This window comes from Dreissena polymorpha, chromosome 1 (genome assembly GCF_020536995.1).
Source record: "Dreissena polymorpha isolate Duluth1 chromosome 1, UMN_Dpol_1.0, whole genome shotgun sequence".
Lineage (NCBI taxonomy): Eukaryota > Metazoa > Mollusca > Bivalvia > Myida > Dreissenidae > Dreissena > Dreissena polymorpha.
Window position 1 is genome coordinate 79733182 of NC_068355.1, and position 124609 is coordinate 79857790.

At 37.3% G+C, this 124609-nt stretch overlaps 2 protein-coding genes across 2 annotated transcripts; one reads left to right on the forward strand and one right to left on the reverse strand.

Annotated features, from left to right (window-relative positions):
- The first annotated feature begins 36264 nt into the window (after window positions 1-36264).
- On the forward strand, window positions 36265-38413 carry LOC127832417 (ice-structuring glycoprotein-like). The gene is made up of 4 exons (XM_052357918.1): window positions 36265-36808; window positions 36853-37077; window positions 37135-37558; window positions 37636-38413. Exons 1-4 carry the CDS (start codon window positions 36265-36267, stop codon window positions 38411-38413), a joined length of 1971 nt encoding a protein of 656 aa, XP_052213878.1.
- Window positions 38414-53007: 14594 nt separating this feature from the next.
- On the reverse strand, window positions 53008-121515 carry LOC127837255 (RING-type E3 ubiquitin-protein ligase PPIL2-like; the record flags this gene model as incomplete). The annotated part of the gene is given in 16 exon segments (XM_052364180.1): window positions 53008-53682; window positions 56738-56883; window positions 62640-62702; window positions 68262-68331; window positions 71226-71282; window positions 72142-72259; window positions 87112-87145; window positions 87839-87928; window positions 88558-88664; window positions 89447-89522; window positions 91256-91300; window positions 101565-101665; window positions 112122-112197; window positions 116882-116971; window positions 120934-121025; window positions 121412-121515. Coding segments are annotated over 16 exon segments (1366 nt in total), but the record flags the coding sequence as incomplete, so codon positions are not given.
- Between the last annotated feature and the right edge of the window lie 3094 nt (window positions 121516-124609).

Below are 124609 nucleotides of genomic sequence, written 5' to 3' on the forward strand. Positions count from 1 at the left end.
AGAGGGGGTATATTGCTTTGCACATGTCGGTCGGTCTGTCGGTATGTCGGTCGGTCCACCAGGGTGGTTTCCGGATGATAACTCAAGAACGCTTGGGTCTAGGATCATGAAACTTCATAGGTACATTGATCATGACTCGCAGATGACCCCTATTGATTTTGAGGTCACTAGGTCAAAGGTCAAGGTCACGGTGACCCGAAATAGTAATATGGTTTCCGGATGATAACTCAAGAACGCTTAGGCCTAGGATCATGAAACTTGATAGGTAGATTGATCATGACTTGCAGTTGACCCCTATTGATTTTCAGGTCACTAGGTCAAAGGTCAAGGTCACAGTGACTCGAAATAGTAAAATGGTTTCTGGATGATAACTCAAGAACGCTTATGCCTAGGATCATGAAACTTCGTAGGTAGATTGATAATGGCTGGCAGATGACCTCTATTGATTTTCAGGTCACTAGGTCAAGGTCACGGTGACCAGAAATAGTAAAATGGTTTCCGGATGATAACTCAGAACGCTTAGGCCTAGGATCATGAAACTTCATATGTACATTGATCATGACTGGCAGATGACCCCTATTGATTTTCAGGTCACTAGGTCAAAGGTCAAGGTCACAGTGAAAAAAATATATATTCACACATTGGCTGTCATTACAACGGAGAGCCCATATGGGGGGCATGCATGTTTTACAAACAGCCCTTGTCTTGTTGAAGTAGTTATCATCTGATCTTCACCTAATTTGGTCAGAAGTTGTGTCTATATGATATGTAGGTCAAGTTCGAATATAGGTCATGCCGGGTCAAAAACGAGGTCACATAGTGCATTTCAAGCATTTAGCATGGTGTCTGCTCTCTAATTGAAGTAGTTTTCATCTGATCTTCACCAAATTTATTCAGATGTTACATCTAAATGATATCTAGGTCAAATTCAAATATTGGTCATGCCGGGTCAATAACTATGTCTCGAGGTCACTTAGTGCATTTCAAGCATTGAGTATGGTGTCCAAAACCTTCGAACGGGCATATCTTGTGACAGTTTGGCACTCTTGTTGAGCTTTGAACTCAAAGTGTGACCTTGACCTTGGAGATATCGACGTAATTCTTTCCCGCGACACCGTCTAATGATGGTGAACAAATGTGCCAAATGATTTAAAAATCTCACAATGAACTACACAATTATGGCCCGAACAAGCTTTTACCGCCCGCCAGCCGACATTCGCCAATCTAATCCAGTTTTTTCCTTCGGAAAACCTGGATAAAAATATTTGAGGTGGTACGCAAACTTTAACATTCCAACGCTCATGCAGACGAAGAGGCCAATGGGGTGAGTAGGATAGCTCCACTAAATATATTTCATATATAATAGTAGAGCTATTAGAGTAGAGCTTGATTCATAAAGGGTATAAAATGGCGAAAAAAACCTGCATCGGCATGGACGTCACCATCTTGACTACCACGTGATTACCCTTTCTAAAAAAATAATAAAAACTTGTTGTATTTATACATTTTTTGATCACACATTTATATAATTAAGAGCAAATATTTATGAATGTTTTATGTCATCTGTAGACAGAAGCTATCATACATGTAACATGTATTTAATGAATATTGTAGCTTTTTTAGCATGAACTACATAGCATATAGAAAGGTACTAAACAACACAATTTGAAAACAAGTTTAATGTTGGCAGCATAAAAATCACAAATATATTGACAAAATATGCACATTATTTTTTTCAATCAAGCAAATTAAAAAATAATTATAAAACATAACAAGAGCTGTCAGAGGACAGCGCACTCGACTAGTCGAGTGCTTGACAGTATAGCGTAAGCCATCATGGAGAGGGGGGGTTGGGGGTATATTGTGGGTGTGTGGTCATTTGATAGATGATCTTTCAAAAAATAAGGAAAAAAAATATTTGGGGGGGGGGGGGGAGGGGGGGAGATTCTGGGGTGGGGGATGGTTTGAGTGGAGTGCATTAAGGTATGTCAGGTAAGTGTTGTTTTGTCAAAGTATGAATCACATCATGTTTATTAATTACGCGCAACTGTTAATGTTTCGTTCGATTATCATTATTAAATTTGTAATCCGAAACACACTTTCGAATTTTAATGCTAACGCGACCTTTGGCAAATTCTAGCGTCAAATAAACAGTGCTAAAATATCCTTTGTTTCATAAAAAGCGCGCGAAAATTATGCAGACATGTGGAACGTCGTTTGGAAAGTTTGGGTGTATTTTATGTTGTATAAAAACATGAACATCACGTCAAGCGTAAATCGCGTGTTCAGTTGAAAAAAAGCACCGATTAGACGTTATTTCATCATCTCTATAAATAGTAACACATGCCAAAATGTATTTGATACTTAAGGAAATATCGAGAATGTTTGTGTATCATAAATATTTACCAGCATTTGCTTTAAAACTGGAATATACAGAATTACCGGGTAATTAGTAGCGATATTAACTGTATAATATGAACAAAATAAAACGTGTTTACATACACATATTCAAACAATAGTAATAATAAGCTGATAATTAACAAAACAACAAATACGTCGTCACCGTCTTGATTATTGATGTTGCTTCAAGCTGCTAATTTTCTTAGCTTAAATATAATAGCAAAATCAACATGCAATTAATTCATAAATCAACCATATGCTGGAGCCTTGACCACTTGTATGTGCGAAAACATAATTACGTGACAGTGTTTATGTATGAAATACATACACTACGGGCGGGAAACAAACTTAATTGGCCAGACACATTAACTATGCTTACATGTATATGCTAAGACAATCCGCGCACAATACATTTATTATGATTTTAATTATTATTATAATTGTTCTTTCAAAATTTGTAAACTACATGTAACTAAAAAAATTGAAGATTTTTTATTTCATGATGCGCATCGATTCGGCATCATGTCGCGGATCGCGGCATGCCTCGGCGGACAGATGCGAAGTTTCGCGGCGAAATGTGACTTGCCGCCGCATACTGACGCGGCTTCAACGACTGAAGCGGCATCGACTCGTTTCGCCTTGCCGCCGCGGATCGCGAAATACGTTTGTTCCGCATTGGCTGTACTGTATTTACATTTAAAAGTTATTACAAACAAACACATTGTCTCTTTCTATGCTCACATCAAACAGACTAGTTCATTACATTTGAACAGCAGTCAGTTACTATAACATTTTGTCTTTAACAGAATTGATTTCCTTTTCCAGTTCTTCCAGCTCTCTCCTCTTATTCAGTTAACCACCCTGGTTTGAAACGACACTTCCCCATCCCTGCGTTTTCACTCGCAAAAATTGATCACAATGAAGAACCTCTGACGTAGTACACATAATCTGTGACGTGTACACATAACGTTTCGTACTAAATAGTGTACGAAACTTATATTTCGTATTCAACTTTTTTTGCGCGAAGGAATTTATGATAAATTTTCATAATATTTCCCTTAAGAACGATTTAAGTAAAATAATAAAAGCGATGATAAAAGTAATTTTGAGCATAAATAAACATTTTCAAGGCTTTTTTACATGAAATAAGCACTTTTCAAGCACTTTTTCAAGGCCAACCTTTGTTCAAGGGCTTTTCAAGCCTTGGACTCGTTTTCAAGCACTTTTCAAGCCCTGTGCGAACCCTGTCGATAGCAATAAGCGACCACTATTTTAAAGACCACCATGGTGTGAATGCCTGATGAAATCAATAATTAGCCGATAAATCGCTGATAAGGTGTCATAAACAACACTGGTACACACGATAAGTAGAATCGGATTGTTAATTGGGGGCAATAAAGGGATTAGCGGTGGTAAGTGTTAGCGAAACAGAGCTTGAATAGCGAATTTTATTGGGAACCTATAGACCTTACATCGTTTTTTACGAATGTCGGGACAAATCGTCTCACGGCGGGACGGCGGGACAAAGGGTCCAAAAGCGGGACTGTCCCGCCGAGATCGGGACGTATGGCGTGTATGAATTCACATGTGATCATAAATAAAGAAGTTAAGGCAATTTAAGCAAAATGTTCAATTATCTAATTATAAAAGGGGCCATACTTCTGTCAAAATGCTTGATACAGTTGTTTGCTCTTGTTTATAGATTGGGGTCATATTGGTAAAAAAAGTATGCAAAATATAAAAGCAATATGTCAAAGGACATAGGAAATAATTGGGTTGGTACGCAAACTTTAACATAGATTTATCAATAATATGCATATTCTAAGTATAAAAGGGGCAAGAATTCTGTCAAAATGCTTGTTACAGTTGTCTGCTCTTGTTTATAGATTGGAGTCATGTTGGTAAAGAAGTATGCAAAATATAAAAGCAATATGTCAAAGGACATAGGAAATAATTGGGGTGGTACGCAAACTTTAACATAGATCTATCAATAATATGCATATTCTAAGTATAAAAGGGGCAATAATTCTGTCAAAATGCTTGATACATTTGTCTGCTCTTGTTTATAGATTGTGGTCATGTTGGTAAAGAAGTATGCAAAATATAAAAGCAATATGTCAAAGGACAAAGGAAATATTTGGGGTAGTACGCAAACTTTAACATTTGCACGCTAACGCCTAGGATAGCTCCACTATATATATATTTCATATATAATAGTCGAGCTAAAAATGTCCTCCAGAAGATTAAACGCCTTGCTTCTTTTTTCCATTCACACATAAAGACCCCGTTTTGAAGTACTTCCCTAGATCATATTTACAACTTTACTCAGTTTTCTGGGTAATTGGTGATTATTAGACAAGAACAAGCAAATTGATTAAATTGATTTTCCCCGCAAAATAGACTTTGTTTTTTTATCAGATAGGGATAATACATGTTTTCGAGGGCATGATCATCACGAGGGCAGGAATGAAATTTGAGAGCGCCCGCAGATGATCATGTCAGAGAAAATGTGTATTTTGGCTATTATTGCATAAACAAATCACATATATGTCTTGTTCATTCTATATCAACAAAATAATTCGATGATTTCATATGACGTCATATGGTTCAAGGTTGTGTTTCACATATTCCTCACTATGTCATCATCAGATTAATGACGAGGCTTTACCTTCGGATAGGCAGTTTTGAATTTAAAATGTGTTTAAACAGTGGATTAATGCAAATTTAAAATGCAGCCGCGCAAAGAAAGAAATGATGAATTATTTTAGAATTAACAGGTCAGAACGGATGTATAAATGTATCGTCAGAATAAGTCATTATTTTCATAGATGTTTCTTTCGTACAACTAGATCCAGATGTTTACAGGTCTATCTTATTTCGTTCCAACCAAATTTTCTCAAAATTAATACAGCAAATATATTGTCACTCGAGTATTTCAAGCATACAGCAGAAATATTGAAGGAACATAAACACTTACATTTACAGCATAGTTTTTTTGAAAGTGTTGAGTAAATAACCTTAACTTCATTGACGTTGCCAATAAAATAAAGCTGTTGTCAAGAGAGTGAATATGGTATAATTTTAAAAGTGGATTGAAATATTTGAGGAAACTGGTGCTTATTCAGTTCCCCATTTATGCTTGGAGTCGTCAAAGGCTCAAGTTATTAACAAAGTTCATAATAACATTGAATCCAATGAAAAATGGAAAGTAACTGCGCGTGGACCAGTTTATGGATATGAAAAACACATAACAGAGCTTAAACTGAACCTGAAACGCCTTGTTAATACACGATTTCTCCTGTTCAAGCCCTCCTTTTGCCAAGTGTCTGCAACCCGCCAGAGATGATAATTATACAGTATTATCATTATGTGTAGGGTAATAATTACCGGTAGTGTTTGGATACTCTAAATTTTAGGACATTCCCTTTTTTAGTCAAAATAATAAATTTTTGTACGTCTCAATTTTCGGACATACTGATTTTTTTCCATATTTTAAGACTCTAAATTTTTGGACATTATATTTATTAGCGCTATTTTACCAGATTTTGGCCCTGTATTTGCTTACCTTTGACCCTTCAATCATGTGTTTTTACAACCAAGTTAAAGTCATTAAAGCTGGCGGGGTACTTATGGTCTGTTTTTATCAATGTTGCAAACAAAGTCACACAAGGAAAAGGCAATCACAAAAACTCACTTAAGCACATGCAAAAGTGAGGTTACAAAAATTATAATATAACAATGCAATCTATCTACCAATTTTTTAGACATGTGTTTATTCAATATAAAAACGCAGCTCATGGAAGTTCATCTATGATTTAACAGTCAATAGTATTACAGTAATAGGAATAATGGCTACATTTTTAATATGTGTTTTACCTAGAAATAACACGCTTTTTTTAACATTATTTTAGTCATAAAACATGGCTAAAGACATCCCACTAAATTGATCAAAGTAGATGTATTGAAACTGGCTCATTTAAATGTTTGTCCATTTTAAACCATGAAATAGTAAATGCAATAACTTGGCAATCAATTTCAGAAAAAAGTCAGTAACACCCAACAGAGCAATTTTAAAGTTAGGAAAATCTCAAAGGTTTTTGGATTTTTAAACTGTAAATCATAAAGAAAAGAATTTGGGAGAACTTTAGAAATTACATAATACTAGGATAGTACTTTGAAGGCTGAAACTATGCGAGAATTTAGCAAAATATTTTCTGAAAATTGGGAGAAATTAAAAGGTAGTTTTGTGGATTATCAACTTGAATTTGTGTTTTGACATATTATATAAACCTAATGCTGCTGAGTATCATAAACCACATTATAGAACATTGTACATATGGCCCTGATAGGGTTATAACACACAAACACTACATATATGATATATATATATATATATATATATAGCTGTCTTTATGTATTAAATATTATTTTTTAATGTGAATATATGATGAATGTTTATTTCTCTTAAGGTATTGAACATTGAATTCGCATTTTTTTTTTAGTTTTGGAAACTTACATGGACAGAAGGCTTGTATCGGTGTCGGGACTGCCTTCAACACAATTCAACTTGATGGATTTATAGGAAGATCTGTGCTCGAACCTTTTAGCTTTAACAAGACTATTGTCAAGCAATATGGTCCCCTACCGGTGAAACTCCACCATTGTCAGAATTTTTTTATTTTATTTGTTGCTGTAGCAACCAGAATTTTTGACGTAGGAACAAAATGAAATGACGTGCATAATTTCCATATTTTAATCTATCCATGTTTCGTTTCATGAAAAAATATGAAGAACTTTTAAAGTTATCTCAGGATCCAGAAAAGTATGACAGACTGACTGACGGACACATAGAGCGCAAACCATAAGTCCCCTCCTGTTTCACCGGTAGGGGACAATAAAAGGGAAGGATGACACGAGTAACACATATTTCCGGAAAAATTAATAAACATTTACTTGTCTATGTTGCCATTGTAGTTTTCATACATCATGAACACGTAAAGTCACGAATTGTCAGTGGCATATATATATAACTACATAATTTACAAGTTTTGCAGTCAGGAGTTTATCATGGTGATTGCTAGACCTCTATGTGGATATGCGTGTATGTGTAAGTTTACCATAATCATGTGAGTAGATGCAAAGTGTACAAAGTGTTTAATGTGGGCCATGGAACTAAATAACGTCCTGTCCGTTACATAAGGTGGTAACTGGAGGATAGTGGTTGGTCAACAGATTTTATTTGTTCGCTTGCAGACAGACAGACATAAAAAGACTATTGACAAGCAATATATGTCCCCTACTGGCTCGACCATTGTCAGAATTTGTTGGGTTTTTTTGGTTGCATAGCAACCAGAATTTTTGATGTAGGAACAAAATAAAATGGCGTGCATACTGTCCATATTGCCATCTATCCATGTTTCAAGTTTCATGAAAAAATATGAAGAACTTTTAAAGTTATCGCAGGATCCAGAAAAGTGTGACAGACAGACAGCCTCACAGAGCACAAACCATAAGTCACCTCCGTTGAAACCGGTTGGGGACAAAAACTACATCATTTGGCTGCATCTTGTGAGCAAACAGATTCCTCAAATCACACATAACTCGAGGGTTCAATTTGAACTTCTGTATCTGCTTAACATTTTGTATATTAGATACAATAGTTTCACACTAAACCAGAAAGAAGTTATTGTTGGCCATGATTGTGATTGTCTTACAATCAATGAAAACAGACAAAAACATATCGTTATGCATTATGTGGCGGAGGAATAATTTTAATAAAAAAAGTACGATATGATTCAGTTTGGTTTTCTACATGTTAAAACCATCAAAATACAGATAATTGTTGTATTGTTTGTTTTCCCATTTAAATGAATTTTCTTTAATTGTTCTGGGAATAGCTGGCAATGGACAAAAAAGCCAACTATTTTATTTTGTGTTGATCATCGTATCGCACGTTTGACAAAGATAAAAGTCAGCCATTTTCAAGTTATTATTCAGTTTCATATATAAATCTGCGTATCGGGGCGTTGAACGAATGGATTCTACTTATTCTCCTTCTTGCTTTATAAAATGATAATTTTAACTCTCGTTGTTTGACCAATATAGTACACATTTCATGTATATATATTTATTTATTTGTTTAATGTTTGAAGCGGCAGCTTGGTGATTAAGACTCCTAACGAGGGGTTTATGTAGATTTCCCCAACATTGTCTCCAATGCGGTCACCGATTTAAGATGTAATTCGACTGCCACTGTACATTTACCAAATAAGTCAAAGAAGTGGTTGATTGAGAAACTTGCAGCCATTTTTTTTGCAAAGAGTGTCTTGCAAGAAGATCGTCCAAACAAGCGTTTCAATTGGTGGTGTTGTATAGAAGATTACCTTAAGGGTATTATACTTAATAAGTGTCATTGTATTCTATGTTAATTTTTGTGGTATTAAATTGTCGTTTTCGCAAACACAAAACATTGAATTTGTTCATTTTAAAACAATGATTCAGGCACAATTGATGTTTACAGTTGTTGAATGGGTTTGAAAAGCATTGTCTTACGCTAAAGAAAATTGTGTTATTTTGATGAGTAACTGGTCTTTTTTAAATGGAAATATAAATGGTTGTATGTGTTTATGCGTGTGTGTGTGTCTTTGGGGGGTTTACATTCATCCACCAATCGCTTAGAACTAGATCTGTTTACATTGTTTGATTTAAGTAGGTGTGTTGATGCTAGCTGCATTTTTCTTAACCCTTTCCCACTAAGAAGCAAAGTGAAAATGGCCAAGTGCAAACAGCAAAGAACCAGAACAACCTGCGATTAACTCGCAGCCTGCTCAGGTTTTATGCTGTTTGCTGCTCATCAGTAACTGAGAGTTGGAAATGAAGCCTTTAAAACTTGATTATAGTAAGAAAAGTCTCAAATTCAATTAAACTTTCTAAGAAAATACAAATACGTAAAAATACTTTTCTATGTGGTAACGGGTTAATGCCAACCTTTACTATTTTTTGGAAACTAGAACGCATAAAAATGGAGTGCGATAGATTGAAAATCTATGAGCCATATCTAAAATATTAGAAAAACTAATAACATTATGAAGTATGGCCTCTACAAATACAACCCTAACAAATATCAGATAATATTTATTATATTGGTAAAGGAGATATTGAACAAATGTGAATGCTATTGAAAAACACAAACTACATTTGACAAAAGTATTAACGTCTATGCATAGTTGCACAAACAAGTCATAAAATATCAGCTGCGTTCTGGGAAAACTGGGCTTAACTCATGTGCGTAAAATGTAATCCCTGATCCGGATTAGCCTTTACAATCCGGCAAGTGTTGTCCCTGCTTAGGCAAGTGTTGTCCCTGGCAAGTTTTGTCCCTGGCAAGTTTTGTCCCTGGCAAGTGTTGTCCCTGCTTGGCAAGTGTTGTCCCTGCTAATTTTGGATTACACTTTACAATCCGACAAGTGTTGTCCCTGCTTATTTTGGATTACACTTTACAATCCGACAAGTGTTGTCCCTGCTTATTTTGGATTACACTTTACAATCCGACAAGTGTTGTCTCTGCTTATTTTGGATTACACTTTACAATCCGACAAGTGTTGTCCCTGCTTATTTTGGATTACACTTTAAGCATTACACCCAGTTTTCCCAGAACAGGGCTCATAGATGTACCCACATTCAATTCGTCATTGAATTATTGGGATCCATCAATCCTTCATTGAGTCATTAATATCCACTCATCTTTTGACTAAATTATTCAACATTTAAATGAGCTGTAAAATTGTTAGATTTTAATTGGACAACACATAACTAAATCATGTTCTGTCTGAAACTAAATAGAAGGAAAACCATTTGAGCGCATTTTAAGACAAACACAACAATTCAATAATCATGATCCAAAACAACAAACATGCATTACTCTAACAAACTCTTGCTTTATCCCACGCAAAAGATTTGATAAAATCGAAGTGGATTGTAATTAAGAAAACTTGTTTCGGTATTTAACGGTATATTGATCATCCATGAGATCATCTGTCACTAATTCCACATGAACTTTTAATGCTTATAGGAAGACAATTAATATGCATACGTTTTTTATTTAGATAGCATGATAGAGTATAATTATACTTTGAAAGACCAATAATATTTTATAAAAGAACATTGTTCAAGGACTATGCGATTCTTTGATTGAGTTGCATATACTTTACCATACATATTTCGGTACCAGTTACTCAATAAAAGACCTTTCGTATAGCAATTGAATTAAATACTATATTTAAATATTAAATATAATCACAGCAAAAAGAAATAAAATATTGAAAGATCTGTTACTTGCTTATCATTGTTTGTATACAGAACTAACACGATGAATTTATTCATGTAAAGCGAATTCGCTTAAACATGGAGTCACTTTTGTGGATCAAGTATCGTGGATCACATAGACATTCACTTTCACATTTACTTTCGCTTGCACATGGAATACGTACCTGCTTCATTCATTTTATTTTATTCCAGCCGAATGCTCTTCGACAACAACAATGACAACAACAGCGACAATGCCGGTGACAACAACAACGACAACGCAGGCGACCACAACGCAGGCGACCACAACAACCACAACGCAGGAGCCCATAACAATGACAACGCCGGCGACCAAAAGAACGACAACGGCAGCGACTACAACAAAGCCGGCTACCAGAACAACCACAACAACAACGAAAAAACATGCCTATGATAAGTCCTATTCCAACCATTCATCGAAGGATCAAAAACAAACTAAGGACTGAAAACAATCGAAGGGCTGAAAACAATCGAAGTGCCAAAAACAATCGAAGGGCCGAAAACAATCGAAGGGCAAACACGGGCGAGACAAGACAAAAAGTGGCTAACAGAGAGGACTCAAACTCATGGATATAACTGCTCTTATACAAGCATATCGATGGTCTCAATTTAAAATGTCGAACCTACAAAAACACAAGTTTTCAGGAGACCTATTTTAGTTAAACATTTCTTGCACAAAGTCAAATAAAGATTATTTTAAACATTTTTAAAAGTGTCGCATGATAGACCATGTTCGTATGGAACTCATTTGACGTTAAGTTAATAAATCTGCTGTAAAATGTATCTTCGTCATTTAGACTTGCATTTATGTGATGTTTCAGCAAATTGGACAGCTTATTGTAATAGATTTTGTTTCAATAGAATAAATTCTTCCACTGTTGTCCGTTAGATATAGCAAAGCAATGCATTTTTTTCTGTTTTACACGGTGGAACAGAGGTGACAACCGCAATTCGTTATTTATAGTGTGGCCTCAACTTAGTAACTTGTGGGAACGACTAATAAAGTTGAGGGAACAACATCATAAGTTGTGGCTTCAACTTAATAACTTGTGGAAACAATTTTTAAAATAACTTGTGGAAACAACTACGTACGTTGTCCCCACAACTGTTTAAGTTGAGACCTCAGCTTAGTAACTTGTGGCCACAACTTCATAACTTGCTCCCAAAACTTATTAAATTGTGACCTCAACCTAGTAATTTGTTCATTTAACTTATTAAGTTATTCCTTCAACTAAATAACTTGTGGGAACAACTTATTTATTAAGTTGAGGCCTCAGCTCAGAAACTTGTGGCGACAACTTCATAACTTGTTCCCACAACTTATTAGTTTTTGCCTCAACTAAATAACTTGTGGGACCAACTAACTATGTTGAAACCACTAATTTAAGTTTAACCAATAATATCGGGCGTTTCATCTTTACCGTTTTATCACAATTAGTACCCCTTATTTTACTAGGTGCTCGGGTTCGAGCACTATCCCTGTTAGCTATGGATCCCCCGTTCGAGCCCTATCTGAGCACTTGCCATGTAAGTCATGGATTTCAGATTTGAGCCCCTATCTGAGCGATCGCCAAGTTAGCGACTTGGTTCAGGGCTCGAACCCTGTTGTGAAAACTAGGCACATAAGCGACGGATTCCGGTTGGGAATCCAGGTCTGATACCTCCCTTTTTAAACGATGGGTCTTTGGGTTTTAGCCCCAGTCTAAGGACTTTCCCTGTAAGCGACTTGGATTCCAGTCTGAGCATTCGCACCCTACGTAACGGATCCCGGCTTGGATGCCCTGCTTGAGCACTCACCCTGTATGCTATGCCCCCGGGCTAAAATCCCTGTTTAAGTACTTACCATTTAAGCGAACGGACCCTGATCAAAGTCGTAGTCTTATCGCCGGACCCGAAAAATGCGGGATTTATAGCTTACAGGGCTAGTGCTCAGACCGGCGCTAGAACCCGAACACCCATAGCTTGCGAGGCTAGCTCTCATTTCCGGACTCGAAAGCGGGAAATGTTGCTTACGAAGCTCATTTCCGCAGCCGGTCGCTTAGTAGGCGGGTGCTCAGTATGGTATGTTAGCGACGGCTGTTTGGTTCGAGTCCCTGTGTGAACCCGTAGCTTTCGGTGCGAACGCTCAGACTAAGGTTTGCAACCGGGATCCTTCCCTTACTGGGCAAGAGCTAAGACACAGGCTTGAACCCGGGATCCATAGCTTTCAGGACTAGTACTCAGACTGGGGCTCGAACCCGGGACTGGTCACTGTTGGTGCAAATTCTCACATCGGAATTCGAGCCGTCGCTTATAGGGTAAATCCTTAAACCGAGGATTGATCTAGAGACCCAAAGCTTTCAGGGCTAGTGCTCGAACTATGATTCGAACCCCGAGGCCGTCGAAAACTCCGTATTAGATTTTCAGACCGTCGAAAACTTAGGCATCTTGCACTCGCCTCGTAAGCGATGGTTCCCGGGATCGAGCCCCGGTCAGAGGAATCGCCCTTTACAAGAAGCGTCCCGGGTTCAAATCCAAAAACCATGGGACTCGAAACCGGGATCCGACGCGTACGTTGCTAGTGCTCAGACCGGGGATGGAACCCTGAACCCAGTCGCAAACAAGGCAAGTGCTCAGACAATTGTGGTCTTAACTTAGTAACTTGCGGCCAGAAGTTATAAAGTTGAAGGAACAACTTACTAAGTTGAAACCTCAACTTAATAAGTTGTAGGAACAAGCTATTAGTTGCGGCCACAAGTTACTAAGTTAATACCTCAACATTTTATATTATTTTGATATCTTTTTGCGTTCATCAATGCTATAAAATGTACATCATTTAATTATTTTATAAGCAAACGTTTACGTTTCGTCAATTTGCCTTAAAATACATGGCTATATTGATACTTTAATATATTAATAAGCTCGCAAAATGCCGACGTAACAATTTTTTTCAGCTTCGTCATTTTGACTTCAAGCAATTGCGGTTCGTCATTACATCACGTGACTATATGGAGCTGTTGCGATTGGTTAACTATTTTGTTGTTTTGGGGGTATATGTGCATTGATATCCCGCTTTACACAATATCAAAATCGCGAAATGCCAAAAATGTAGGTTCGTCATTTTAAATTGGGACCATCGATATAATGAAAGTGTAAAGGGCAGTGTAAAAAGAAAAGCATTTTGTTTAAAATTTCAAAAATGTATTTCTTATTTTTTCCTACCTATGTAGGATTGTCCCAAAAAAGTATTTTCTTTTAACTATATTAAGCATAAGCACATTGATGTAAAATCAAATACATATATTATTGTTAGTTTATACCTTAATTACTTGTTTGTACATTATTTGAAAACAAAATCAAATTAAATAAAAGTGCATAATTATATTATCTATTGTCTACATGTTTGCATTGAACTGGAATATCATTATTATCAGATATCGGGACACACACATGTTGAGAGTAAAATTGATCATTTAAACTGGTAAGCACGTATTATTACGTATAAACCGTGTACATTAGGTGGAGTCGGTCCTCGTGCTCTAAAATGATAACATTGTTGGATAGACACTCAACAAATGTTATACCAAGCAACAGAGGCTTTCTCCTAGTTATGCATCATTTTCAAATAAAGCGATGTGAGAATAAATGTTCATCACTTCACATGACGATGTTTTAATAATACAATTTTACTGTTTTAATAATACGATTTTAATCTTCATTCATGCTTATACATTTAATAATATTTGAACTTAAAAAGTAAAAAAAGTTGCACTGACATCTGTCTTTATAAGTAGAGATGCAAAGGTTAACCTGGAAAAAATATTTGATAAAGTTTTTTTCATTCATGGAATAACATGTACGATTTAACTTTTTGCGCGTGACATACTACTATCTTGTGCTGGCCACTAGTCAGAACAATATGCCACATCATCAACAGTAATAAATAACGTGTCAACAAACAAAAGGATAAAGCAATAAATCAATACCTTTGTGATAACAAAAAGGGGGTTAGTTTTGATAATTTGCACCTTTTTTTTGTTTGACTCGTGAAAATTTAACTAGCGAACTTCGGGAGTTGGGGCAAAGACATAATTGACACGTTTATCGAGCTCGCAATAAAACAGTTGAGACATTATGGACGGCTTATTTTGATGTGTTTTTAACCAATATCTAACACTGATTGTTCACGAAAAAATACTGTGTTTATAAGTAACAATTTTATCAATAGTTGCATTCGTAGTTAAAATCTTGTCAAGTTAACATCTTATTTGTTTATCAGAAATTACTATCATTATTGCAATTTACGTCACAAACGATGCCGTCATTACCGTCCGAGGCAAGTTTTCTGTAAGAAAGCAAATTATTAAACTAATTAAATAATTAAACATCAATCAAAATTTTAAACAAGAGGGCCAAGATGGCCCTAGTTCGCTCACCTTTTTTTACAAGGCCTTGTTCATTGCATACCGGTAGTTGAAAATTCAGTACTCTAGAGCATATTAGATTGGTTCTCTTTTGTTTACTTTTGCAGTGTGAGCATATGATTAATTCTGATTCAGAGTACTGTCCATTTGCATGGCTTTTTTGCAATGCAAAAATTTGCAAGTAATGCTAATTCTACATGTGTTTACAAGGTTTTTGTAAGATTTGGAACTAGAAATGTGGCCTCTTGAGTGTTTACAAGGTTTCTCTACAGCCAAATAAGGAAAACTGCCCTGCCCACTGGCGGCCATGTTTTTCAACGGACCGAAACTACTTTTGAACTCGACCAACATATCTACGACAAACATTTTGACAAAGTTACATGAAGATTGGACATTAAATGTGACTTCTACAGTATTTACAAGGTTTTTCTTTCTTTTGGACCTAGTGACCTAGTTTTTTACCTAGCATGACCCAGTTTCGAACACGATCGAGGTATCATTGGGACAAATTTTCTGACCAAGTTTCATGAAAATCGGACAAGAAATGTGGCCTCTAAAGTGTTTACAAGGTTTCTCTATAGCACAATAATGAAAACTGCCCCGCCCACTGGTGGCCATGTTTTTCAATGGACCAGAACCACTTTTGAACTCAACCAACATATCATTAAGAAAAACATTTTGACAAAGTTACATGAAGATTGGGCATAAAATGTGACTTCTACAGTTTTTACAAGTTGTTGTGTTTTTTTTTTACTTAGTGACCTAGTTTTTTACTTAGCACTACCCAGTTTCAAACTCGATTGAGGTATCATTGGGACAAATCTTCTTACCAAGTTTCATGAAGATTTGACAAGAAATGTGGCCTCTAGAGTGTTTACAAGGTTTCTCAATAGCAAATAAGGAAAACTGCCCCACCCACTGGCGGCCATGTTTTTCAACGGACCGAAACCACTTTTGAACTTGACCAACATATCTACGACAAACATTTTGACACAGTTACATGAAGATTGGACATGAAATGTGACTTCTACAGTATTTACAAGGTTTTGCTTTCTTTTGGACCTAGTGACCTAGTTTTTGACCTAGCATGACCCAGTTTCGAACTCGATAGAGGTATCATTGGGACAAATCTTCTGACCAAGTTTCATGAAAATCGGACAAGAAATGTGGCCTCTAAAGTGTTTACAAGGTTTCTCTATAGCAAAAAAATGAAAACTGCCCCGCCCACTGGCGGCCATGTTTTTCAATGGACCAGAACCACTTTTGAACTCGACCAACATATCTACAACAAACATTTTGACAAAGTAACATGAAGATTGGGCATAAAATGTGACTTCTACAGTGTTTACAAGTTGTTGTGTCTTTTTTTGACCTAGTGACCTAGTTTTTGACCTAGCATGACCCAGTTTCAAACTCGATCGAGGTATCATTGGGACAAATCTTCTTACCAAGTTTCATGAAAATCGGACAAGAAATGTGGCCTCTGAAGTGTTTACAAGGTTTCTCAATAGCCAAATAATGAAAACTGCCCCACCCACTGGCAGCCATGTTTTTCAACGGACCAGAACCACTGTGAACTCAACCAACATATCATTAAGACAAACATTTTTACAAAGTTACATGAAGATTGGGCATAATATGTGACTTCTACAGTGTTTACAAGGTTTTTCTTTTTTTTGACCTAGTGACCTAGTTTTTGACCTAGCATGACCCAGTTTCAAACTCAATCGAGGTATTATTGGGACAAATCTTCTGACCAAGTTTCATGAAAATCGGACAAGAAATGTGGCCTCTAAAGTGTTTACAAGGTTTCTCAATAGCCAAATAATGAAAACTGCCCCGCCCACTGGCAGCCATGTTTTTCAACGGACTGGGACCACTTTGAACTCACCCAACATATCATTAAGACAAACATTTTGCAAAGTTACATGAAGATTGGGCATTAAATGTGACTTCTACAGTGTTTACAAGGTTTTTCTTTTTTTTTCATAGTGACCTAGTTTTTGACCCAGCATGACCCAGTTTCAAACTTGATCGAGGTATTATTGGGACAAATCTTCTTACCAAGTTTCAAGAAGATCTGACAAGAAATGTGGCCTCTTGAGTGATTACAGGGTTTCTCTATAGCCAAATAAGGAAAACTGCCCCGCCTACTGGCGGCCATGTTTTTCAACAGACCAGAACCACTTTTGAACTCAACCAACATATCATCAAGACAAATATTTTGACAAAGTTACATGACGATTGGGCATGAAATGTGACTTCTACAGTGTTTACATGATTGTTGTTTTATTTTGATCTAGTTTTTGACCCAGCATGACCCAGTTTCAAACTCGATCGAGGTATCATTGGGACAACTCTTCTGACCAAGTTTCATGAAAATCGGACAAGAAATGTGGCCTCTAAAGTGTTAACAAGGTTTCTCTATGGCAAAATAATGAAAACTGCCCCACCCACTGGCGGCCATGTTTTTCAACAGACTGGAACCACTTTTGAACTCAAACAACATATCATTAAGACAAACATTTTGACAAAGTTACATGAAGATTGGGCATGTAATGTGATTTCTACAGTGTTTACAAGGTTTTTCTTTTTTTGATCTATTGACCTAGTTTTTGACCCAGCAATTGACCCAGTTTCAAACTCAATCGAGGTATCATTGGGACAAATCTCCTGACCAAGTTTCATGAAGATCGGACAAGAAATGTGGCCTCTAGTGTTTACAAACCAAATGTGGACGACGGATGGACGGACAGACGACGGAAAAAGACCGGTCACAAAAGCTCACCTGATTACCTAGATCAGGCTGTTACTCTTTGCTCGGGAAAGCAGCAGAAGCAGGGGCGAACAGTGCTGAAGGGTATTGACCCAATACAACTAAAAGTGCGCTTCCGGCTACTACTGGGGCTTACGGTCCTAAGACAAGCCAGAAGTCCAACACGGCGACAACTGAGGCTTACGGTCCTAAGACAAGCCAGGAAAAGTCCAACACGGCGACAACTGAGGCTTACGGTCCTAAGACGAGCCAGGAAAAGTCCAACATGACTACAACTGGGGCTTACGGTCCTAAGACGAGCCAGGAAAAGTCCAACATGGCTACAACTGGGGCTTACGGTCCTAAGACGAGCCAGGAAAAGTCCAACATGGCTACAACTGGGGCTTACGGTCCTAAGACGAGCCAGAAGTCCAAAACATCTACCACTGGGGCCTACGGTCCTAAGATTAGTCTGGAATCAGGGGCAACCTTTGAGAAGAGGGGCGGAAGTGGGGCTTACAGCCCTAAATCCGGTCGGAAGCTATCTTTGAAGGTGACAATATCATCTACACCTGGAGACGAAGCTGATCAACCGCCTCGAAAGATCCATAAGATTGATAAGCATCTTTTGTTTCGCTGTCAGAGAAGGAACCATAAAGCATGCATTGTCCCCTACTGCCCAGGAAGTCAAATTTATAAAAAGAAGCATGTCTTCATGGAGCATATTCCTGGCATCTTCACTGAAACGCTTCCCGTTGGTGTGAAACCTATAATGAGATGCCAGGTGAAAGCATTGGAACAAGAGACCTCCTGGTTAATGGGGCAATTGGCTACTTTGGAGGAACTTCTGCACTTCGTAAAAATGCAGAAGATTCTTGGAGACTCGGACAACAGTGAAATCTCTTCACGACAAGTGGAGACCATGCGCCAGTTTTGTGGTTATATGGGTGTGGCTGTTCCAGATCAGTTCACGTTGGTTCCTCCAAATTCCGTGGCAGTACTAATACACTGGAAGGTATTGCTGGTGATTTGCGCCCGTCTACACAAAGACGAACATGACTTTTGGAGGGACACGTTTCCTTTCCCAGAAGGATATGCTGCTGAACAGGTAGCTGAAGAGCCCATGATTCCAGTGGCTGTAGATAGCCATTTTCATCCGGATAGGCTGGCACGCAAGGCATCCTTATCTGCAGGGTGCACTTTTCCTGAAATACTCAACGCAGGACAGGTAGACCCTGAGCAGAGAGTCCAAGTTGAGGGTGGAGTGGCCGTATATTGCGCCCCTGAAACTTATCCAACAGGAAGTGAGATAGCAACGTTCCCAAGAACCATCACCGTGACGTTGGGGATCCATCCTCGACATGCATCCAGGTCGACTCACACCATCAAGGAGTGGCTGGAACGTTTGGAAAGACTGCTGCTCAGGTCTGACCGGGTTGTTGCCGTGGGAGAAATTGGTTTAGACCATAGTGAACCACCTCTGAATTGGCACCTGCAGATGGAGCTTCTGCGACTTACCATTCCTTTGGTAAAAGGTAACCATGTCCTGGTTTTGCACTGCAGAGGAATGGAGGACGACTGCGGAACGGAAGCCTTCATGTTGCTGCTTAATCAACTGAAGAGTTTGCCCAGAACTCAGGGGATTCATCTGCACTGCTTCACTGGAAATGCCTACGTTCTGTCACGCTGGCTGGAAAGGTTTCCGGAAACTTGATTCGGCTTCACAAACAAAGTCGCGACGTTCGATTAACTCCAATAGGAAGCCCTGATGTTAGTTCCAGAAAGTCGTCTTCTGATGGAATCGGACGCTCCGTATTTCCCTCTACGTGGAAATAAGTGGTCTGCTCCGAACCAGATCTATGAGGCCGCAGCCAGAGTGGCAGAATGTCGCCAAGTGCCAGTGGAATCCATTCTGTCGCAGACGGCGGATAATGCCAAAAGCCTATACCGGTTGGGAGAGTAGGTAATCATTGGGGCATATTGGCTCCAGCGAGTTACTTACAAATGGTTATCATTTCTAGCTGGGTTACATTGGCGCCCAACGTCATTGGGATCTAATGCAACTGCTGAATCAAGCTAGTTGACAAGGTCATTTTCTTGAGCAAATGAGCACTGTTGTTTTTTGCATGTTGTGTATATACATGTATGTTTGCTGTTTTGTTTTGAACTGTGAGGTAGTTTTTCATTGTTAGTAGTAAAGGTATTTCATAGTTTATTTATGCATTTTTCGTGTATTTTTTATTTATTCTGCAAATGATAAAACTAAGAACTGTGAATAAACAAGAGATGTGTTTGTCAGAAATACAATGCCCCCTTCTGCACCGCTTTGAAACAATATATTTGACCTTTGATCTTGAAGGATGACCTTGACCTTTCACCACTCAAAATGTGCATCTCCTTGAGATACACGTGCATGCCACATATCAAGTTGCTATCTTCAATAATGAAAAAGTTATGTCCAATGTTAAAGTTTTCAGACGGACACACACATACAATGACAGACAGGCCAAAAACAATATACCCGCAATCATTCAATCCGGGGGCATGAAAACAAATTGATGATGAAAATAAGGTTCCTGATCCTAGTCAGATAAAGTATTCTGTCTAATGGCTTATTAATAATCAAATTACAAGCAGAACAATTGTGCCAATGCTTGATATGGTATAAAACACAGGATTGTCTGAGTTTGTTTATTGTTGCCCGAGAACTGCCGGGTCTTTGATGTCTATGCTTTAAACTGTAAGTGAAGATGTTTAGAATAAACTTTTGAAAGGCTTAAAGGAGGTCTCACTTTATGGGTTGGTGGTAGATGAGGTACCATGCAGACATAAGTGTTCTGGAAAAAATTGTGTTTTATTAAATTTTTGAGGAAAGGAACACTACTAGCCTAGCTAACTTTCCAATCCTATAAACTTTAGATGCGTGTGACTTGTGCTGTAAAACACATTCTTGAATAAATATGTTTAAACCAAATCAATTTTATGATGAAGTCAAGTTAGCTTTTTTGTCTCTCAATAATCTTCTGGAAACTTTGACTCTACCAACTCTGAATCCATCATTTTGTCCACACTGAATAAGTTTAAACTTTTATATGAACACTTGTCCTCTTTTGTATCTGACAGGGCCAGTGTATAATCACAGGTACTTGAAAAAAAATTGTCCTTATATACATAATAAGAGAAAAGATATCAAACAATGATTTCACAGGCGTTTTGAATAACACAATGCAACAGCATGAAAGATCAAACAATGCACACATATGTCATTGTGGTTGCCAGCAGGAAGCGTCCATCTATGATAAAACACCTTTTTTTTTATGTAAATCCACCAAGTATGCCAAAAACAGCTAAAAGTTTCACAAATATGACCCCAAAATCGAAGTGTGTAATACCAGACGTCAATATGTCAGTAATGACTGAAGGCGATTTTCGGTCAATTTTCACAATAAAACAAGAACTTTGCTGTAAACTCCACGTACGTTTTTCATTTGCCTTCGAACTACGTTGTTCTTTAGTAACGGCACAACAAAAACACTCAGGAAAAGTAGAAAATACACCAAACATTATCTTATATGTTCAAACTGTATCCATTTTATTGATGGAGCGCGGTAAATTTTATCTTGTTATCGATTGGTTGAATGAGTCATTCGGTGTGCTTGGTCTTTATCGCATTTAACACGAAAATATTTGCGAACAAATGAACAACGTGAATTTCAGTCTTTATTTGTTAAATGAAATGTATATAATATGAACAGGGAGCAGCAGTAAGAACTCCTATGTGCACAAATCGGCCATAATGTGTACATAGGGGGTTCCGCGGGTACTGGGAAGTCATATATCATGGGTGAATTGGTTTCTTGGGCAAAAGAAACAGGAAAAGAGACGGCACTGACATGTACAACAGGAGTTGCATGCTCATTGTACCCGAAGGTTAGTTATTTACAAATAAAACTTTTCACGCTGGTTTTAAACTACCTTACATAAACAAGGGTGTTCTTTACTTGTATATCAAAACGTTATAATCGTAAAAATTAATCGAACACAGACACTTCTATTACATAATTACATAAAGCGTGGAATGTAACCTGGACATGTTTATTTAAGTAAAGATAGGCGTAAACTTTTTTATCAAAGATTTGACGAAATTTTAAAGGCAGCACTTTTTGATATTAACAAAAAAATTGTTGTCCTCAAATCCATCAATCCCAATAGGCAATTTCAAAATGGGTAGTTTTTAACACTCTGGTACACTGAAAAGATTATGAAAAAATACAATAACCCTGCATGATCTAGTGGTACTGTTTCAATTTTCCCACGGTCATCAAAACATTGCAGCATGTACAAATATATAAACAAACAAAGAAAGCTACTGGTTATTGCGGAAGATTAGCGACCTAGTCTAGCACTCATGCTAGAAACACATTATGTGCTGCATGACCATGCAATCATCAAACAAGATTTACTGAAATTAATTGTTTTATTCAGTTCAAGATCAATTTAATCTTACAATCATGTTGTTTACTATAAATTTTTAAGGTGTTATAGTTTCAAAGTTTGCTGTTATTGTTAATTGCGACCAATAAATCGCGAAAAAAAATTGCTTGGAAAATAATACCTATAAACTGCATTAAAATATATAGGGTGCACAAAAACAGCCACTAAAAGCAAGATATGTCAAACTTATTGTATACTGTATATATTACAAATATATTGTATTTGATATCATACTTGTTCTTAACTTAAGTATGTGAATTCCAAGAAGGGCTGCAACAGATATCTGAAATATCCGAGATTCATGGATCCAAACGAGGATTCACCGATCTAACCCTGATTGGTAAAATCAGTTTCGAATCCGGATCTTATTTGAGTTTAACCTTTCCTTTGCGGTAATTGTTTCTTTCGCCCTTATACTTTTCATTAAAATGTTTCTTTCTGTTTGAAAGGCTGACTGGTACGTAGTTTGTAACGATTATCGTTAGTACCAGTACTTTCGTTTTCGATAGTGCAAAATGGCGCAGAAGAAAATTCACGATGCACCTAAACAATTAAAATCCTCGGTGTGGAAGCATTTTTGGTTTTATCAGCATACTAAGTAAGATTCCCTTTGTATACAGAGCTGGAGCATTACCTCCAACCTAAATAAACACTTTGTATAATGTATTATATTAAGTATTATGTTATGATAAGAACTAAGTGTTTTTGAAATTCAACAAGAGATGTGTTTGTCAGAAACACAATGCCCCCAATGCGCCGCTTTGATTATTTTTTTTACCTTTGACGTTAAAGGATGACCTTGACCTTTCAACACTCAAAATGTGCAGCTCCATGAGATACACATGCATGCCAAATATCGAGCTGCTACGTTCAATATTGCAAAAGTTATGAAGAAGGTTAAAGTTTTGGTTAAAGTTCTGATAATTTTTTTTCGGCGTTAGCTGTATACGCCAGCTTTTCACCTTACGTGACCTTTGTTAGCGACCAATACAATTTAAATAAAACTTCCCGCGGCCAAGTACAGATGAATACACTTCATTGACTGCATTGGCTGATTTGATAAAACCACTAGAACATTGGAAACATGTCCGCGTCTTTGTAAAACTGTTTTACTGCGTGTTCAGCATGAAACAGTTTTATCTCTAACAAAAAGGCTTAATAGATAGAACAGTTTTACACTCAATCTCGACATCAATACAGTTTGTGCGTGCACCTTTTATTTTCAGAGGATTTCCCAGCGCGAGAATGTTGTGTACTTAAAGGCCATGTTCTCATATTTAGTACTGACTTCCATATTCCTATCAACATGTTATATGTAAAAGTATAAAGCGCAGTGGAAGCGATGCCTCACTTTAATGCATTGCATTTCAACACGCGAGGTATAAGGGGTCAGTTCGCGGTTAGTGTGTTTGAATGTCAGAGTTTATATACAGGTCAGACCTTATGTGCTGATCGGAGTTCGCGGTCAGTAACATAATCGTTATATAATAAAGACGCTATAGCGTGTTCTAGGTGAACTGGAATTTTCTTTAGACCAGAAAGATGTTAAATGAAGATATCCAGCGATATTATTTTATGGCATGTCAATAATAGATTCTTAATGTGTTTTCAACAATACCATGATAAATATTATTTTTAATTAATTAACAAGAATTATTCCATCATATTTCCTAATGTATTATTGCATCATATTGACTAAATAATGTATTAAGTATGAGTGCGATGATTCTCGATACTGTTAATAATCGATTCAAATACACGTAGCAATGCCCGATAAACCACTCAAACAGGTTTGTACGAAGAATGCGCGTTTACATATTTAAAATATGTACGGAGACTTCGCGTGTGGTCGGTTGACTTTGGTTTTCTGTTTTGTATCTATAGGTTTATGACCAGCAATATGTAATAATGTAAAATAAGCCGCGAAAACTCCACGTAACATCCCGTACTGCGTTTGATGCAGCTAAAAACTGCACAGAAAAAGATATTGGCTATCCTTGATCTCATTCATTTAAATCTTTATTTTCCATAAACTCCAACCACAATCAACGCCGTATATCTTTTTTAAAGATATTTCTTGTTACCTTTGACCTTGAAGGATGACCTTCACCTTTCGCCACTTAAAATGTGCAGCTCCATGAGATACACATGCATGCCAAATATCAAGTTGCTACGTTCAATATTGCAAAAGTTATGAAGAAGGTTAAAGTTTTAATTAAAGTTTTGGGACACACACACGGACACATGACAGACAGGCCCAAAACAATAACCCCGATCTTTTGATCCGGGGGCATAAAAACTTGTATTTTTTTCGAGATTTTTTTAGATTCAGGAACTTATTTTTTCAGTATTTTTGAGGTACTTTAAGACACATGTAACTTGGCAAGACTTTCGATTTGTGAAGCAACTTTAATCTAGTCATATTGCAGATTTTTTGTTCATTTAAAAGATTTGTGAGGCTTCTTAAACTGTAACGTGTTTATTGTTCTCTGTTCGGAGTAATAAAGTTTATAATAATAATAAAAGTTTATTACTTTTTTTTCATAAAAAATGTATAAGTTCTCGTGTTTAAAAACATAATTTTGGTTATAGCAATATAGATTCAAATTTATTTTGCATATGCTTACTTTCAAATTAGGATTCAAACCGATATTTGATATCCGGGCCTTTGGATTCGAATTCGGATCCGATTGAAATTTTGGATTTGCTGCAGCACTAATTCCAGGTGTTCAACCACATGACCCTCCATAAATGGAGTGGGCTAGGGGATGGGAGGACCGTTAAGCTTGAAAATCTTTCATCTGATGATTACTATGCTGCTGCCTTTGAGTGCATTAGACATACAACCTCCTGGTAGTAGATGAGATAAGCATGCTTAGCAGGTCTATGTTTGATAAATTGGAGGGCCTTATGCGGAGCATAAAAGGGAATGATAGTGTTTTTGGCGGATGCCAAATAGTGGTTGTAGGTGACTTTTTACAGCTCCCCCCTGTAAACAAGAGCACCGCCTTGCGGGTGCAGACCGCTCATCAATTTTCTTTTTAAAGGTGAAGGGACTCTCATTTTCAATCACAAAGGAGGGAGGGATGGAGTGAAGAGGGGTGTATAGTGTGGGGGCGTGTAAATTTTTACATTCTCTTCCAAAAAAGCGGAAAAAAAATGCAAAATTTAAAAATCGGGAGGGGGGGGGGGGGGAGTGGGGGTGGGTGTGGGGAGGGGGGGATTCTTGGGTGCGAAGGTTGGACGGTATTTCAAACATAAAATAATAAAAATATTTGTGTTGGGGAGGTGGGGTGGGGTGGGGGGGGGGGTATAGTGTGAGGCTGTGGTGGTCATCTCTGAGATGATCTTTAAAAAAAAAAATATATAAAAAAAAAATTAGGGGGGGGGATTCGGGGGGGGGGGGGGGGGAGGGGGGATTCTTGGGTGCGATGGTTGGACGGTATTTCAAACATAAAATAATAAAAATATATATTTGTGTTTTTTAACCTTTTTAAAAAAAAAAATGTGGGGGGGGGGTGGGGTGTGTGGGGGAGTATAGTATAGTGTGAGGGCTTGGTGGTCAATTGTGAGATGATCTTAAAAAAAAAAAAAAAAAAGGGACAAAATTGTCACAAAACCAGGTTTTCATTGTGAAAAAAAAATCTGTACAAATGCTAAATATGTTATAAACTAATGATTCAGTTTAAGGAGAGCATTAGCAAGTATATTATTTAAAGCAAAAAGTTTGTTCTCACCTGTAAATCCAAAGAAGAAACAACTTACCCATTCTGAATTTTACAAATAACAGAGCTTTTGTGTTCTATAGATTGTACAGTAGTGTAGATGTCCCCCCCCCCCCCAAATGAAACTTAAACCTGGAGATGTCATTCCCCTTTGTGTAACATTGCTTAAAAATTATCCATCAAGTTTGTTTTCATCTGTTTATTTCCCCCCCCCATGCATGAAGGTTAGGGCCCCTTCCCCTTAGCATTAAAACAATCCAGTTCAAACCATTTAGATTTTACTGGCTTTGTTTCCTTCTGTAAGTTCAGGTTAATGTGTCTTAGTTTGAGATATTATCTTATTCATAGTTTATTTGCACATTTAGGAATCAACTGGAAGCACGAAGAAGTCCTGCTGTTAATTTCTCTTTATGTGGCACATAAGGAGAAAATCGCCTCGTCAGCCTTCAGCAAGAATACAGTTTGGAAGATGATTGCCACCAAGATGACTGAACAGGGCCGCAGTGTCACGGGGCATCAGTGTAGCGAGAAGTTTAAGAGCTTGAAAACTAGGTACACCTAAATCCAATAGAATTGACTTTTCAGCTTTATTCTTATAGGAACACATCTGGAAAATATTGAGGTAGTTTTCCAAAATAATGGATATAGATGTAATGCACAACATTAATATACATCACACAAAAAAATTCTGTTCTGCTAGAGTGATTATATGGATCATTTATCCAAACATCAATTTTGTAATTCCGCCTATTATTTAAGCTATCAAATAAAGATTCAGTATTTGCATTAGAACTTTACTCATAACCCGGTACACAAATGTTGAATACTATAAGTAAAGTTATTGTTTAAATATCAAAATTAAAGAATGTAAAAAATGCTGGCGATCAATTTATGTTTCTATGATGAAATATGTTGTTATTCAGTGCTTTCCACAGGAATAAGCCAAGATTTCAGTGGCAGTTACATGTAGGTAACGAGTTGTCTGCATGATTTAACTTCAGGTATTTCCTGCCTACTGATTCGCTCATACATAGCGTGCGCTCTCATTGGCCAATACTGATTTTCTAAAACAACGAAGGTCCGCCTTTAGACGGGTTTTAGTAGGGTAAAGCGACAAAGGATCGAAAATCGGCTTTCAAAATTTTCAGCAAAGTCGATGATCTAAAGCTGCAGTAACTGCCAGGTTACACTGATCAGAACATTTCTGACGCAATGCGGACTCTGATTTCGAAATTTGAGTCCCGCTAAGGGACCGTTAAATTGCCTGTGGAAAACACTGTTTTTTATATGTATATGTATCAAGTAATATCACTGTTACTGAAATTAAATTCTAGGTACAAGGACAACAGAAAAAAGATGGCCAAGAATGGTCGTGGACGAGTAACATGGCGTTACAACGACTTAATGGACGAACTTCTTGCTGGAGATCCAGCGGTGGAACCACTGAAAGTGGTAGCATCTGCAAACTGTGGTAAAGGTATGTTTTGAAAATGTTCCATTTAACCATTTGATGTTAAGTATATAGTGTATCTGCATTTAAAGTTTAATTTAATTCAACTGTCACTCATTATTTTCTGTTAACTAGACAACTGGTTTTAACGTTTTGTAATATATCAGATGATGACTAGAATAAAATTAATAGTTTTTTTTATTCTATTGACGTAGCTGAATATAGGCTTCATCTCACGATTGTCAAAATATAAAATAAAAAAAATCTTTTAATTTATGCATTCTCCCAAATTAAGTGTATGATTTTGTTTGGTAAAATTAATACAATTTAAGTTACCATGGACACAGGTGAATAGAAAAACATTGAAATATACTCTGTTTTGAAATTTTTGAAACATTATTAACACTGAAAGCTAGACATGGCTGTTACAGTTCAATGCCCGCAAGAATGAACCCACCTACCTTCCAATTCGCCGATTCCCCTACCCATCTATTTCAATGAAGAAAAAGTTTGATTCCTTTGTTCGACCAAGCTTTTGAACAAATATTCACGAATATTTTATCAACAACTAATAACAAAACAAGAGCACCGCCTTGCGGGTGCAGACCGCTCATCTATTTTTCTTTTTAAAGGTGAATGGATCTATCTCAATACTTCAATAACAAAGGAGGGAGGGGTGGGGTGAAGAGGGGTGTATAGTGTGGTTGTGTGGTCATTAATTTCATAAGCTTTCAAAAATAAGGGGGAAAAAATGCCAAAAAAATATATAAAAAAATTGGGGGGAGGGGAATTCTAGGGTGGGATGGTTGGACGGTCTTACAAAAATAAAATAATAAAAATAAATATTTGTGGTTTTTAAAATCTGATCATAAATAAAGAATTGTAGCAATTTTAGCAAAATTTAATAATTTGACCTTGAGAGTCAAGGTCATTCAAAGGTCAAGGTATAATTTAACATGTCAGGTACAGTACCCTCATGATAGCATGAAAGTATTTGAAGTTTGAAAGCAATAGCCTTGATACTTAAGAAGTAAAGTGGATCTAAACACAAAATTGAACCATTTGTTCAAACTTACTAAGTCAAAAAAGGGCCACAATTCCGTCAAAATGACAACCAGAGTTATGCAACTTGCCTGTACTGTCCCCTTATGATAGTTTGCGAGTGTTCCAAGTATGAAAGCAATAGCTTTGATACTTTAGGAATAAAGTGGACCTAAACACAAAACTTTAAAAAAAATCAATTTTCTAAGAATAAGAAGGGCCCATTATTATGTTAAAATGTCAGTCAAAGTTACATTACTTTGCCTGCACAGTCCCCTTATGATAATTAGTAAGTGTAGCAAGTATGAAAGCAGTAGCTTTGATTCCTAAGGAATAAAATGGAACTTAACAAAAAACTTAACCAAATTTTCAATTTTCTAAGTATAACAAGGGCACATAATTCTGTCAAAATGCACGCCAGAGTTATCTAACTTTGCCTGCCCAGTCCCCTCATGATAGTAAGTAAGTGTACCAAGTTTGAATGCAATAGCTTTGATACTTTCTGAGAAAAAAGGACCTAAACAATAAACTTAACCGGACGCCGACGCAGACTACGACACCAAGGTGATGACAATAGCTCATATATTTTTTTTTCAAAAAATAGATGAGCTAAAAATCAACAAAATCAACTTCAAATTAGAGACAGCAACGCTGCTTCAATATAAAGTCACTTTCGGTGAACATCCAGTAAAAACAAAAGTAGAATTCATGGAGTAATGGTACGGTAAACAAAGTTCATTTTGTTGTTGTTGTTTTTTCAAACAGATGTTGACCGAATATTCGTTCGGAAGGATGACCGAATATTTGACTACCAAAATCTGTAATCGTTGCCATCCCTACTTTTACACTATATAAATATAAGGAAAACTGCCCCGTCCCCCTGGCAGCCATGTTTTTCAACGGACCGGAACCAGTTTCGAACTTGATCAAGGTATCATTGGGACAAATCTTCTGACCAAGTTTCATGAAGATTGCACAAGAAATGTGGCCACTAGAGTGTTTACAACCTAATGTGGACGGACGACAGACGAACAAAGACCTCAAATTTAACAAACAAAATAAATACAAATTAGTTATAAAGCACAAACTTAATTTGCATGTTATAGGGGCATTTTTTATTTATTATTAAATAAAGAAACAACATTACACATATTAATGATTTTATATTAACAGAACAAGTTATAGGAGTCACAGAAAATTCAAATAGATGCTCAACAACTATCCCTTTGACATATGTCATTGAACCTGTGTGTCAAGTCCAACACACACATAGAGATTATTGTTTTTTTTATTCAACAACAAAATGAATTTTAAAATAAGTGCCATTTAACTGTTTTTAGATTTTAGTTGTTCAATTGCAACTGCTTGTTTCCCCAAAACATGCAAAATACTCAAAAGAGATTAATGGTAGTTCGAATGGCGCGACCTGAAGCTGTACTCAGGTATGTATTTTTTCATCATAACAGATAAAATATATATGTATCAGTGTCTTCCTATATCAACAGTATTTTACCTCCTATAAATCTTTTAAATGTGTCATAGTTTTTCTGCATGCCATCTTGTCTTGTAGGCAACTTCCTTCTGACAGAGACTGTCCCCAAGAGACACAATGTATGACAATCAGTAGAGGATGTTCACACAAGGAAATGACAGCTAAAAAAGATCTGCTGGAGAAAGTTTTATTGGATATTTTTTTTTACTTCTGTAATGTACCATATATTATTTAATTTAGTTGATTCCTTGATTTGACAATACACATTTCTGTTCTCTTTTAAAACAGCAAATAAGACATGTGTTTAGGTGTATATTTTAGTTTTGCAGAAAGTAAACGGCCCGCTCAATGTCGGCTCTGTGGTGACCTATACTTGCAACAACAGCTTTGCTCCTGACGCGGGAGAAAACATGAGTTATTCATGTAACCAAATAGGGGAATGGATTGGGAACGCCGCTTGTTCACCAAGTAAGCATTACTGCTTGTTATTTGACATAATTATCTTATAAGATGTTTAGTACATGCCATTCATTTTCTAAAACAGATACATATTGCATTCAGCAATTACGTAAGAGATTCTGCAATTTCATTCCTATATTGATTTAAGATCCGAAGGCAGCGACAACTGGGTGCTATAACAAAAACAATTGGACTTATTTAATATGTATATATCATGTAGTTTTATTAGAAATATACATAAACACAACCATGACGTTACATTGACAAAGATTCGTGTTTTTTTTCAAATGAACGTTTTAATTTTCAACTGAGATATGAAATAGTGGACTAAATATTTTCCTTTTCTCATTATATTTCCAATTTCTTGTTTGTTTGCATGCATTCAAATCTAGTACTTATAAGTATTTTCGATCAGTAAATGTTACTTTGTTTATTTAATAGAACAAAAGCTGTCACCATATGATGACTTATGCCCCCTATAAACGCTTGATAGAAGTTATGAGCTTTTTTCGAAACCTAAACGCAGATTTCGAAACCTAAACATGGACCCTAAGTTTAAGGTCACGGTCACAGTGGTCAAAATTTGTGTGCGTATGAAAAGGCCTTGTACATATACACATGCATACCAAATATGAAAGTTATATCTCAAGGGACATAGAAGTAATGAGCATTTTTCGAAACCTAAACGCAGACTTCGAAACATAAACATGGACCCTAAGTTCAACGTCAAGGTCATAGGGGTCAACATTTTTGTGCGTATGGAAAGGCCTTGTCCATATACACATGCATACCAAATATGAAGGTTATATCTCAAGGGACATAGAAGTTATGAGCATTTTTCGAAACCTAAACACAGATTTCGAAACCTAAACGCGGACCCTAAGTTCAACATCAAGATCACAGGGGTCAAAATTTGTGTGCGTATGATAAGGCCTTGTCCATATACACATGCATACCAAACATGAAGGTTACATTTCAAGGGACATAGTAGTTATGAGCATTTTTCGAAACCTAAACGCAAAGTGTGACGGAAAGACGGACGGACAGTCCGATCACTATATGCCCTCCTACCGGGGGCATAAAAAAGAGATATAAGCACATGCTGTTTATTTTTCCTGACAGTATGTCCGGTATCCAAACTTCCCGCTAGTGCTGCAACAATATACCGGTATATCGGTATATATCGCAATACGCAATCCGCATATTGTATTGCGATACGATTTTTGTCATACCGGTACGAAAATTTTACAAACATGCATCTACATTTCGTTCAGAAAAGCCATCCAAAATAATGATATCAAGGTAAACAAAACAAAGCGGTATTTTGTAAAAATAAATTGTTACGTAAAAATGGCATTCTAAAAAGTCTATTATACAGAGTAGCGTTGTTACATGGGAGCATTCATTCTATGCTTTTAAACGAATTATCGTTGAATTAATTACGCCCAACTAAATGTTTCGTTCGATTCTGAAATGAGCATTATTAAATTTGTAATCCGAATTTCGGAAACACGCTTCCGAAATGTAATTCTAACGCGACAATAAAAAAGTGCTTTATTCTTTTTCTCAATAAAGAGAGCGGTAAAATTATACAGACATGTAGAACATCGCGTGCAAAGTGTGGGTGTATTTGTGTTATATAAAACGGGAACATCACGTCAGGCGATTTACGCCTGTTCAGTGGGAAAAAAAACGCCCGATTGGAAGTTATTTCATCACATCTTTAAATAGTACAAGTGCCAAAATGTATTTGATATTTAAGAAAATTGGTGAATGTTTGTGTTTTGTGTTATTCTTGAGCATTTTTATAGTAAACATTTACCAGAATTTGCTTTAAAACTGGAATATACGGGATTATTGGGTAATTGGCGAGTTATAATTCTGGTACAAGTAAGCAATATATTGCGATATATTGCAATACGGGTTTTTGAGCTGACAATATATTGCAATACGCTTTTTGGCGTATTGTTGCAGCACTACTTCCCGCTGTTACAAACGAAAGAAAATGGCCCGCTCACTGTCGGCTCTGTGGTGACATATACTTGCAACGACAGTTTTGCTCCTGCCGCAGGAAGAAACATGAGTTATTCATGTAACGAAATAGGGGAATGGATTGATGAAGATCAGATGAAAAGTACATGCATTGTTGGGAAGATCATGGCTTAAGAAATTAAAACTGGATTGGCCATCTATCAACAATCTACATTTACAGGGGCTTTTATGAGAGATGGGAACATTATGCCGCAGGCAGATTTTGCCGTGGTGAAGAGGCTGTGAGAAGAAACAATGGATTTGTGGTTCAAAGCACAGCGCCATGTATGGTAACAGGCAGAAGATCAAGTTCTATTGTCACGCCAGCTGGACGTGGACACGATGGTGCGGATACAGATGCTCACAACACACAGCTCGTGCAGATGCAGTCCCTGGTCCGCCAGCTCCAGGTCATTGTTAACCAGTTCCAACAGGTTCAAGCTGGCCAATCAGTGCATGTCCCTATGGTCCAGGCTGAGGTTCCCACAACGCAGACCACCCTGTCTACCACCAGTGAGCCTTGCACTCCGGAGGTCAACAGGGATCGGTGATTGAGCATGTCACTGCCTGTGACAACAGTTACACCAGCTCAGGCCGCCACAACACTAGTCACACAAGCCACGCAAGCTACACAAGGCCAGGCCACCTCAACACCAGGCACACCAGCCATGCCAGCCACGCCAGCTACACCAGCCATACAAGCTACACAAGGCAAGGCCACCTCAACACTAGCCATGCCAGTCACACAAGCCATGCAAGCTACACAAGGTCAGGCCACCTCATCACCAGCCACGCTAGTCACACAAGCTACACAAGGCCAGGCCACCTCAACACCAGGCACACCAGCTACACAAGGTGAGGCCGCCTCAACACCAGGCACACCAGCCATGCCAGCTACACCAGGCAGGCAAGCTAAACAAGGCCAGGCCACCACAACACCAGCCACGCTAGTCACACAAGCCACGCAAGCTACACAAGGTCAGGCCGCCTCAACACCAGCCACGCTAGTCACACAAGCAGCGCAAGCTACACAAGGTCAGGCCACCTCAACACCAGCCACGCTAGTCACACAAGCCACGCAATGTCAGGCCATCTCAACACCAGCCACGCTAGTCACACAAGCCACGCAAGCTACACAAGGTGAGGCCGCCTCAACACCAGCCACGCTAGTCACACAAGCCACGCAAGCTACACAAGGTCAGGCCGCCTCAACACCAGCCACGCTAGTCACACAAGCCACGCAAGCTACACAATGCCAGGCCGCCTCAACACCAGCCACTATTTAAGGATAAATTGAAGTACCCTACAGTGACCAAGATTGCAATGGCAATATTGTGTTGCACAATAAAAGATGGTTATGTTTGGAACAGAACTCCAATCTTCTAGACTCAAAACCAAACTTACCGTACTTTGAAGGACCAATGTACGGACGTTGCAGAAGGAATAGATTTATACAACAATATTTCAAGTAATATGATTGAGTTTTTAACAGGATTTTCAACAAAATAGTTATTTGTAAATCCCTATGGAACAATTGCTATCGCAATAATGAAGGCTTGACTGGCTATCTTAAACTTGTGCTCATCTCCTGTCTGGAGGAATGAAAGCCAAAAATGATCTGCTGGAGAAAGTTTTATTGGATATTTTTTTATACTTCTGTAATGTACCATATATTAATTTATTTAGTTGATTCCTTGATTTGACAATACACATTTCTGTTCTCTTTACTTTGTTTATTTTGTAAGTTAAAACAGCAAATAAGACATGTGTTTAGGTGTATATTTTAGTTTTGCAGAAAGTAAACAGCCCGCTCACTGTCGGCTCTGTGGTGACCTATACTTGCAACAACGGCTTTGCTCCTGACGCGGGAGAAAACATGAGTTATTCATGTAACCAAATAGGGGAATGGATTGGGAACGCCGCTTGTTCACCAAGTAAGCATTACTGCTTGTTATTTGACATAATTATCTTATATGATGTTTAGTACATGCCATTCGTTTTCTAAAACAGATACATATTGCATTCAACAATTACGTAAGAGATTCTGCAATTTCATTCCTATATTGATTTAAGATCCGAAGGCAGCGACAACTGGGTGCTATAACAAAAACAATCAAACTTATTTAATATGTATATATCATGTAGTTTTATTAGAAATATACATAAACACAACAATGACGTTACATTGACAAAGATTCGTTTTTTTTTCAAATGAAGGTTTTAATTTTCAACCGAGATATGAAATAGTGGACTCAATATTTTCCTTTTCTCATTATATTTCCAATTTCTTGTTTGTTTGCATGCATTCAAATCTAGTACTTATAAGTATTTTTGATCAGTAAATGTTAATAAGTTTATTTAATAGAACAAGAGCTGTCACCATATGATGACTTATGCCCCCTATAAACGCTTGATAGAAGTTATGAGCTTTTTTCGAAACCTCAACGCAGATTTCGAAACCTAAACATGGACCCTAAGTTTAAGGTCAAGGTCACAGGGGTCAAAATTTGTGTGCGTATGGAAAGGCCTTGTACATATACATATGCATACCAAATATGAAAGTTATATCTCAAGGGACATAGAAGTAATGAGCATTTTTCGAAACCTAAACGCAGACTTCGAAACATAAACATGGACCCTAAGTTCAACGTCAAGGTCAGAAGGGTCAACATTTTTGTGCGTATGGAAAGGCCTTGTCCATATACACATGCATACCAAATATGGAGGTTATATCTCAAGGGACATAGAAGTAATGAGCATTTTTCGAAACGTAAACACAGATTTCGAAACCTAAACGCGGACCCTTAGTTCAATGTCAAGATCACAGGGGTCAAAATTTGTGTGCGTATGATAAGGCCTTGTCCATATACACATGCATACCAAATATAAAGGTTACATCTCAAGGGACATAGAAGTCATGAGCATTTTTCGAAACCTAAACACAAAGTGTGACGGAAAGATGGACGGACAGTCCGATCACTATATGCCCTCCTACCGGGGGCATAAAAAAAGAGATATAAGCACATGTTGTTTATTTTTCCTGACAGTATGTCCGGTATCCAAACTTCCCGCTGTTACAAACGAAAGTAAATTGCCCGCTCACTGTCGGCTCTGTGGTGACATATACTTGCAATGACGGTTTTGCTCCTGCCGCAGGAGGAAACATGAGTTATTCATGTAACGAAATAGGGGAATGGATTGATGAAGATCAGATGAAAAGTACTTGCATTGTTCGGAAGATCATGGCTTAAGGAGTTAAAACTGAATTGGCCATCTATCAAAAATCTACATTTACAGGGGCTTTTTTGAGAGATGGGAACATTATGCCGGAGGCAGATTTTGCGGTGGTGAAGAGGCTGTGAGAAGAAACAATGGATTTGTGGTTCAAAGCACAGCGCCATGTGTTGGTAACAGGCAGAAGAAGTTCTAGTGTCACGCCAGCTGGACGTGGACACGTTGGTGCGGATACAGATGCTCACAACACACAGCTCGTGCAGATGCAGTCCCTGGTCCGCCAGCTCCAGGTCATTGTTAACCAGTTCCAACAGGTTCAAGCTGGCCAATCAGTGCATGTCCCTATGGTCCAGGCTGAGGTTCCCACAACGCAGACCACCCTGTCTACCACCAGTGAGCCTTCCCTTCCAGAGATCAACAGGGATCACTGATTGGGAATGTCACTGCCTGTGACAACAGTTACACCAGCTCAGGCCGCCACAACACTAGTCACACAAGCCATGCAAGCTACACAAGGCCAGGCCACCTCAACACCAGGCACACCAGCCATGCCAGCCACGCCAGCTACACCAGCCATACAAGCTACACAAGGCAAGGCCACCACAACATCAGCCACGCTAGTCACACAAGCCACTCAAGCTACACAAGGTCAGGCCGCCTCAACACCAGCCACGCTAGTCACACAAGCAGCTCAAGCTACACAAGGTGAGGCTGCCTCAACACCAGGCACACCAGCCATGCCAGCTACACCAGGCAGGCAAGCTAAACAAGGCCAGGTCACCACAACATCAGCCACGCTAGTCATACAAGCCACTCAAGCTACACAAGGTCAGGCCACCTCAACACCAGCCACGCTAGTCACACAAGCCACGCAAGCTACACAATGTCAGGCCATCTCAACACCAGCCACGCTAGTCACACAAGCCACGCAAGCTACACAAGGTGAGGCCGCCTCAACACCAGCCACGCCAGCTACACAAGGTGAGGCTGCCTAAATACCAACCACACTATCCATGCACAAGCAGCGCAAGCTACACAAGGTCAGGCTGCCTCAACACCAGCCACGCCAGCTACACAAGGTCAGGCCACCTCGACACCAGCCACACTAGTCACACAAGCCACACAAGCTACACAAGGCCAGGCCACCTCAACACCAGCCAGGCTAGTCACACAAGCCACGCAAGCTACACAAGGCCAGGCTGCCTCAACACCAGCCACGCTAGTCACACAAGCCACGCAAGCTACACAAGGTTAGGCCGCCTAAACGCCAGCCACGCTAGTCACACAAGCAGCGCAAGCTACACAAGGTCAGGCTGCCTCAACACCAGCCACGCCAGCTACACAAGGCCAGGCCACCTCAACACCAGCCACACTAGTCACACAAGCCACGCAAGCTACACAAGGGCAGGCTGCCTCAACACCAGCTACGCTAGTCACACAAGCCATGCAAGCTACACAAGTTCAGGCCGCCTCAACACCAGCCATGCCAGTCACACAAGCCACGCAAGCTTCACAAGGCCAGGCCGCCTCAACACCAGCCACGCTAGTCACACAAGCCATACAAGCTACACAAGGTCAGGCTGCCTCAACACCAGCCACGCCAGCTACACAAGGTCAGGCCACCTCGTCACCACCCACGCTAGTCACACAAGCCACGCAAGCTACACAAGGCCAGGCCACCTCAACACCAGCCAGGCTGTCACACAAGCCACGCAAGCTACACAAGGCCAGGTTGCCTCAACACCAGCTACGCTAGTCACACAAGCCATGCAAGCTACATAAGGTTAGGCCGACTAAACGCCAGCCAGGCTAGTCACACAAGCAGCGCAAGCTACACAAGGCCAGGCCGCCTCAACACCAGCCACGCTAGTCACACAAGCCATACAAGCTACACAAGGTCAGGCCGCCTCAACACCAGCCACGCTAGTCACACAAGCCACGCAAGCTAAACAAGGCCAGGCCGCCTCAACACCAGGCACACTAGCTACACAAGGTGAGGCTGCCTCGACACCAGGCACACCAGCCATGCCAGCTACACCAGGCACGCAAGCTACACAAGGCCAGGCCACCTCAACACAAGCCACGCTAGTCACACAAGCCACGCAAGCTACACAAGGTCAAGCCGCCTCAACATCAGCCATGCCAGCTACACAAGGTGAGGCCGCCTCAACACCAGGCACACCAGCCACGCCAGCTACACTAGCCAGGCAAGGTACACAAAGCCAGGCCGCCTCAACACCAGCCACCCTAGTGACACAAGCCACGCAAGCTACACAAGGTCAGGCCGCCTCAACACCAGCCACGCTAGTCACACAAGCCACGCAAGCTACACAAGGTCAGGCCGCCTCAACACCAGCCACGCTAGTCACACAAGCTACACAAGGTCAGGCCCCTTCAACACCAGCCACGCTAGTCACACAAGCAACGCAAGCTACACAAGACCAGGCCGCCTCAACACCAGCCACGCTAGTCACACAAGCCACGCAAGCTACACAAGGTCAGGACGCCAAAAAACACCAGCCATGCCAGTCACACAAGCCACGCAAGCTACACAAGGCCAGGCTGCCTCAACACCAGCTACGCTAGTCACACAAGCCATGCAAGCTACACAAGTTCAGGCCGCCTCAACACCAGCCATGCCAGTCACACAAGCTACACAAGGCCAGGCCGCTTCAACACCAGCCAGGCTAGTCACACAAGCCATACAAGCTACACAAGGTCAGGCCGCCTCAACACCAGCCACGCTAGTCACACAAGCCACGCAAGCTAAACAAGGCCAGGCCGCCTCAACACCAGGCACACTAGCTACACAAGGTGAGGCCGCCTCGACACCAGGCACACCAGCCATGCCAGCTACACCAGGCACGCAAGCTACACAAGGCCAGGCCAACTCAACACAAGCCACGCTAGTCACACAAGCCACGCAAGCTACACAAGGTCAAGCCGCCTCAATATCAGCCATGCCAGCTACACATGGTGAGGCCACCTCAACACCAGGCACACCAGCCACGCCAGCTACACTAGCCAGGCAAGGTACACAAGGCCAGGCCGCCTCAACACCAGCCACGCTAGTCACACAAGCCACGCAAGCTACACAAGGTCAGGCCGCCTCAACACCAGCCACGCTAGTCACACAAGCCACGCAAGCTACGCAAGGTCAGGCCGCCTCAACACCAGCCACGCTAGTCACACAAGCTACACAAGGTCAGGCACCTTCAACACCAGCCACGCTAGTCACACAAGCAACCCAAGCTACACAAGACCAGGGCGCCTTAACACCAGCCACGCTAGTCACACAAGCCACGCAAGCTACACAAGGTCAGGACGCCAAAAAACACCAGCCATGCCAGTCACACAAGCCAAGCAAGATACACAAGGCCGGGTCGCCTAAACACCAGCTATGCTAGTCGCACAAGCCACGCAAGCTGCACAAGTTCAGGCCGCCTCAACACCAGCCATGCCAGTCACACAAGTCACGCAATCTACACAAGGTCAGGCCGCCTCAACACCAGCCACGCCAGTCACACAAGTCACGCAAGCTACACAAGGTCAGGCCGCCTCTACACCAGACACACCAGCCATGCCAGCCACACCAGCCACGCCAGCAACACAAGGTCAGGCCGCCTCAACACCAGCCACGCAAGCTTCACGAGGTCAGGCCGCCTCAACTCCAGGCACACCAGACATGCCAGCAACACCAGCTACACCAGCCACGCCAGCCACAACAGCTTCACCAGCTACACAAGGTCAGGCCCCCTCCAGCACATCAAGCCAGGCTAGCCTGCTTCAAGAAGAGGAAATGGACCTGACAGAAGATCTTTCACCACCATCGCCTCGTAGATCCCCGCATAGACATGGCAACAAACGAGAGTACGCAGGACAAGACGTTACCCACAGCAGGACGAAGTGGGGTTCCGGGGATCTAAGGGAGCCCGGGGTCCAAAAAGAGCCGAAGTCGGCGAGGCACCTGAAGAACGGTTAAGACAAAGTCCCACCCCAAGCCTATCCCCAGTCCAACAGACGCCCGCAAACTAACTGCCGTTGGATACACCAGTACCATTGGGAAGCCCTGCTATCTCTGAGCAGTCTGTCTATGGGACTCCCCAGCTGCCTGAGGTCTTGGCACCTCAGCGCCTGTCTTGGGATACACTGCGCGGGGGTCAAGTCGCATGTTTGCAAAAACGCATCAAGGAAGTGGAGACAAGTGCCTGTTCCAAGGAGACAGAGGCTCAGAAATGGAAAGCAAACTACGACATGCAAAGCCTGTTTGTCAAGACAATGAGAAGAATGGATGGGTTTATCGGCGAAGTAAAGAAAGGTGCTTTAATTTGAGAGGTATTCGGATACTTGGTGACTCCATACTGCAATGGGTCGGGCAGAGAGCAAAGATGTGGGAAATTCCAAATTAAGGACTAGCCTACAACATTGCTTGGTGGGGGTCAGCAGCTTGAGGTGGTCGGGCTTCTGGAAATCAATTGAGGCAGAGGGCCTTTCATGTAAAGCTCCCACACTTATTTACATACACGGTGGAGGTAATGATTTGACAGTCGTTTTATCAGCCGTAGTCTGCTGCGCAATTGCGTCTGAAATAACATACCTACGAGACGCCTTCCCTCCGACAAAATTGATATGGATAGACGTTTTAGGAGGAATCAATTGGGGGCCCACTCCTAAATTTCTCAAAGCGTTAGAAAAGAAAAGAAAACAGATGAATAGATTTGGTTGCCTCTGGGCACAAAGTCTGGCCCAAGTGATGTCCTACACAAGTCTGGCCCGAGTGATGTCCTCACAATAGATATAACACCAGACACCCTGGGTTTTTCTGGCCCGTAGGGGTTCATCTGTCCGACATTGGTTTAGAAATGTAAATGGATGCACTTAAAGACAATATATAAAAACATCAGCAAATAATTAATAGTGCATCTTAAATAGGAAGCCAGAATGTGGGGATAAATTGCATTGATTGTGGCGTTAAAATTCTGTCTGGGCAAGAAATTTTTTAACAAACTGACGTCCAATGTGATCTCCATGGCTTCTGCTGTTGAAGTGACTACATTTTGCACGTCTGAGTCATTTACGTAAGTACCACTCCAGGCGGGGTACAGGTCTGTTATGGTTTTGTAATTAATGCTTTAAGGGCCATCCATGAAGTATGTCACGCTCCAGTTGGTGGGAGGGGGTCAGTGTAAGAAAGTGTGACAGTTTGTGACATGGGGGAGGGGGGGGGGGGGGGGGGGGGTTAGGCGATGTGTGATGTCACAAATTTATTTAAAAAAAAAAATATTTCTAATTTATTTATTATTTCTTTAGTAGATTTTAGAAATAATTTTCAAACAAGATATGTGTTTGTCAGAAACACTTTGTCCCCTTTTGCACCGCTTTAAAGCTTTATATTTGACATTTGACCTTGAAGGATGACCTTGACCTTTCACCACTCAAAATATGTAGCTCCATGAGATACACATGCATGCCAAATATGAAGTTGCTATCTTCAATATTGCAAAAGTTATTGCAAAATGTTAAAGTTGGAGCAAACAAACACACAAACAAACCAACAGACACGGCAAAACACCACTAAAGTGGTTGGGGACATAATAATTTTTAAAATATTTGAATTAGATTTATGTCAAAATAAGACGAATTGCGTATCACCTGAATGTGTTGTTCGAATTTTTAATAGGCACCTTGGCTGGGCTGGCTTATTAAATAGCCATAACCTCCACGCAGATTTCATTAGTAAATGATTAAATCATTTATTGGACCATTCCATTTTTTAGTTAGTTAAGGGTTGAAAGAAAATCTAAATTAAATTTTTTATTAGAGGTTAACATATGGATAAATATTCATACTGCCCACCGTACGACCCTACAGTCATAAAAGCCTGAGGCCAAAGGCTCAATGGTTGTTATGAGTGTTGGAAATGCCAGTAAATGCCAGACCTTATGGTGTTGATAAACTTTGGTTCTCAGTTAGGCGTTTAGTGTGGAATGTTCATAAATGGTAATGTCTTAAATACTTAAGTACTAAGCGGCGTATCTGGAGTGTGGGTATTAAGGTTAATAATCTTTAATTTATTGTATTTATATGTTATCTGCTTGATTTTGTTTGTCGCGTAATATGTGCTCTCGCAGGGTATAAATGAGCGGAACGGGAATCATGTTATCATTGTATTATTCGATATGACTTCTTCAACAACCAAGATCGCATTCTGGGGGGATAGCTTCGTCGTGCGAATGACTCATTGGGGAGGGATCCCTTATGTATGTATAGTTTAGGAGTATTTTTTGGTTTTCTATCGTATTGGGTGTTATATGATCTATTTTTCCTTGGGAGGTTTCCGAAGCATGTCGCAAGTAAAGCGAGCACAGTGCCGGGGGCTATACGATTTGTATAATTATTTCTCATTGCGTAAACCCCCTCTTCATATTTATACCCGCATAATATCCTTGTCCTATCAGTATGTTTAACTGTTTTAGTTTATTTATTCGGTGCCTGGACGTTACCCGTTTTTCAGTCAAGGTGGAATGCGGGTAATGTGGCTGAATGAGGGGCTTTTGGAGCCGATGCTGTGTTTGAGTCCGGACGTTGCAATCCTATGTCTAGGCCTCTAGGGGGAAATGACATCACCAGGGAGCGGCTACGTAAGATTGGATTGTATCTAGCGGAGTTGTGCCGGCGACTGAGGGTCAGAGGCATTGCAACCATGGTGGTGGCCGGTATATGCCAGCGGTGGTCCTTCCGTGACCCCGATCTCACTGCCCGCCATTTTGCAATGGGCAGCTCCATAGCTCACTATGTGGTGAAGCATTTTCCGGTAGCTTCAATGGTCTATGTATGGGCGGTAGGACATTGGAGCCATGACGGGGTCCACTTGAGTGAAGAGGGTGAGGCTGAGTTCCTGAATAGTTTGAGACTGAAGCTAGGCAAGGTTTTGGCGCCTAAGGACTTGGAGTTGAGAGAAGAGTGTATGTCTGTTGCTTGTGCTTGAGTAAGGAATAAAATTGATGAATTGTGTTTTATCTGTGTCTTCTAAGTTAAACATTATTATGTATCGTTATGTGCTGTTAGTAGGTCCCTCAGCACTCTGTACTCTCATGCCACAGAAACCGGGTCAGATATTTTCCACTTAATGTAAACCTAGGGTTGTCTTGCAAGGCATTTATATAATGGTGTGTTTATATAGTATGATTAAAACTGGATGTACAATCTTGTCAAGATTTTTAATTTTATTTTAAATCACTTAGTTTATAAAAGCATAAATGCAAGTACATGCATGCAAATTCATTATTTAACAAGAGTTCTAGATCAGTATAGTTTAAGTAAAGGGATGTTATTGAGAGGGGTCTTGTACAGTATAATAAAGAAGAATTGAGTAGTCTCCCTTCTGTCAAAATTGTTGTCCAAGCACAAAATGGCGGGTTTTTTTTTGTCTTTTATCTTAAAATGACCATTTTAATTATATATTTAATTATATTTGGATAAAAATATATTGAGGTAAACTAAATTTACCTTTTTATAAAACAATTTGTACACAATATATATTGGGTGTTATCTTCAGCTGTCTTATGACTGTTATAATCAATATTTACATTCAGAAATCTATGAAAAAATTTGAATTTTATTTTTAGGACGCTATTATAAGACGAGTCCAAAACTTTGTAATCAAATTCTGAGGCAAATTTTCCTGTCTTATTATAGAAGAAGAACGGTAAACAACAACAATCACTTCAGTGACCAACAACATTGTAATATTTAATATTATAACTAAAAGTATTTTTTCATAAATGAACAGATGTTTGTATGATACTTCATGTATTTATCAGTGTGTCAAACATCAGACAATCCTAATAATGGTGCATGAATCACCTTTGAAAAATCTCTAATGCCCAGAAATGATTGTGCGGATACCCTTAAGAAATATCTTTTTTAGACATCAGAAACTCCTTTAAATTGTGTGGATACCCCTAAACAAATCTGCTTAAGACAACAGAAACTTAAAACAATGTGCTGATACACCTAAAAAAAGTCTTTTTAAGACATCAGAAGCTCATACCAATGATGCTGATACACCTAAGAAAGATATCTTTACCACTGAAACAGACTGTTAACGAAGGATACCATGCTGTGTTGACCTCTGTGGCCACAAGTAGTGTATGGACAGCAATTAGAACTAGTTCTACTAGTTCAATATCATTATTTGTGACACAGGAAAGAAAGACTCTTCACATCATGTTTCCGGTTGCCATTTGCAACAGAGAAATTATAAACAACAAATGTTTAAGCTTCGAAGATATATGAATACAAAAAATACAGAAGAGAAGGGCCCAACACTACATACTACCAATCATCAGCATATTGCTACAGCATATCTTGCCCGTCCATTATGCATTTATCATATTTTTAATATAATTCCTGTCATTAAATTGAAACAATGTTAACATATTACATAATAAACCTTATGTCAAGGTTATCCGCTGAACATTTTTTGCATCAAAAAAGGATTGACCTACATGTATTTTTACTTAAACTTAAAGGCCAATGAAAACGCTCATTGCTAAAAACAGCTGGCCAATGAAAAAACTGCTTTTTGTTGAATATTTCATTTTCAGCGCTTTTTAATAGTTATACAGTAGACTCTGCCAATACCGGACTCTCTGAATACCGGAACTCTCCCGATTCCCAATGGTCGGGCCAGTCTCGTATTTTCTCCTTCTATTTCTTTGTTAAAAAATGTTGAATAACCGAACTCTCTCAAAACCGGAAACCGAATGGATATCTCCGTGAATTTGGTCATTTTCAACGTAAAATACATCGAGTTCACCGGACGGTCCAAATTCTCAAGATGCCCGAGGCGTGAAAATTACAATACCTAGTCAGCACAGGGTGTGCTGTGGCACACATTTTGCTCGCGCAATCATCGATAATCGGATTAAACATACCATAAAGGTGTCAAGTCGTTTCCGCACTAAAGAAGTCCGATTAAATAATGTAGAACAAACTGTGAATGTCTATAATAGACGTGCAGTAACACCAAAAAAATGATTGACTTGATCGTTTTATTAAGCTTATGATAAACAATTAAATTAAAAAATTAATGCATGCTGTTGCGACGATCACTTTCTTGTGATCTTCTCGGTAGTTTAAAAGATCTTATAGCCATGTTTTAACGCTTAAATGGTTGTAACAGTCTATTATGTAATGTTGGAATACGACATTAATTCTAGTATGGACTGTTTCAGCACCGTATGGGCAAGCCCCCTTTGCTCATACAACGCATGGGCAAACCCCCTTTGCTCATGCACCGCATGTGTTTGAGCAAAGGGAGTTTGCCCATGCGGTGCATGAGCAAAGGGGATTTGCCCATGCGGTGCATGAGCAAAGGGGGGTTTGCCCATGCGGTGCATGAGCAAAGGGGGTTAGCCCATGCGGTGCATGAGCAAAGGTCCATCTATTTTTAATTGATAACTCTATAATTTATGACTTTAATCTTGTTTTTATGACCACTGACATTTGCATGGTCAAAACCATGCAAATGAAGCTGAAACAGTCCATTCTAGAATTAATGTTGTATTCTAACTTTACATAATAGACTGTTTTGTTTATTTGTTTGTTTGTCAGATAAAACTGTGAGAATTATGACCGTTAAATATCCATCCATCTGTCTGCAAATTCATTCAATGCCTTTTCTTAATTTAAAACGCATCTTCAGCATTAATAGTCTCAAATCCACAAGTCTTCTCAAATCGTTATTCGTCAAAATTGTCTTTGAGGTTTAATTAATTCAGAGCTATTGATAGCGAACTCGAACATGACTCACTCGCCTATATGACAAATGTCACGTATGTACATGTATAAAGCACCACACTCACTTAGGGATTAATCAAAACAAGTCTGTATGGAATGTTTTTTTGCTATGAATCGAATAAAAACACATTTTTTGAAGAATGCTTTAAACATAAACCTTACTTGAGTACAGTTATCACATGGTACATGTAAATGTATATGGTTTGTTTTATTCTTATATGATTTTGTACACAATGCATACAATGTATATTTCAGCAATATGCATACTCTTGGTAAACCGGAACTCTCTGAAAACCGAACGATCCGGCCGGTCCCCAAACCGTCCGGTTTTCAGAGAGTCTGCTGTACTTAAAGATATTTTTTAATCCTTAGATTTTTATTAAAGCACCGCACCAACGCTTCTAAGTCCCCTCATGTATACATGTACATGGGTCAGCCCAGTAAAAATGGGCAGACCTCAGGCTTTAAACGGCCTTTTACCGCAGAGATTTTATGTCAAGCAGTGTGCACAGCCAATGGTTTTCAACCAAAGTCCCGAGGGTAAACAACCCCATTAATAAAGACTCTTCTTCCAGGTTGGTTGATCCAGAACATTACTATCATTAATATAGTTATAATGTGTGTTGTACATATTTTATTGATTACATTTAATTTATCTTTTTATGTTTATTCACATAATTTTAGATACAACTTCAAAGAAGAAAGAAGTACGAGTATCAGCCTATAAAATAATGATAGATCAGCAATTTAAATGCCTTTCATAATCATATTGATATTGGCAATTTTTCTATGCCAATTATTTCCTTACATTTTTTATATTTTGCTTTTGGTTATGATGGCAAAATAATGCAATGCAATAAATTAATTAAAAGTGAACATATGATTTAAAGATTTAAATGATTTAAGGTAATTGATATTATTATTTTTTGTATTAAATGAAATCAGGGGACAAAAATTCCACTCGTCCGCTCGTATTGACGAGTGAAATCTTGAAAGGACGAGTGAATTTCCCTAAAGCTCTTGTCCTACAGGACGAGTGAAAAAAACTTATGTTAAAATATGTATTTTCTGACCAGTAAGACTCTTTTACATTAAATAAAATCATTTCTTAAAGCATATCTATTCCGAAAGTAGAACGCGAATGAACCGGAAATCGTAATTGTAAATTTCATACAGCAGGTGCGCGTTGTTATGCGAGACTGTGTCCCGAGTAAATATTGGCTTTTTGGTGTAAACTTTGCGTGTCCATGTTGACAGGGAACCATCTGACTTCATTCACTGTAAGTATTGATTTTTTTAAAGAATTATTTTACTGCGAAGTAAGGTTTTAAACCAGTCTGAATTTCATCTGAAAAATGTCTGACATACGAGCGTTCTTTAAAGGGGGCAGGAGCGATGTTCAACCATCCGAAATGGAAAGCATGCAAGCATTAGAAAAAGGAAAAAACAAATTTGTCTTTATTTATTTTGTGTTCCTCATAAATAAAGCAGAGCTCCAGATAAGGATTTGTGAAATTCTTAAATTACTACCAGATTTTCAAAAAGAATTCTTAACTCTGAAATTTTATTCTTAACGTTACTACTAAGTTATGAAAAATAATTCTTATTTTTTCTAAATGACCTAATAATAAATAATAATGGTTATTTTAATGCAAAAAAAAATCAAAATAAACATACTAGCAACTTTATTTATACGAGTTCAACAGTGTCTTTTCAGTATTATACAATTTTATTTTTCAAATACCTTCATATGCCCAAACTGTGCTTAGATTGCATGCCTTAGATGATTTTTTTTACATATTTCACAATAAAAATTCAATCTTCCTCCCCTTCAATCTTTTCAACGATTAGCCACGAGACTTGTCCCTTCCACTCGACGACTCGTTCAATATTTTTTGTGTTTAAGTTTGGACCCGTCATGTTGCGTTTTTGTTTAGCTTTTCCGACTGTGTCGGCAACTGAACATACAACATCGTATAAGATCTTTTCTATAATGTCTTTCTAAACATTTAACTTCGGCTCGCTTTGCGTACAATATGTTTGGACGCTTTGCAGTTTTTTAGGACGCTCTCTGGGCGCCGCCATTGTTTTTTGACAGAAAGACTGTATACGCCGCTTTTATTGGAAAAAATGCGCTTTGTTAAACAAACCCGATAACCATTCTATATAAGCACCGCAAAGATCTTTAATACGCGAAACGAACTCAATAAAAATCGATACGAACCGATGTAAAAATAATATTCGTAACTTGATTTTGTAATTCTTAATGGTACGACAAGATTTTAAAATAAAAACGTAACGGACTTGAAAATAATTCGTAATTACGAAAATACTACCCTTATCTGGAGCTCTGATAAAGTAAGTTAACATTTCTTCTGTGATCAGCTGGCATGAATAACTAAGTAAGCAGCATTTTAGCAGTGATTTAGGAAACATTGTTAGTCATATCAGTCCTTTGCAATCTTTCTTTCACACATATTTGAAGGACAAGTGCATGTGTTTGCAGGACGAGTGAAAATTTTAATGCACTTGTCCTGCAGGACGAGTGCCATTTATAAATATTTTTGTCCCCTGGAAATCTTAAAGGTAATTACTTATTGATATCCATGGCAAACAAGGCCCGTCACAGGATGTGACATATGACCCTGAAGTATATGCAGAGAAGGGGAAATTTATTCTTCACTGGAAAAGGAACTAGACAAAAATAAGTCATTGAATGTTAAAAAGTTTAAACACCACAAAAACATAAAGTTAATGATCTTTTATCTTAAATTTTGGCCTTTCAGCTAAGAACATATGAGTTGTGCTAATATGGTTGAAGGAAATGGGAAATAACAATAATAAATTATTTTATATCCAGGCCTGATAATTTTCCGGCCTGGGTCGGATTTCCGGTTTTTAAATTTGCTCAGAACCGATTTTGAGATTCACGCAAATCCGTTGAGAAATTTTGTAGGAGGGGGGTGGGGGGGGGTGGGGGGGGGGGGGCCAGCTACCTTTTTACGACAAGGGTTCTCGGAGATACCTTGGATAATCTGGATCGGTAGCCGGTAAATATACCACACCGATCAATGGCCGATAAACGCTTATGACGTCATGTTAGTTTTTCAGGCTTTCAAGTAACTCGGATACATAAAGAAAATTTTACGGAAAATTTTGAATTTTGGCGAACTAAAACGAGCAGCAGCAAATTGTATCTTCAATCGCATTATTTCTTCAGGTAAGTTTGTTTAAATTAATATTATCCATGTAGCAGGAAGAGTTTTGTTTCTGTCTTAGACAGAAACAAGCATCCATGACGAATATGCCTACATTATTCAGAAATGACATGTCACAATCATTTAAAGTTTCATGATTGACTCGTGAAAGTTTGAATTTATAATGCTATTTTATTTTTGAGAGCGTTTAATATTTTAAGAAATATAATGTCACGGCATGAATGTCATGGCTGCTTTGCTGGCCATGCACTGTGATGCTGATTGGGACTGGTCCTATTTAAACCATTTGTCCAGAAATTATGAGCCCAACAGCATCAAGTGTCACCGATAAAAACACACTTCTTGTTAACAACTGAGTCATTTCTTGATATCACAAGCGTTCAACTCTTTTGACTAGTGTTGCTTTGAATTACAACTATGTGCAATCAATGAATGCAGTGTACATAACCCTTGTACATTTCAAAAAAAGTCAATGGGTTTAACTATTTCGTTTTGTTTTGAAAGAGCGTTCAATTTACTTTGACTCTTTTTAACAAGACTTTTAATGAAACATAGCAAAGTAGCTCAAATATTAATACTACAAGTATATGCACTTAAATATTGAAATTGCTTGCATATTTATTTTTTAAAGGATATGATGTACCTCAATTTTGTATTAGTCATATATTGAAATAATGAGCCTTCAGCTCTTTTAACTAGTCATGCATTGAATTGCACTCATTATGTAGCTCTGCTTCAACTCTTACCTAGGTAGTCAAATTATAAGTAAACATTGTGCAGCTATATTTCAACAAATGAAACTGTTTTAACTAGTCATATATTGAATTATATGTGTCATTGTGTATCTAAACTTTTTATGCTGTTGGTTTGAAATATACTTGAATAACTTAACAATGTGTTACTTGTATGACTTAATTATGATAGTTTAGTTTTTTTGGGTGCAAGGAACATGAATGTTTATAAAATTTAGATTAAGTACATTGTCTTAAAACAAATCATTTTTTGATCAGAAGTAAATGATTTCTGTTTATTTTAATGAGAGAATGATACTGAATTTATTTTTATCAGAAACAGAGCCCCCAACACCCAAAAGCAGTTATGTGCCAGAGATGTAAGATATGTGTCAGACAGCATTGATTTTCAGTATAAAATAGATTAATCATTCAGAGTCTAAAGGCCCCCAAACCCCCGGCCAAAGTTTTTCAGGCCTGGCCTTCAGCCCTTAATATCAGGCCTGATATCTATGCTTGTTGAAGTAACAGAGCACAAAGGAAAATTGTGGACTTTGACCTTGAATTGTGCCATTGACCATTCAGTGAGAAACATTGGGATTTGTAATCGAGACGTTTTCTGGTCATTGGAGAATGTCAAAAATTGGACATCTCAATTCTCCCTTGCATGTAAAAGTTACAGAGAATGGACAGATGAAGCATCCAGCCAGCTACCCACCAACCAGGTGATGGAGGGTGCAACAATAACCCACCAACCAGTGATAAAAAATTATCACTGCTTTGGGGGCATAATAAACTCCATCAAATAATTTAAAAATAAAAAGGCAATATTAAAACTTCCGTAATCAACATCGCAAACAAAAACATTAAACATACAAATAGCATATAAAACAAGACTATTGTCAAGCAATATGGTCCCCTACTGGTGAAACTCCACCATTTTCAGCAATATTTCTAGTCTATTTGTTGCCATAGCAACCAGAATTCTTGACGTAGGAATAAAATGAAATGGAGTGCATATTCTCCATATTGCCATCTATCCATGTTTCAAGTTTCATGAAAAAATATATAGAACTTAAAGTTATCGCAGGATCCACCATTTTCAACAATATTTCTAGTCTATTTGTTGCCATAGCAACCAGAATTCTTGATGTATGAAAGAAATGAAATGACGTGCATAATCTCCATACTGCCATCTGTACATGTTTCTAGTTTCATGAAAAAATATGAAGAACTTTAAGTTATCGCAGGATCCAGAAAAGTGTAACAGACTCACGGACACACAGAGCGCAAACCAGAAGTCCCCTCCTGTTTCACCGATAGCTTATATTACAGTGTGTGTTTTGATATTTTTTTCCTTTTTAAACAGTTAAGTTAAAATCATTGAGATTTAAAAGTGGGATGTCAGTAGCCATACTCATTCATTACTGACCTAACACAAAATAAACAGCACTCATCTCAAAATAACAAAACAAACACATGTAAATCATGCAATACTTCTCACCTTGCAATATTTTTTTCCAAAACTTTAATACAAAGGATTTTTAAACTTGCCTCTGAAGAATTTAAAAATTTGCCAACAACTAGTGTTGAAACTAAATCCACCACATTTTTTAAACACTATAAACTATAAACACTATTCTATTCAATTTAGTCACTAATTTAGGAAAGTGACAAGCTCAGATTACATAAAACAAACCTTTCACTTTTTAAATATTTCACTAAAAAGTGGGTAGACAATAAACTGGCATCTACAGATATAGAGAATACTAGGTTAGCGTTGAATACAGAGAAGTTTATGTTGCGAGGCTTAGAACGCCGGAAGCGCGAGCCTTGGCGAGCGCTTTCGGTGTTCGAGCCGAGCAACATAAACTTCTCTGTATTCAACGCTAATCCTAGTATTCTATTTATCCCATTTGATTTTTTTAACGTGACGTTTAACATAAATAGATCTAATAACCTTAACAATAATTTTAATTCCGTCATTAAAGCGCTTAAAATCTAACATATGTAACCATGCGTAGTGATATACATGTATTTGTTCTGGTACGCGAAATAGTCTTTAAAAAATTCACACACAAACTGTAAAACATGTAAAAATATCACCATATGCCTACATTCAATTTTACGCAGTATGCGAATTTTAACACATTACGACCGCGAAAAGAAGATTTTACTTTACTATAATTTATTTTATTTTCGAAAGAAAATGATCAAAATCCAATATGGCGGCCATTACTCCTGACAAAATGCTGTCGATGTCAACATACATGTACACCATCGACGACCTAATTCTGGCTACCATTAGTTTAAATGTCGCTTTTTATGATTTTTGACTGGCGCGACTTTGTACAGGTCTGTCAATACTAAATAAACTGTACGCTGAAGTTTCTTTAGCTATCGAAGACCTTGACAATTTTGACGAGTTAACAGACAATTACAGCGACTGACACTTTATTTGACAAAATATACAGGGCAATACGTTTTCCGACTTCGGACGACGAATTTCAGGACGCGCAGAACGTGTTTTTTATATAATGTTATGGGTATGCCGTGTGTGATCCGATGCATCAATGGCGCCCATGTTAAAATCATTTCCCCGAGATCAGGGAACGACAAAAGTATCAATCAAAAATCAAAACATGTAAGAACTAGTATCTTACCTTTAATTATCCTTTAAAATCCATCTAATAATCCATTTAACTCAATTATTGACGATTTTGCATCTAGGGTCTTTAATAATTATTTTAGCATAGTTAAATAAAGACTCTCATGCCATTCTATCACTTTATTCAAATGAGTTTATGAACGCGATAAACTTTCTTCTTCGTCACACGCTACGTCATGTACTCTACATTACTGCTGTTCAAATGAACCGGAGCAGTTTATCTAATAATAGCCGTTGGTAAACTCGGTTGCATTTGCAGATTTCTGCATATAAACATAATTATGTTTAAACTTGCACAATGTTTTATTTATCTATGGTAAATGCCCTTATTGTACGAAAAAATAATCTAATATATAAATACACAAAGAATGGAAAACATTCAAGTACACAACAGATGAATGAGTAGAAAATACCCGTGTACAAATGGGACGTTCCCAATTCCAGTGTAGTGCTATTTTTACCATCTTATACTTTACACAGCTCTATGCCTAACGTGAATTAAATAGGAAAGCAAACATAGCAGATTATTCATGAACTGTGCGATATGTGTATGGCTTGTTGTACATTCTTAATATTTAAGTTAAATGTCAAAAGTATATGCTTTGGTTATAAACAATGCACATTACACTAAATAATGTCATATGACTAGATTTAAAGGTTGAAGGTCGTATAATTTTGAAGCTCAAGTTTTGTCGACTTTGTTTCTTATGAAAAATCATTCAGTGGTAAAGTAAATATAAATAAAAAAATAACAAAACAAAAATCGTGTAATTTTATTTCAACATTTCTTTTGGTGAATATGTCATAAATATTTTTTTCTGCAAAATATGCACATTTTCTTTTCATGGGTGACCTTAAAATTCGATCAATGAACCAAACAATATCGACCTAATTTTAGCGCATATCGCATGACGTCATTTAAAAAGTAGTCCGTGCACGCGACAGGTATATTCCACAGTGTTGAATACAAGCAAGTATATTCCACAACGTGTTATACCGTCAATGTCGCGGTGAAAATGGGATAAATCACATTGACAAACTTTCCATATCCCAGATGTCTATCATTATTGTACATTTTGAATTGGACCATCATTTATTTACCTAGAATTTGTCTCTCTGATCAGCATTTTTCCCCAAGCATAGCATCTCAATCTGAATATAAGCAGCCAATCCATATTCTTTGTTAACCATGATACTTTAAAGGCCATGAAGTCCATTCGCCAGGCACTGAAGTATGTTAGACTGGTTTTAGTCCATTCACCAGGCACTGAAGTCTGTTAGACTGGTTTTAGTCCATTCACCAGGCACTCAAGTCTGTTAGACTGGTTTTAGTCCATTCACCAGGCACTGAAGTCTGTTAGACTGGTTTTAGTTTTAAATTTTTTCTTGCTGCTGTTTGTGGCGTTTGATTCAGCTTCTGAAATTTGTCGTTTCCTGGAAAATAAACAACCCATTGGGACGATGTTGACAAAGAATCATTGACATTTTCGATATAAATATATTCAACATTTATGAACAGCACTGTAGCATACAGAAACAAGAGCACTGCATAACGGGTGCCAACGCTCGGCTGCGGGTGCAGTTTTTAATAAATGAAAGCTTGTCAGAATTTATTTTTTTTAAGAGGTCAGTCACAGTGACCTTGACTTTTAACCTAGTAATCCCAAAATGGGTGTGGCTTGTAGAACTCAAGGTGCATCTACATATGAAGTTTCAAAGTTGTAGGTGGAAGAAATTTGATTTTAGAGCCAATGTTCAAAAAGTTAACAAAATGTAAAGGTTTTGGCATGACGCTGGACAAAGAGCTGGCTATGACAATACCTCAGGTTTTCTCCTAAAACAGCCGAGCTAAAAATCAGCAGTACAGGGACACTTTGTTGTTAATGTACTTGCATATACTTTTTTGGGTGTGAATATAGATCTAAATTTGATGACAAAAAACATGACAAGTGTTCATAGGTCAAAGATGCCCCTATATTTTATTGATGTCTTAAACCTCCACAAATGTGTAACAAATAAACCAAATAAGCAAACAGTATATAGTCCTATGTTGACTCTAGCAGCAATACTTTTCGAGTTGCACTTCAAAAGGCAATACAACAAAAGTAAGGGTTACTATGGACAAGCTAGTCCAATATGATTACCTGACATATTTAACACACACAAATAAAGTAAAAAGTTGTGTATAAGGCGCACTTTTTTACCCCAAAATTGCATTTTAAAAACTTGATGCGCGTTATGCACAACTACAGCCATGCCAAGACATTTTTTCCATGTCAGTTACCCAGTTGCGGTAATTTGCATCATTCTGTTCCCCGGTGTTTTCACTGTAACTATGTTCATAATAGTGTTATTTTTACGATCTGAATAAGATGGAAAATCATTATAAAGTTAACATAAATATTTTCTATCTTTTTCAGGTACATACAGAGCATTAATTCAAATAAATTTGAAGAAGAGAATGAAAAACAAGGAAGCAATTCTTATTTAAATGTTTTTGTATTCCCACAATATTATACCCTACTGTACTAGGGTTACAAAATTTATTTGGGGGCACTTGCCGATTTACAATAGTATGTCGGCAAGGTCTTTCCCGATATATTTATGATTATTTTTCTTGCTTTTCAAATGTGTTAATAAAATTGATGTTGTGTTTGTATACACGTTTTCATACGTCTTGTCAAGATTGAGGATGTGATTATCGAGCAATTTGCATCACCTGTCAAGTTTTGTGTAGCTGGGCTATTATTTAAACATGCGAACCGGCAAACAGCTTCACACCTCCATTGTTTGTTTATCGCCGGTAATGTCGTAATGGTGTTCAGAAGTTTGAGTCGTTAAAGTCTCCTGTCAAATATAGACACTCGAAAAGAACGCATGATATCGGCAATGTAAATAAAACGCGCGGTTGTGAATTAGTCATGCATGAATAACCACGTGACAATACCAATCGATAATGTCAGTTTCTTAGTTATAACTAATCCATCCGTCATGTGTACTCCTCCACAATAAAATCGTGGACAGTTACTTCGGAGACATATGATGAAAACCTTGATGGTATCCTCGTGGAAAGTGTGCATTTCATGCATAATTCATTTAAATCCAAACATTTATTTTTACGCATAATATGATTTAAAAAAAACACACACAAACTAGTTGTATCGTTATCGTCTTTAAAATAATTAATAATTGAAGCAATAAAGCACGTAAGATCGGCAATGTAAATATAACGATTTTCAGTTAGCCTGCGGTATGGAATTTTTCCCTCGATTTTTTTGCTTCAAAAACTTTTTTCCACGATTTTTTAGCTTTAAAAAGTAGATGCGCGTTATACATAAATGCGCGTTATACACAACGTTTTACGGTACACACAAGTAATTTAACAAATATTTCATAGATGGAAAGAAGTGATTTTAAAAAAGACACGTTTGTCCCTTTTTGGGGTTAAAATACCAATTATTATGTTTGCAATATTTTGTACATATTTAAAACTGTGATTTTTTGCACTTGACTTATGCTGGCATTTATTTGAAAGTGATAGCTCATTGTTGACAAGAGTGGTTAACAAGTGACCCAAAAATGGGTGTGGCATGTAGAACTCATCAAGGTGCAGCTACATATGAAGTTTCAATTTTGTAGGTCTAAGCACTTTCATTTAAGAACCAATGTTCAAAAGGTTAACAAAGGTTCACAAAATGTAAAGGTTTTAGGACACGATGATCTGGCTATGACAATACCTCGGGTTTTCTCAGAAAACAGCCGAGCTAAAATTGATGCCCTTTAACTAACACCATGGCCCGTATTCACCAAACAATTCTTAGACTTAAGTCTAAGAATAAAGAAAATTCTTTAAATTAGAATATTCGATGATTTCTTTAATTTTGAGTCAAACTCTGCAGTAAACATTTCTATCTATATTATTCTTCATAAAGAACATTTTGTTAATGACATAATCACCAGTGGAGGACTGTTTATATTCAAACACTGAACACATTTTTCTTGGTTCCAAGTCTATTCTTTATTCTTAAGTCTAAGAATCGGTTGGTGAATACGGGCCCTGTACTGTAATATTAGTATATGCTGTTAACACGGATAGTATAACCATAGCAGAAACATGTATTATCAGTGTATTTAAAAACACGAGTTTATTTTATATTTTTAATATTATTTAAATATTAACAAGACTATGGCGAAGCAATATATCAACCCTACTGGCTCCACCAGTCAGAATTTAAAAAAAAAAATTTGCCATAGCAACCAAACTTTTTGACGTAGGAACAAAATGAAATGACTTGCATAATGTCCATATTACCATCTATCCATGTTTCAAGTTTCATGAAAAAATATGATTAAACTTTTAAAGTTATCGCAGGATCCAGAAAAGTGTGACAGACAGACTCACAGAGCGCAACAATAAGTCCCCTCCGGTGAAACCGGTAGGGGACAATAAACATATAAAATAAACTGTAGTTGTAGCTACACTACGTACACAGCAGTGGGGTTGATGTACTTTCCCACCCCGGCAGTGAAAGTCTTCGTGACCAGTGTGGGCTCCTCCTTCCGACTCTTGGGCTTTCTCTTCTCAGCCTCAGCTGTTGCCTGGCGACCAAGCTCCTCCTCCCGCTCTTTCAACAGCTGGCATACAGACAGAACCATTATTACACTCAATATGATATAGGATCTCAAAAGCTGCAGGGTGCAGGTAAAAGGGGGAAGGTTGGAAGGCTGGACCAGTTTTGTCACTTTTTCCAAACGGGAAAACAAGGACTTTTATAGTCAAACAATTGTAGTTCAGGTTTAAAAGCCTTTAGTCTTCACATGCCTTTAAAAAAAAAAGAGATTAACAAAACAAGAACTGTGTTAGTGAAACACAATGCCCTCCTACTGTGCTTTGAAGATATTTAAGAGAAAATTGTTAATTCCAAGGCTCATAACTGTGCACAAAATCAATGCACGGAAACGAAACTTGCACTTCATATGTAAGTCATTTAGGTAGACTCACATTCCAAAAATCAGCTACAAATCTGAAAGCTTTCCATAAACAAGATGCGTTTGTGAAACACAATGTCCCCATATATGATGTTTGACCTTGAAGGATGACCTTGACCTTGTGAAGGATGACCATGACCTTGACCTTTCACCACTCAAAATGTGCAGCTCCATGAGATACACATGCATGCCAAATATCAAGTTGCTATATTCAATATTGCAAAAGAATTCATAAAATAAGCGATTTGGGCCACATATATTTGACCTCTGACCTTGAAGGATGACCTTGACCTTGACCTTTCACCACTCAAAATGTGCAGCTCCATGAGATGCACATGCATGCCAAATATCAAGTTGCTATCTTCAATATTGCAAAAGTATTTATAAAATAAGCGATTTGGGCCACATATATTTGACCTCTGACCTTGAAGGATGACCTTGACCTTGACCTTTCACCACTCAAAATGTGCAGCTCTATGAGATACACATGCATGCCAAATATCAAGTTGCTATCTTCATTATTGCAAAAGTATTCATAAAATGAGCGATTTTGGCCACATATATTTGACCTCTGACCTTGAAGGATGACCTTGACCTTGACCTTTCACCACTCAAAATGTGCAGCTTCATGAGATACATATGCATGCCAAATATGAAGTTGCTATCTTCAATATAGCAAAAGTTATTGCAAAATGTTAAAGTTGGCGCAAACAGACCAACAGACCAACGGACCAACAGACCAACAGACAGACAGGGCAAAAACAATATGTCCCCCACTACTATAGTGGGGGACATAAAAATGTCAAAGGTCCATAAAGTCACCAAAAATCAATTGACATATACCAAACACAGATTTCATAGATCAAACACAAATTTTGTCTGTAAGTCCTGCAGATAGTCAGAAACACAATGCCCTCGAATGTGTAGCTTTGAATTTTTATTTTTTATTTTTTTGACCTTTGACCTTGAAAGATGACCTTGACCTTTCACCACTCAAAATTTGCAGCTCCATGAGATACACATGCATGCCAAATATCAAGTTGCTATCATCAAGATTGCCAAAGTTATTACCAAGGTTGGAGTTATAGGACACATACAATGACAGATAGACAGACAGACAGACAGACAGACAGACAGACAGACAGACAGACAGACAGACAGACAAACAGACAGACAGACAGACAGACACATACAATGACAGACAGACAGGCCAAAATCAATATACCCCCGATCAGTGCCCCAGATAATTATTTGGGAATTAGGGTTTTCACCCATTGATTTTGATAAATAGGGTGATTTCATTCTTGAAATAGGGTGATATGAGATATAAAAATGTATACCATAAAACCAGTGCCGCTTTACTTCTGTTGAAGCTGCACACTTGTATTGATTCAATAAAACTGTAAACTTTCATCATTTACTTTAATAAACTGATGTTTCATAACATCTTTAATCCTTGAAACTGTGCATAATATAAACTTTAAACTTAAAAAAATGATAACATGAATGAATCGGCACTTATGGGATTTTGCTTTCTTGGTTCGAAAACGTTTGCGATAGACTGATATTTTGGCGCAACAATCGCGGACATCTTTCGACCTCTCTTAGACATTTTATTTCGCATCGAAATAGAAGCTGAAAGTACAGACGCTTTACAAAGACATGCACAATGAACGACGGATTAAGTCAGATTTAAAACGCATGTATGTCGTCGTCAATAATTTGGTCAGACGCTTTATTCAACAATGAAATCTAGACCGCAGAGCGTTTGGATAACTTTGACTTTTCCTGCTCCGTCATCCAGGCGCATGCTGAATGAAAGCGTCGCCGCATTACGAAAATAATTCCAATGAGAAAATACCGAAAATGAGCAAAGCATTTTCGATCGAAGCTATTGTATTGTACGCATCAAATTTGACGAATTTGCGTATAAGTAAAACCTGTTGCGTTTTAAATACGCATGATATTGTGTTTCTTTGCGTTTTTAAGCAATTAAATAGGGCGAAAGACGCAGATACGCAGCTTATCTGGGGCACTGCCCCGATCATTCGATCTGGGAACAAACAAGAGGTATCCCCCCACAGCATATGCTTTGTTTGAGGATGGGTGCAAATTGGACGGATGAACATAATGATAGATGGACGGACGGAGGACAATAACACAAAACTAAGACAAAGGAAGGTTCTTAAGCCTTCACACAACGCCAAAACAATATCCCTCCACCTCTGGCGCGGGAATATATTCATACCAAGTTTCAAAGAAATCCGCCAAAGCGCTTCCAAGATATGGCTCCGGACACAAAAATGCCTATAGTAAAAAGCATTTTTTCAAGATACAAAGGGCCATAAGTCTGTTTTTAACAGATGGTGTCCAATGCCATTTGGTGTGCATCATCCTCTTATGCATATATATACTCATACCAAGTTTAAATGAAATCCGCCAAAGCACTTCCAAGATATGGCTCCGGACACAAAAGTGCCTATAGTAAAGAGCATTTTTTCAAGATACAAAGGGCCATAAGTCTGTTTTTAACAGATGGTGTACAATGCCATTTGGCGTGTATCATCCTCTTATGCATATATATATACTCATACCAAGTTTCAATGAAATCCGCCAAAGAACTTCCAAGATATGGCTCCGGACACTAAAAAGCATTTTTTCAAGATACAAAGGGCCATAAGTCTGTTTTTAACAGATGGTGTACAATGCCATTTGGCGTGCATCATCCTCTTATGCATATATATACTCATACCAAGTTTAAATGAAATCCACCAAAGATATTCCAAGATATGGCTCCAGAAACAAAAGTGCCGGACGGACGCATGGACAGCCGGACGGACGGACAACGCCAAAACAATATCCCTCCGCATCTGGCGGGGGATAAAAAGCAGCTAAATATCTGAAAGCACAGGTGGTTAGTGTGTTGCTATGATATTAATTAGTAAAAACATCATTTTTAATGAAAAATAATCAAATTATAACAAAAATCAATTTCTCTGTTACAATATTGCAAGATATGTATATTTCCAGAAAGGCAATTCATTCCTGTGCTGAATAAGACCAAGTTCATGGAAATCGCTGCACAATTGATGAAGTTATGGCTGTTCAAAGCGATGCACCCTGTTTGCGGGTCATTTTGAGTTGAATACCTTGCTATATATATATATATATATATATTTGGTAGTGTTCATTTTTCATACAACTTTGTTTTTCGTTATTTTCGTTTTTTTAAAGAAATTCAGTTGTGGGAAGGGGCCTTAAAATTTCTCTTGGGGGAAGGCGCCTATATTAGAAGAAAAAGAAGACCTGATCAATATCCGAAAACTTTTGTTTTAACAACAATTTGCATACCAGTATACAATAATTGAATTTCAATTGGGAAATTGCTGTTTTTAACTCATTTTTTATTTAAATATTTTTCTTTAAAATAATGTGTGTTGTGATTTGTTAGTATTCAGTGTTGTGTTGTATATTTTCCATTTCATTTTTCCAATCATCCTCCTATGAATCCCAATCCAGTCCTGCAAATATTTTTAAGTCCACAGGACCGAATGTTTAGTGGACTATAAATACTTTTGGGAATGTCTGTGTTGTCCATTCCAGAAAGGTAGAAGGGGGAAGCAAAAAGAGGAAGGGCAGAATACCCCACATTTTTGCAATGGATCTTTTCATGTTACAGTACATTTTTGCTTGTCAATCAATTAGCAATAATGCCTGCTTTGTTGGAATATCAACTTGTGGTATCAACTTAGCTGTATCACTGCCTTAAATTTCTCTTCCTACTGACTATTTTGGTAAAAGTCAATTTTCTTCAAAACTATTGATTTGTATTTCATCTTTAAACCTGCATTGCTGAAATATCACTCTCAGGTGACAGAACCATCATTACAGTGCATGACAAAGCATGAACATGTGATAATCATTTGATACTTCAAAATTTAGTATTAACAGTCTTTTCAAGTTTACACATTTCCTGAATGTTATGGTACAATAAAACTTGGGAAAGAGTTGTCAATAATTAGTGTAAAGACCTTAATAATACTGCATCTACAAACATTTCAGTGCATCAGTAAGTTTGGAATTTTATAACTTATTTTTTTTTACCATAGCATAATAAAGCCTGAATAAATGAACAAGAGCACCGCATAACGGGTGCCATGCTCGGCTTCGGGTGCAGTTTTGAATTATTGAAAGCTTGTCAGATTTTTTTTTTTAAATTTTAAGAGGTCACAGAGACCTTGACATTTGACCAAGTGACCCCAAAATGGGTATGGCATGTAGAACTCATCAAGGTGCATCTACATATGAAGTTTCAAAGTTGTAGGTGGAAGCATTTTGAATTTAGAGCCAATGTATAAGTTTTAGCACGACGCGGACAGCGGACGGCAGATGTCAGACGGCGGAAGTCAGACGACGAGCTGGCTATGACAATACCTTGGGTTTTCTCCGAAAACGCCAAGCTAAAAATTACTTTAGGCATAAACTAACCTGCAAAAGTGTTTTTTTTAAACAGCAAGCATGGGATGTTTTTATGCAGTCATTTTCTAAAATTCATTTTAGTTATTCATATTTTAAGGCTATTCATTTGTTTATTTTTAATTTTATGTTAAAAAGATTGAGAAAATTGTGGGGAGTTGATAAGACTAAAACCACAAATTGTAAATAACGTTTTCTAGGCAATGCTTTATGCATATATATATCTCTACTCTTACCAAGTATTCTCTAAATACATTTTGTACTACACCTGTATTCCTTTTTAAGAGTTTTTTGTGGGGTCTCACAGGGCTCAATAAAAGATTTGAGTTTTAAACAACTTAATATCAGTAAATACATACTTTGCATAATTTGTAAGCCAACATCAAGAAAAACAATTGTGACGTAAAATAATATTTTGTAAATCCCATGCATCAATATCTTCTCTTATCAGTTGGTCGTGGCATAGTAGACATGGTGTCTGCAAAGCACATGGGAGGTACCAGGATAGATCCCCACATTAGGAACCTACTTAAAATCTTCCCCAAAAACATCCAAGTACTGGTTCTACCTTAGAAACTTACTGTCATGAGCATCTCAATAATTATGTAATCAATAAGAAATAATTAGGTTTCAACTAATATCTTCATTGAACAAAATCTTAACATTTCATTCTGTGAAATGGGTTTTAAATTTCTGTCTCGTAAAGGTCAGTCTACTCATTGAAATAGCTGCCAAACTTTATTTGAGTAGTGTTCTGAGAAACCTGAGCGTAATGCCTGTGTTTAAAGTGTCTTCCCAGATTAGCCTGTGCAGACTACACAGGCTAATCTTGGACGATACTTTACGCACAAGCATTAAGCCCAGTTTTCTCAGAACACGACTCATTTTGTGCAGTTTTCACAGGTGATGCTGCAGTGGATACTTGCCTGCTCATCCACCTCCTCATACGGGTCCACAAACACTGCACTGGCCTCGATCTTGATCTCTTTCTGTAGGTCAAGAAAATGAGGATATGAGTCGCGTTCAGAGAAAACTGGGCATAATGCATGTGCATAAAGTGTTGTCCCAGATTAGCCTGTTCAGTCCGCACAGGCTAATCAGGGCCAACACTTTCTGCTTTAATGGTATTTTTTGTTTAAAGGAAGTCCCTTTTTACCGAAAATCAAATTAATCGGAAAGTGTCATCCCTGATTAGCCTGTGCTGACTGCACAGGCTAATCTGGGACAACACTGTATGCACATGCATTATGCCCAGTTTTCTCAGAACATGACACATATAATGTTAGCACTAACAGGATTACAGAAACACTCTGCCATACACAGATTAACATTAAGAAAAATGTGTACTTGCAAATGTGTGAGATTAACAAGAGGATTTCCAACTTGAAAACAACAAAACATTATTGCAATTTTGTTTTAAAATTTTGTTATATTTTACAGGTTTACTTTTTTGTCTGGATTTTAAAGCAGATATTAACAGTTTTTTTGGTAATATCATCACAGTCAGTTGCCAGCTCTCAACATCTCTGTGATACATGTAGCTGATAACAGTTAACAATTTTGTAAAACAAGAGCTGTCACCATAGGAAGACTTATGCCCCCTATAAACGCTTGGTAGAAGTTGAGCTTTTTTCGAACCTAAACGCAGATTTCAAAACCTAAACGCGGACCCTTAGTTCAAGGTCAAGGTCACAGGGGTCAAAATTTGTGTGCGTATGGAAAGGTCTTGTCCACATATACATGCATGCCAAATATGAAATTGCTATCTGGAGCGACAAAGAAGTTATGAGCATTTTTCGAAATCTAAACGCAAAGTGTGACCCACAGAAAGACAGACAGTCCGATCACTACATGCCCTCCTTCGGGAGCATAAAAATGTCTTAGAATATCAAAATAAATAAGAAAACCAAATAAACTAGAGAGCAGACACCATGCTAAATCCTTCAAATGCACTTAGTGACCCCGTGACCTAGTTTTTGACCCGGTATGACCCATAATCTAACTTGACCAAGATATTGTCATGATACAACTTCTGACCAAGTTTGGTAAAGATCAGATAAAAACTACTTTAATTAGAGAGCGGACACCATGCTAAATACTTGAAATGCACTAAGTGACCCCGTGACCTAGTTTTTGACCCAGCATGACCCATATTCGAACTTGACCTAGATATTGTCTTGATACAACTTCTGACCAAGTTTGGTAAAGATCAGATGAAAACTACTTCAATTAGAGAGTGGATACCATGCTAAATCCTTGAAATGCACTTAGTGACCCCGTGACCTAGTTTTTGACCCGGCATGACCCATATTCGAACTTGACTTAGCTATTGTTTAGATACAACTTCTGACCAAGTTTGGTAAAGATCAGATGAAAACTATTTGAATTAGAGAGCGGACACGAAAAGTGTGACAGACTGACAGACAGACTGACAGACAGACTGACAGTCAGACTGACAGACGGACAGTGCGAAAACTATATACCCACTTTTCTTCGAAAGGGGGCATAAAAAACTCATTTAGTTAAAGTTCATCTTCAATTAACTGACATTGGATACACGAGCCTAAACATGTATGTTCAATTCCAAACTATTAACACAATCCATTCTTTCTTATACCCTTATATTTACATATACAAGTCATCTTTTTGGAAAGCAGGTGCACAATTAATGCTCAATATAAACTTTGAACCAAAACAAAAATTAAAATCTTTACTTTTGAACAAAAGTTCAAAAGCATATAACAGTAAAATGAGGCATACATTTTGCAAATTGGCTAATGACCTATATTGCAGATACTACATTTACCGCGTTGAGGGTGTAAATTTGGGTTGCTGGCCATGATACTGATAATACTCAACCATGGCTGGCATGAACATGAAAGCTCATATTTAACAAGAAACCATCAGAGACGGGTGATGCTTCCCAAAGTTTTTTTTTGTCACAATATTGCACTATATATTCAGATAAAAGGAAATGTCTTGAGGGGCATAACTTTGGACAAAATAATACAATGGATGGTTTAGCAAATTTAAAAATTTCAAAGGGCCATAACTCTCTAAATAAATCATCTAACCAGAACCCACAAATGACATGCGCATCTCCTCAAGGAAGTTAAGCTTCCCATAAAGCTTCATTGTATTCCAGTCAGTAGTTGGGGAGAAATAGCCCGGACAAGAATTGCACTATATGTACAGTTTATAGAAAATTTCAAAGGGCCATAACTCTGTGAAAAATCATCTGACCATAACCGGCTGATAATATGCACATCTCCTGTTGGTAGTGAAGCTTCCCATAAAGTTTCATTGAATTCCGATAATAAGTTGCTGAGAAATTGCTCGGACAATAATTGCACTATATGTACAACGGAAAATTTCAAAGGGCCATTACTCTGTGAAAAATCATCTGACCATAACCGGCTGATAATATGCACATCTCCTGTTGGTAGTGAAGCTTCCCATAAAGTTTCATTGAATTCCGATAATAAGTTGCTGAGAAATAGCTCGGACAAGAATTGCACTATATGTACAACGGAAAATTTCAAAGGGCCATAACTCTGTGAAAAATCATCCGACAAGAACTGGCTGATAATATGCACATCTCCTTTTGGTATTGAAGCTTCCCATAAAGTTTCATTGAATTCCAGTCATTAGTTGCTGAGAAATAGCCCAGACAAGAATTACACTATATGTACAGTTAATGGAAAATTTCAAAGGGCCATAACTCTGTGCAAAATCATCCGACCAGAACTGGCTGATAATATCCACATCTCCTCTTGGTAGTGAAGCTTCCCATAAAGTTTCATTGAATTCTGGTCATTAGTTGCTCAGAAATAGCCCGGAAAAGAATTGCACTATATGTACAGTTAATGGAAAATTTCAAAGGGCCATAACTCTGTGAACAAGAAACCGTTGGAGACGGGCGATGCTCCGCAAAGTTTTTTTTGGTCACAATATTGCACTACATATTCAGATAAAAGGAAACGTCTTGAGGACACAGTAGTTGGGGGGACAAGAATTTTTTTATAGAAGATTTCAAAGGGCCATTACTCTGTGAAAAATCATCCGACCAGAACCCGCTGATAATATGCACATCTCTTCTAGGTAGTGAAGCTTCCCATAAAGTTTCATTGAATTCCGGTCATTAGTTGCTGAGAAATAGCCCAGACAAGAATTGCACTATATATGTACAGTCAATGGAATATTTCAAAAATTTCAAAGGGCCATAACTCTGTAAAAATCATCTGACCAAAACCCGCTGATAATATGCACATCTCATCTTGGTAGTGAAGCTTCCCATAAAGTTTCATTGAATTCCGGTTATTAGTTGCTGAGAAATAGCCCGGACAAAAATTGTGCACAGACGGACACACGGACGGACAGACGAAGCGGCAACTATATGCTCCCCTCAAAATAAATTTTGAGGAATCATAAAAATAATCCGACCAGAACCGGCTGATAATATGCACATCTCCTCTTGGTAGTGAAGCTTCCTATAAAGTTTGATTGAATTCCGGTCATTAATTGCCGAGAAATAGCCGGGACAAAAATTGTGAATGGACGGACGGACACACGCACAGACAGACGAAGCGGCAACTTTATGCTCCCCCTAAAAAAATTTTTGGGGGAGCATAAAAACTGTTCACACTGTGATGTGTTGTGGTATTAATTGTTGCACAAAATAGTGAGAATGCAATGAAGGCAAAAAATCCTCAAAACTGGATTTTTTAACAAAAGACAGATATTAAGACTATTAAGGCAATTAGGAAAATTAGCAATATAACATACATTATTCTATATCCAATAAATTCATCCAATTGGCATTTTTCATATGTACCACGGACCGTCCAATATATTTCGGTATTGGATCCAAAAAGTCTGTATTTTTTCCATATTAGACAGTTGAGTACAAGTGCACTAAGCAATTGTTTAATAACGATAAAAGCCGTTATCGAGAAAAAGTATCCGAATGTACTATAATCGACTCACACGGGCGCTTGTCTTGAAAATAGCATAGATGCAATTAAAGCATTTTAAAATCAAAATTAAAATGAAACAAAGAGCTGAAGAAAGGGATATAGAATAAAAAGCTTATTAGACATTTAAACTGTACATTACGTGATATATTTGGACTCGCACACAGTTTGAAATCATATTGGACTCGCCTTACGGCTTGTCCAATATGACGTCAAACTGTGTGCTCGTCCAAATATATCTCCGTATTGTACAGTGAAACATCTAATAACCTATAATTATAAAGGAACGGATCACAATATTATAGCAGAACTTTATTTATACGAACAAAGGCTTTTTAAGCATAAAAACAAGAGATGTGTTTGTCAGAAACACAATGCCCCCTACTGCGCCGCTTTGAAGCCATATATTTGACCTTTGACCTTGAAAGATGACCTTGACCTTTCACGACTCAAAATGTGCAGCTCCACGAGCTACACATGCATGCCAAATATCAAGTTGCTATCTTCAACATTGAAAAAGTAATGACCAAGGTTAAAGTTTTGGGACAAAATGACAGAGTGACAGAATGACAGACAAACAAAATGACAGACAGGCTAAAACCATATACCTTGATCAGTCGATCCGGGGGCATAAAAAATTGGTCAAAAGACCACCAGAAAATTGGCATTCGCAGAAATTTGCCAGTGCAGACAATTTGCAGACTTTTGCCAAAACTTTTCAATATTAGCACACATTTCGTCAGTGTGCATGTTTAATTTAAAACCATACCAAATAAGAACACAAATCAATAAGATTATATTCATAAGTTCTTTGTGTAGCAAGTATGGAATTTAAAATGGGCCCACAAGCCAATGGTCCCTGAATTTGTAATGGACATCCCCTATGTTCTTGTGAAACTCATGTGTCCTTTACACAAAAACAATGGAAACAAGTGCTGTCTCCATAGAATGACATATGCCCACGAGAAACAATTTGTTAAGCATTTTTCGAAACCTTAACACATATTATGAAACCTAAACGAGGACCTTAAGCTCAAGGTCAAGGTCACAGGGGTCAAAATGTGTGTGCATATGGAAAGGCCTTGTCCATATACACATGCATACCAAATATAAAGGTTACATCTGAAGCGACACAGAAGTTATGAGCATTTTTCGAAACCTAAACGCAAAGTGTGACAGACAGACGGACAGACAGACAGACAGACACTGCGATCACTATATGCCCTCCTTCAATGGCATAAAAATTAGGCTGACCAACCCCAAAATAGTGAAGGTTGTCAAATTAACAGGTCATCTTGAAATCCCAGCATGTTATACAAAGATATTTATATATTTATTAATTTCTTTGTACACAAAAAAAAAACCATTTCCACTTAAACTTTGTTCATACATGGAAAATATTCTTTTACAGTTGTTACATAAAATTGTTTAGTATTTTTGTAGGAAAGTATTCAACATTCTTCTCCACATTCAATTGAGCGAACTAACTGCAAGCTTAAATACCTGACAAAACGCAAAGAAAACGTTTACCCAACAAAATAGGAAAGTCAGAGGCAAGATTTCAGTCCAACTTACAATAGGCCTGTCTTTCTTGTCAACCTCAAACCGCTCGACAGCATCCAAAGTCTCCAGTCCACCCACAACTCTAAAAAGGATTAGGATACTTATTACAGTGTCTTTTTTACTTTAAGAAATGTCAAGTGTCCCAAAGCTTACAGTAGTCCACTTAAACTGATCTTGCCTTTTCCCTTCTCCTTTTATAAACAATACCCTAAACCAAATCACCATGAAATTCAAAAGCTCATTTTCTTGAAATCAAAATACACTGTAAATCCAATATAACGCGCTCGGTTATAACCCTCACTCCAATATAACGCGGGTGGGTCTTGGCTGGCTCAAATATGGACATTTAAATATGGTGGCCTCCGATGTTCTGATTGTATAATGTCTCAATTTTAATCAATTAGAGACTAATGATTACTTGGAAATTCGACAGTTTCAGTGTTATTATATATTGTTAGATGCAACACAGGTGTGAAAATAGCATGTGTTTCATGTATATGCTATCGATCGTTTAAATCATTGACAATTTTGACAGGTTTATCGTTACACGTTTCACTCCATTGTTATTTGTAGACAATATTAATTAAAATATTTTCTGCTAAAATGCAATTGAAAACTTAATAGGCTAATAGAAATTAAACAAGAGCACCTCATAACGGGTGCCACGCTCGACTGCGAACGCTTGTCAGCATTTTTTTTTTTTTTTAGAGGTCACAGTGAATATTGACCTTTGACCTAGTGACCCAACAAGAAATAAAATGAGATTTATAATTATATTAATTACTTCCCTTGAAAATAATTGTCTGTAACAAATCTCTATTTTTAGTAGCAAATAATTAAAAGCCACAACCGTGACTGTAGATTCACCACTCAAAATGTACAGCTCCATGAGATACACATGCATGCCTAATATATAAAGTGGCAATGTTCAATATTGAATAATTTTCTCCCTTTTAAAAGCTTATAACTTCCCTTAAATCTGTATTTTTTACCATAGACCGTAAAGGATGACCTTGACCTTTTACCACAATGTGTTTGTCAGAAACACAATGACGCCTACTGCGCCACTTTGAATTATTTAACAAAAATATACCTGGGCAGGTCAGATAACTATGTCCATTTAAAGCTTATTACTTCCCTTAACTTTGTTTTTTCGAAAGTAGACCTTGAAGGATGATGTCCACCTTGAAATTTTACAATTAAAAATGTGCAGCTCCATGAGATACACATGCATGCCAAATATCAAGGTGCTATCTTCAATATTTAAAAAGTTATGGCCAATGTTAAGGTTTTAGCACATCGCCTACGGCGGACGGCTGACGGCGAGCTGGCTATGACAATAGCTCGGGTTTTCTCCGAAAACAGCCTCGCTAATGAGAAATCAAGACGCTTCGTTTTATCCAAACATAGGGTAATTGTTTACAGAAATTCACTTTAATTTTTGCGTGATTTTCAGAAAATCCCCGGGAAGCAGAAGTTTTTGCATGACTAAGTATGACACAATAAAACTTTACTTTGTATTCTTTTGCATTTAATCTAATTTAAACACACTAGTCCATTGGTTTAAACAATCAGAGACCCATACAAACAAAAGGATGTTCAACTTCAATAATCTGAAGAACAAGCTAATGCGCTGTCGCTAAATACGGGAACAAGACTGGCGATCCAAGAATTAAATCTGAACAGTGCCATATGAAACCACTGTCCCATAATTATGTTCATTTAACACTTCCGAAAAATGATTGTATGTTTGTGTTTATGAAATTCTGAAACACATTTATTGTCATAAACAGTCAGATTATTTTTTTACATTTGATGAAGTAATTATATAGGATAACCAGATATATATACACATTATAAAAGCGGTATGTCTACAGTTATCAATACGGTAGAGCTTATATACATGTATTAGCAAATGACAACACAACCTTAGAACCTTGCAATAATTTATGAATGCTCAGAACTTACAATGTGAATCCATTTATAACACTGCCTTGTGACTTGGACCCTGTCATCCGTGTAATATTGAAGTTACAGTGTATAAGAACCCAACCCTATGAAGCATGGAATTTGATAACCAGCTGCTGTGTTAAATAAGCGCTGATACTGATGAAAAGTATTGATATATAGGCCTATTTGAAAAAGTCTTCGTCCAAACTTATGTCTATGTCAAGGTCAAAATGAGATCAGGTGATGGGAGTTAGTGGTGTGCTAAGTGGCAGTATCAATGATTTTTTAGATAGAAAGATTGATGTTAAGCAAAAAGTAAACTTGGATTGACCAAACATTTGACATTAACTACATGTATGTCAAGGTCAAATCTGGTCAGGTGATGTTGGAGAGTTGAGCGTTCATAGATAATGTTCATGCATGTATCAAAGCTTTGTAGCAAACATTATTGATATTCAATGATATATGTCATATTTGATTTTGCAACTTCTGAATTACTATAAGTCCAAAAGAAGGTCATTCTCAACGTAAAATTGAGTTAAGGGTGATGTGGGTGTGTTGATTATGTTCTTTGACAACATCCACCTAAGTATTTAAGCTTTGTATGAAGAATTGTGGGTGTTATAAAAAGCATGCCATGTTAGGGTAACCTTGTACAGATAAACACACTGACAAACCCATTGCTGACTGCTATATGCCCGCCAACATCAGATGCCTGGGTCATATATGTGCAGTATCAGTTTGACCATGTAAAATGTAAGTACTCCATCAAAGAAAAACAGAATCTTAATTGTATATGGATATTTTGAAAAAAATATCAATAAAAGTGATTAAAATCCAACTTCTCAAAAAGGTAAGCTTGTTTAAGCTTAAACTTCGAATGTGTGATCAAATAAATATTACACATTGCTCTCATCTTGTCTTTGTGTATATTTGGTGTCTGTTAAGAATGTTATACAAGAAACCAAGTAAACTTGAAGCAGAGAAGTGGGAAGTAAGAAGCTAATAGCAGAAAAAATATATTACCTTCCAAAAACACTGTGTTTTCCATCCAAATGCTTTGCTGATCGGAATGTGATGAAGCTGCAATAGAAGTAATTAATTATAAACCAAAACTGTCTCCATTGGAAGACATATGCCCCCAAAAACGCTTTTTCGAAACCTAAACACAGATTTAAAAACCTAAACGCAGACCCTAAGTGCAAGGTCAAAGTCGAAGGGGTAAAAATTTGTGCAAGTATGGAAAGGCCTTGTCCATATACACATGCATACCAAATATGAAGGTTACATCTGAAGCACAGAAGTTATGAGCATTTTTAGAAACCTAAACGCAAAAGTGTGACGGACAGACAGGCGGACAGACAGACAGACGGACAGTGCAATTACTATTTGCCCACCTTCCGGGGCATAAAAATATGTGCCTGATCAAACATCAACACATTGTTTAGGCATTCAATAAGTGAATGAATATATCAGAGTACAAATACAGAATATTCCATCCATATTAGGTATTGTTATGTTGTCACTTATCCTGTAACAAAGTGAAAGTACTTTAACATTACAGGAAATGATTCAGTCATATTATTTATGCTAACAGAGTTTAGGTTTAAATTGGCAAACTACAAATATGTTTGCCTACTTCAGAAACAGTTTTCAACAGGTTGGCAATGAATTTCTTCCTTAATATTTTCCTATCAAACTGAAGGAAATACAAAGAACTTCCCGTTTAATGAATGGGATTCCACTAACATGCATAAAATGCATGCTCCAGTTATATTCAGACTGTCCTTATAATTCTTACAAAATATGTTTCCAGGTTGTTCAGAGTATGAAGCCACTCTGGTAAACACCCCAGGTTGCCATTTGTAAAACATTTTGAAAAGACTTACCCTCTATTGACTTACAAATAAGCAAAGCTGGTATGATTAGAAAAGTAACTCACAACTGAGATTTGTTTGTGTGTGGCCCTGAATTTGCCATGGAGAGAATTCCGCGACCAGTGTGGCTCAGGTTGGGTTTGAACTCGTCCTTAAAGCTGCCACCCCAGGAAGATTCCCCACCTGAATATTTTATAACATGGTTAAGTTCGCATTTTGGGAAATAAATTGAAATTAAATTTTAATTCTATTATGGCAGAAGTCAGCTGAAATATGCTTATTTGCTTAAAATAATAAAAAAGAGGGCCATCTGGTGCTCACCTGAAAGCCAAAGGAACTAGACTATTCTGAAAAAAATGCAAGCTGATTCATGAAGATTATTTTGGACCAAAAAAGTGACTTTTAACATGTTTTTTTTATATGTGACCTTGTGACCTAGTTTTTGAGCTCATATGACCCAGCTTCCATCTCTGGCAAAATTTCATTGGGACAAATGTTCTGACCAGGTTTCATGAAGATTGGCCAATAAATGTGGCTAATATAGTGTCAACAAGTTTTCACTAAAGCCATATAAGGACAACTGCCCCCCCCCCTCACCCCCTGGCGGCCATGTTTTTCAACTCCCCATAACCATTTTCAAACTCACTCGAGCTATTGTTAGAACAAATGTTCTGATCAAGTTTCATATAGATTGGATAATAAATGTGACTTCTAGAGTATTAACAAGGTTTTGTAGTAAATAGCCATTTAAGGAAAAATGCCACGCCCCCTGGCGGCCATGTTTTTTAACTGATCTCAACGATTTTTGAACTTAGCCCAGATATTATTAGTTCAAATATTCTGACCAAGTTTCATGAACATTGGACCACAAATGTGACTTCTAGAGTGTTAACAAGGTTTTACCATACAGTAAAGCCATATAAGGAAAACTGCCCCGCCCCATGGCGGCTATGTTTTTCATTCAACTGGAACCATTTTCGAACTCGTCCAAGATATTATTGGAACACATGTTTTGACCAAGTTTCATGAAGATTGGACTAAAAATGTGACTTCTAGAGTGTTAACAAGGTTTCAATAAAGCCATATAAGGAAAACTGCCACGCCCCCTGGCGGCCATGTTTTTCAACCAACCGGAACCATTTTCGAACTCGTCCAAGATATTATTGAGACACATGTTCTAACCAAGTTTCATGAAGATTGGACAATAAATGTAACCTTTAGAGTGTTAACAAGGTTAATGTTGACGATGCACGACACACGACGGACAAAAGGCGATCACAACAGCGTGCTCAGGTGAGCTAAAAAACAAGAGCTGTCAGAGGACAGCCCGCTCGACTATTCGAGTGCTTGACAGTATAACGAAAGCCATCATGGGAAAATTTTTCATATTCAATAATTTAATAGACTATCTTTCAAAATTAAACAAGGGACAAAATTGTCACAAAACCAGGTTTTCAGTTGAAAAAAGTCTGATAAAGGGAGACAATTCAAAATGTGTATTGTTAACCCCCTTGTGTTAAATTGACCTTGATTTCAATTAGAAAAAAAAACAAGAGATGTGTTCGTCAGAAACCCAATGCCCCCTATTGCGCCGTTTTGAAATATTAAAAAAAATAATTTGACCTTTGACCTTGAAGGATGACCTTGACCTTGAACTTCCACCACTCAAAATGTGCAGCTTCATGAGAACGCCGCTTTGATTATTTTTTTTATCTTTGACCTTGAAGGATGACCTTGACATTGAACTTCCACCACTCAAAATGTGCAGCTTCATGAGAACGCCGCTTTGAATTTTTTTAATTTTATTATTTGACCTTTGACCTTCCTTGAAGGATGACCTTGACCTTTCACTTCCACCACTCAAAATGTGCAGCTTCATGAGATACACATGCATGCCAAATATCAAGTTTCTATCTTCAATAATGCAAAAGTTATGGCCAACTGTTGCCGGCCTAGCTACGCGCAATTTGCGTACTTGGGGGTTCGATGACAAACTATCGAATCAATCGATGTTTTCAAAGTTTTAATAGATCGATAAAGGTATCTGAAATAGGAACAATTAATACATGCCATTAGATATATAATCAAGATAATATATGTATGCATTCAAGTGGAATACACATTAATAATGACTAGCGTTGCATGGCGGCGTGAATATGACTCGCAATAAGTTATTTCAATAAATAACTAATAAACACAACCGTAACCGTCAGATGTCCTAAATAATAATACAAACAATTGACAGAGAACATAAATAAAAGATTTAGAGTAGTTACCTGCAGGAATCCAAAATATCCCACACAAATAATATAATATTGCAATTCAATAAATGCAATGGCTGTCTCAAACAACTTTCAACAGGCAACTGAATATCGGAGGGAAAGTGAATGATTGGTTGTTACATGCACGTGTTCAGAATAGGTTAGATTCAACTATATGTTAGCTATAAAACAACTAAGACTACAGTCTAGGTTTTATATCAGAGCTACCTAAAACTACTCGACACTAATAACAAATAACTAAATAAGAATTTACACCCTGTGACATATTCCCCCTGCTTTAGAAATGTCGTCCCGACATTAATTTATATTATGTTCTATAAATTTATAAAACTTGCGGTGATAAAACATAAACGTTCATCACGTTAGACATACTATACTTTTGTTCGTAATAACACAAACGAAATGGTAAGTATCCATCAAACATTTTATTATATGAAAATGAATGTACAATAAATTGCAAATTTTATAAAGACACATATATACATCTTTTTAAAATAACACTTTATTACTTATATCACACTATTGTCCATTAGCAAACACTTCACTGTATCTTCACACTGGTAGTATTTTCCCTTCATGTATAGTATGAACCCGCAACGTACAAGTTTGGCGACTTACGTTGGCGGTTCGAGCGGCGTATGGGTACGCTTTCATCGTCATACATGTATCTTGCGTCAGACCGTCGTTGTGGTATAATGTACCTCGGAGTGTTTTTCTGTGTATGTTCATGCTGTTCCGTTATTCCTAACGGCAGCAACAAGTTTCTATGAACGCGACGTATACGTTTAGCGTTGGGTTGATCTTTCTTCACGTCATAAACGGGAATTTCAGTGTTGGGCTGGTCGACTACCACATACGGTATATCTTCCCACTTGTCTGCGATTTTCTGCTTCCCTCGTTGAGTAACATTTCTAACTAAAACCAAATCACCTGGTTTTATTTTTGCGGCTCTTGCTTTTGCGTCATATACCCTCTTACTTTTGTCAGCACTCTGAAATGCGTTTTCTTTCGCCCGACTATATGCAGTCGCAAGTCTATCTCGAAGTTTGCGGCTGTATTCATTCTTGTTCACCGTTCCATTATCGCTCGACGGTAAATCCAGTAGGGCGTCGATCGCTAATCTTGGATGACGTCCGAACATCAAGTAATACGGCGAATACCCAGTGCTGGTATGTATTGTACTGTTATACGCATGAACCATCGGTGCAACATACGACTTCCAGTCCGATTTCTTATCTTCCTCGAGTGTAGATAACATGTGCAGCAGTGTCTGGTTAAAGCGTTCCGTCATCCCATTACCCATAGGGTGATATGGAGTTGTTCTAGATTGCTCAATGCCAGCTAACTTGCACAATTCGCTTATAAGGCCAGACATAAAATTTGTACCTTGATCGCTATGTAGACGCTCCGGAAAGCCGTAGTGTACAAAAAACTTCTCAAACAACACTTTCGCTGTGGTTCTCGCTGTTTGATTTGTCGTTGGAAACGCCTGCGCATATCGCGTAAAATGATCGGTGATGACTAATATATGTTCATATCCACCTTTTGATCTCTCCAAACTTAAAAAGTCTATGCAAACAAGTTCCATTGGTGATGACGTTGCAATGTTTACGAGAGTACTAATTTCAGCTGGAGTTTTACTTCTTATGCATCGGGCGCAATTACTGATCTTGTCTTTTACGAACGTTTCCATTCCTGGCCAAAAGAATCTTTGTTTGAACAATGACAATGTCCGATCACGTCCTTGGTGGCCGAGGTCATCATGTAGGCTACGAAACACTATTTCGCGTAATGCTTCTGGCAAAACTAATTGGCTGTACTCTTGCTCACATATTTTTGTCCTTCGGTACAAAACCCCCTCCTTTAACTCAAGACTGGACCAATGTCTGTTATATTTCAAGACACTGGTACATGAGGAATGGACTACAGAAGGTCTTGTGCCAGCCTGTAAATGATGTATCACCGTGGAGATCGCTGGATCGGCAAGCTGTGACTTTCTCCAATCGTGCGAACTCAAGGCGTATGTCTGCAGGACATCCTCCGGGACTTGATCACATACCTCTGGTTGTTCACTTTCAGGTACGGATGTACTGAAACAGTACGGTGCTTGTTCCATATCGGCTGTAACTGCAGTGGTTAGAGCAGCTATTGTTTCCGGTTGTACTACTAGTCTGCTTAACCCATCTGCATCGGCGTTGTTTTTCCCAGCCCGATAACGTGTGGTAAACGTGTAGTTGGCTAATGCAGCAAGCCATCGTTGTCCTGTCGCGTCTAATTTTGCAGTCGTAAGCACGTAGGTAAGCGGGTTATTGTCCGTGATAACCTCAACTTCCGCACCGTAGAGATAATCATGAAACTTTTCCGTCATGGACCATTTCAGCGCTAAAAACTCCAATTTGTGCGCCGGGTAATGCTTTTCTGATGGTTTGAGGGAACGGCTTGCATAAGCTATGACCTTCTCGTGTCCATCTTGGCGTTGATACAAGACAGCACCCAATCCATTTAAGGAGGCATCTGTATGCAGTATGAACGGCAATGTATAATCCGCATAGCCTAAAATAGGTGGATTGGTGAGCTGTTGCTTCAACTCCTCGAAAGCTGTTTGTTGCTCGCATCCCCATTGAAATGGTACTGGTTTGGTTCGTTGGTGTTTTTCTTGAGAGTTCCGTTTAGTAGGATGGCCTATCAGCAGGTTATTCAATGGTCTTGCAATGGAAGCAAACCCTTTTATGAATCTGCGATAGTAGCCAACGAAGCCGAGAAATTGGCGCACTTGTTTTACAGACTTTGGGGTAGGCCAATTTTTAACTGCTTCTATTTTGACTGGATCTGCTTCTATGCCATCTGCTGATACCACGTGCCCGAGGTAAGTTGTTCTTGTCTTGAAAAATTCACATTTTGATGGTTTGATTTTGAGGTTATATTCGGCCAGACGAGAAAACACTTGGTCGAGTCTTGAAATCATAGTATTGACGTCTTTGGAAAAAATAATGATGTCATCCAAATAAATGAGACAATCTCTCAGGTTTAAATCGCCCATACAGCGTTCCATTAACCTTTGAAATGTTGCGGGGGCGTTGCAGAGACCGAATGGAAGACGGTTACATTGATAAAACCCTAATCCACCCACTTGAAACGCTGTCTTTTCCTTGTCATCTTCCTCTAACTCGACTTGCCAGTATCCGCATTTCAAGTCCAATTTCGAAAAGTACCGTGATTCAGCTAGAAGGTGTAGTGTATCCTCAACCTTTGGTATGGCATAACTATCTTTCTTCGTTGCTGCATTGAGTTTTCTAAAATCGATACAAAATCGTATGGTTCCATCCTTTTTCCTAACGATTACACAATTTGATGACCATGGGCTTTGAGATTCTTGTATAGCTCCCATTTCTATCATTTCTTTGAGATGTTCTCGGATTTCATTGAAAAGAGCTGGGGGCACTCGTCGATACGGCTCTTTAAAAGGTTCTGGATTGGTCAGTTTGATGGAATGTTTAACTGCGGTTGTGTGTCCGATGTCAAATTTGGATTTCGGAAACACTGTATCCCATTTTCTAAACAACTGATAAACCCGTTGTTTTTGTTCTGTACTTAAATCAGCTCCATCAAGATCAACATCATATTCCTTTTTCATATTCTCATAACTTGTTGTATTTTCTGTTTCAGGTGAAGTATTCACAGATGATATGGTTGCGCTCGGTGGTTGCAGTATTGGAGCTTCACGTAGAACTTTAACTTCCTGTAATTCACAAAGTTCCTGTTTTGCTCTTATTTTAACAGGTCTTGCTGATATGTTGCACAATTTCACGGGTATCCTCGCATTTCTGCCACGAGTATTTATAGATACAACTCTTGGACATACCAATGCCCCATGACTGTCAAATTGGCATTGTTCAGTTACTGCTGCTTCAGTGTTTTGACGTTTCCGCAGGAAACCTACCACTGTCCTGGTTTCATTTGGATGTAACGTGATATCTTTGGTTGCAAGCACTTTTCCAATGTTCGATTCTATTGCCAGAAAAGCTGCTTTCCATTTATCATCCGGGCATTCATCACTGTACAAGTCTTTTATATATCTGATTATATTTGTGCCAATTATGACATGAGCACTACCATGACTCTCGTCAACCGGCGCAACAAGAAGAATGGTCTCTACTTTCATGTCCAAAATTTTGCTTTCAATTGTTGTCTGAATATATCCAGAATATGGAATGTGGGTGCCATTAGCTGCTTTTAATTCACTATTAAATTCATTCAATGACATCAGTTCTGGTTTTGGTGTCATTTCGTTGTAAAACTTTTCAGTTACAATACTGACCTGAGACCCGCTGTCAATAAGCGCGGTTGTCTCTTTGTCGTTGATAGTAATAGTAGATAGATTAGCATTACCCACCATTCTACTAAAAATGTTTTCAGCTGGTTTCTGTTTGGGGATAGTGGTATCCTCACAGCCCTCATTGACCCCATCAATTAGAGCTGGTTCCCGTTTAAATGTTGTTGAGAGTTGCTGTCTCTATGATAAGCATCTTGTCCGTACGGTCGTCTGCCTCTATATGGACCTCTGTTTCCGGAGTAACCTCTTCCTTGTGAAAATGTTCTCCTATATCCGGTTTGTGGTCTGGCATCGTTTCTCCGGTATTCTCTGGTCACACTCTCACTTCTATTGTCTTTTGATGCTTTTTTCTCCTTTGTTAGTAAGTCTAGTTGTTTTTGCATACTTTGTAATTTCTCTGTAAGATCATTCAATATGCTCAATTGTTGATCTATTTGCATTGTATTTATCTGTTTGGGTTGTTCTTGTCTGTCCTGTGATACTTTCAATTCCTGTTCTTCTCTTCTCACTCGTTTCCGTAACTCTTCAAATGTAAGACAGTTTTCATAGAATACTCTGGTAGCATTCTTCAACTCTGAATTTCTCAAGTATTTCCAATACTTTGTTCTCAGTATTTCTTCCTTCTTGTTTTCTTGTATTACACCCTTTTCTAAAGCTCTTTGGATCATTTCTTCAATTCGAATACCCCATGACGTTATGTCTTCGTCTTTATTTTGTCTGGCTTGATAAAATTCTTCCATTATGCTTTGTCCGCTTTTTACATCACCGAAATTGCTTTCCATCGTTGACAAAATGTTTTCTAAAGTTGCTGTGGCTTTCAATGTTGCTAAAACCTTCCTTGGTTTTCCAGATATCGCATTTCTAACGCACTGTTTCAGTATGTCTTTCTGGTAAATTTTTGACCGAATCATACTTTCGATTTCTATTTTCCATTCTGTAAATTGAGCTGGGTCCGAAAATTTAGGAACACTCGGTTTCAACATTAATGGTGGATTATGTGACACTCTCCGTTCCGCATTTCTTAGATATTTGTGTCGGTCATATGTTTCTACAGGTTCCAATTCCTCGTCTAATGACGTAATTGTGCTCTGTGTTTCCATCATATCTTGTTCCAATTCTTGTTTTGTTCGTTTCAATTTCCGTATTCTTTCTTCTTTCTGTTTCCTACGTGTTTCTCGCAATAATTCTTGTTCCTTCAATCGTTTTGCTTTTTCTTTCCGATGAAGTTCCTCTTTTAAGTTCATTTGCTGTAACTTAATTGCCTTTATCTCACATTCAAGGGCTTTTTCAGCAATATCATCATCACTTATAATTTCATCAATGTCACTATTGTGTTCATATTCACTGTCGTGAACCTCAGATGGTTCAAGTATTTTGGTACTGCATCGCACCTCCTCTTTAAATATTCTGTCCCCAGAATCGGCATGTATCTGGAATGTCTCCTCTATCTTCTTAGTCAACCAACTTAGTTCTTCATCTATTGAATCCATGTCACTTTCATAACTGTTGGTATGATAATCATCATTCTTAAATCCTACCGCACCCTCAACAACATCATCATAGTCAAGTTCAGTCCTCATTTCATGTTCCATCTCTTTACAGTTGTGCTGTAATCTTTCTCCAACTGTTTCCCTTCTTAATTGTTTATGTTTTACATCATTTACATCATTCACATCTCTATGTTGGGCTGTGTTGTTTTCTGATCTCATTTTTATTAATTCATCTCTTTGTCGCTGAATTTCACGAATCTTTGAGTCTCGTTCCTTTATTTAATTCAGTATTTCAATGTCCTTCTGATTTTTCAATTCTTTTTCCTTTAATGTTTGTTGTTCTTTCTTTGTCTCCCTTCTTTGTCTCCTTAGTTCTCTCTCCGTATCCATGGTCAAATAATTACGTTCACACCCACACTGAATTTCACACTATGCACTCAGTTATGAAACTGATCCCAACCATATGCAGAAATCAAAGTCTAATCTTAAATTCACCTCTCTTCACAATATTTTATGCACTTTACAACACAAAACAATTCATTCAACACTATTATGTATCTAGTATTTGTTCACATCCAATAACTCTAGATACATTTTCATTATGTCAATCAGTAATATTGTTCACTGGACGTTAATATCACTTCCAATTCAATAATTCACAATTAAACTCAACACTGTTCACCAATTGTCTATTTCACTTCATAAGTATGCACTTTTAAGTGTTAATTATGTTTCACAGCACTTTGTATAATACACACTCCAATTTCATCAACATTCAGATCATCATTCCAGTATTTTCGTTTTACAATAGTTTCCTTTCTAGTCAACTCAAAATTATTCAATATAATAACACACTAAATCACTAATTTCAATAGTGATCAATAAATCGAATTCGCTTTGTACCACTAATGCATAATAATATAACTGACATGTTATCTAAAACAACATAACAACAAATAATTGTACACATTCATGCAATTATTTAATATAAATCTAGTTGTAATTTTTAATTAATTAATTTATAAACCTTTTTAATTAATGATCTCTTATTTAAAAAACAATTACTGCAGCGTATAGATTACACTTAAATCACAATCTTATTGTTAAAGTTTTATCAAATTAGAAATTTAAAAAAAATCTAAATAAATGTTAATGATAAATTTAATTAAATTGATGAACTAATATGATTTAATTATAATAATAACAACTATAAATATGCATTTATAAAACAATTTAACAATATAATTCGATTAAACTATTTACTAATACACTCTCACACTCTCACACACGTACAACCATACAAGTACAGAATCGATACCGCTATTTCCAGTCCAAAAAAATACACTGGTCACAAGTAGTGTCAAGTGTAACCCGCACAAATTATTATTACAACGTATGTACAACTATACGCAATCAATTATTGCGCAATTTCCTTTTTCCGTTATCAAATAAATCGATTATTTAAAAGCGCTGAACACAAACCGAATGTATTCGCTTTTAAATAAATACCTCGATTTATTTTTCTTCGTCCCGTTCGAATACGCTAAAGCGACGCGATTATTTTACCTTGCAAGGATTAAACGCAAAACAGTATTTCTCAATGAAATTAGATGATCAGTCTAATTTCAGTAAGGAATAACTCGGTTTCCACGATTTCCTATTTATAAAATTACAATGACTGAGCGTTGTTTCAAATGTTGAAAGTTTGAAACAACTAAAGACAAATTTGATTTTACATTGGCTGAAACTTTTTATAAGACAGTGGGCAGTAAATCTATTGATTGTATAGATCCCAAATTATGACCTTTAAACTATCACCTGAGCTATCTACGGGTCAACCTGTCTGTGTTGTACTACTTTATGTACTTCTATTGTTATTGGAAACGGATTAGTGACAGTGAAAACACAGTTTACACAAATGCAGGGGCGTATGTTAGACGGGACAACCTATGGTTAGTGCATTGATTTACAAAAAAAAATCTTTTACCTAGATTGGACAAAAATAATTGATATTTACATTAAGAAAAAAACAAATATGATACAAACTAAACAATTTCTGAAAATAATATACTAAATGGTCAATAATAAAATGTACACCTCACCACACCGCCATGCGTCATGAGCAAGAATCACAAATGTCAGTGTTCATTCACAAAGTCACACACAGTTTTTACACTTCCAGCAACGAATGGTCCTTGGTCCTTATGGTGTGACGTAACGGTCTTGAAGAGGGCCCTTAGCATGCGTTAACGTTAACCCGGGTATTAAACGACGTCTTTTGTAGCCATCAAGTGTAGATCCTTGAACAAGGATTGTGTACACGGATTGTCCAAATTATATCATTTGATCGATCTCACTGAACGTTGGGCGCCATTGTTGCCGGCCTAGCTACGCGCAATTTGCGTACTTGGGGGTTCGACGACAAACTATCGAATCAATCGATGTTTTCAAAGTTTTAATAGATCGATAAAGGTATCTGAAATAGGAACAATTAATACATGCCATTAGATATATAATCAAGATAATATATGTATGCATTCAAGTGGAATACACATTAATAATGACTAGCGTTGCATGGCCGCGTGAATATGACTCGCAATAAGTTATTTCAATAAATAACTAATAAACACAACCGTAACCGTCAGATGTCCTAAATAATAATACAAACAATTGACAGAGAACATAAATAAAAGATTTAGAGTAGTTACCTGCAGGAATCCAAAATATCCCACACAAATAATATAATATTGCAATTCAATAAATGCAATGGCTGTCTCAAACAACTTTCAACAGGCAACTGAATATCGGAGGGAAAGTGAATGATTGGTTGTTACATGCACGTGTTCAGAATAGGTTAGATTCAACTATATGTTAGCTATAAAACAACTAAGACTACAGTCTAGGTTTTATATCAGAGCTACCTAAAACTACTCGACACTAATAACAAATAACTAAATAAGAATTTACACCCTGTGACACAACGTTAAAGTGTTTTTTTTCTGACGGACGGACAGACATACACACATACTGACATACTGACGGACAGTTCAACTGCTATATGCCACCCTACTGGGAGCATAAAAAGTCTGATAAAGAGAGACAACTCAAAATCAAAATGTGCATTGTTACTGATTGTTCACAGTTACATAGTTGTTTCAAAATCAATCTTTTTTTAGTTGTGGCGACCTTGACCTTGGAGATATTGACGTAATTCTTTTGCGCGCAACACACCGTCCAATAATGGTGAACAAATGTGCCAAATGATTTTAAAATGTCACAATGAATGACATAGATAGTAATGGCCCAGACAAGCTCATTTATGGCCATCTTTGATCTTCAAACTCAAATTGTGACCTTGACCTTGGAGATATCGACGTGATTCTTTCTCGCGACACACCATCTAATGATGGTGAACAAATGTGCCAAATGATTTTAAAATCTCACAATAAATCACAAAGTTATGGCCCCGACAAGCTTGTTCCGCCCACCAGCCCACCTGCCCGCCAACCGACATTGCCAATCTAATAACCAGTTTTTTCCTTCGGAAAACCTGGTTAAAAAAGGGAGAAAAAAATATTAAAAAAATTTCGGGGGGGGGGGGGGGTAGGGGGGGTTGAGAGGGGGTATAATGTGGGGTGTGGTCATTTATTAGATGATCTTTCAAAAATTAAAAAAAATGGGGGGGAGGGAGGGCAGGGATTCTGGGTTGGGGTGTGGGGTATTGTTTGGGTTGAATTCATTGTGGTATTCAGGAAAGTGTTGTTTTGTCAAAGTATTAATAAAATCTGATCATAAATAAAGAAGTTAAGACAATGTAATTAAAGTAATACACATATTATAATGGAAAAAGGGCCATAATTCTTACAAAATGTTTGATACACTTGTCTGCTCTTGTTTATAGATTGGGGTCATGTTGGTTAAGAAGTTTGCAAAATATGAAAGCAATATGTCAAGGGACATTGAAAATATTTGAGTTGGTACGCAAACTTAAACATAGATTTATCAATAATATGCATATTCTAAGTGGAAAAGGGGCCATAATTATTACAAAATGCTTGATAGAGTTATCTGCTCTTGTGTTTAGGTTGGGGTCATGTTGGTACAGAAGTATGCAAAATATGAAAGCAATTTGTCAAGAGACATTGACAATATTTGGGGTAATATGCAAACTTTAACATTTGCTGCATATTCCAAGTGGAAAAGGGGCCATAATTATTACAAAATGCTTGATAGAGTTATCTGCTCTTGTGTTTAGGTTGGGGTCATGTTGGTAAAGAAGTATGCAAAATATGAAAGCAATATGTCAAGGGACATTGAAAATATTTGGGGTAGTACGCAAACTTTAACATTTGCTGCATACTCTAAGTGGAAAAGGGGCCATAATTATTACAAAATGCTTGATAGACTTGTCTGCTCTTGTTTATAGGTTGGGGTCATGTTGGTACAGAAGTATGCAAAATATGAAAGCAATTTGTCAAGAGACATTGACAATATTTGGGGTAATATGCAAACTTTAACATTTGCTGCATATTCCAAGTGGAAAAGGGGCCATAATTATTACAAAATGCTTGATAGAGTTGTCTGCTCTTGTGCATAGGTTGGGGTCATGTTGGTAAAGAAGTATGCAAAATATGAAAGCAATATGTCAAGGGACATTGAAAATATTTGTGGTAGTACGCAAACTTTAACATTTGCTGCATATTTTTAAATGGAAAAGGGGCCATAATTATTACAAAATGCTTGATAGAGTTGTCTGCTCTTGTTTATAGGTTGGGGTCATGTTGGTAAAGAAGTATGCAAAATATGAAAGCAATATGTCAAGGGACATTGAAAATATTTGGGGTAGTACGCAAACTTTAACATTTCCACGCTAACGACAACGCAAACACCGACGCCGGGGTGAGTAGGATAGCTCCACTATATATATTTCATATACTGTGAAATGATTTATTTTCGCCTGCAGGAAATTTCGTCATTTTTATAAAAATGACGTTTTCGTCATCACTTAAATTCGCCAATTCCTGACTTTGAAAAAAAACACGCTTCAGTCAATATCCGATTTTTTTGTCTGAAATATATCGCGGTTGCGAAAAAATCGTAGTGGGGAAAGAGGGAGGACACTTGAGATTCACTTGCAGGAGGTGGGGCCTGTTTGTCACATGTCAATATACTAGTCTTTTGTTATCAGGTCACCAGTAATTTTCCCCCATTAATGTATCATGATTATGATTAGCGGATTAGTGGGACCGAATAACCATTAACGAGTGTTTGAAACCCAGGTTTGAAACAGTGAAGCCAGTTGCCAATTGGTCCTATTCATTTATTATCATGGCCAAACTAATAACAATCTTCAATAAAGTTTTCAATAAAGTTTTAAGAGTTTTGCATCAAAAATATTTGATCACTTTAAGTACAATAATTTTCGGAAGTGTAAAATTAACAGTGCATTATGGGACAGCAGTTTCATAGGACAACGTTCAGATTTAATTGTAACAACCAATGGACAACTGAGTTTAAATTAGATTGAATGCAATAGGATACAAAGCAATTTGTTATTGCGTCATACTCATGCGTCATTCGAAACACATGCTTTCCGGGGATTTCATGGAAATCGCGCAAAAATACGCTAATTTTTGAAAACAATTTCCATACTTTTGGATGGAACTAATTTCTTTTTACCTGTGACGTTTTCAATTGCTACGAGTAACAATTATTTTAAACATGTATCGTAAAACTTGTAAAAGATGTCAATGATTAAAAAGATCGATAGCCCATAAAACGAAGCACAAGCTATTTTTACACCTGTATTGTAGTTAAACGCAAACAGCCAAACACAAATCAATATGTTCTGTATTTATTTGTAATCAATGCGGAGAATGTATACAGTAAGTATATACATCACCATCTTTTAATTTTGTTTATTGTCTTTGATCTCGATCTAATCCGGTGCGTGGAGGCTGTATAATCTTCTGCAACAACACTGAAAAACACAATACACACAATGGGCATTAAAGTTGTTAACAATTAGGGCTTATCATTACAATTCTACCTAAACGAAGTCAACACAGTCGATACAGCTGTACTGCTTTCGCGTTTTAGAGCAATGTCACATGTCAGTTAAGTACACTGTGTAATCTACACCCTTTTGTGTCAAAACCGGATTTGTCTTTATTACGTAACAGACGGAGTATGTATGCGTGGATTACGTTGGATTTTAGTGCCTCATGCCTTTGGTAATTCAGTATTAATATGTTCAAATATGGGACACAATTGTTCGTTAAGGATCTTGCATTCGTCAATCCGTCGACTGACGAAATATACGAAAATTAATGCCCGACGATATATAATGGTTTCACAGTATAATAGTCGAGCTAATAACAAGAGATGTGTTTGTCAGAAACACAATGCCCCCTTATTGCGCCGCTTTGAAGCCATATATTTTACCTTTGACCTTAAAGAATGAACTTGACCATGACCTTTCACCACTCAAAATGTGAAGCTCCATGAGATTCACATGCATGCCAAATATTAAGTTGCTATCTTCAATATTGCAAAAGTTATCGCAAAACTTTAACCAAGGTTAAAGTTTTGGGACAGAATAACAGAGTGACAGAATGACAAACAGACTGGCCAAAAACGATATAACCCCGATCATTCGATCCGGGGGCATAAAAAGGTGTGTATATTTGAAATAAGGCTCTGTTTCCAAAAACAAGTTTCACCAACCTACCGTTCACACGTTTAAGTTATTGCAGGATCCAGATTTGTAAGGAAAGACAAACCCGTACAAAAATGGAGAGACATTTGCAAAACATTTAACACAAAGCCGACACATTTAGACTTTTTTTTATTGAGCAATAATAAGATTTTTTTTAAGTGAGAAATTCAATTTCTGGAGTTTTTATTGTTTCAACATGTAACAGTTCTCACCAGTGCCAGTGCCGGTTGGGTCTCCACCTTGCATCTGAAACAGATAGTTGTTGATTTTCGATTTGTTTTACTGTTTTAAATGTTGTTTTCTTCCATATTAAAAAAATGCAGTCATGTCACCTTTAATTTAGCAAAAACACTCAGGGTATTTGCTGTCAATCGCCATTGTTGCAATTTGCGACACATGTTCAAAAGTGGAAATACATTTTTTAAAGTGGCAGATTTCATTACTGACACCATAATTGTTGTCTGTGCTTATCTGTATCACAAGAAATCTGGGCTTGTACATTACTGGAGCATATTTGATTTTAATCAGATTTGTACAAACAAACCGGCAGGGCATCATTGTTCATTATAAGATCATTAATAGGCCCTTTATCCATGATGAAAGTGACAGCGTGTGGAAGATTATCTTTAACTTAACAGCATCAGTTTCGCACTTGCTTGGGCAAAAACACACTCAATTGAAATCAAAATATTAACTATTAATTTTTAATCTTTTGACTTCTTTGGTGAATGGATAAATTAACGATATTAATTTAATGTGGAAATTATGTTTCTTTTTATTTCGAAACAAAGCTTAACAACAGCAGGGGAAAATGTTTTTTTTAATATGATTTCTGAACTTCTGCCGTGTATTTGCATAGAAAATGAAATTGAATGCTCAATAGAGAAGGTTGTTTCAAGGTTTAAAAATATACACAAATTGTTATTTTGTTTCACTTACCATGAAGTTCCTTATAAGTCTGTGGAAGACAGTGTTGTCATAGTAACCTTTCTTGCAGAGCTTGACAAAGTTCTCGCATGTTTTGGGCACCTGAAACAAACCAGAAATGTTTGTAAAACATGATATCCCCCTTTCCCAAACTTATAATAAATGTTAAATGGTTTCCTTCCTCAAACTTAAAATACATGTGAAATGGTTTCAATAACAAACAAATAGGCATCATTAAGCAATAAAAATTGCAATATGGCAAGGGAAACTGACTGGACTGGGTTGATTAATTGACTATATAGTGTACTGGATTAGTTGGATAACATAACTGGATGGTCAATCTGGATTTGCTGATAAGAAAAATGTACTTTATGGATATTGTTACCCCTTCTTATAAAAAGGTCAATGCAAATAAGGTCAAATCAGGACCTTTTTTATATTCAATCCCCTTATAATCAACTAAGAACAGTACAGATAATAGCATAAGTACTTATAACTTTTCCATAAAAATATAATTGAAACTGGAACCACACCACAAGTCGTTAAAATGTTAAAGCAATATCATAGAATAACTGTTATGAAGAGGACATGTCAACAAAAAGCTTGTTGCCAATTGCAATGTTTATGACATTATTTTTAAGAATTTTTAAATGTTTCATACTTAGACAATTTATTCCAGATATTTAGATGCCATTATGTCATCAAAATCTAGCAAACCGCTGCCAACCTACCATGTCACAATGCAATTCTAGATTGAGAGGTCCATAGTTGGTCACCAGTCGCACGTAGCCCTTCTTTTTGATTCGTGCATATCTAATGATGTCCTCATCAATAATTGCTAAAATGCAAAAATTCTTAAATGTTAGAAAATGTGTATACTTCAGCACAAGATCCAAATTAATATCATCATATTTTTTTTTCCTAAGAATCTGTTGCAGACCTGGTTTAAACCTTCATTATTATATGTCCTCCCTAAAATTCTAAGTATAACATCACTATGTAGAGTACTGGCACACTGTTATTATCCCAATGCAGCCAGCCCCAACAGTGGTGATAAATACATATATACGGAGGAAACAGTACAATGATCAATGAATCAGTCTGCTGAGAGGAAAGCTTATGTTTTATGGTGGATCAATACACTGAGTGGAACACATCATTGAAAGGTTATACGGTAATACGGCAATCGGCACAGGCTAATCAGGGACGATACTTTCCGCCTACATTGGATATTTGCTAAGAAGAGACTTCATTTAAACGAAAAATGTCATAAAAGCAGAAAGTGTCGTCCCTGATTAGCCTGTGCCGATAGCACAGGCTAATCTGGGACAACACTTTAGGCATATGCATTATGCAGTTTTCTCAGAACAGGACTCATATGATCCTTGTTCTAGGAAAACTGGGCTTAATGAACGTGCTTAAAGTGTCATCAAAGATTATCCTGTGCAGACTGCACTTAATTGGATTCCCTAACAAGAGACTTCTTATCAACAAAAATTACCATAACAGCAGAAATTTTCATCACTGATTAGCCTGTTTGGACTGCACAGGCTAATCTGGAATGACGCTTTTGATACCAGCATTAAGCCCAGCTTTCCAAGAACAAGGGTCATATGGTACCTGCTTCATGTTGAGTGGTGGGCACCATGGCTGTGGAGGTGAAGGAGGCGGCAACAGCACCCGTAGAGTAGTGGGCCTGCAACACATCATGACATCAGTTACCGTAATTACTCTTAGTTTTCGGACACTCTAAGTTTTCGGACACCCTCTTTTTTAGCAAAATAATTATTGTTTGTGACTCTTAATTTTCGGACATACTGGTTTTCATCAATAATTAATGTCTCTTAATTTTCTGACAGTATATTTTACAGCACTATTCTACAGACTTCGGCCCTGTTTTTGCTTATCTTGTGACACTTCGATCATGGATTTTTACAACCAGATTAAGATAATAAAACCTGACAGATGCGTGCCTAAGGGCAATGGACCATTACATTTGCGTAATTGGGTGAATAGCCATGTATACAGTAGAAAGTAATGGATTTACCCAACAGCATTTGAATCAGTGTCGTCCTATTAAGGAAGCCGTATGTTTCCTGTTTTTACTTTTTGGTATATATCATTACAGGCAACAATTAGCAAAGCTGCGAGGTTCTATTTATTTATTTCAAGCAGAAAAAGAAGAATTAATAACAAGAAATTTATTGTACATTGATTAATGGCATTTATTTTTATATACTTAAAATTTTCGGACGCCTTAATTTTTGTCTCTAAATTTTCAGACACTTGTAATTTTTTAATATTTTTCATATCTTAATATTCAGACACTACAAAAATATATTATTTATGTCCGAAAACATAGAGTAATTACAGTACATAGTAAAGTCTTCATGGCTGTCAAAACTTGTAGCATTCTGCATATATAACATGCAACAGATGTGAATAAATCAATGTTTAAAGCTTTATGTATTCTTAACTTTAACCATGCTTAATTATAGCATGATAATGAGCATCATTATGCAGCCTCTACAGGATTGCATTGACAATATTTATCAGGAAATCAATACCATATGTTTGGATTGCATTTCAGAATGCCAACTTTTGTATTGTTTTACAAGTGCACAAACAAGGGGGCCTGAAAGGCCAAATGTTGCTCACCTGAGATACAAAGGAACTGACCTATTCTGTGCAGCCCAAGATATCATTAGAAAACATATTTAGACAAAATTTCATGAAGAGTTACATGTAACTATAAAATGTAACTTTTAGAGTGCTATCAAGGTTTTACTATGGCCATAAAAGGAAAATGCCCTGCCCCCTAGCGGCCATGTTTTTTAACCCATTATTTTGGAACTCATCCAAGATTATATATTATTGGCACAAATCTTCTGACCAAATTTCATGAAGATCAGACAATAAATGTGGCCTCTAGAGTGTGAACAAGGCATGCACAATGAATGACACACAACAGACAAAAGGCTATCACAAAAGCTCATCATGAGCACATTGTGCTCAGGTGAGCTTATAAACGGCCAACAATAGTACCACCAAACTGGGTTACAGATGACATACTGAAAGCATACAAGGGATGAAGTGAAAAACAACTTGATCAGATATTTCATGACAGCAGAAAAAATCCTGAGCTGTTCATACCTTTGTTACTTCTTTTCACCTTAGTATGAAGAGTTCTCTTAGACATTTACATTCTTTATCAACAGTGCTTTACTAAAGATTATGTTTCAACGTACAACAGTAAATAAGAAGCAAATAATCAGGAATTTGTTATATAATTGTAAATTATTTGGTAAGTAAAATTGGCAAGAATATTTCATAGCTGTACCTTATCAGGCTAGAGAAGTAAGGAAAAAACAGAAACTTAAGAAAACATCACAAAAATCTTAAAAACTTAAAATTCAACAATATACTCACAGAATTGAACCTGTCAGCAACTTTCTTGTTTTCCGCAATCTTTTCCTACAATGTATTATGCTTTATGATGAAAAAGTATGCACTATTTGAATAGGGTTGAAATTTGCAAATACATTTAAAAACTCATCCCATATAAAACAAATACAAAAAAAGGAGTGTACAAAGGAATTCTCAGATTATTACAATTATAGAATATCATTGATATAAATCAGTTTTCCATTATTCCATATGCATATACAGGGATCATCCTAGAGAGCGACGTAGGCGACATGGTCGCCCTACGATGCCTGATATCGCTTTCCGATTACATCAATGCGAAAATAAAATCGCCAACATTTTCCAATATTTTCTCATTTGATAATCTGCCGCGCGTGTGCGCAATGCCGTCACTAATACTGCCGTTGTTTACTGTGTGCAATTATCAGTTATCTGATCTACTGATAGCGACAGGATTTGCTACGCATCACTGACCGTTGATGCAAGTCGCCTTGGTTTATTCAAGGTGAGGCATTGTGTACATGCCGGTCTTACCGACAATAGTGTATTGACGTAACCATCTATGTATAGAATGCCAGTCGAGGCTCCCGACCTCGTTTACAGTTTTTAAATCGGCTCTTGTTATTTTTCAAGTCTGCCGGGAACCAATACAGCCACTGTCTACATGTTGGTCATTTATTGTTATGCTTGACGCTTTGTACAACTTAAAACAGTCCGAATCTCACTGCATAATTTCAGTCATTATATATTTAAGTACTGAGCTTAACAAATATCACAAACAGAGAAACAGACTTACAAATTAAAAGTTTAATCCAAAAACGCAGTAAAAAGCACTTGGGAACATTCCATCAAAAGTCAATGACGTCATTCAAACATAAGAATTACCGGCACACGACACTAAGCTGGGAGAATTACAATTTAGGTTATTTCAGAATGTTATGGAGTGTTACATCAATTTATGTATAATCGAATAAAACACAACAACAAATCTTGAAATAATTAAGCTATAATAATGGCCGGCATAGAACATAAACATGTATTGTTGAAGAATCTCCCACAAAATGTTAGGGAGGTTTTTAAGAGTACACGTTACTCTCTGTCGTTAGTATAATTTGCAAATTGAGACTGGTGCATAATGCAATAAAAATCGAAGAGAAATAACCAACTGCTTTACAGTGACTTATTGTGTGCAAAGGGGATAAAATATAGCATTAAGAAAATAAAGTATTTGCATTGTTTTTGTTATGCGTTTATCATATCGCCATGAGACATTGCCCGGTCTTTTTTTGATTGATTTCTGATTGGTAAGCGGCTGGCACTGACATGAGCAGTAACTGATGAAACCTCTTCGCTACTGTCTGAAACCCGTACAATCTATGAATGTTGCTAATGTCCGCCATCTTGTCACCCAAATAATATATTGATTGCGTATTTGCTTGGTTACAGGTTACTGGTTTTCATTTTCTGCAGTCAAACGATATGCATATTATACTTCATGTGCAAAAAAACGTAAATAGACATGTATTCAGACAGTTATTTTCGGATACGTATGGTTTGTCAATTTCAATTTTAATTATTTTTGACGTTCTATAAAACATTTTTATAGAATGACGAATAAACATGCAGTGTTACAGATGGTCTGGTTGACAATATTTCACAATGTACTAACCAGAAATTGCACCTAGAAAGACTAAAAACAAGAGGGCCTGAAAGGCCCAAAGTCGCTCACCTGAGATAACAAGATATTATTGGATCAAATCTTCTGACCAAGTTCCATGAAGATCGGAAAATAAATGTGGCTTCTAGAGTGTTAACAAGATTTTACTATAGCCATATAAGGAAAAATGCCCCGCCCCCTGGCAGCCATGTTTTTCAACCAACCGGCATCATTTTTGAACTCATCCAAGATATTATCAGGATGAATCTTCTGACCAAGTTTCATGAAGATCGGACAGTAAATGTGGCCTCTAGAGTGTTAACAAGATTTTACTATAGCCATATGAGGAAAATTGCCCCGCCCCTTGGAAGCCATGTTTTTCAAACAAACAAAATTATTTTCACACTAATCCAAGATATCATTGAAACCAATCTTCTGCCCAAATTTCATGAAGACTGGACAATAAATGTGGCCTCTAGAGTGTTAACAAGGTCTATAGCCATATATATAGCCAAATAAGGAAAAATGCCCCGCTCACTGGTGGCCATGTTTTTGAAGCAACCAAAACCATTTTCCAACTCATCCAAGATATCATTGGTACAAATCTTCTGACCAAGTTTCATGATGTTCGGACAATAAATGTGACCTCTAGAGTGTTAACAAGGTTTTACTAAAGCCATATTAGGAAAAATGCCCCGCCCCCGTGGTGGCCATGTTTTTCAACTAACCGGCATCATTTTTGAACTCGCCCAGGATATTATTGAGATGAATCTTCTGATCGAGTTTCATGAAGATCGGACTATAAATGTGGCCTCTAGAGTGTTAACAAGATTTTACTATAGCCATACATAGGCATATCGGGAAAAATGCCCCGCCCCTTGGCAGCCATGTTTTTCAATCATACGTAACCATTTTCGAACTCATCCAAAATATCAAAAAGACAAATCTTCTGACCAAATTTCATGAAGATTGGACAATAAATGTGGCCTCTAGAGTGTTAACAAGGTTTTACTATAGCCATATAAGGAAAAATGCCCCGCCCCATGGCAGCCATTTTTTTTTAACCAACCTGCATCATTTTCAAACTCGTCCAAGATATTAATGGGATGAATCTTCTGACCAAGTTTCATAAAGATTGGACAATAAATGTGGCCTCTAGAGTGTTAACAAGATTTTACTATAGCCATATAAGCAAAAATGCCCCGCCCCTTGGCAGCCATGTTTTTCAAGCAAAAGTTACCATTTTTGAACTCATCCAAGATACCATTGGGACAAATCTTCTGAGCAAGTTTCATGAAGATCGGAAAATAAATGTGACCTCTACAGTGTTAATAAGGTTTTACTATAGCCATATAAGGAAAAATGCCCCGCCTCCTGGCGGCCATGTTTTTCAACCTACCGGCATCATTTTCGAACTTGTCCAAGATATTATTGGTATAAATCTTCTGACCAAGTTTTATGAAGATCAGACAATAAATGTGGCCTCAAGAGTGTTAACAAGATTTTACTATAGACATATATAACCATATAAGGAAAATTGCCCCGCCCCTTGGCAGCCATGTTTTTCAAGCAAACGTAATCATTTTCGAACTCATCCAAGATATCATTGAGACCAATCTTCTGACCAAATTTCATGAGCATTGGACAATAAATGTGGCCTCTAGAGAGTTAACAAGTCAAATGTTGCCGCCGCACGTCGCACAACGCACGACGGACAAAAGGCGATCACAAAAGCTCACCATGAGCACGTTGTGCTCAGGTGAGCTGAAAAGAAAAATATGCTAGGGCTCTGCCCTATATTCCCCTTATCCTACATCCTCAGGCTCTTGGCTTAAGTAGTAATAACATGTGAATGAAATGTGTATTTTGGCCAAATAAAACACATGTTTTACAGTTCTTAGGAGAGCAATATCTCCATAACATCATGGCAGTTTAAAATAAAATGTTTAGTTAGTGTTTCAGCAGATTTTATTTTAGATATATATATATATGTTTATTAACTGTGAAACATTAATATTAAAGTACCTTTACACGTTTGATCAAAGGTCGGCTCACTTCTCCCTAATAAAATTGGAATAGGATGATCCCCGATATACCAGTAATAAACTAAAAATTACACAGTGAAATTCTTTTTTAGATTTTGAGTCATTCTTCCAGCCAAAAAAAACTGGAACCAGTTGAATTAAATTTCTAAGATGGTGTTGCAAATACCCTAGCCTGTACACACCCCATATTTTACAAACTAGAATTACACAGTGCTCCAGATAACATGCGTAAAGGCGTAAACACGAATTAAATTTCTTAAATAACAATTTAGATTTAAAATCTTTGCGTAAAGTTACGCATTGAAAAAATAAAACACGAATTCGAAATTTTCGAAGGTGCGTAAAACTTCCAGTAGCAAATTATATACGGTAAACATTTCATCCCGGTTCTGACTCGTCTAGGCGCTCAATTAAAACTACAACTTTAAAATCTTTAATCGTTAATCGTCACTTAAGCGTTTGCTGTGAGGAGCAGCCACCGTTGAAAGGCCAAACGGTCTCGATTCTGTTCTCCCAGTATTGCAGACGAGTCATTTCTGTTTATTGTACCTTTTTAATAACACTTATCGTAATTTTTATACACAAGTAATATATTGTATACCTATTCAATATGTCATTAAAATTAAATGTTCAATATAGTTTTTGATATGACTTTAACGGCGACCAAAAGGCCATTATGACCTAAGCCAAAGTGTCAGTGACCATTTTACATAAAAAATCAAAATGGCCGACCGAAGCGGTGTATCGAAGGGTGGAAGGCAAAAAAAGCCATTTCAGTGTCTAAAGTCCACACTGCATGCATTCTTTCAATTAGATTCAAATACCAGGCTTTTCCAAGACTATAAACCAAAATGTTGAATTGTTGATGTGTCAAAAACAATGAATAAAAAAATATTTGGTAATATACTGTAAAACCATTAAATTTCGTGTGGTACGAATTTTCGTGGATTTCGTTGGTCCACTGAACCACGAATTAAAGTACCAACGATTATTTATCCATTTTTAATCCGAAATTGGTCGTTTCCGAATGTCATTTCTGATAATTACTTTTTAAATCAAGCACAGTTTTTAAATTGTACATCAACGATTTCTCTCTTTTACGTGACGTCGTCAAATTAACAGTTTGCAGATTTATCACATATGTCAATTAGTGCCAATTTAAGTTAAAAGAGACATAACTGTTTTCACGCATATGTGTTTTGGGGACCTTATTTCTCAATTGTTGCTACTAGGGGACCGATTGCGCTGAAAATTGCTAATATTGTCAAAACAACATTGATGGCAATTAGCGAGCGGGGACCCACAAGTGCGCCACTTTATCGCTCTTACCGACAATTATCGGCAACACTTTCATGCTTCAGTGCACAGTAACCTCAAGTCTTGCTGTCAACACAGATAAGCAGATTATGCTTCGTTATTACTCTGGTTGTTTAAATAAAAGTTTTATTATTATGACGGTCAGTCTTCCCCGAAAATTTGAAATCCACGAAAATTACGTATCTGTATTCAACGAATTAGTTGTTTTTAATTTGAAATCCACGAAATTACGTGTCAACGAATTAGTTGTTTTTTATTAAACCACGAAATTTCATACCAACGAATTTCTATACGTTAACAGTATTGTTAAGAATTAATTTTATAAATAGGGGGTGAAATACGAATTAATTTTTTAAATAGGGAGTAAAAAAGAATTTGACCAAATTTTTATCTGGAGCTCTGATTACATTTAAAATCAAGATACATACAAGATCAGTTTCATGCTTTTGTTAAATTAATTTCAATTTAATACATTTGATCTGCATCATACATTGACATTATTTTCCATGAATGATACTTTTTGAAGTTTCATGAGGATTTTCTTAATTCTATGATCTTTCTGTGATACAACCAAACTATCAAGATTCCATGAATTATTCAAATCTTTACCCACCCTGGTAGAACCTATTAATTGAAACAACATCCAAAATTATTTTTATTTCACCAGATAAGCTTCATTTCCTGCTAATTATTTTTTCTTTTTCTTCTGATGTTCGTTACTTTTATATTTTTTATCATTCGCAGCATGATGAACAATTATGGCTTCTCTAACTAAACCTTGTCACAGTAATGGTCAATACCCAACATTGTTTCCAGTAAAATAAAGCAAGTTGTAATAATAAAACATTGGACTCTGGGATATGGCCATTTTTAGGGGCATTACTTAAAGTTACATAAATACTAAAAAATAACAAATATTCCGCACAATATTTCCTAAAATAAAGTTAACCCAGTGTTCTGTAAAGCACTAGCCGAAATTTCAACGCTAGATGTTGTATGGTAACATAGATTAAGATACAAAATGCTCGGTTTTATTTTTTTTGTTCAACTATAAATTCCATGCTAACTTCCCACCACAATATCCGAACATTTACAAGCAAAGGAGAGACTGCCATGGCTTCGGGCAGTATTCAAAGAATGACGTATTCATTAATGCTGCAACAATACACCAAAAAACGTATTGCAATATATTGTCAGTTCAAAAACCCATATTGCAATATATTGCAATATATTGCTAACTGGTACCAGAATTATAACTCGCCAGCTAATCACCAAAACCAACTTAATTACATGAACAGAACCTTTGTATTGTATGTTTAGGTTCTAGTTATATCCTATTGGTAATTCTAGCCTTTTTTACAAGATGCTTTATAAACATTACATATCAGAATGCTGATACGTAATATTTTTCTATCATTATTACTTCTGTTTACAATAACATCAATTTACATTTTGATTATGTTATCACTTGTGTTTATTTCGTATTTCCATATTAATCTTCATCTTAAATTTGACAGTATGACATGCAAAAGCAGATCTTGCAGACCCCCATATAACAACGATACTCCGTATAATAGACATTTCAGAATGCTATTTTTACGTAACAATTTATTTTTACTAAACACCGATTTGTTTTGTTTACCTTGATATTATTTTGGATGGCTTTTCTGGACAAAATGTTGATGAATTTTTGTAGAATTTTTGTACCGGTATGATGAAAATCGTATCGCAATACAATATGCTGATTGCGATATATACCGATATACCGGTATATTGTTGCAGCATTAGTATTCATGAGAGCTACGTCATGCTTTGGAAGCTGTCTGAAGCCAATCTCCCTTAAGCTTGAAAATGTTTGGATATTGTAGCCAGAAATTAAAACAAGAATGTTGTATCGCATTAAATCTCTTTTTCCAGACAACATCTAGCGTTGTAATTTTTCTATCTTTATTTTTCGAAATATTGTACAAAATATGCATTGATTTTTAGTATTTATGGGCTTTCAAACAAACTGTGAAGCAGGTGTCTCGCGAGTGGACGATATGTTCGCCCAGGGAATATTAATTTAATGAAGGAGAAGTAACTTCTCCCCCTTTTTATGATTTGTTTGTGCCAGACATTGACCGATTAAAATTAGGGATGGAAACGAATACTGAAAATGATATGAGGTTGAAAGACTTGTCAAAATACAAATTTTGTATATCAAACAAATTGAATGCTTATCGATACACATTGATGTTTCACATACATTATATTTCCTTTTTCGACTGATTATTAGAAAATAGTTTGTACATATTGCATCAATATACATTTTAAGTAAAATGGTGATTGGTCCCTCTCCTTATACCCTCCCGTTTGCTAATTATCATCTCGTGCATTGACGGCAGCTGTTATCAAAACAATGACTTATACAGGAAAGTCGTCTGCACTTAACCCGAACTGCGACTTTGTACATGCACTTAACTTTTTAGAAGTATCTTTGCATAAAAATAGAATATTTGACTATGAATTTTGGATCCGAATATTCGGCAAATTTTCGAATATTCGAATATTGGGTTCCATCCTTAATTAAAATTAATTTGATGTTAAGAATTGGACACAGGAGGATTCTCAGCCTTAAGTTGCCCCATTTACAAGTCATGCAAAGTTGAACATTCAAAAGAACAGTCTGGAGCTTTTAGACTTCTTAAAATTGTTCATAGATGATGCCTTGTGCTGGCTACAAATAACTATGCTTAAGCAAAGTTAAATGGCCCATTATAAAAACAATACTCAAGAGTGATCATATGGGAAAAGGTAACCTAGCACTGGTAATAAATATGGGGCCTCATTTACAGATTTGGAATCTCTGCTGTAAAACGAGATTTTAAATGAATTTTTAATTTAAAACAAATATTTGTAACAAAATATGAAATTGATTTAATGTTGAATTGCTTAAAATAAACAAGTAAGTAAAAAGAAGTTTATTTGATACACCCGTTCAGGAAAAAAATACAATTAAAAGTACCATCATTATCAACAATCAATGAGAAATAAGAAAAATGTAGTTTTATAAACTTAACATGTCTTAATGTATAAAACAAGTGAAGAGTTGATTGAAGGCTGAACAGCAACCACTTATCCTTTAAGTTGCCGCAAAATATACAATAAACTAAGATCTATGACGCAAATGTACTATTTCTCCAAATGAAGTTACCAATTCTCCCTATTTTGGCTTTAGGGAGAAGTGACTTCTCCCTAAATTTTGAGCCTAGCTAGACCCCTGTGAAGCCAACCACAAAACACTGTCACTCCAATTTACGTCACTGTAGGGATCCAATCCACAAACCCACTTTATAAATGGACCATGTTATAAGTTTAGTGCTCATATATTGACATTTTGTGGTGTCATCAAGTAAATTGCCATAACTAGCATATACAGTCAATCTTGTGCTTGCCACCACTTGAATTAAGTGACTTTTGTCTTATGCGACCACTTTAAATCCCACCCGAGCGTTTTAACTATATTTTCATATTGTATTAAGCGACTTTTGTCTTACGGACCAGCGACCGCTGATTTTAATTTATTTTGATGTCCGAGTCTTGAATTAAGCGACCGCTTTAAGGTAAAAGTGGTAAATCTGTTGACCGTTCAGGGACAAATCAGTGTTGATTGTTTATCTAAGCCGATAACGTGAACGATTAACTTTTGTTTTGATTTCACACCAGCCATTTTCCTTTGTCTCGATGTCCGGTTCTGACCGGCATTAATGCTGACTGCGTATCAATTTTTGGTGTCGAATAATACAGTGAGGTATTGCCAACAGTCTACGGGGTAAAGCGATTACTATCTGGGTCGTTAAGTGACAAATTTAATCGCCGATTTTATTGTAGAAACAATGTGCCAATGCGACAAACATTTTCCCAGTGTTCTCAAGAGGTGTAAAAAATAAACTAATAATCGGTAACATGTAGCCAAATCTGTTCATAAAAAAATGTAATCGTTATTATTTTTATTAGTTTGTGTTAGCAAATTTACCAATCAGGCGTGTTTATTTAGTTTTCAATCAAGGTGTTTTATTTATTTCCCTATGTACTATAATCGAGTCAGATATATATAAGCTTTCATGCAGAAATTAAAATGTCAAAACAGAAAGTATTAACGTTAAATGAGAAAATTCGGGTATTGGAAGTGTCGAAGAGTAAAAGTGCACGTAAATTTAATCGCGAATGAGTTTGGAGTCGGAAAAACCCATTCTCCGTGCAAACCATTTATATTGTATTTAGAATTAGAGAGAACAACTACAACTTATTTTAAGTAAAAAATAGATTTATTCATTTTATTTATATTTAGATTCATTTGATTACAAAAGCAGAAATCGCTGTTTCAAAATGAGATAATCCGATATCTGGATTTAAAATCAAAGGTCCGCATTCATCACAAATGGCCTTTTTTTTATTTAAAGACCATTTTATTAAGAGACCACTTTTGGTTACTCCCTTTAGTGGTCTTTAAATATGAGATTGACTGTACATAATTAAAAAGATTAATAGCACATACATAAAAACAGTATTAGCAAGTCAAACACTTGTACTCACACAAACACACTATTTTTTGTAACTTTATTAACATAAAAAACAACAGATCATCACTTTTGAACTGTCATTTAACACAATGCAAGTTGGTCTCTTGATTTTAATTGAGAAACAAGCAAATTCGTTGAATTGATATCCCCCGCCAATATGCTTCTGAACATAAAAGTGTTATATTTGACACTCAAAAAAGCATTTTTTCAAGATACAAATGGCCATAACTCTGTTTTTAACAGATGGTGTACAATGCCATTTGGCGTGCATCATCATCATATCCATATATATACTCATACTAAGTTTCAATGAAATCCACCAAAGCACTTCCAAGATATGGCTCCGGACAGACATAAAGACGGACGGAAAGACACACAACGCCAAAACAATATCCCTCCGCCTATGGCGGGGTATAATAAATCAATTTGCACTATGGGCCCTGCCATGTTTGAATATTAAGAAATTATTTGAGACAAAAATTGAAAGTTAGGGGGCCAAGAGCCACACAGGTAATAATGGATTCCAGGTTTTAAACAAGATGTTATATTGGGTTTACATTGTTCAATGTCCCATACCAAATATTTAACCTAAGGGCCTAGTAGTTTCAAAGAAAAAGATGTGTTAATTTATATTGTTATACATTCTTTGTCCATATAATCTATTTTACCCCCATGTTGATTCTAGTATACCCCCATTTTATTTCCCAGCGGCCTGTACTAATACATACCGGTGCTTTATATTCACGCTCCAGTGTTTCAAGGATGTCTTTGGTCTCAGCGTTGATGGTCTTCAGTCGGTTTTTAGGATCTTGCTGAATATTGTCTTCATCTGTAATCAAGCAGAATTTTTATCCCCACGCTTTTTGAAAAGCGTGGGGATATTGTGGTTATCTCCGCCGTCCGTCTGTCCGTCCTGGCCACTATCTCCTCCTACACTATTAGCACTACAACCTTGAAACTTGCACACATGGTAGCTTTGAGCATATGTGCGACCCTGCACTATTTGGAATTTTGATCTGACCCCTGGGTCAAAAGTTATGGGGGTTGGGGTGGAGCCAGGTCAGAGATTTTCACTCATTTTTTAAGGTTATTTTACATTAACTTCTTCATGTCTGCACCGATTCACTTCAACTTGAGACTGAACCTCTCTTATGACAATAAGGTCAATATCAACTATGCATGGCCCCATTACCAACCCTGGGGCGCCCCTCCCACATAGCCCACATGTACCCACCCAAAATTGCCTTTTACTATAATTTCTTCATTTCTACACCGATTCACTTCAAATCGATACTGAACCTCTCTAGTGACAATACGGTCAATCTCAACTATCCATGGCCTCATTACCAACCCTGGGGCGCCCCGCCACATGCATAGACCACACCCACCCACAATTACCTTTTACTATAATTTCTTCATTTCTACACCGATTCACTTCAAATTGATTCTGAGCCTCTTATATGACAATACGGTAGACCTCAACTATGCATGGCCCCATTACCAGCCCTGGGGCGCCCCGCCCACATAGACAGCACCCATCCAAAATTGCCTTTTACTATAATTTCTTCATTTCCACACTGATTCACTTGAAATTGATACTGAACTTCTCTTTTGACAATAAGATCACTCTCAACTATGCATGGCCCCATTACCAACCCTGGGGCGCCCTGCCCACATAGACAGCACCCATCCAAAATTGGCTTTTACTATAATTTCTTCATTTCCACACTGATTCACTTGAAATTGATACTGAACTTCTATTGACAATAAGGTCACTCTCAACTATGCATGGCCCAATTACCAACCCTGGGTCGCCCTGCCCACATAGACCACACCCATCCAAAATTGCCTTTGACTATAATTTCTTCATTTCTACACTGATTCACTTCTAATTGATACTGAACATTTCTTATGACAATATGGTCAATCTCAACTATGCATGGCCCCATTACCAACCCTGGGGCGCCCCTGGGTCAAACATGCGGTGTAGGGATAGGCTTTGGCCTCTGCTGCGCCATTTCTAATTTATATTGAAAATACAGCAAAATAGCATTTCATTTTACTGAATTCTATATCTGATGTGATAATCCGCCAATATCACCAGTTATTTTTTATACACGATGAACCCAATATGTATGCAAATTTAACACTTAAATACATTTAACCTCTTTTTCTTAAGTGGCAAAATAATGTCATTATTAAGTGCAAATCATCACAATCTTCACTTGCATTCATCACAAACCAACGTGGTCATAATTTAACATGAATATCCCAAGCATATAAGCAGCAAATGTGCACATTTAAAGAATGCTGATTCATTGTTAAAAGGCTGAAACAAATTTTTTAAGTAAAATTCATTTTAATTATTCAATACTTACCTGCTATCTCTAGCTTTCTCCTTTCCAAGGGGAATTAACTCATCCGGAATTTTAACTGGGAATCTGCCACCTCAATACCGTAATGCAGGCCAGGTTAAACATAGTGCAATGCAACCTAGGCAAAAATCAGTAGCCAACCCTCAATATTCTTTCAATATATATACAAAAATATTAATCGAATAGCGGGTTGGGAGGTGACTTACCAATAGCAGGTATGTATTTAATAATTAAAATGAATTTTACTTTGAAAAATTGTTTTAATGTCATAAATACTGACCTGCTATCTCTAGCTGATTTTGCAGCTGCAGTGGGAAGGTTCATATATATTTTCCCCATCACAGTAACACCCATAAACAGGGTTATCAGGTAATCTTCCTTAAAACGGTATTAATTATGACTTCTCGGACAAAATAAATATGTCTATGTCGTAAAGAAGACACTACAGTTAGTGAAAACACAACAAGACCAAACATATACAAATTGTATTGTTGGCACTTCAGAAAACAAAGATAAAAAGATGAAAAAGGTGGTTGGATTCCTCCAGAAAACAGTTTAGAGCACGTCAATAAGTGGGGTGTGATTAATATATGCCCACAAAACAGACTGAGCTCTTAATTCATGCGGTCAGATCCTAAAAATGAATGAATCCTTAGATAGAGATAAGAGTAACCTTCCTTAGTCGAGGTCTAACCCCGAGAAATAGAAACCGCAGACACATCTCCCCCCTTTTTAGGGAAATGAAGAGTGTCTTTTGAGAACCTGGAATGGACTAACACTGTTTAGATAGAACTTCAAAGCCCCAATTGGCCATAGAAGTTTATCCTCATCTTCATGTCTACCAGTTTAAGAAAAACTTGGAATTTGAAGATTTTTAGAAGCCATAAAGAGGACTTGATATTAAGCAAGGAATCCTGGCTGACACAACGAAGTGAAGACAACATTAGATCCAACTGGAATTGGTCGTATTCAGCAGAAAAAGCATGAATTACACTTCTCTGTATGGTAATTAAAAGCCATAAAAAGAAGGAAAATCGTCTTAAACTTATATTGGAACTGTTAATAAGCCTGATGAAAAAGGTTCATAGGAAGCTCATTAAGCAACCCAATAACACAAGCCAAAACCGCTTACGAAGGTTAAGGAACGAAAAACATAGTGTTGACGTTCCATAGCTTGAATCAGTTCCTAAATAGGTAAGACAGCACAGAATTGTGATGACTTACACAAACCAAGGTATACGGAAGCATAATCTATATCCTTTGATGGAGATAAAAACAAATTTCTTTTCATCAAAGAAAAAGATGAGAACAACCTTTATGCATCTAGCAGAGTGATTAAGGTAATAATTATGCTCTCGAATACCCAGTCAAAAAAGAACTTCCATAGAACCTTTATACAGTTCTAATGGAATTTTCCTTGCAAAAGTAACAAGGATTGAAGATCTAACAGAAAAACGTTTTTCTGTAGAGATAATTACTAAATAATGGCCAGACATGTAGTGGCACATGTTTGGATCAGTAAAAATATGTCTCTCTGAGATGATATTTGACCTGTGAAGAAGTTTTCTGAAAATAATTGTACATGAGACTTAAAAAGGTCATAGAACAATAATCTCATGGCTTATTAAGTAGATTCCATGAAATTATGGCAAAAACTCACCAAGATATTTCCAGTTATGTCAAGTGGACGAATGTATAACAATTGCACATCCTGCTGGATTGATTTCTGTGAACTGCATTATTAGCGTTGTTCATATTTACACTGCGATCTACAATCGCATTACACTCATTACTAGCGTTAGATGAGAAACGTTACTCGATTTAATTTGCATCTACATAATACGCCAATGCAAAAACAATGCCGCACATGCGCAATCGCATTTCACTTGAACCCAACGGAAAATATTTCAACAGAAAGAGCTGCAAGACAAAACGTCCAACAGGACGTTGAGACGACCTGGTACATGTATGTGTATGACGAAAGAGAAAAATTGATGTTCTTGCAAAGAACGAATAAGTTCCTGGTTTCCAGATACAAGGAGAGATAATATGATCACCTCCGTGTCTGGAAGTAAACCACGACCGATGTGTGTTAATTGAAACCATCACAAAGGAGTCGTAAAAATGTGTTGTAAATCAATAACAGCTAAAAAGAATGATTTCTTTTCAAGATGTAGATGTGCAGGTGATATTCATTAGGATACCACATAATTGAGAAAATCAGGATAAGTTGTTCTATGTGATCGTCCCTAACCTTCTCTGCTCACATCTGTATAAGATGTAAGGAAGGTTATGGTAGAATAAACTATATTCTTGCCAAGATAATCTTCTAGTCTAGACACCACTGAATAGTGGGAAATAATGACAACAAGATGTGTTTGTGAAACACAATGTCCCCCTATATGATGTTTGACATTGTAGGATGACCTTGACCTTGTGAAGGATGACCTTGACCTTGACCTTTCACCACTCAAAATGTGCATCTCCATGAGATACACATGCATGCCAAATATCAAGTTGCTATCTTCAATATTGCAAAAGTATTAATAAAATAAGCGATTTGGGCCACATATATTTGACCTCTGACCTTGAAGGATGACCTTGACCTTTCACCACTCAAAATGAGCAGCTCCATGAGATGCACATGAATGCCAAATATCAAGTTGCTATCTTCAATATTGCAAAAGGATTCATAAAATGAGCGTTTTGGCCACATATAATTTACCTCTGACCTTGAAGGATGACCTTGACCTTGACCTTTCACCACTCAAAATGTGCAGCTCCATGAGATACACATGCGTGCCAAATATCAAGTTGCTATCTTCAATATTGCAAAAGTATTCATAAAATGAGCGATTTTGGCCACATATATTTGACCTCTGACCTAGAAGGATGACCTTGACCTTGACCTTTCACCACTCAAAACGTGCAGCTTCATGAGATACACATGCATGCCAAATATGAAGTTGCTATCTTCAATATAGCAAAAGTTATTGCAAAATGTTAAAGTTGGCGCAAACAGACCAACAGACAGACCAACAGACAGACAGGGCAAAAACAATATGTCCCCCACTACTATAGTGGGGGACATAAAAAGATGGAATTCTGTATCATTGAATAATCCCGAGATTAATACAATTAACTTAAAAATAAAGCTGAAACAGATGTAAGAAAAGACTTCTCAGCAGAAAGACCGGTGACAGGACCGGTAAATACCAACCAGTGGCTGGAACTATTAGTCAATGATCAAAGAAATCACGGCAAGCCGAACTTTCTCACTCCCAACACACTTGAAAATTGGTAGAATAGGAAGTGTTTAACACTTATAAGTTTATGACCTATCTACAGTATATAGCCTCTTTCTTAAACTAATAAAAGGCGCCTTTAAAATCCTGGAGAATAAGGTCGTGAAGTCATCGATTTGCAAAGTACGGAAATATGATTGAAAGTGGTACCTCCGGAATCGGAGGTGAGGTGGCAGAAAAATGTGAAAACCCTAGGAGCAACCTTATGGGGTCCACCCTTGCTGATAGAATGCTTAGAAGTCTTCAAATCGAAAGGGATACGACCAGCTATAGGAAGACAGCCTGTTATGGCCAGAAGTGTAATATAAGAAGAATTTTAAGAGGGAAAAATTGTTCTTCTAATAAAATTGTCTTCAACCAGGGAATCTTGAAGATGGAGAGAGAAGATGAGGTCCCTCCAGATCCTTAGCCTCTATGATCTGAGTTCAATAGCTCCCAAGCCATCTACAAGACTGTAGCCGCCATGCGGTCAATCTGATGGGCAATCCTATGTATCAGAACTCTTGTTGATTCCAGTAACTAGAAAAAATGCACTGTCGTAGGACCAATAGAAAAGCAGAAGTCAACACGAAATGTTGTCTTGCTTATCCTGCTAGCATCACATATGTCCCATACCGTGACACTGACTGCAAAGTCTGTAGCCAAAAGGTAAAGGCGGTTAAAACAATTCATCCTTTGGGTCTCGAACATAAATTAATAGATGTCAAATAGTAATGTTCGACCTCAATGCTAGACTCCAAGCCGGCTTCAGCCGATCTATCTGCAAGACCAGTAGTCTGCATGTAGCCGGTTGAGATAGAAGAAGAAATAACAGATATAGGTATTTCATAATCTTCTAGTATTAGTAGTTCATAACCAGCACCAGAATGGATAGCTGGTCAGGAAAATCAACCATAGACCAAGTCAGCGGAGATGATTTAGTAATCAGCGGTCGCCAGTAAAACATCAGTATTTAAAAAACACAAAATGTCATGTAGATTGTTGAATCCATAAAATATTGTATTCAATACAATCATAGCCAGGGGTATACAACTACCGTATTTCTTCGATTGTAAGACGGGTTTTTTCCCGATTTTTTAAGGCATAAAGTTGGGGGGTTGTCTTATAAGAGCATCCTAAAAAAAAACTTAGATTTTTTTACTTATATTTTTGAAGTGATAACCGTATTTCTGATGACGAAAAGAAACTACTTTCGTTTAGATACATGATTTGCCGCTTATATCCTTATGTTATTATATATTATAAATGATATGTCTGTTTGGAATACTCGCGAAATTATTATCAAATAAAAATTAAAAGTTCATTTATTATTTTTCCATTATATTAATAAGAATACATTGATTAAAATAATGACATTCAAAACAATGTATTACCGGTAATTATGGACCAAATCGGCAGAGTTGCAATCACATATGTTAATCCCTTTTGTCTAAACACCGCAGACAGCAGTCTACACAATAGGTCAGTGGACGTGCTATGCGTGTTTTCATAACGCCCAACACTTACTTCCATTTCTGTCCAGACGTTCTCTTGAATCAGTATGCAGTACAATTACTGTGTCAATAATTACTCAACTAATAGACCGTAACGATAAGGATACAGTTTTTTATCCGATTTTATAATGATATGCACAACGGATCTGCTGCCAACTACTTCTGACCAATGAAAAATAATTACTCGATCGCTTGATACGCCCTTAACCAATCGTTATTGTTCAACTTCACATGGTATATTTTTTTATTGGATGAAGGTGTGGTTTCGTCGACTTAATCACAACTGTCCCACTATTAACAGTACAATTACTGTTTCAATAATTAATAAAAGACCGTAACGATAAGATACAGCGTGTTTGATTTGAAATTAATTTAGAAGAAATATCAAATTGTTTGCGATATAATTGTGTTAAAAATACCAAAGAAACATTTAACCGAAATCATCAGAATTCAGTGTTCTCTGCGCTACACAGTTTGTATAAAAATCAATACACGCACGCTTTACATACGTATATATACCTTGACCTTGTACATTGCCGCATAATTTTCACGCTCTTTTGTCGGGAAATATACATGATGACTATATTGCAAGCATTTGTAAACGTCGTGTAAACATTAAAAAATCGGAAGCGTGTTTTGGATTACAAATTATTATTCTCATTTGGGAATTTAACGGAACATTTATACTTGTGGTATATTTGTTATGAATTAAATATTAATTTGTTACAGCGCTTTACGTGTCGAAAAAAATGTTTTGATAATATTATGCATTAAAAGCACAATTTGCAGTAGGATAACACCCGCTGACTATCATCAGTCTCTTGAGTCACTTGCCATTATTTTATCGCGGTGAAGTACAATGTACGGTCCGATTAATGTGGTAGGTAAAACAAAGCCATAAACTGCAATAAACCCCTGAAATTATCGATTGATAGTGACATGTTTGGCCGTAAAACACGCATTGTGTAAACCATTACAGGTATTTTGACTATTGAAATTTTAACCGATTTTTGTCCTAAAAAATTGCCCCGTCTTATTAGCGAGGCTGCGCAAAATACAGCCAATCTGGGACCTAAAGTTGGGGTCTCGTCTTATAGTCAATCCATCTTACAATCTAAGAAATACGGTAGGTAATGTAGACGATACCCGTGATACTATAAAATTGACCGATGAAAACACAGTGGAATACCGGTGATTGGTAACTGATGACCGAACCGGACCGGTCATTGACCTGTAACTGTAGCCAGGTGAACAGACCAGTCATAATATGACCGGTGACGTTACCAGTTAAAGACCGAAAAATGGTGGAATCCATATGGTCTGATATCAATGTCAAGAACTGCTTGGAAAAGAAGAGCGTGCCAACAATCCAATCCGATGGCGATGAGACATCATTAAAGCAGACGACGAAGATTCATTTGATGACGAAGAAGATGAGGAAGAATAGTCTGATGATGATAACGAAGAAGAGGAGGAAAAATAATCCGATAATGATGAACGACTACTTATTCTGACCGGTGACCAGTGATATGACCGGTGAATGGTGACCGTTGTCCGACGATCGGACCGGACTGGTATAATATAACTGCGTCAGTATGGAAATATCTGGTGCAGAAGAATGACCATCCACGAAGTCATCTGATAATGTAAACCAGAAACAAGATGTGTTTGTGAAACACAATGTCCCCCTATATGATGTTTGACCTTGTAGGATGACCTTGACCTTGTGAAGGATGACCTTGACCATTCACCACTCAAAATGTGCAGCTCCATGAGATACACAAGCATGCCAAATATCAAGTTGCTATCTTCAATATTGCAAAAGTATTCATAAAATAAGCGATTTGGGCCACATATATTTGACCTCTGACCTTGAAAGATGACCTTGACCTTTCACCACTCAAATTGTGCAGCTCCATGAGATGCACATGCATGCCAAATATCAAGTTGCTATCTTCAATATTGCAAAAGTATTCATAAAATAAGCGATGAATGCCGAGTCGGATGAAATAAAAAAAAAAAAAAAAAAAAAAATTCTGACCGGTGACCGGACCGGACTGGTCCATGGTGACAAGTGATGACCGGTGACCGGACCGTTGATGAACGGTGACCAGACCGGTGATGAACGGTGACCGGACCGGTGATGAACAGTGACCGGACCGCACCAGTGACCGGACCGGAGATGAACGTTGACCGGACCAGTGACCAGACCTGACCGGTCAGACGTCGATCAATGCAGAGCCAAAGGTCCGTGATCAACGTCCCCAGTGACGTACCGGTCATATCATGACCAGTGTTGTCACCGGATAATGACCGTATGGCGGATGCAAAATGGTCCGGCATTGGTCGATGTCCTTGACCAATGCCATTGGGCAATGACCGGCTGACGGGTGTCACCATATGGTCTGATGTTGACCGACTGTCTAAGAGACTTAGCATAGTACAGTCGCCATCTTGCCCGATACCCGGTGACTGATGCTGCAACTTGTCATCCATGGTCTGCAAAGTCACCCGGTATTTATCCACTCTTGTTTCTGCGACCATCATGTTGTCGATTATATGAAAAACAAGAGCAAAACATATTCAACTATAAACTGGTCACAGACCAGATTATCATACGGCACATAAAATCATTATTTGACCATAATGAAAATTATAATAATACCGCCGTAGATCATAAATTAAACAAAAGATTAATTCAAAACAGATGAAAAATAAAATGACGATCAATTAGATTGTCATACGGAACATTAAAATCATTATTGCACACAATGGCAAATGATAAACAATCTGTCAATAGAAGAACACGCTTTGCATGATCTCGTAACACATTAGAAGAACATGCTTTGCACGTTCTCGCAATGTATTAGAATAACACGTTTTGCAGGAGCTCGTTCGCGCCTGAAAACACCCAGCATGGTAGAAATGAACTATTGTTCAATAAAAGCAAGCATGGCTTACCTTTGCAGATGAAACAAAAATCCATTAAATCCACATAAATCAATCCCAATGAGAAATAAAAATATAAATAACACAAATTATCTATTAACAAGAGGACCTGAAAGGCCCAAGGTATCCCCCGCAACATATGCTTTGTTTGAGGATGGGTGCAAATTGGACGGATGAACATAACGATAGATGGACGGACAGAGGACAATAACACAAAACTAAGACAAAGGAAGGTTCTTAAGCCTTCACAATTTATTTAGGTGATGGCTCCGGACACAAAAGTGCCTATAGTAAAAAGCATTTTTTCAAGATACAAAGGGCCATAAGTCTGTTTTAACAGATGGTGTACAATGCCATTTGGCGTGCATCATCCTCTTATGCATATATATACTCATTCCAAGTTTCAATGAAATCCGCCAAAGAACTTCCAAGATATGGCTCGGGACACTAAAAAGCATTTTTTCAAGATACAAAGGGCCATAAGTCTGTTTTTAACAGATGGTGTACAATGCCATTTGGCGTGCATCATCCTCTTATGCATATATATACACATACCAAGTTTAAATGAAATCCACCAAAAAACTTCCAAGATATGGCTCCGGACACAAAAGTGCCGGACGGACGGATGGACGGACAGCCGGACGGACGGACGGACAACGCCAAAACAATATCCCTCCGCCTCTGGCGGGGGATAAAAAACCCAATCAACCAAGTGAAATAAATCTAAAAACAATTTTCGATTCAGAGCCGTAAAAGACACGTATACACCTGGTCGATCCGGAAAGAATATTGAGGGTTGATGACCTATTTTTGCCTAGGTTGCATTGCACTATGTTTAACCTGGCCTGTATTGCGGTATTGAGGTGGCAGATTCCCAGTTAAAATTCTGGATGAGTTAATTCCACTTGGAAAGGAGAAAGCTAGAGGTAGCAGGTCAGTATTTATGACATTAAAATTGCTATTCAATTCTTTTTATTAAGACATAATATACTTCTATACTTTATACTTACCAATTATCTACAAAACATCTGTCAATCAAACAAACTGATTTAGATACAAACTGTCATACTATTGACATAGGCCTTAAATGTAGGAAAATAAGTGAGCAGAGCAACTGATCATTAAGAACTGGCTATTTGTCACATCATTTTTTATTTACATACCATCCTCTGTGACCTTGAGATTCTTCTGTACATGGTAGAACTTCTGAATGTTGAATTTGTCCAGATTGGAAGGGTCCTGTAAACAGCAACCATCATAATTGTTTCACAAACATTTTAAAATCATTGCATCAATGTTTAAGTTAACAAAATTTGTCTTCGCATAATAACTTAGGAATTCTACTCTCTGAAATTTTCATCATGTACATGTATCTTTTTAATATAAAATTGTTCCATGAATGCTATAAGTTAATTCATGATAATTAGATACCTAGCAAATAAACTCGACAAACTTCAGATGTGATCATTAACACTGTAATTAAACCAATTGTTTTCACATAAATTCCTTTAGTCATATTAATAAACAAGAGATGTGTTTGTCAGAAACACAATGCCCCCTAATTCGCTGCTTTGATTTTTTAACCTTTGACCTTGGAGGATGACCTTGACCTTTCACCACTCAAAATGTGCAGCTCCATGAGACAGACGGACAGACAGACAGACAGATACAATGACAGACAGATACAATGACAGACAGGCCAAAAAGAATATACCCCCCAATCCATTCAATAAAAAAATTCAAGGCAATAACAAACAAGAAACCGTTGTTTAAGGGTGATGCTCCCCAAAGTTGTTTTTTTGTCACAATATTGCACTATAAATTCAGATAAAAGGAAACGTCTTGAGGGCACAGTAGTTGGGGGGACAAGAATTTTTTATAGAAAATTTCAAAGGGCCATAACTCTGTGAACAAGCAAATTCCTTTGAATTGATATCCCCCGCCTATATACTTCTGGACACAAAAGTGTTATATTTGACACTAAAAAAGCATTTTTTTTAAAGATACAAAGGGCCATAACTCTGTTATTATCAGATGGTGTACAATGCCATTTGGCGTGCATCATCCTATTATCAATATATATACTCATACCAAGTTTCAATGAAATCCGCAAAAGCACTTCCAAGATATGGCTCCGGACACAAAGTGACAGAGACGGACAGACGGACGGACAGCGCCAAAACAATATCCCTCCGCCTCTGTCGGGGGATATATACTCCTATCAAGTTTCAATGAAATCTGCCAAAGCACTTCCAAGATATGGCTCCGGACACAAAAGTGCCTATAGTAAAAAGCATTTTTTCAAGATACAAAGGGCCATAACTCTGCTTTTAACAGATGGTACAAAGTTTCAATGAAATCCGCCAAAGCACTTCCAAGCTATGGCTCCAGAAACAAAAGTGCCTATAGTAAAAGCATTTTTTCAAGATACAAAGGGCCATAACTCTGTTTTTAACAGATGGTGTACAATGCCATTTGGCATGCATCATCCTCTTATGCATATATAAACTCATACCAAGTTTCAATGAAATCCCCCAAACCCTTTAAGATATGGCTCCGGACACAAAAGTGCCTATAGTAAAAAGCATTTTTTCAAGATACAAAAGGGCCATAACTCTGTTTTTAACAGATGGTGTAAAATGCCATTTGGAATGCATCATCCTCTTATGCATATACTCATACGAAGTTTCAATGAAATCCGCCAAAGCACTTCCAAGATATGGCTCCAGACACAAAAGTGCCGGACGGACGGACGGACGGACAACGCCTAAACAATATCCCTCCACCTCTGGCGGGGGATAATAACAAAACAATATCCCTCCGCCTCTGGCGGGGGATAAAAATCATCCGACCAGACCCCCCTGATAATATGCACATCTCTTCTTGGTAGTGAAGCTTCCCATAAAGTTTCATTGAATTCCAGTCATTAGTTGCTGAGAAATATCCCGTACAAGAATTGCACTATATGTACAGTTAATGGAAAATTTCAAAGGGCAATAACTCTGTAAAAAATCATCCGACCAGAACCTGCTGATAATATGCACATCTTCTCTTGATAGTGAAGCTTCCCATAAAATTTCATTGAATTCCGGTCATTAATTGCCGAGAAATAGCCCCGACAAAAATTGTGCATGGACGGACAGACACACACGGACGGACAGACGAAGCGGCAACTATATGCTCCCCCCCAAAAAAAATTTGGGGGAGCATAATAAGATTTCTACCAAGAGCTGTGTTTGTAAAAACACAATGCCCCCCTCCATATATTTGACCTTTGACCTTGAAGGATACCCTTGACCTTTCACCACTCAAAATGTGCAGCTCCATGAGATACATATGCATGCCAAATATGAAGTTGCTATCTTCAATATTGCATAAAATATGACCAAGGTTTAAGTTTTGGGATGGATGGACCGACAGACAGACAGACAGACAGACAGACCAAAAACAATATACCCCTGATCATTCGATCTGGGGGGCATAAACATTTGTGCATGACTTATAACCACTAAAATTGTGAACTCGGTCATGGCAAATTTGTTAATATGTCAACAGGTAAAATGTTCTGTACACTACGCAACCCATGATTTTTGCCTAATTCGCAGAGTCATGGTGAACAGCTTGATTTTTGAATGGAAAATCATCGAGATTTCACATGATTCATCACTCCGCCATCGCACGAGAGCAAGATAATCTTCGCAGTGATTCTCTGCAAATTTGTGGTGATTCGCAGAGATTCACCGCGATTCGCTGTGATCGCAATGGATATCGTTGACATTGGGTGTGTTGTCAATTCATGCATATAAATCCAATCGTATCGATAACTGTATACATACCCCTTTTCTAATAAGAACAATTATCCGATACTCCAACAAAATTACAACATCACTTACCAAAAACTAAAAAATTTATGAGGACAAATGTGTTAAGGAATTTCATAAACACAACATATGCCTATGCCATTTTTCAGAAGTGTAAAGAGTACAGTCCATTAAGGGACACAGATTTCAAAAGGATGAGCGAATGTAAATTTAGATTGAATGCAATACGATCATGTACAAAAAAAAGTTTTATTGCGTCATATGAAGCATGCAAAAAACGTGCTTCCTGGGGACTTACTGCTTACGGGTAAAAATAAAAGTAAATATTTGTAACAGTTAAACTGCGTTTGAATGTAAATAAATCGTCTTGATTATTTAATTTATTTTTCTTACATGTACTGCTCTGATAGGGAATACATGTAATAAACACTGACTCACGAGTTTTTCACACCTTTATTGACATTACACAACAGATCAACACCAATTAGCTGTCGAAGGTGGTTTAACCTCTTAGCGCTTAAAAATGGTTAAACAGACGGATCAAGCAGTAAAGCTATGATCATCGCCAGCTTTGTACCGGATTGCCGAATTTCAGATTTCCAGTTTGCGGAGTCATATTTTGAAAATTCCCAATGGGCCAAATATTCATTATTTCGGTTATTTACAATGTATCCTAGTTTGTGGAATGCATATTTCAGATTCCCATGTTGCCGACTTCTTTTCGAAAAAAGGTGAATCATGGCGGTTCACGGTGATTCGCACTGATTGCCTTACAGCCAGATACATCGCGTGACAGTCACCATGGAATCGCCGAGACATCACCCAAATTTTCTTGTTGCTCGGAATCACCGTGATTAGTAACGTCGCATCGATCGCAGTGATGCGACAATCGCGACAAAACTCACGGGTCGCGTAGTTTATATGGCAGTAAATGTACATTATTTAACAATGTATGTATGGTTTGCAACAAAACATCTGTTCACCAGCTAAATACAAATGCAAAGAGTGTGGTAACAAAAATTACATTTTGACCACATAACCCATTAATAAGTATGTCATAGTGCAAGAAAAAACAAGGGACAAAATTGTCACAAAACCAGGTTTTCATTGTGAAAAAAAAAAATCTGATAAAGGGAGAAAACTCAAACTGAACTTTTGAAATGACCAAAAAAAATTAACCCCCCTTTGTAAGTTTTTTTTTTTTTTTTAAATCTATTTTTAGTCGTGGCGACCTTGACATTGGAGATATTGACGTGAATCTTTCGTGGGACACACCGTCCCATGATGGTGAACAAATGTGCCAAATGATTTTAAAATCTCACAATGAATGACATAGTTATGGCCAGGACAAGCTCATTTATGGCCATTTTTGACCTTTGAACTCAAAGTGTGACCTTGACCTTGGAGATATCGACGTAATTATTTCGCGCGACACACCGTCCAATGATGGTGAACAAATGTGCCAAATGATTTTAAAATCTGACGATGAACGACATAGTTATGGCTCGGACAAGCTCATTTATGGCCATTTTTGACCTTTGAACTCAAAGTGTGACCTTGACCTTGGAGATATCGACGTAATTATTTCGCGCGACACACCGTCCAATGATGGTGAACAAATGTGCCAAATGATTTTAAAATCTGACAATGAACGACATAGTTATGGCCCGGACAAGCTTATTCCGCCAGCCCGCCAGCCAGCCCGCCAGCCAGCCAGCCCGCCCGCATTCGCCAATCTAATAACCAGTTTTTTTCCTTCGGAAAACCTGGTTAAATATGGGCAACTGCAGTCAAAATGTTGCTTAGATAAAAATGCACTAATAAAAAAGAAGCACCGATTAGGATTTATACTGCTCTTTGCCAATGGCTACAAATTTGCAGATTTTGTAAGGCAATTTTCTGTTATTAAAATTTTTTCTACAAAAACATCCATATTATAGCTTAAATTAAAAGAATGGTGTTTTTTTAAGTTGCAATTTTCTAAAGAAAATCTAAGACTTGGGATGATCTTCCCCACTAATGTTTTAGTGGCTTAAGGGCTGAATTTAAGTTAAAATAATCACATGTTCTACATAATTATGTCCCTTATTTGTTTACATTACCTGAACTGTAATGAGATCTTTCCTGGTGAACGGCTCGTCCGAGATCAGATCCTTCCAGAAGTTGGCCTTCATGTTCAGCCTCTCCACAGCCTGAATTGAAATCATCATTATCATTGAATAAATATCACTGTATAAATATCAGTGTATAAATCCCTCAGCATGGGACCTAAATGCCCAAGGTCACTAACCTGAGACCTGCTGGAACTGAACTGTGCTAAGCAGTTTCTCAGCATTTTTCCTCTACATAAAGTTTGTACAGTAAAATTACACAATTTCCAATGAGACCATTCTTCCCAATTTCAAAATATATAATTCCCCATTCAAAATTTGCATAAAAAAAATGACAGAGTGTTGTATATGCATATCGTCGCTGTCCTTCTCAAACCTTGTAGCTCAAAAATTTCCTTTTTTTCTGTCTTTTCGGAATATATGAAGTTTGGCGCATTTTTTGGGCTATATCTTGTAGCTCTACGCCAATCAGAGCCCTTGAAAAAGTCACATGACAAAATGTTGTAGCTTGATTGTTGACTTTTTTGTTGGGCAAAAAGTCGTAGCGATTATTGCTACGTCATTTCACCTATAGTTATGTCATTTTGTTAGGACAAATTTGACAAAAACGTTTTTATATTTGCAGCTACGAGGTCTCCTATCAGGATGAATTGTCGTACCTCATTAAAATGACAAAACTGTGGTGACGAATATTGTAGCTACCATTTCTGAACATCAGTAGGACTTATCAGTATGACTTACGCGGTCTACGGCCTATACTGTATTTTGCAGCTTCATTTGTTTGGTATTTGTTTGGTATTTTTACAGAACTTCACCTTAAACATCATTATAAACAATGTGACGTTTTTTTCTCTCTCCTGAAAAGTTGGCATTTTGTAGGTACGAGGTTTGAGAGTGACAGCGACGATATGACATGTTAAATCTCCTTTGGTTGAATCATCTCAGTCTAGGTCAGTATGTCTGCTAAGTATGTTTTCACAACATCCCCACACTTAATGTTTTCACAACATCCCCACACTTAATGTTTTCACAACATCCCCACACTTAATCCAGTTTTGTCAGCATTTTCTGTGTAATCAGTAGTGTATACAGTACAATTAGGGCTTCAGTAAAGAATCGTCTAAAACAATCTTTATGATAAAGTTATAGCATGATTGATCTGAAATTATTTTGTATGAAACGTCTATTTGATATCATTCACGATATAATTTACTTAACAAACAACATTTTTACTGCAATTAAAAGCTTTCAATAATCTTTTAAAGTTTACACAACTTAAGTTCAATATAAAAATCAAAACACCCACGCTTTCCATGCGGTTACGTGACGTTTAACATAAGGGTCATTATTTGTTCAGGCTTCCTGAAAAGACCGAACCACCGGTCTTGTCCGGCAAAATTCTTTACGGTCCGGCGAAGTTACTAATATCGCCGGTCCTTGTGACAGGCGAAAGAAAATATGACTAAATACCGAAAAGTCTAAAACTTTCCAAATGAATGAAAACATCATATTAGAATCACTCTTTTCGTGAATTTCAAGCCTTTATGTCTTTAAGTAATAAAGTTCATTGGGTAATTGCCGACCTGAAATGGCCCACAAGTAACCCAGGGGTGACTAAAAACCCATTCATGTCACCCTGAGGTGTCTTCAAGCAGACGCTAGAACACGCAAGTTTTGTTTTACTTTATCAAGTGTACTTATACACAGGCTGCACATTGAAATAAATATGAGTTAAACCCTTACAGTGCGGGAAACCGAGTTGTGAAGGCCTTTGCAAACAGTTTGGATCCAGATGAGACGCCACAGAACGTGGCGTCTCATCTGGATCCAAACTGTTTGCTATTCTGATAGTATTCTTTGAAAAAAAATCGAAGAAAATGCTAATTTTAGAAATTTAGCAGACAACATTTTAGCAGACGACAAATTTCCTAGCATGCAAAGGGTTAAACTTTACCTTATTCTTCAGTCATAAACTAACGCTGTTCGGTCAGGTGAATTTTTGTCCGGACAGGCTAACTTTTCCATCAGCCTGTCCGGTTGACAGGCACTTTTTGGGACTTTTCAGGAAGCCTGTTTGTGACCACTTTTTATAAGGAACAAAGGATAAACAAAAAACAGCATGTACACTGTTTATTTGAAGCTAGAATTTGATAGCATCACGTTAAAATTAAAATGTGTGTTTCGTATAACTAAATTTAATAATGGTAATTTGAGAATGCATCAAAACATTAATCATTTTAGGGTTTTAATTAAATAATAATTTGTTAACAAGAAATGTGTCCACACCACACGGATGACCCCCAAGTGTAACTTTGTCACTACATAAAAGCAGATTTCAAAACCTAAACATAGGCCCGAGGGTTAAGGTCACAATGGTCAAAATTGTTGTACGTATGGAAAGGCCTTGTCCATATACACATGCATACCACATATGAAGGTTATATCTCAAGGGACATAGAGTTATGAGCATTTTCGAAACCTAAACACAGATTTTCAAACCTAAACGCAGACCCTAAGTTCAAGGTCAAGGTCACAGGATTCAACATTTTTGTGAGTATGGAAAGGCCTTGTCCATAACACATGCCTACCAAATATGAGGTTATATCTCAAGGGACATAGAAGTTATGAGCTTTTTTCCAAACCTAAACGCAGACTTTGAAACCTAAACGCGGACCCTAAGTTCAAGGTCAAGGTCACAGGGGGTCAAAATTTGTGTGCGTATGGAAAGGCCTTGTCCATATACACATGCATGCCAAATATGAAATTGATATCTGAAGCGACATAGAAGTTAATGAGCATTTTTTCGAAACCTAAACGCAAAGTCTAACAGAAAGACGGAACGGAACAGTCCTGATCACTATATGCCCTTGTGGGCATAAAAAGCTTAACGTGGTGAAATGAAATCAACGTTTTAAACCATCTTTAGCAAGAAATGCAAAATTTCCATGAGAATTACACCAGTATCCTAAGTAACTGGCAAAGATTTTTCCTGGAGGACTAAACCGTGTACAGCACTGAGCAGTGTGGTAGGTAAAGCAATGCCAACAAACAGCAATAAAAACCACTGAACATATCCATTGATAGTGACACTGATTCACAATCTTTGGCATCTTTAGTGCCGTCGAGCCATACTCTAACACTACTCGTTACCTAGTATGTAACATATTTTGGTGTAAAATAAAAACAGCCAACCAAACTACCCATCCTGATTATCAGTCAACGCATTTATAAAATTCGACTTAAAATTGGAGATTATGTATCAAATATTGAAACCAGTCAATAGTTATCAGATGTTAATAATAGCAACATTTATCGACGGTAGTCTCTGACTCAAACCTGGCTCTCAAGCACAGGTCCAGTCAAAAGAGTCTTAATGTTTAATAAATACTCTTTTTTTAGGGTTACTAGAAACAGGATTTCGCAGTTTTCCCAATTTGGATGAAAATGCCGCTAATTTTCCTAATCTGACCGGTACCAGCACCAATGCAAAAGTGGGAAGGAAAAACACTGCTTTTTGGAACATTTTTTTTTTCTTAGCTGAGATATAAATAAAACAAATGTTTCGAGAAAGTTTCATGATATTTGACAAAAAATGTTACTTCTAGAATTTTCATCAATTTAAACTACAGCGAAGTTAAGAAAACTGCCCTGCCCGCCCTGCAGACATGTTTTTGAATGGCCCGGAACTTATTTTGTACTCTTCCAACATATCTGCATATCCTGAGCAAGTGTTATGAAGATTGGACATTACATGGTTTATGTTAAAGTAAGCCATTAAGGAAACTCTCCAGCCCCAGGACGCCAAGTTTCTCAATAGTCTGGAGCAATTCACTTTACTTCACTTTAGGGGGTTGAGAATCGTGTACATTGTTTTCAAGGACTTTATACATCTACTAAACATTCAAATGGATTATCCTGAGTATCAAAGTTTATAGATTACACTCTTATTTTTCAGAGTCACAACTTCATCTGATGCTTGTGCTTCTACACCAAAATTGTTATAAACGGGCACTGTTTAATGTACCTGTCACTCGATAACTTACCTCATATGCAAATACATTGCCAGTTGGTTTAACAGCCACAATATGAGTGTTCTCGTTGAAAACTTTAAATGTCACAGGGGCAATGGTACTCCCTGAATAAAAAACCAGGTAAAGTCTGGTGTCTAATCTGTATTATATAACCAAACAGTAATCACTCTCTTTTAAGAATTCTTTTCATTAATGTTTTTTTTATCCGAGAATTGTCCCAATTACTTAAGCAGCCAATTAAGACTCAAGATAAATAACCATTTGCTAATACATGTATATTGTTTCATTATAAAATTCGATATCTTTTTTATTTAAATGCAGTTCACTAAAGGCTTCAAAGCCACATGTGCCAAACTGTAGGTTCCTTGCAATATTTCCATCATAACAAATATTTAATACTGATTAATTAACTACAAACAATCTAACACATACATTGTATTACTGGTACAATGTATATAACAACCAATATATATGTCATTAGAATACCCACCATCAGCATTTTTATGAAAATTGAGCCTGGTCAGTTCTTTGGCATTCAATTTCTCCCCAGTGGCAGGGTCTATTCCATACTTCTTCAAGAAGGGTACTATGCTCCTGCAGGAGAAATAAGTATGGTCTTAAAACTTGTAAAAAAAAGAATAAATAACAAGGAAAAACATTGCTGAATGCAAACTCTTTCTTTCTTGAATGACTTAATTTTATTATACATACAACAAGGGAAAAAATTGTCACAAAACCAGGTTTTCATTGTGAAAAAAAAAATCTGATAAAGGGAGAAAACTCAAACTGAACTTTTGAAATGAACAAACAAAATTAACCCCCTTTGTAAGTTTGTTTTGATAAAAATCTATTTTTAGTCGTGGCGACCTTGACATTGGAGATATTGACGTGATTCTTTCGTGCGACACACCGTCCCATGATGGTGAACAAATGTGCCAAATGATTTTGAAATCTCACAATGAATGACATAGTTATGGCCAGGACAAGCTCATTTATGGCCATTTTTGACCTTTGAACTCAAAGTGTGACCTTGACCTTGGAGATATCGACGTAATTATTTCGCGCGACACACCGTCAAATGATGGTGAACAAATGTGCCAAATGATTTTAAAATCTGACAATGAACGACATAGTTATGGCCCGACAAGCTTGTTCCGCCCGCCCGCCAGCCAGCCAGCCAGCCAGCCAGCCCGCCCGCATTCGCCAATCTAATAACCAGTTTTTTCCTTCGGAAAACCTGGTTAAAAACAAGAGGGCCATGATGGCCCTGAATCGCTCACCTGACTCATTAAGATCAGATGAAAACTATGACCTCTATTGTCTACACAATGTTTATCTATGATTTGACCTAGTGACCTAGTTCCTGACTCTAGATGACCCAAATACAATCCCAATCCAGATTTCATCAAGATAAACATTCTGACCACAGTTCATAAATATGGATGAAAACTGTGACCTCTATTGTCAACACAAGGTTTTTCTATTTATTTGACCTAGATTTTTACCCCAGATGACCCAAATACAATCCCACCCAGATTTCATCAAGAATTCTGACCAAATTTCATAAAGGTTGGATGAAAACTGTGATCTCTAATGTCTACACAAGGTTTTTTCTATTATTTGACCTAGTGACCTAGTTTTTGACCCCAGATGACCCAAATAAAATCCCACCCAGATTTCATCAAGATAAACATTCTGACCAAATTTCATAAAGATTGGATGAAAACTGTGACCTCTATTGTCTACAGAAGGTTGTTCTATTATTTGACCTAGTGACCTTGTTTTTGACCCCAGATGACCCAAATACAATCCCAAACCGGATTTCATCAAGATAAACATTTTGACCAAATTCATCAAGATTGGATGCAAACTGTGACCTCTACTGTCTACACAAACAAATTGACCAGTCGCCAACTCCGCCCACATTTTGCGATCAGCCATCAGATACATGTATCGATTTTTCACACACCCCTCAGCAACGCTTATCTGGCCGCCATTTTGTCCGACAAACAAAGCGTGTTGTACATATGGAATGGACGTAATTTTTAAGAGTTTACACAGATTTTATATCAAATACATGATCATTACTGTTCGATCATTATTCAAAATTGTAGGTGCTATACATACTTTATAAAAGGTTATTATTTTATCTTTATTTCTTGAACATATAAACGAGTAATGAGAAAAAACAAACACAATAAATAGTTTAACCACACCAGGTGTGTGTTCTATAAAACGTGTTATACCGTTTGATGCACAATATTATTAAGCAGTTTTGGGCAACATAATAATTGCCACACATGCTTATTAATCTCAGCGTAATTGTCGATGATTAATAAATAACAGTATGTTGCGTGGATCTCAGAATGAGGAACATTGAGGCATTGTTAGGTACTGTACACAAGAAAAGAAACTATTTAATTACTTAAATGATTTCCAATTATATATTTATTTTCTGTGGAGCATAAACAAGGGAATCATTATAAATTGTTTACTTAAATATTGTTTAAACTAAAGTAAATACAACAAAAAGGTGATTTCAACGCGGCTAAGCCAGCTTAAAGCGACTTCAAGTGTAAAATGTACGGCTTATAATACAACAACAAATTTCTTATACAACATATATTGATACGGGGAGAAATGTGAAAATTGCAATTACATATAAGGGCCATCTTGTTATAAATAAGCAATGCATAATATGCTAAATGTATTAAATTCGAATGTTCGTGAACAGCAACGTAATACCAACACTTCATTTTTTGATAGTGAAATGTAACAGGTTCGCATTAAAATAATGAAATAAAATGCATATTAGACTATCTGTTAATGAAACCACGAAATTAGGCCTGTATTAATTATGGTTACAATCAAAATTTAATTTATATCTACATAAAAAAAATCAGTGTCTTTTTAAATAACACAATAAAACAAAGATCTAAACATTTTTAATAAGCAAAAACCCATCATGATATGGATATGTCATTTGCATTTAATAAAAATATTTTCAAAATTATATATGAATAGCCACCGGGTTCACTGTCAGACGGTTGAATACAAGTTCAAAATGAATATGAAATAAATGCTCATTTTTACAACGGATTTTTCATCACTCACTTTATAATATGTATAAGAAACGTTTCTGATAGTCAGTCTGCCGTTAACTCATTTATATATTTACGCCATTTCTCTCTAAAGTTTTTATGATTGTATTAACGTTTTACACAAGCAGTTTAGTTTAGTGTGCGGCTTTAATAATTTATATTATAGAAAAAAGCATAATACATCATTACAAATATAGAATTTCCCTCACGTAATCCGCTATAATTGCGATCTGCTTGTCGGAGTTTTCTAATCACTAGACCACTGACTATTGGGGCGGAGCGATCGATAATTTGGCGACTGGTCAATTGTTGACGGACCGACGCACGGACACACGCAGGCACGCACAACGGACGCCGGACATCCACGATCACATAAGCTCACCGTGTCATTTCATGACAGGTGACCTAAAAATATGTGTCGGAGATAAACATGAACAGTTGTGGTTAAAATCCCATAGAAACAAAGGGCTGTTTTGTAAAACATGCCCCCCTATATGGGCTATAAGTTGTAGTAGCACGACCATTGTGTGAATACGTTTTGTCACTGTAATGGTAGGTGGTGGTGGTGTGTAGTAGTAGTAGTAGTA

What these genes read in the sequence shown, in the direction of transcription:
- LOC127832417 (XM_052357918.1), top strand. Translation starts at nt 36,265, where the DNA reads ATGTCACTGCCTGTGACAACAGTTACACCAGCTCAGGCCGCCACAACA. An exon ending in AGCCACGCAAGCTACACAAG is followed by an intron (nt 37,078 to 37,134) that starts GTTAGGCCGCCT and finishes AAGCTACACAAG; the next exon opens with GTCAGGCTGCCTCAACACCA. An exon ending in CGCAAGCTACACAAGGCCAG is followed by an intron (nt 37,559 to 37,635) that starts GTTGCCTCAACA and finishes AACGCCAGCCAG; the next exon opens with GCTAGTCACACAAGCAGCGC.